This window comes from Aulostomus chinensis, chromosome 12 (genome assembly GCF_037954235.1).
Source record: "Aulostomus chinensis isolate RoL2024-O1b breed Wild chromosome 12, RoL_Achi_v1.0, whole genome shotgun sequence".
NCBI lineage: Eukaryota > Metazoa > Chordata > Actinopteri > Syngnathiformes > Aulostomidae > Aulostomus > Aulostomus chinensis.
In genome coordinates this window covers 21,025,326-21,169,504 of record NC_141331.1, presented here as the reverse complement: position 1 = coordinate 21,169,504, position 144,179 = coordinate 21,025,326, and the positions used below count along the sequence as shown (strand labels likewise).

General features: G+C 40.2%; 2 protein-coding genes across 7 annotated transcripts; one reads left to right on the top strand and one right to left on the bottom strand.

Annotated features, from left to right (window-relative positions):
• Window positions 1-53,840: 53,840 nt before the first annotated feature.
• wdr3 (WD repeat domain 3) lies at window positions 53,841-94,604 on the bottom strand. Of its 5 annotated transcripts, none has more exons than XM_086221329.1 (27): window positions 94,391-94,604; window positions 93,319-93,521; window positions 93,029-93,238; window positions 91,584-91,702; window positions 89,861-89,939; window positions 88,033-88,128; window positions 87,363-87,467; window positions 87,098-87,199; window positions 72,152-72,252; window positions 71,153-71,257; window positions 70,742-70,972; window positions 69,379-69,472; window positions 69,106-69,207; window positions 67,272-67,354; window positions 66,449-66,587; window positions 66,294-66,350; window positions 65,539-65,639; window positions 65,081-65,192; window positions 63,233-63,367; window positions 63,098-63,148; window positions 62,827-62,892; window positions 60,234-60,326; window positions 59,097-59,147; window positions 58,967-59,010; window positions 58,698-58,826; window positions 54,379-54,472; window positions 53,841-54,155 (listed from the first exon to the last, which is right to left on the bottom strand). In XM_086221329.1, exons 2-27 carry the CDS (start codon window positions 93,490-93,492, stop codon window positions 54,000-54,002), a joined length of 2,829 nt encoding a protein of 942 aa, XP_086077455.1. In that variant the 5' UTR covers window positions 93,493-93,521; window positions 94,391-94,604; the 3' UTR covers window positions 53,841-53,999. The 5 variants fall into 5 exon arrangements, with proteins under 5 accessions (XP_086077455.1, XP_086077456.1, XP_086077457.1 ...); XM_086221330.1 differs by having other exon boundaries at window positions 93,319-93,524; window positions 94,391-94,439; XM_086221331.1 differs by lacking the exon at window positions 94,391-94,604 and adding an exon at window positions 94,225-94,340 and having other exon boundaries at window positions 93,319-93,524.
• A 1,066-nt stretch (window positions 94,605-95,670) lies between these two features.
• On the top strand, window positions 95,671-139,688 carry gdap2 (ganglioside induced differentiation associated protein 2). Of its 2 annotated transcripts, none has more exons than XM_086220782.1 (14): window positions 95,671-95,912; window positions 96,559-96,783; window positions 102,644-102,783; window positions 103,801-103,954; window positions 105,577-105,665; window positions 106,204-106,280; window positions 107,934-108,093; window positions 114,956-115,106; window positions 116,089-116,165; window positions 117,125-117,201; window positions 118,139-118,278; window positions 128,032-128,086; window positions 128,466-128,609; window positions 136,071-139,688. In XM_086220782.1, the coding sequence occupies exons 2-14, from the start codon at window positions 96,590-96,592 to the stop codon at window positions 136,110-136,112; spliced, it is 1,500 nt and encodes a 499-aa protein (XP_086076908.1). In that variant the 5' UTR covers window positions 95,671-95,912; window positions 96,559-96,589; the 3' UTR covers window positions 136,113-139,688. The 2 variants fall into 2 exon arrangements, with proteins under 2 accessions (XP_086076908.1, XP_086076909.1); XM_086220783.1 differs by having other exon boundaries at window positions 95,671-95,916.
• Window positions 139,689-144,179: the final 4,491 nt, after the last annotated feature.

Below are 144,179 nucleotides of genomic sequence, written 5' to 3'. Positions count from 1 at the left end.
CACACAGAAAGATCCGGTGCCCGAGCCAGGACTCAAACCCGGAACCTTCTTGCTGTGAGGCGACAGTGCGAACCACTGCACCACTGTGCCGCCGCACAGGAATACCCTAACCCAAAATACATCCGTTGTGCATCACAGTTTTAACCAAGAAGCCATTACAGAGCAGCAGGCTTTCCTTGTTGGGTGTCGACTCAGAGTCATTAGAAAAAAAAAATACAATTTCCTCATGCAGCATTGCTTTTAATGTTTAGTTGTTGTTATTGTTGCTCTAAAAAAAATGGGTTTTTTTTCTGCAGCTGTAGTTGAAACTATCACCCTCTATTACCAATGTATAAACAGGGAGGGTTACTCTGCCAGTCAACAAAAAAATATATACTTTGAGTGGTGCCTTGATGCCTCATTACCTAATACACAAGTGCCACACATGGCATCACTTTCAAGTGAATTTACATTCATATGTGATATCAACTTGTTATTTAAGGATGTAGATTGAAAGCAAGTTTAATTTCTGTTTTAATTTTCAAGTCTGCTGTGTCAACTGTGTCACTGCAGAGAAACAGACAATGTGCTTCCATGTCTACTTCTCCCTTTAAAGCAGTGGTTCTCAAACATTTTTTTTAGTCAAGCCTCCTGTTGAAACTGGAAATATTCTCTAATCTTCCTGACCTGGTTCCCACCTAGCTATATAGATTGTGTCAATTAATCATTTAGATTGATTATACAAATATTTACTGAAAATAAAAAAACATATTAATAAACATTTGTATTTTCACGAGCACTTACCTCATGATTTGAGGCAACTGTGACATTGAAAAAGGAAAAAGTAACAGTACTTCATGAGCAGTAGATTATTTGAATTTTAATTTATATATAACTTCTGAAAAAGATGTGGATCAAAATTCATTATCATTATGATTATTACTATTTATAACAGATTGTCCTGCAAGGTTTACAGGTCGCATTAATTTTTGACTCTGCACCCCTTTGCTTTGATTTACTTCAAATCAATGCTTTTTCTGCCCATAGTGTTCTATGCAAGTGATTAGATCATATTTGTTGTGTAAGACTTCAGCTAGCAATCTACAAGACACAAACATAAGGCTGCCAGTATATTTGAAGAAATGTGTGTTGCAAAAGACGCATGAAAAAATCTTATTTTAGCTGCCAGACTGCGACACAGGAAGAAATCTGATTTAATTTAGATTTCAAACCACCTCCAGATGGAGTCTGGATCAGATTTTCAAGAATCACATTTTATAAGATTTTCAGCTGTCCATACAGCATCTGAAATCAATTTGGAAATTCACTCAAAATTGGATTTTGGGCTGGCAGTCCAAAGCTTAAATGGGCTGTCTCATCCCTGAACAGTCTCTGCTGTCACCTTTGCTATACTGCATTCACCAGTGAGAATGTTGTTAGATACTGTACTACTTTGAGCCATTAATAACACCAAAAATACATAATAAATAATACTAAATCATATAAAATGGTTATACCTCATATTTATAACATTGGCATAATTCAAAATTATTCTGGAGATCAAGGATCACTGAGGTTATTAAAAGGGATTTTTATAAATATAATAATAGTAAGGACATAATAATAATAATAATTATTATTATTATTGTTATTATTATTATTATATCATTTCAGCTTTACTATCGTTCTCCATAACACACAGAAAATCAGCTAATCACTATTAAACTACACATAGGGCTCAGATTTGTGAGCCATTTAATATTCTTATATAAAAAAAACACCCTCCCTTTCACCCTTGAAAGAAAAAAGTTTGAGCTGAAGTGTGATGGTGTTAAACTGAAGTGGCTCAGCGGCCATGACAATGTGCTAATGCTACAATGGGTCTCTAACGAGTGAGAGCCAGCCCTAATTTCCCTATTTAACAAAGGGACTCTGTGATCCTTGGCTGTTAGCAGTTTGCTGGACTACAGCAGGTGTGTGTGTGTATGTGTGTGTGTGTGTGTGTGTGTGTCTTTGTGTGTGTGTGTGTGCGTGTGCATGTGTGTGTTCATGTGAGAGAGCGAGAGAGAGAGAGACAGACAGATGACAGACAGACTTAAACAAGGGATGCCCCAATACAGTTTTTTGCTCCTTATTTGATTCCAGTCATTTAATATTGAGCCTCTTCTAAAATCCATTCGATCCGATCCGATATGCTGATACATACAGTAGCTGCATTGTGTACGCTTCATGTAAGCCGACATTAATGTTATTAAAACAATCCAAAGTATGTACTTGGTACTTTAGAAAGTAATAGGGAAGTCCCTATTAACTGGTTAACCAACCAATAATAATATTCACTTCACTCACCCAACAACCCATTGCATCCACAGCCATATTTCACTGAGTCAGAGAAAAATACAAGATAGTAAAAGTAATAAAAATAATAACTTGGATTTATAGAGCACATTACAAAGGTGCAAGGCTGCTTTATGGAAGCCAAATAAACAAAAAGCACAGAGTATAAGCTGAAGTCAGAGTAATGCTCCAATGAGCACTAGCAAGGTGCTATCCCTGCATATTCATACCATCCTGGAGTGGGCTTACTCTGCCATGAATTAACAGACTTCTCACTAAACTAGCAGCCAGCAATTTGACATGATTCTATCTCTAAATAAACCACTGCTATGATTTGAGTGGGCTCAAGCAGGGCTGGCTAAACCTTTCAGCTATTTGGTGAGTGGGGGGAGTTCATCCCAACTCCAAGTATTATCTGCACATGGTGCTTGAGAAGTGTGGTTGTGTGTCAGTGTGTATTAGATTTGTTATTCTACATACAGATAAGGATACGCTGGCCTGGAAGGGCAAACAGTTTTAAGTATAAAAAATCTGCATTAACAAAACACATTTAAAAACAATGAAAACAAATTTACAAGTTGAAAAACACTTTCACAAATGTCAAAACAAATTTACATTTTACAAAACAAATTTAGAAGTGGAGAAAAACTTACAAACGGCAAAACAAATTTTCATGTCACAAAACAAATTTACATTTCACACAACAAATTTACATTTCACAAAACAAATTTACAAGTGGCGAAACACTTTTACAAGTCCTGAAACAAATTTACAAGTAAAATTTCAACTAGAAAAGGAATGTACCACTTCCTGGCCTCAATGTGGTGATTAGCGGAAGCAGCTAATTCAATGTTTTGTTGCAGATTGAGGATGGACAGCACTCAAGGGATGTTTTGCCCATTTTGTGGCCAACATATGAGCCAATTGGCATGGTTTTGTTGTTTATGTGGTCGCTCTTTAGAGTTTTTAAGAGGCATGGACCAGGTGGAGGGACCAGATATTCTAAAGCAGTGTATAAAGTATTTGGCTCAAATGTTTTCCACAAAAAGGACTAAACATCCCTCAAGTGCCATCCATCTTCTATCAGTGTATATCGATGCCTTGAGTTGTCCACTCCCGGTGTTTGGCCTGTTCAGGTTCAGCCCTGGAGCTGGTAGATTCCTTTTGTGGTTGAAATTTAATTTGTAATTTTTAGACCTGTCAGTCGATTACAAAAATTAATCTGATTAATCACATGGTTGTCCATAGTTAACTCATGATCAATCACATATTTTTTATCTGCTCTAAATCTACCTTAAACTGATATTTTTCATTTTTTTAATTAACCATATCAACATGGGTACATAGTTGCTTTCTGCAAATACAGCATGTTTATTGGTTTTGGAGCAATGTACTGTCCAGAAGTACAAACAAAACAAAACAAAACATACATCCATTCATCCATTTTCTTCCGCTTATTCCTGTTAAGGGTCGCAGGGGGGCTGGAGCCTATCCCAGCAGCCCTCAGGTGAGAGGCGGGGTTCACCCTGGACAGGTCACCAGTCCATCGCAGGGCCAACACATAGACAGACAACCATTCACACTCACATTCATACCAACTGTGGGAAGAAGCCGGAGTACCGGAGAGAACCCACACAGACACAGGGAGAACATGCAGACTCCACACAGAAAGACCCCATGCCCGAGCCGGGACTCGAACCTGAAACCTTCTTACTGTGCTGTGCTAACCACTGCACCACCGTGCCGCCCCAAAACAAAAGATGCACTGGGTAAAAAAAAAAAAAAAATATATATATATATATATATATATATATATATATATATATATAAACTCAAGCCCAACAAATATAATAGTAATGATTACTAGTACTAACTGAAGTACTTGAACTATTAAGCCATTAACACTAAAGGATGACCCTTATGCATTCACACTTACATTCATACCTACGGTCAATTTAGAGTATCAAATCAGCCTAGTCCCCCAATTGCATGTCTTTGGACGGTGAGAAGAAGCCAGAGTACCCGGAGAGAACCCATGCAGGCACGGGGAGAACATGCAGACTCCACACAGAAAGAACCCGTGCCCGAGCCGGGACTTGAACCCAACTTGAACATACTACTTGAACTGTTCCACATGTTTCTTTAATTTAAGAAAAAAAGATGATATGTGTTTCTCTAGATGGCATGTTGCTGAAGCTGTGATGCTTTGTGGATGCTCTAACCTGTGAATATGGGTGCCAAAATGAAAGCACTGGCAGTGTGGGCCTGGCAGCATTATCCAACTTTGACTGTCAAGCAGTTACTGCTGCTGTGAATGTCTTGCATAACAGGCTGATGGAGACATTTCTCAACCAGGACACCTAATAACCCCCTAGTAGATCGCCAACAACCCCATAGCTATCATCACCAGCTATGGGGTTGTTGGCGATCTACTAGGGGTTATTAGGTGTCCTGGTTGAGAAATGTCTCCATCAGCCTGTTATGCAAGACATTCACAGCAGCAGTAACTGCTTGACAGTCAAAGTTGGATAATGCTGCCAGGCCCACACTGCCAGTGCTTTTCATTTTGGCACCCATATTCACAGGTTAGAGCATCCACAAAGCATCACAGCTTCAGCAACATGCCATCTAGAGAAACACATATCATCTTTTTTTTCTTAAATTAAAGAAACATGTGGAACAGTTCAAGTAGTATGTTCAAGTTGGGTTCAAGTCCCGGCTCGGGCACGGGTTCTTTCTGTGTGGAGTCTGCATGTTCTCCCCGTGCCTGCATGGGTTCTCTCCGGGTACTCTGGCTTCTTCTCACCGTCCAAAGACATGCAATTGGGGACTAGGCTGATTTGATACTCTAAATTGACCGTAGGTATGAATGTAAGTGTGAATGGTTGTTTGTCTCTATGTGTTGGCCCTACGATGGGCTGGCGACCTGTCCAGGGTGAACCCCGCCTCTCGCCCATAGCCGCTGGGATAGGCTCCAGCCCCCCCCCCACGACCCTTAACAGAAATAAGCGGAAGACAATGGCTGGATGGACATTCAACAATAAATTTATTGTAGATATTAAAATTCATCACATATTGACTGATATTTGATTGACTGATAACTGATATAGGTAGAGTTTGTACATACCTCAGATTTTGTCAAATCACTGTATATGGCATTTGTCATATCTATCAACAATAAATTGATTGCAGGGCCAGCCCTAGCCATTTTGGTGCCCTGGATGAGAGGTCACCCCCCAACAAACATCAGGGACCACAGTGGTTTTAAAATAAAAGTATATTTTTATATATAAAGTATATATAAAGTGACTTAACAAACAAAGGAATACATGAAATAATGAATAAATTATTAAATATCAACAACTACCTGCCCTTCTGGTAACATTATTATTAACATAATATCAACACTATTAACAAACTCACTCAGTCCTCCTATCGACGCAAATGTTTTCCTTCAACAGCATGTATTGAAAAGGTGCTATGTTGACAGAATTAGTAAATACTTTAAGGCTGCAGGCTGTACCGCAGTGAAGGTAGCTGGAATGCTGGATGTGGTGGCACTGGATGATGATTGACCTGCAGCTGTATACAAACATACAGAACATCCATACTGCTGTACTACATATGAAGTAGCACCGTACAGGTAAAATTCATTTAATTTGATTAAAACCTACATTTAATTAGTGACAAGGTGTATTTGTAAAATTTAACATTATTAATATGATAATAATAATAACAACAACAACAAAAATAATGACAATGACATAAAAGTGCAATCAAGTAACTTACACACATGACCACAATTGAACCTATCTGAACTGACCTGCTTCAGAGTGTGGTGTAGATGGGAGATCAGATGTTTCTTCTCCAGCAGCTGGGGGCTTCTGCAGATATTTAAGAATCCAACAACATTGTTACAGATCAGACACAAAACGAGTCAAGGAAAGGAGAGAAAATAAAAACTAAAAGACAACTGACAAAACAATACAAACAGAAATCAAGCATACACATGCAACATAAGTAGCCCTGAGACCAAACACAGATCAGATATTAGAAACTAGAACACTATGTTTTGAGATGATTAATTGGCTTTGTTTTAAAGAGATGTAGAGATGAAATGGAGTGAAGGGAGATAGGTAGGTTGTTCCAGTCCTTCGTGCTTTATATTTAAATGCTCTTTCTCCAATGAATCTGGAAGTTTGGGGTACCACAAATGAAAGATGTTGTGTATGTCTAAGTGAGTATGATGATGAGAATGAAAAAAGTACTGGTTAAGATATGGTGGGCAAGTGAAAAAAATTACACTTATAGATGAACTGTAACCAGTGATAATGCATTCACACATTTGGGGGTAACCAGTCAAGTGTTTCATAAACGGCACAAGGGATATGGACATTGAAGAACAAATCTGCACAGATTGTTGAAGGTGGCATACAGAGGTTGTAGGTGGATATCAGTGGCATTTTGATAAACAATATCAGCATAATCTATGATTGATAGTACTAATTCTGGGATTTTTCTTTTTCTTACTGGAGGGATGAAACAGGTTTTTTTATCGATACAATTGACTGAGGCTACAATTTACTTTTTTTAAATACGGAGTCAGCGTGTGGTCTAATGAAAGTTTCTCATCCAAACAGACACCCAGGTATTTAAAGGTGTCCACATTTGATTGCAGTGATCCATCAAGGCAGTTACTCATCAGGTCACAACATGCATTGACGTTATGTCAGGCATGTCAAACACCATACAGCAGGATTTGTTTTTGTCAAGTAGTTTGTTAATGTGGAACCAGTTTTGAAGTAAGATAAAGTCTGATTGCAGTGAGCTTTGTATTTACAATAAATTAGAATGGGATGGATATATTACTGTGTCGTCAGCATATAGATGGGCATGACAGCTAGAGAGAATTTGTGGAAGATCATTTATGAAAATTGAGAATAACAATAGACCCAGGGAGAAACTTTGGGGAACACCTTTTTCCATAACTAAGTAGTCTGATTGAATACCATTAAGTGCAACACAATGATGTCTGTTGTGTAAATAAGCATTAAACTATAATAATGCAGGTCGCGATCGTCCAATGGAATAAAGTTTATCGAGCAATAGATAGCGATCCACCATGTTGAAGGCCATTGACAGGTCTATCAAGATGGAACCAGTAAACCGTTTGTCAAGGGCAGAGAAAATATCATTCGTAAATTTCAGGATATCAGTGGTGGTGGAGCAACTTGGTCCAAACCAGATTGAAATTGAGAAATAATGTTAGATTCATTCATGTATTTGATAACTGTTTGAACATGAGTTTCTCAAAAATTTTAAACACCAAATTAATAATAGAAATTGGCCTGTAGTTATTGACATTTAGGGAATCACCACCATTGTGCAGTGATGTTATTTTGACACATTTCCAAATGGGGGGAGAGAGCATGTAGTAGTTTTAACAAAAAATTTGATTCATGATTTTTTTCAAGAAAATAAGTACAAAGGACAGAGAGAACTCAGAACAAGTTCTGCTTTTATTTTATCAAAAAGTTAACTAACCATACCTATATATATATATATATATATATATATATATATATATATATATATATAGGTATCATATCTTTAGAGATATATAGGTATCATATATATATATATATATATATATATATAGGTATCATATCTTTAGAGATGTGCAAAGCGACCATGTCAGTGATTGCTCTCCATCGTGCCCCTTTCTTTTCATATTTGGTCCCATGGGTAAATGATTCCACCACATCAAGATGTTTTTTAGTGGGAATTTGTTGGTTATAGCGGTCTTACTGCCCTTGCAAAGAGCAGCATTTCTCCCACTCGGCTAGATGTCTCTGTTTTAGATGCTGAAATAAGTTCGTAAGGCTGCTGCCTTTTGTTGCAATGGGCTTCAGACAAACTTTGCAGCATGCAGTCACTTGTTCAAAGTCTGTCGCTGCAAACCCAAACCAGTTCCAAACCACTCACGATACTACTCCTTTCTTAGAAACAAACTTCTCGCTCTCGTTAGCCATGTTGCTGCTATGCGTGTGCACGAAACAGGGGTGAGGGGGAAAGCTATGGAAGCTCCTGGGGGACAAAAGGTGTGTAATTGCAAGACGAGTTAAAAACTTGAATTTTTATTTTTTAAATTGTCCGCAACAAAAAACTCGAATAATCGATAAAATCGATACATCGCCCAGGCCTAGCATGTAGATATAGACCTGCAGTTGCCAAACTTTTTTTCCTGCACACCCCCTTCTAAATCCCAACTGGGTTGTCTCACCCCCAATCCCCCCCTCCAAAAAGAATGGGAAAAAGTGCACCAAAGCTTTGTTTTATCACCATATAGGCTAAAGATTAATGTTTAATTACAAACAAAGAGAGAGAGAGAGAGGGAGGGAGGGAGGGGGAAACAGGGAGGAAAGGAGGGGGAAACAGGGAGGAAGATGTGTGAGTATTCCTAGTACGTCTATATTTGTAGCAATATCAATACTGATAAATACTTACCCATATTAATGCGACAGGTGGGCTTGCATCCTGGCACGAAGCTCTCTGAAGTTTGGTGCAATGGAAGACAGTTTAAGCTTGACTTCTTGACTCTCAACTTTGTCATGAGAACTTAACAGTTCCCCGATTTCAGCTAGTTAAGCATTTTTGAAGAGATGAATGAAACGAGTTGCCGCACATATTCGAAGACAGCAGTGCGTAGTACAAGACAGCAGCTCTCTTCTTCTACGTTTCTATCAGAAATTATAATAAATTTTAGTTTTTTATTTAAAATAAAAGAGATTACAAAGGAAGTTTTTATTGTTCATGTTTTTTATTGCATGGAAAAATCTCACTGTAATTATGTAATATTTCACCAGACTGCCATTACATTTTCATTTCGCACACCCCTTGGTGGCAGCTCACGCACCCCTGGGTGGGTGCGCACCACACTTTGGGAATCCCTGATAGAGACAAATTGAGTAGATTAGTTAGAGGATACATGAGAATGTGAGCAGCAAACTTGAAAAACCTGGCCTCTATTCCATATGAGAAATAAGCAAATGAAGAGCTCCCAGTGGTTGAAAAATGTTTATTGAGCAAGTTAGACATAAATGAAGTATCATTTACAATTTCATTGTTAATTATGATTGAGTTCATTGATTCCTTGTGATACCTGTTTAGAATATTGGTTATATGTTTCCAGAACTGTCTTGGATTATAGAAATCCTAAGAGAGACAGTCTGTATAGTAATTGGATTTAGCCAAATTTGTTTTTGGTCTTGGATAAGTTCCTTCGGGATCTTTAATATTTCCAGTCGATAGGGTCTTTCGTGGCTCTATATTTCACCCAGTCCTTGTCTCTTATGAAAAGATTAATTAGCTCTGGGTGAATCCAAGACAAGTGATGACCTTTAACCCTAATGGTCTTCCATGGCGCATGTAAATCAACAACAATCATAAACTCATAAACAGAAAGTTCGATACATCATCAGTGAATGGAATAATTTTAAAGCACTCCCACTTAATATTGAGTACATACTGAATGAAAAGATTGACATTGATGTTTCTGAACTGTCTTGTTCTAATGTATTTTGGAGGAGACCTTGGAATTCTGCTCTTCCAAACACAGAGGATAAACAGTGATCACTAAAGCAATCAGGTGGGACACCTGAATTAATAATCCTATCAGGGTTAGAAACTAGAATCCAGTCAAGAAGAGATGACGACCTCCGGACTACTCTAGTTGGCTCCTCGGTGAGTTGGGTGAGTTGGGTGAGATTGGTGCGGCCAAGCAGAGGACAGTCCTTAGCGGACGAGTTGCTGTTGAAACCACCTAAGATAATCAGATCGTCCCTGTAGTTCAGTGAGTTGATGGTAGCTAATATACAATCGATAGATTCAGACGGAGCAGTGGGTGGCCTGTAGATGTTTCCTAAAATCAGTTGTTTATTTTCATGGAGTGCGATCTTAATAAAAGTCATTCAAAATGAGTTGGGTCAAATTCTGGTGTTAGATATTCAGAGACTAAGTTTGAGGCAACATAGATGGTTACACCACCTCCTCTACAAGGCCTATCAGCTCTGTATAGTAGAAAGTTATCAATATGGATTTAATTATCAGAGATGTTGTTATGAAGCCATGTTTCCACAAGTATGATTGTGCTTGGTTTATGGTTGGCCACCCATGCTTTGAATAGACCTGTTTTAGGAGCTAACATTAGCATGAGTAATTTTAATACCTTTAACATTATCCATAGTAGGGTGAAAGGATTAAACTCTTGAATGATAACTGTGAGTTAATGAGTCCTTTAAACTGAAACAGACAGGGTGTAGTGCTAGAGGTCACATGAGTTTTGATAGAAACAGTTAAGCATGCATAAAAACTAAAAGAACAGTCATACAATTAACATAAAAAGCACAAAACAGCTGGATGAATCTGGAGTGATAGGTTGGATCAGAACGACAAGTACAAAAAAATCCCATGCCACAGAAAAGACAAAGTGGGACGTATAATGCATAAAAAGATCTACAAGGAAATCAGATTAAATTAGGCTAATAGGCTGAGCGCAGCCAGTAACGGAGATTCACAGTCACATAGTTTGAAGGAAACTGTCAAAAGGCAAGCAAATGTCAAAGATAGTTCAGAGTCAGAGGAGGAGATGTACCTATAATTCCATGGGAAGTCCAAATCAGCAGAACAAAGTCATCAGGCCATGAAGACCAAGGATGCAGTAGTATCCAAGGACGCAACAACAGACAAGACACCCGGTGGAGAAAGGTTAACTTTAGCTGAGGACAGGACAGCTTGCAGCAGTGACTGCACCTTGGTCTGCTTAGGACCCAGGTTCTCGTCACATCAAAAGACAGCCAGTATGTGATGTCGGGATTTCTGAACAGTTTCCCATCAATATACAGCTTGTCGACAAAAAGAGTTCTTCTTTTCGCATTCCAGGCGTCAGACATTACTAGATAGATAGATAGATAGATAGATAGATAGATAGATAGATAGATTACTCCTCCACATGATTTCAGGTGGGAACTGGTCGGAGATTGAGAATTGCGCATTCTTCAGCTCTCTGCCCTTCCCCATGATGGCAAGCTTCAAAATTGGCATAGTGTTCTGCTCAGCCTAGCTCATCTTTGTTGAAGGCTTTGTTGAAGGAGGAATTATTAGGGCCTGAGCCCAGAGGTACTCCGGGGCGAAGACCCTATTGTGTTTGCTCGACACACTCGCCACTTCAAAACTTAATTTGACCCCCTAAACATGCTCGAAAACTCACCAAATTTGGTACACACATCGGGTGCAGCGAAAAAATCGATTTTTTTAAAAAAAACAGCACTCTACTCAATAGTGCCACCTACATACACAAAAAACCCGCCACGGCCTGTAGGAATGTCCGACAGACATGGGACCAACACCATTTAATTCGTCTCATAAAGACGGACAAATCATACACTGACACCCCTGACCTAACTCTAACAGGATGTCCACAATTTGGACATGAATGTCCAATTTTGGATAATTTTGCGCCCTGAACAAACGCTATCTCCTCCTAGGGCGTTAACGGTATCGCTTCCAAAACTTAATACATGACTCTGCAAACTCTGCAGATCAAAAGATGCTAAAGGTTTTTATGTAGCGCAAACAGTTTGGATTTTATAAGCCCTCAAAGTGGAGGAGACACTTTTTACACTTTTCACCTTACAGTGGTAACCAATGGGACAACTGTCTGCTCTCATACTCCAAAACACTCGCTTCTCACATGTAAACTAAAAGTCCCACAGCTTCACAATGCACACCACTGTTTTCCTGACAAAAATCCCAACAAAAATATGCAATTATGTTCCACTTTTCACCAACATATGCAGTGCTATTTGATTTTGACACACTAAAAATGTCAACATCCTCCTCTGCTCTCCACTCTGACACAGACATCAGAGTGCAGCGAGGGAGGAGTTCTTAAAGGGCCAGCTGGCAGCTCTACACTCACTCTCTGCATCAGACTCACTGTGCGTTCACACCAAACGCAAATTCGAACAGTCTCCATTCAAAGTCTATGCAAATGCGTGAATGGCGTGAATTTTCAGTCTGGGGGCGGAAATTCGCAGCGCGAAATTCGCGCAAGTTGAAAATATTGAACTTTGACAAAAAATTTGCATCAAGACAGCCAATCAGCGATGAGGATGTCCCGACATCACAGTTGACTGTGACTGACAAGATGGCGGACAAGTTGATTGTGTCTATGTGTGGAATATTATAAGAACTGGTTGAATAATGGGTGTCCATTCGTTACATTCTGTCACCGATCCTACATAGCAGGTCGTTAAACTGGCCAGTCGTCATCCGAAAATACTACTTGAAGCAGCAGTCATCCAGACGGAGCCCCTGGAGGAGCTCTATTCACCGAGCGGTGAAATTCACCGAGCTGAGCTCACCTCTAGATGGTGTTGATAATCCAGATACGACAGCGTTTAGTTTTCCGACGTGTTTCTACCTTCAACGGCAGGTACAACGCAACCCTGCAAACAGGCCCCAGTGGGGCCCATGCAGGCTTTTTGCGGGCACTGTGGGCTAGGGCCAGCCCAGACCAAACCCTAACAGGTCCAGTGCAGGTTTGCCCACATGGAACCCAAAAGTCTTGGCTCTCTGTGGGCTACCTGAAACCAGCCCACCATACTGCTTTGCCCACAGAAAGCCCATGCTGACCCAGTGCGGGCTTGCCCACATGGGGCCCAAAGGACTTTTGCACCTGTGGGCCCACGCTTATTTTTTGTTGGCAGCCCATGTCTTTTCCCTCATTTTTTTTGGAGGGAATTTCAGAAAAGGCGCAGAGAAAAGACATCGGCTGGGCTCCTGATTTTCTGGTAATATTCATAGATTTATTGTCATTTATTTTATTAGTTCAATAGGGTGAGTGGGTCACTGGAAATTTCCAAGACATTTCTCAGTTATATTCTCTCTAAACCATGAATTTTAACTTTTTAATTTGAACTGTTTTTCGCAGGATGTTAGCTAAGTTGGTACTGCAAGCTAGCTTTCCTTTCTCAAAACTGCTCCGTAATATGGCTCTCAGTCTGCTGTCTGTGGGATATTACTCATTCAGTGGCAATCACGGTTTTTGTCTGTTCTGTTGTCCCAACATTAGTTGTTCATGGCCGCACCCTCGGGGCGGGTCCCGCAATCGGTCAATGAACGGTTTGTCCCATCATTGCTTGTTCATGGCCGCGCCCTCGGGGTGGGTCCCATGTGGTTCAGTCAATGAACGGTTCCGTGAGGGATTTTTTTGTGCTGCGCTAAAGCGGCAGCCCGCAGGGATAAAGACGCACTCCTGTCTCTTTGTCTTTGTGTGTGTTTGTGTCTGCCTCTGTATCCGCGGACGCACACATCACAGTAGGAATGTGCGAGGATGCAGCTACTATGAATGTTGTGTTGTAGGCGCGGAAACCCATGAGGGCGGGTGCAACACAGTGGAAAAGATACAAGCAACTTCTATATGTGTATTTTGAGCATATAAGCAAGCACAGAGCAAAATGTAAACTAACTTCCTGTGATCACTTATTGTAGACCCTCACACTATCTCATTGGGACAATTTTCTTCTTCCAGGTCTTCATCCAGTGTATCCTGTTGACAAAGAAAAGGTGGAGAATCTCCTAGGATATCTTCCTCCTGTTCCAAGAGAGGGATTTGTTCTTGGAGGTTCATCTGTTAGGCAGGAGGTGCACCTTTACCTCCAAATTCTCCAAGAGCTTTATCTATGCACCTGACAATCACAGCTCGAGTACAAGGAATACAACAACAGCCCAACAGTGCAAATAAAGCAAAAACAATGGCAAGAGATGTGGCTACACTAGCCACTAAATTTCCCCACTTTCCCAAATATTTATTCAATTGGCCAGTTAAAGGATTATCTACACCGGAGTGTTCCTTCATTTCATTAGATAATGCCCTCAGCCTGTTTAGTGTTTTGGTTGCTGTGTTGTTGGGAATGAACTTATAGCAAACTTCACCAAATATACTACACACTCCTCCTTTTTAAGCAAGTATCACGTCTAAGGCTATACAGTTTTTGGTAGGCGGTCAGTGAGGTAGCTGTTGACTGGCCACGTACAGCCTCAAATCCATATCTGGTGTAATTAGCAAGTCTTTGGATGTTTTAATGTAAGTAGTTTATTCTATCAACATTTTTGTTGGGTGTGATCTAGACCAAAATTGACTCCCATCCTGCTGCAATTTGATCAGCTAGTTTATACTCATCTGGGACTCCACGGGCAATTCCAATAGCGTCAATCCACACAGGGCTTCCTTCATCAAAATCAGAGTATCTTTTTGTTCTTTGCAGGGTGGCAGTTGGTCAGAGGTCTGGGAGAGGCCCTTCCAGAGAAATTATCTGTATGGGTGAGAGGAGAGACAGCAGAGCACATCTCCCCACCCAATTGGGTGGCAAGGATTCATGCAATGTCCCCTGTCCACAATACCACCGTACATCAGTTCTGGCCACTGAGAGATTTCCCTTTAAATTGGTACTGGTTACATTCTTTATAGAAAGACATCTTTCAGCACCGGATCCCCTCAAGGTTGCGTCCTGAGCCCTCTGCTGTTCACCCTGTACACCCACGACTGCACTCCGACCCATCCAACCAACCGCATCATCAAATATGCGGACGACACCACCGTGGTTGGACTCATCCGTGGCGAGGACAAGACAGTGTACAGGGCGGAGGTAGAGAAACTGTCTCACTGGTGCTCAGGTAATAACCTGACCCTGAACGTCCATAAGACCAAAGAACTTTGGAGGAGAAACAGACAGAACCACACACCCCTCCTCATAAATGGAGAACAGGTGGAAACTGTCACCACCTTCAGGTTTCTGGGCACCCACATCTCCTCCGACTGCTCCTGGACCTACAATGTCAGGGCCTTGGTGAAGAAGGCTCAGCAGCGGCTGCACTTTCTGCGCATCCTCAGGAAGAACAGCCTGGACCACAAGCTGCTGCTGGGCTTATACCACTCCTCCGTGGAAAGCGTCCTGACCCACAGTCTAGGAGTGTGGTACGCTGGCTCCACAGCAGAGGATAGGAAGGTGGTGCAGAAGGTCATAAATACCGCCCAAAAAATCATCGGTTGCCCTCTGCCCACCCTGGAACACATCTCCTCATCCTACTGCCTCAGGAGAACCAAGGCCATCACAGCTGCCCCTACCCACCCTGCCCACCCCTGTTTGACCTGATGCCCTTAGGCAGGCGCTTCAGGTCAATTAAGTCCCACACGAGCAGACTCACAAACAGCTTTTTACCCTGGGCCATCAAGACTGCCAACACCCACAAACACAGTTAAATGCACACACACAACTGTCTTGACAACAACCATCAAACTACCTCATCCTGTACTGCACCTTAATTTGTTCTCTGCACTTTAAAATCTCTTTTTGCACCTCTAACTTTTTTCATTCGCATCTTGCACATTTCTGTCTTTGTTTTCTATATTTTTACTGTTCTTACATTTTTTATTGTTTATTTTATTTATTGTATCATTTCTTTGTATCTGCATTCTGTGGTGCACAGTGGCTCCGAAAGAGCGCTCTTATATATATATATATATATTTTTTTTTTTTTTCAGTGTACCGCCCCTGTACAGCGACAATAAAAGATTCTAATTCTGATTCTGATTCTTTCAGCTTTTATTTTGCCCCAAATGTCATCATTAGGTCCCTTGGCTTCACTCACTAAGCAGGAGATATTACAGAGGAGAGTTGGAGAGAATACTGGAGGAATGGAGCCTTTTGCTACAACAGGGTATATTTTATCCCATCCTGAACAGTTAGATCCTGGATTATCCTTAGACATTAATTCCCAAATGCTTTCAATATCTGACCCAATAATTCCAGTACCATTTTTAGCATATTCAAAGGCAGTATGGGTTAGAATTAGACAAGGACAGGCCGAGGCAAATACAATGCTGTTACTTTCTTTGGCCTTCTCTGCCACTTGCTGCATACCATATCACCAGGTGTTCTTTTAATTATAGTCAGTTTCTATTTCAAATTTTTGTTGCATAGACACTTTGCTAGCATTGAAGGATTTTACTTTGGTACTCTGAGATGAAAGGGTTATTCCTGTGGTGTTCTTTGGAGGATCTTTAAAATTCACTTATGAGTATTCACTCCCCATTGTGTAATTTAATTCTAGTCCTCCATATTTAGTAAGACATCTGTCTTGAGAGAGGGAGGCATTTCTTTTTGTTTATCTATTCAGGCGTTTCATTACCCCTGTTTGAGTAGTCAAATTGTGAGGGGCTTCAATGTTTTCTTGTTCCCACTTTTTTCTCTATCCAAAATAGGGGAAATGTTATGATCAGGCTCAACGTAATCAGACTGATCAAAGTTGTGCAGGGCCTGTAGTTTAACATCTTAGCTCACTTTCGGTGTCTTCGTCTATGTCCCTTAGGTGCTTTCTAATTTCTCTAAGGTTTCTTTCTGTTGATGGTTCCCCTTTTCTGCAGTTATGCTCCAAAATCTGTTCACCTTGCTTTGTGCTTCATCCAGCCACACTCTCACACCATAGGTGCTAGATGTTGCTACCTTGAAGGGACCAATCCACCTTGGCTCATTCCATTTTCTGTGGAATACCTTTCTGTAGATCTACTCTCCTTCCTGTATCTCCTCAGGTGGAGTTCCACTTGGTTCTTTTATCAAAATTTCCTGTACATATGGAGATAAAAACTTCACAGCATTTTACAACTGTTTCACATAATCAGCAGTCTCTTTTTCTTGGCTGGCCAAATTGGGGACTGCACCACTAGTCAGATTGTTTGTGAATGGACAGGGCATTTTTCCTCCCATTAGGAGCTCATGAGGTAATAGGCCAGTAGCCTCATTTGGACTAGACCTGATGGAGAACATTACCAGTAGCAATGCTTCTGTCCATTTCATTTTTGTATCATCACAAATTCCTGCCAGTTGCTGTTTGATGATTTGCTTTTTCTACCAGTCCCGGAGATGCAGGGTGGTATGCCTAAATATTCTCCCACTTCCGTGAGAGATTCCATGGTGAAATGTGTCCCGTTATCTGATTGGATGTGCTCTGGTATGCTATACCTTGGTATTAGGTCATATATTAGCCTGTTTATGACCTCCTGCGCCGTTTCAGCTTTAGTGGGTTTGGCTTCAACCTAGCGGGTAAATGTATCTACACACACAAGCAAATATCTACAGCCTTTTACCCTTTGGTTGACACCAATGTCAGTGAAATCAATCACTATATCTTGCCAAGGTCTGTTTGTCACAGGAAATGTGCCCATGCCCATTTTAAGTGTTGCTCTTGGGTTAAACTTAGAACAACTTGAACACATAGCTACATAATATTTACACCCTTCAGCTAAAAAAGGTTTTCCATTACTGGTCATATAGTCAGTCCTCATCCATTGTTCCAAGTCCACATGCACAGCTTTTACTGCATAGGCTGAGTCAGAGTATTTGTTTACTTCTTTCCCTTCGCTTAGTTCACATGCTCTGGTAAGTGCACATATTTCAGCCAATTGGGCTGAGGCTGGTGGTGGTATGATTTCTGACTCAACAGTGGTCCCTGATGTATTCTAAGATGGGAGGGAGTTTCACAAACTACAGCATACGATGTTATTATTCCCCCTCATGAGGTGACATAACTGTGGCCATCTGTGAATAGGTTATAAACATGTTTTATTGGTTCAGTAATACATTTAACTTATCCCTGACTATGGCTTCACACTCACGGGGTTGGTCATTTGGTACGGGAGCTGCCATGTTGTTTTCAGAGCTTGCATAATACACATCGGGTTGTTAGACAATTTCTTGCATTTTGCTGTTTTTTTGTTGGCTAAGAGTAAATTTCTGGCTGGAAATATAAATTATCACAGCATGATTAGTGTGTGCTGTGATGTCTTCTCCTCTTGTTAAATGTGGGCAGTATCTTTTCATGCTTTTGCTAGAGCACATAAGGCTTTGGTGCATGTGGGATTGCCTTTTTCTACAGGCTCCAGTTTCGTGCTATAGTAGCATAGTACTCACCTCCCTTGAGCCCTGAGCTGCCACAATACGAAGCTCACAAAATCATCTTTTTCTTTCACATCCATTTCAAATTTCCTGCCAAGATCAGGTGCAGATAGTTCACTGGCTAGTGCTAATTGTTTTTTGAGATTAATAAACACACTCTCTGCATCTTTGGTCCATGTTATCTCTGCCTTGAGATGATTATGTCCAGCATCTGTAATGATTTTTCTCAACTCTTCCCGGAAACATAACTCTTGCTCTGCAGTTTTGTAGTTTTGCATTCAAAACTTTAAATCCTCTTTCTCCCAACACCAGTTAGTCTAGCTACTTGTTCTTCAGTCTCACCTGTGATAAGGAGTTTTTCTAATTCTTTCTCACTTGTCTTCCTGCTCTCATCTTTTCTGTCTAGGTGGTGGACTAAGGTGTCTATCCATTTGTCTAAGGGCAGAGTCACCAGCTACAAGTTTTTCTATTTCTTCCCTGGTTTTTTCTGTCTGTCCTCTTATCAGAGCTTGTTTGGGCAGTTTTTCCAATGGTTAAGTTAATGGACTGGAACTGGTGTGGCTCTCCCAGGTTTTAAGCATGCAGTTAGTATATTCTTTCCCTGACTCTCCCTGTTTTCTAGTTGTGTCATTCATCTGAACTGAGTCAGTCTTGACCTGATATTGTGTTCGGATATCAGTCCACAACCAGGTGGCTAGTCCCTTAACATGGTTGCAACAGGAGTGGCAGCGGTTCCAGCCACAGTTTTGAGGTTTGCCAATTCATGTGGTTCTAGGTGAGCTGCCAGACAAGCTCAGACATCTCCTAAAGCAAGGATTTATCCGCTGAATGTCTTGAGGAATTCTCGGATCCAATTGTTTCCTCCCTCTATGGGGTCAGGTAATGTGGATTTGAGTAGAACACTGTCAGTGTATGACAGTGGAGAGTAATTTCTCTCCCTTAATTGCCACGCTTGGTTTCCAACTTCTATTAAGGGAAAGTTTCCACTTTGAGTTTTTTTTTTTTGGAGGTTCTCTTAGATCTCAGATTGTAATCATGAGGGGAGTCTCGTGGTCCATTAGCATTGGCAGTGGGATTGACCATGTCAGTGGGATATAGTCCATATCCTGTTGTCAGCAACCCTGCTCCAGTTTTGGAGGGTTTATAGGGTCGTATGTCATCATCACTGTCAGAGTCTCTGTCAGAATCACAATAGTTAACCTCCTTCAGGTTTTTTTTTCTCATCAGTGCTACTGCAGAGGCAGAAAGGGGGTAAAGGGGTATTGTTTTTGTTTCTTTCTAATTTCTTTGTTCAGTTTTGCAGACTTGTTAAGAGGTGTTTTCAGTTACTATTTTGTCTAATCTTTAGTGGGAGGAGGCCCCTTGGGATTGCCAAAAATCCCATTTTTGGTAATTGTTTAGCACCATTTTTCAAAATTGTCCAATTCTCTTTTAACTGTCTTATTCGTGCCTCCCCTAAATGGGCCACTGATGAGCCGGCCTTAGGTTTTTCAGTTGTTTCATTCATCATTCCACACCTCTCTTTTCATTCACACGATCTGGCCAGCTGGGAGATATGGCACACTATGTCCGTAGTACCCAGAAAGGCTGCTCGCTTAAGGAGACAGGCCCCGACATCAGAACTTATTGTGGATCATAAGAACAATTTACTTCAACTGACAGTGGACTTGTGTTAGCACCATTAGGTTTCCACCCACCCGCTGCTTCACTATGTTCTCAGACTCCCATTCATTCACTTCAGTAAAGACAGACACAACACTTCAATTTGGATCATGACTCTTTTCCTCTTTCCCTGTTTCAACACTTTATTTTCTGTCCCTATCAGTCACTTTTCTCTCAGAGTGGTGGCTTTACGTCCAATAACCCGAAACAAGAACGAGGGACCTCAAAACTCTCTTATTTGACCTTTATTCAGAGCTAGCCACTTTTACATTCAACTCCAATGAGGGGCCTCGAAACCCAAACTCCTAGACGGGGTTAGCTTTTGGGGGCTGATCAGACCCCGCCGGCCTTTAAACTGTACCCATCAGGTCTTATTCAACATTTTTCACTTCTCTATTACACTTTTTACTCTTTATCGCTTTACTACTTCAAACTATTCTGTAAAAATTCTCTGTGTAATTTTTAACAAGATTTCTACCATTGGATCAGCCTTTCACAGTCAAACTAACGTCCTGGAGGACGTGCAGAAATTTCTTTAGAGACCTTATTTTATGCGGTCGCTGGCAGTAAAAGTTGTTCCTTCAGTGACTTTAACTCTTTCCAGGTATTCTGGACAAGCCTTAATTGTTGTAGGAGGAATTATTGCCTCTCCTTCTGCCCAGGATCGTTATACCTTAGTGGAAAGGTTAACAAAATACTCATCAACTTCTCTAGTCCAATAATATTTATTTTGGCACACAGAGAATAGATACAGAGTCAGCACTGAGACTTCAGCCTAACCACCTTAAGGATGGAGTAGAGGAAGCCCTAATTTCCTGGTCACATGGTCTTTATACACTGTCTTGGTTCAACCCGCATGGGGGGGGGGGGGGCATCCTTGTAGTGTATCAGTATTTTTCAATATGTGTAGCCAAATTGGCTCTAACTGGTTAAGAACAGGTGAGTTAGTGAGCGTGCTGCATTCTAATCTGATGTGCAGGCTGCAGCAAACAGTAATTACTACATTAAAAATGTGGCAAAGCATGACTGGAGCTCTTCCTGGTTATTGTAATCATGAGAAAAAATGCAGAATTATCCAACTGCTTGGACCTTTTCATTTTCATGAAATACAGGTAAAATGTAAATATCTGCTGATCTTGACCAAACCACGGTGACCCTTCCTCCACTCTCAGTGCGCATGGTACAGGTGCAGTGGCAGGGTAGGGTAGGGAAGGGGCAGGGTGCAAAGCGTATTTTTCTTTCTTGTTTTCTTTCTTACTGTCTCTCTTTTTTCTGTATTTGTTCATGTTTTTACCTAAAATAGGATGGGCACTCATTAGTGAATTTTTATTATTTATTTCCTTTTTTCACTTTTTATCCACCCCCAGTCAATGTGGCGCCCTAGGCCACCGCCCACATCGCCTATGCCTTGAGCCAGCCCTGATTGATTGTAGATAATATATATTGGATATGTAGGTTATCACAGACATCTATTGATTGTAGACCCTTATTTAAATGAATGACATCTCCCAAATCCATCAATTCAGTAGAGAGTAGGACCACTGGGAATTGCTGTTGACCACCAGTTGACTGTTGATAATCATCTATCAATGGATGGTCCTTTAACCATAAGAACCCACTCACAATCACTCACTCACTCACTCTTGTATGGCCTTTGCCACTGTCAGATGGCTTCACCTAGCAAGGTTTTTGTTAGCTAATCTGATTGCGCGGCAGCTCAAGTCACCATGGTAAGTAGGCAGAGAGTCCCATTAACCATCTTGATGGAACAGAGATGTGACTAGTATTCCTGTCCCATCAAACCAAAGCTTGGCTGGATATGTCAGGTTTAGCCAGAACCCAGCGTTGTTGGGTTTCTATGGTTACAGATTTGGGGTTAATTTCAGTCACGTTGATGGACAGAGTTCTTCTTCATATTAGCCAGACATTTCCTGGATTTTCCTTTAGCCTGTTTGATGAAATAACCCAATGGTCATATACAGTAGCCATCATTTTAAAATTTGTAAGTCTCTCCTCAAGAGGACAGTAAAATTTTTCACTGAAACCTTTCCATGTAATTTATTGCAATATTATAACAAGTCAAACTAAACCTCTCCTGCTTTCTGTAAATCCTTGTAATGGAGAAATTCTTTTTGTTGTTGCTGTTTCACCTTTTAAAAGCTTTTCTGTATAATCTTGTCTATCAAATATAATTTCTGGCTATGAGCAATATCTTGTTGATTGTTGTTTGTATAAAGCTTCCCTCTTTGAATGAGCATGTTCAAGACTGTTCAAGTAAACTTATTTTTATACAAATCTTTTCATGCTAACATTACAGGCTTTGTCAGGTCATCTGGGTTTACACCACCAGTATTAGCAATGGCTCCAGCTGAGGTGATTTTTTTGCTGAAGAGAAAGAGCCTTGCGTTTTTCACTGCTGAATACCTTTGGGGGTGATGGGCCAGTGTTGAGCAGCTGGTTTAAAGTAGAGAACAGTGTTCTTGAGTTCCAAGCATTTTTTTGTGACCATTCTAGTAAAATAATCTTTCCTTACCAAGCGTGTAGCATTTGGTATAGGCAGTAGTGGCCTCTTTGTATATTTTACAGTGAACTGTCAGCTTAGTTTTCCACCAAGTTCTTTCTCAGATCCTCAACAGTTTCTTTTCATCTGATTGATACTGTTCATTATTTAACATAGAGAGATTCAACAATATTTATTTAATATTTAATATTTAGCAAAGGTAACAGTACACCATTGAAATGTTCTACCATACCATTCAGACAGCTATCATGACTTGATGGCTCAAAAGATCATCGAACAGCATTCATCCTCAGCTATGTCATTAAAAATCTCTTTTATATCAGGAATTCCCATGTAGCTCTAGTTGTGGTTATCACAGTGGTGGTCTGAGACAGGTATTTCAATTATTGAGACATTACAGATGTATACCCAGTGGTTTTCTCTAAGTCCAGATTTTTACCATGCTGATCAATTCGAGGAAAACTGCCTTGTAACTTCACAGAAATAATGACAAAGGCAACTTTCACCACTCAAATTTTCAGTATTTTTTCTAAAAAATATAGCATAAGAGAAATAAAGGAGGCAAGGACAGCCAGGTTGTAATTTATCAAGTAATGTAAATCTATCTTGCCAATTGCTCAGTTTTCTGGTGAGGACAACCGTGCACAGAAATAGGCCATGTGGTCACCTAGGTGCCTCTTAATATTTCACTACCTAGTATTTCACTGAGGACAGTTTCTAAATAACCTAAGATCATATTGGTCAATATCCAGATCCAAATGGATTGCATTTTCCCTATCTTGTTTCCATCCATCCATTTTCTAACATATATTCTGTTAAGGCTTGAGCCGGGGCTGGAACCCAGAACCTTCTTGCGACAGTGCTAACCACTGCACCACAGTGCTGCCCCATTCGGCAATCTACAGAAATTATTTTGGAACACCCATTAGGGTTCCAACTCCAAGGTTAGGGGTTAGGGACCACTGGTAGGAAAAAGAGTTCTGATATCGTCACCTTATTAAAATAATTGGCTAAGTCATTTTTGTACTTTTTTCTTTTTTGCTTAAAACAACTCATGTCCTTTTGTCTCCAGTTTTTTTTGTGTTTTCTGAAAAACTTAAAAAGACTTAGGTGATTATTTAAAGAAGGCGACAATATGTAATGATTTATTGTATTATTATTATTATTATTATTATTATTATTACACATTTTTACCTCATCTAAAACCTAAAAAACACCTAAAACCCCAAATTTATGAATTGGTTTGTAGAACCAGTAATATATATATATGAAGAAAAGCAATGAGAACTACAGTATACAGCTTTTCAGTTTTTTAGGGGTGTCAAGATACTCATGGTGAACAAATGGGACTTAAAGGCATCCCCAAAAGAGACATGAGATAAGTTTAAAGTCAAACTTGTCTCCACTTCAGTCATTCTACAGGACATGATATTAAATGTTAGTCAACATAGACTGAGCCTATATCATCAAAAATGGTTTTCTTTTTCTATACTATCAAATGTAATTAAAGCAAACTGATGTGAATCTGTGAATCTGAAAAGGAATAGTTTGATTTTCACACTGCTATCAAATGACTGGCTGGGATCTGCCAGTGCCAGTTACGGCTGCTCTGGGTTTGAGATTAGGCTACAGCTGTCCCAAAAAACCTTATCGTACTCTGCTGTCTTGCACAACGGGATAACCTTTCCTCCCCTCGTGGGACCAAAACCAAGTTGTTGGGACCATCTGACACCAGATAACCCTCATGGAATTTGGGGAATGGTTTCATCCCTCCAGCTTGTCTGTCCTTGCAGGGAGTTGTCATCTCTGAATTGTGTTTATTTTTTGGCCCCCTGTCATGAAAATCATCTCAGCAACTGCATGTTAGACTTGTCAGTAAATTGCTGTATGAGTTTTTATTTTTGCTGGAGCTGTTATTCATTTGCCAGACTGCCATCACAGTCACCAGTTCATTAACATGTCCACCACCCATCATCTTGTCTATTCTTACTGACTGACTGACTTTTTGCTTCTTACTGTCTAACTCAAAGCATTCAGGCTCTCAAGTCTAAAATCCACACACATAAACACTCAGCCTCGCATGGGTTTGTTGACATGTCAGTGGTGGCTGTGAAGGGCAATAAAAAAAAACTTCCTGGCTGTCCACGGAAGCTATCTTCTGTTTCACACTTGTCCAAATTTATTAGCTCAGCCCTCAGCATCTCTGTTCAGCTGATCATCAGGATACATCAAGTCACAAAAGAGTAGAATGGCTTGTAAGCAGGATGAAGAGATGCAGCTATAAGGAAATTGAGGACACATCAGCTGGTGGGAATGTGTTTTATTTATCTTGTATTTGTTTTTCATACACATGATTCTTCTATTTTATTTGCATGATCTTAGTGTATTTTATGCATCTTTAATTATTTGAGACTTAACTCTACCCATTTTTGTGAGTATCTAAGAAAAAACGCTCTCTTGCAAGCAGTGAGCTGTGGTGTGCATGTCAAAGCCGTGACTGCTGCTGTGCTTTCTCTCCCTGTCTTGAGCATTCCTAGAGGAGACAGTACAGAAAGGTGGACAGGCCATCAGAGACCCAGCCCAACCCAGCCATTGAAGACATTGCTTCAATATTTTAAAGAAGACTCTGTTCTATAGGCTTTGAGACTTAGTGTATTAGTAGTGTTGTAACTGTCCTAAGGAAAAACATTTTAATAGTACTACTGTGTTTGGTGTGGTTTCAGCTGAATGTTTTTTTTTTGTTGTTGTTGGTTTTTTTGTTTTTTTTTGGGGGGGGGGGGTGGTGTGTGTGTATGTGTATGTGTGTGTATTTGTTTGCAAAACCAAATCCAGAAGAAGAGATTTTAAGCATCCTGCTCCATTGAGCAATTATGACTCTGCCCCAATGTTGTATCCAGCTATCTTAATTAATCCATGGGATATCCCCAGAACTTTGTATACATCTCTGGAGAGGGACAAACACGTGTGATACAAGCTGGCACAAAAGAAGAATTGCAACTGTTCAGCTGAAGGTAAAGTGTTTTAAGTTGTCAAACCACCTGGGTTGATTTGTTGATAAAAAATTCCCTCCAATCAGAGTTGCCTTTCATCATGTTGGACTGAGGGCAGATCATTGACTCTACTCTGCATGAGCATGGCTTCCAATCCAGAGAGTTGAAATTTACAAATTGCTGTTCTTCAGGAGTGTCCAGGACTGAAGTGAAAAAAAACTTAGATCAGTGAATCTGTGAGCGGATGAAACAACTAATGCATGTAAACATTATTGCAACTTTAATGTTTCTTTTCTATTTCATTTACACATAATTGAAAATAATTTCTGGATGGATAATATATATAAAGGTAAGATGCAACTGTACTTAAGAAATCACACACTGTAATTGAAAGGGTATTCCTGTCACAAAGTCACTTGATTTAACTCCTTTTGTATGTTTAAGATTATACCTCACTCAGTTTTTTTTTACAATAAATATGAATAGGTGGCATTTAAGGAAGCAGTACAACCATTAAAATATGCTTTTCCCTGCTGCCAAAAAGTGATTACCGATCTTTACTTGAGACTGAAAGGTTGTTTCTACAAAGGACATGACTTGACCAAACGACTTCATTTAATTTCTTGGGTTATATTTTAAAGATTACAGCCAGATCAGTCCATTCAACAGCTTAAATAACCTTAAAAGAGACAATACAACCCAGAAAATGCCAGTTTTCACAAGCCTAAAGAGATTCCAGAGCAGAACTTTTTGATGAAATGTTATTTCTTGGTCAAAAAGTTTATTCTATTAAAAAGTTATTATTTTTAGTTTTGTTGTTGTTTTTTTTAGTTTATTTAACTCCTGGGATTTAGATTTTATATATTATTTTAGCTCACTCAGTGGATTTCAAAAGCTGAGGTACTTGTAAGAGGATGATAAACAATAATCAATTTTGGGATATTTTTTCAATTGCCAAACATTGATCATAGTTCACAACATGAGAAACTTTTGTATCTCGAAGTCCCTCTGTTTCATTTTTCTAGGTTGTATTGTAAGGATTATCACCCACTCTTTCCATTTCACCAGTTGTTTCTTTGGTGATGTAGGTCATAATATCAGAGTAAAATCTGGGGAAAATCTGTCATTTACAGGGAGGGAGTTTGTTTTCGTGCTACAAGTTACATGCTATCTATTCTGTTCTGTTTTATTCTGTTGTACTGTAGTTTTCTGTGTGTGTGCGTGTGTGTGTGTGTGTGTGTATATAAACATAACTACCATATATATGATTCTATATATTATATATTGCTATAAACTGCTGAATAACCCACAGCTCTTTTTTTCCATCATGAACATACTACAGGAAAAATTATAACTGCAAAGCTCATACAGTGTAATAAATTTGACAGACAGGAGGGAAAAAAACAACAGCAAACTTAATATTTCCATCCTTTGTTATTTTCTGAAAGCTTAGCTAGTCAGAATTTGCACAGCTACTAATACAACAGTATTATTAATTGAATATTAATTTTCCACAGCTGTAGACAGCTTCGTCTGAATATTATTTATCTAAAAAGGGGGGGGGGGAATACAACATTGAGTACATAGAGAGGTAATCAATGTTTAAAAGGCATCATTTTGTGTTTTGCACAAGTCTGTCATACAGCCATCACAGAATGTGTTCAATGAGAGATGGACCTCAATGAAAGCTGGATTTGCACAAAGTCCAAGAACCTGACAAAATGATCATCCATCACTGAGTGATCTCATCGTGATGAGATCAATATTTGTAGAAGAACTTGGTGGAAACTTGGATGGTCAGGTTGAATGTCAAGCCTAATTGCCAGCTCATGGAAAAAGTGTTGCTCAAGTAAATGGTTGAAGCTCACCCAGGGAATAAGACTGACCGTCTTTTGTACTGAGGATGGATGAGGGGTCGGAAAAATGGGAACTTCACAAGGAACACTAGTCTTACTCGTCAGATCAAGGACACTTCCATTTATAACATCAAAGTGTCACCCACTCCATCTCATGCATGTCCAAATGTCTAAGGTTCACGCTTAAGTTAATGAATATCCCAGCTGAGAATCGGAGAGACAGCAGTTCCCATGTTGTTGTGACCCATCCTGCCCAACCTAACCTCTAGACAAGATTATAACAAGGAAAAACTGAAATTAGCTTCACCAGTAATTCATAAATGCACAGTTTAATGGTATCTGTGTGTGTGTGTGTGTGTGTGTGTGTGTGTGTGTGTGTGTGTGTGTGTGTGTGTGTGTGTGTGTGCGAGCGTGCGTACGTGCACGTGTGTGTGGGCAGAAATAATAGAGATAATGATCATGGCTATAAAATGCTGCAGACACATCAAGCTGTCCACACACTCCTTAGGTCGAGTGTCAGCTGGTTTGGGAACGAAAAGGAATGAAAACACTTACTGCTATCATGGCTTAAAAGAACATACCTCTCTTCTCTTACATGAGTTACTGCTTCTCATTAGGGTTGGACTTCCCCTCTCTCACCTTTTGCCTCTTCTCCTTCCTTCCCTCCCTCGTCTTCCTGTCCCATTTATGCAGTCAGTAGATGTATCAATTGCCTGTGTCTCTTCAGTGCTGAACAAGATACCCAACCTCAAATGTGCCATAAGTATGTTGTGAGAGGAAGAGAAGGTGGTGGTGGTGTCACACGCACTTTATTTTTACAGTCAGATGCTCTCATATGATATGGGTGGTTAATCTTCATGGGTATAAATTCATGTTCTATTCAAGCGAGGAATGAAGCAGCTTGAGCACAAGGCCCCCTGCTAGGCAATGGCTCTCAGCCTGGGAGACCCCCATCACCTTGTGCATGAACAACTGTGGTCCTTAACCCTCTCAACACCCTGTACTGCTAGGATCCAGTAATACCTTCAGCATCAAATCCCTTCATTTCCAAGATTTGATTTATCTTAGCTTAAACATAATCCTCAACCCAGGAGTTGTGTTGTTGGTACTTTTTCCTCTTTCAGTGAAGGTCTAGGATGAAATACAGAGGGCTTGAATCAACATGAACTTTACAAGTAGTGTAATGAATGAAAGATTTATACAGCTACATAGATTTACCTTTATTTTTTTGACATAGCAATTTGGCTGTATGAAATAAAATGTGCTGCCAAAGCATGTAATTGAGCCATGGAAGTCACTGTGAGCACAGGGGGAAGATCTATAGCCAGAACAGCAGTGTGTAAGCCAGATAAAATGTTACTTGAGAGAAGTTCTAACCCCTGTTGTACTGTTGGTGTTCAAGGAGGAATGCAGGAATGAGATCAGCAGAGAGTGAGAAAGGGACAGAGTCAGGGCTAAAATCCATGTTGACAGATAAAGAGGGATAAAAGGACCCAGGAAAGGAAGAAACTGGTTAAGTGGAGCCTTCTTATCTAATGATCCTTCACACGTGATGCCTATCTTAACTTTACGGCAGCTGGACAGCCCTGTCCCTTCTTCTTTTAATAACACCAGTGCATGTGATTTCATCTGTTTTTATTCCCCTCCCTCACACCAAATCAAAATCACCACCAGCCCAGTAAAGACCACCCCTGGCCATGTGTTTTTCACTGCTAAAGATTATCAGCACTTTATGAAGGTGCCAAACAGAGATCTGTCATTATGGAGGAGGACAGTGGGTGAAAGAGTTGACAGGCATATTTCTGGTGGAGGGGCTAAAGTGTCTCAGCAGTTCCTCCCAGTGGGTGAGAATTTATTTCCAAATTTAAATACAAGTCAAGTTTAGTCTTTCTCTTCATTCATAATATAAAGGAAATATACGAGGGGGCAAGGAGAAGCAAGGGAAAGCAGCCTGACCAAGCAGAGGAGAGCAATTAATGGCAACTGAGGTGGGAGCAAGATGTTGATTGAGTTAGTAAAAACTAACAGCCACACCAGTACTTGGGTTTCCTCCATTTATTTACATCAGCTGCTATACATCAGCCTTATCATGCCCAGTTGTATAGCAACTATCTGATACATCAATAAAATAAAAGCCACATGTACCCTGAAGATCACAGTTGGGGAATAGGAATAGGCATGTGCATGTGTATCATTTCACTCTCAAGCTCTTAAGTGACAGCATATTGTCGGAATGTCTTAAAAGGAATATTACACCGTTTCCACCGTAAGATGAAGCATCCAGAGCTGAAAGCATGCTAAAGCCATTACAAGATACACATTTATGGCATCTCAGGGAGAACTTGAACAATGCCATGAAACATGCGATTTATTGCATGTTTTATCAGAAAGTAGTTGGAATCTCTTGCTCAAGTTGAATTTGAAATACACTACTGTCATGGAGTGCTTGGCCCCAAGCTAAACTAAAAGGTGTAACTGACAGAATGAGTTCATTTTTATGTTATTAAATCCATGGTTTACCAGTTCTCAAGTCTGTAAAATAATCTTTGATCAGTAATTGGATTAATCTGTAGAGTAGGCCAACAAATATAGGTAATAGATTTGGTGAGAAACAGTGACTGAACCGTTCCCAATGGTTCTTATTTTCATATTATATACCATGTACCACCATATGTATACTGTAGGCTTCAAGTTTTCATATCACCACTAACAAAATTCAAAATACATGTTGCGGGGCTTTATATTACAAAGACTGACTTGAGGATGTAAATTCTGTTGTAGGATGATGAATTGTGTGTGAAAAGTTCTTTAACCCCATTTTTTAATCAAAGAACCAAATATTTCCTGATTTAATCCTTGAGTCTTTAAGGGGAGCATTTCATTGCTAAGGTGAAGAGGTGCTCCAAATGGGAGTCATTGAATGGTTCAGAGAAAAAAAATCCTAACCCTGCTGTAAAATCATTAGCAAAGGAAATCGAATTAATCAAATTATGTACTTATATTGTGAAAACACTGACACTTTACCAGCAGAGATCACTGTTATTTCCCTTTTTTTTCACCACAAACTGTATATTTACAGAGTTTTCAGGGGCATGACATCCCTTCACTTTAACCACATGGTCACTGTGGTAACTGATATGATATACTTGCAATGAAATAATAACCACAGTTCAAACAATACACATTGCTTTCCTAAAAATAGCAAAAGTTTTTAGAACACAATCATGATTGCCCCCTTAACATTTACTTCAGAAAACAGAAGCACCTGAGTAGCATCACATTTCACAAGATACCATAGTAATGTTTCATGAGAATACACTGAGTACGTGGGTTTCCTGGTGTCTGACAATTTTGGTGCATGTCAAATACACTCAGAACCAATAGGGAACTTTCGCATTACGCATTCTAAATTTAAGCACTACTGAAAATCTGACTGTTAGGTAAAGATTCTCAGTCATCCAGGTCACGGTATCTCTAAAGTGCAAATTGTTCAGTTCACTTGAAGAATTTTTCAGTTCACTTTGAAGACTTTTTCAGTTCAATTGAAGATCCCCAAGCATTAAAATTTAGATGTCATTATTACCACGTAAGATATATTAAACTAAAGCCACTATTCATTATTCCCTACCAAGCCCAAAAAAATTAAGTGAGCTCAGTATCAGACTTCATGTTTTTTTCTCAACCAAGAGCTGTCTTCAAAATGGAAAAGCCATGCCAATATTTACCCTTGTCAGAGAGGCTTAATTTCCAAACCTGATTAAGGTTGTTAACCATGAGCTTCATCCATCGTGTTTACATTAGCAATATACACTAGCTATCTAAGTAACTACTGAATAACTTGTAGCAGAGGGTTCCTCCACCGGGCTCAACTTCTTCGTCCTACCAGCAGTGGCATACCAGAGGCTACAGCAAGTCAGTAACCTTGTCTAGTGGGAAAAGATGTATTATAAGAAAGTATGGACCACACCTGAGTGTTTAGCAGTCTGTATCTCAACGATGCCATTTATGGGTAACTTTGGCATGCCACTATCCTGTTACTTCTTGACACTCTGTTTATTGGGAGGAGCCCTTTTTTTACTTTTCCTTTAAAATTTTAATTCAATGAACAAGTGATTTAACAATTTGGGAAATATCAGTTTCTGCCAATACTTCTTAAAGTGGCAAACACATTGTGGTGATTTTAAGACTGACATATGTAAGCATTATATTAACTATCATGAAAAATAACATATTTACAAAGTTGATGTCAGTCACTGAAAAGCCAAAAGACTGCTGTGGCCACTAGCTGTTCAACTGTATATTGTTCTGTTGATCGCAGTATGGACCATTAGCATTAAAGGTCAGTTTTGAAAATCAAATCAGATGTTCTGGCTGCCTGCTCCCTTTTTCAACACACAGCATGTCAGTGGCGATAAAAGAACCCCACCTGCTTGTCTTGGCAGCAATGAAAGCTTAACTTTTGGCCACAGGGTAAAAATCTGAACCTTAGAAAGTAAAAGTTGGATGCTGTCAGAGAGGGCTGAATGGAGATGAGAAAGTGAGTATTATGAAAAGAAAACAAAGGAGAGGGGACATAGACAAAGTGAGAGAAGTCTGTGGATAGAGGGAGGTCTGTATAATAGTTTTATTGAGTTAATCACATGAGTGAGACATTAGCTGTGGCCAGAGGCGGCTGTCGGGGCCACAGCAGTGATGCCACGTTCTGCTTTTTATGGCCTGTGATCCTAGACTGTAGGAAAGTGGGCTCTAAGCCATGAAAGAATAGACGACTTCAATTGAGTTATTGAACTTTGGAGAGTTAGAGGTGGAGAGAGGTCTTTTAACTTAATTAAACACTAATATAAAGCAGTCAGTCCCTCTCTTCTTTTTCCAGGGGCTTTCATGTCTGTGTGAATTGAGTGTACGGCTCGAGGTGAAGTCCTTTATAGTTTGTGGGGACCCCTCATAGTTTTCAATACTACCCAATCACAGGTGTTATTACCTCAGGACTGCAGCACTTTGTGGGACTGTATGTATTTTGTAGCATTTGTCTGATAGGATTTGGCCTCAATGTAAGTACTCAACAGAGGACTCCGCAACTCAAACAAACTTTTAGTAAGAGGGAGAAGATTTTTTAAAAATTAAAAAAAAAAATTAAGGCTGAAAAAGTCTTCAAATTTTTATCCAAAATTGAATAATATCAACATTTAAAAAAAAATGGAATAACTTTATTAATTAAATGTTTTATAATTTGAGAGTTGGTTAATTCCATATTTTTGTGAAGAATTCCCCAGCCAAACTTTTGTTATATTGATTTAATTCAGTTTTAACTTACGTTGATTGATTACTTTTGTTGAATATTTATATTTGAGTTGAGTTTAGTTGACTAAGTTTAACAATGTTGGATTTTTTAGGAATACATCACTCCTGACCCCACCTGGAGCACCAGGTGCTGCCTTTTGTCTGCTCTCTACCCTGAAATCTGCCTACTTGGTTGGACCTGCTTGAGGTGTCACCCCCTAACAATACAAAACACAGAAGGTTACAATGAATGTATCACAACACTGGGGAATAAGGTTAAATTTGGAATGGGCTTTCTGCTTATGACCAGTGTGGACCTAGACATCTGTTTTCCTCACTGCCAGATCGGTGAATTCCCTTCTCCTGCATTTACTGCGCTAGTCTGGATTTCTCCTGCTAGAGGCCCATACTTGGAAATTTTGGAGGCCACTGTACAAAATAATCAGTTTCAGAGAGTGACATAAAAAGTCCTTACCACGGACAGGCTCAAACTGTTATTATTTATCATTAGGAGGAATAAGAGTTACTGGAAATTCTGTCTCACTCCTTAGACAAGCAAACAGATTACTATTTACCCACTCTTTAATTAAACTGCCCGAAAACTCCTGAGCATCGATGCATCTTTAATAGGCGTCAGCATCTGCCACTTCAACAATAGGTGCTCTCAAGATTATGGGATTGTCAAACAATTTAATTGCAAATGTTCTGCCTGATATAATCTCTTCTGTAATTCTCTCGTCATTACAGAAAGGAACACAATTTGCATTAAGTATTCCTAAATCTCCTAGATTAGCCAGATGCCAGACAGCTGTGTGATTGACTCAAGTGACAAAGCAAGTTAAGATTGATATTAAAAGACGGGGTTGTCACTTGATCGGTTTGTAAGTGTCTGCTGTTTGTGTGCACATGTGTATGTGCATGTGTGTTATTGGCAGGAGGGCCAGCTTTTGAAAGACGGATTATGTTGAGCCTGGAGTTCAAGCCTTTGTGCTGACAGACAACTTGCCCCGAGGAGTCAACACATACTCTGGAGACACACTCCTTATGCACCTTTTCTCCTTTTCTACCCCTTGTGCATGTGTGTGTGTGTGTGTGTGTGTGTGTGTGTGTGTGTGTGTGTGTGTGTGTGTGTGTGTGTGTGTGTGTGTGTGGAGTAGAAGCACAGTGATGAGTGATGTGCTTATTGTGACTTAATGTTAACTCTGCACCAATAGCATATTAATTGCAACTGCTAAAAATTGGAGCAATAGCTAACAAGACTTAGGCAGTTGAAATATCCCATTGTGATTGTATGCCTATTACAGCAACCTTGACTTTTGAAATCTTTTCACCTCTTTTAGTCTCAATGGACATTCGTGACAAATTTAAAGAAAATTAAAAATAAGTGTTCATGAGATACTGCATTCATATGTGAGCTGTACGGGCATGCCCTTGGCCTTTGATCACTGAAATCTTTTCAGTTCTTCCTTAATTCCCTTTGAAAGTTTGTACCAAATTTCAAAAATTGCCTTCAGCACTCCTTCAACAATACATTGACAAGGATGGTACATATGGCCGGATAACAAAAATGCCTCCAACTCTCAACAGTCATTGGTATGGATGCGTAAGTTCTGAGTTCATTTGAATTGGCAACCAACATAACATGGCCTATTCCCAATTAAGATTGTTTGGTTTTTGTAAAACCACTTCACATGAAGTTGAACTTTTATGTCTCTCTGGTTCATTCTATAGCCATGATCTGTCCCTACACCTCCTGTGCATTGTTTCTTCTTGACCCATCCCTGTTCTCTGTGCAAATATGCATGGATCATCTGAAGGTTGCCTTTCTTTTCCTTACTTTGGAGAATCCTGTAGGTTACCTTTCTTTCCAAGCCAACCAACTTTCTAACTTTTTCAAACCCCGTTTCTTATGTCTTTTCTCTGAGCTTTTGTGTCAATGATTTCATTTGTGTGCTCAAGTTTTCTTTTCAACTTCTTAGTTGAGGGGAACAGGTTGTAATTAAGCTCCATGCTTGCATCAGTATGCTTGCGTCTATGTGCTGCCATCAAAGACTTAAAATTCTTTAATGTGAAACACATCTGAGAACCCTCCCATTGCTCCTCCTGCCATAAAATCGACTGACCGTAGCCTACAGTGATGATTTTCCCATGCCTCCAAGCTAAAATGTTCTTTTCATTGCACCTTTGTCACTGAAAATACCACCCCCCCCCCCAAAAAAAAAACAAGCATAACCTCTGCTATAAAATAAAGACCGTTTTGCTTTCTGTTGTCCAAGTCAAGTGCATTTTGCGACAGGCTTCAAAGGACCGTCTTCTGCCCGTTCTTCTTCACCCCCTACACCATGGACTTTATCGAATGCACAGAAACCTGCCATCTCCCAAAGTTTTCTGATGATTGTGGTAGTTGATCGTATCAGCAGGGGATGATGAGACCAACTACAGGGCTACTGTGAACAACTTTGTCATATGGTGTGAAAAGAACCATCTGTACCTTAATGTGACAAACACATATGAGCTGGTGGACCTGTGGAGAAAAAGTTTACAAGTCATACTTCTTCTGGAAAAGATCCTGAAAACTCCTCTGCAGAGCAATATAAAAAAACAGTGGTTGTACATTAAAAGCCTTCAAACCACATACTTTCCTATTTCGGAAAAAAAAATTGTAGTATTATTAATGTTGTGGAGAACAGATGAAATGCTGGGATGTTTATCTTGGGAGGCAGGAGAAGCCTTAAATTACCTCTGTAATTAAATTACTTCACATACAAATTTGTATAAATCTTTATCACTCATGTCACAGAAGGCATAGAGGGCTGTGTGTATTACCTGACTGAATGCAAATGATGAAAAATGGAAGAACTGCTACTTTGAAATCTCAACAAGTGCAGACTGTGTAAAGGCCACTGGAGTTTGAGTTGTTTCAATCAATTTAGGTTTTTTTTTTTAAACAAAAAAGTGTAATTTTTATGTTTAAAACGTGAATATTGAAAATCCTAAAAAAAAAATCCTTGCACACCGCAGCAATATATTACTTTCCTATAGATGAGTTGAAGAAAAAGAAATTAAGAAAAATGTGGAGCAAAAAACAAAACTTAGAATTGTTTATCCTTTGAATTAAATGATTGACAGCTCACTATTTTTCCTGGGTGGTCTCTGTGAGCTGCTTTGAGTGTGAGGGGTTGACAGGCTCACTCACACCCCCCCCCCCCCCCCTTTTCATTCCATTTTCTGACTGCAGTTCTCTTATGTTGGGGGACATATAGTGTTGTTGCTAGAAAATCCATTTTTATTAAGAAAAGAGTTACACTGCCTCCTTCCATATTTATTGTATCCATCATGGGTTCTGAACTGGCAATCGTCCTGTCACAAATGTGCCTCTCACTTTACAAGAAATAACTTAAAGTTCTCCAGTCACTGACCTTTTAACCTTTGACTTACTTTAACCAGATGCATAGTTTTACCGAAAACCCTACTTGACAGGCATTCTTCAAATCGTTTCTCATTTGTCTGATTATTCCTTGTTTCCTCTGACTGAGCCCACAGTAGTTTTGACACCTTGATCCAATGCTAGACCAAACACAAGGCCACAGACAGCAGCAGGGATGGACGACTGAACATGTGTGCTTTAATACCTTGGAGGATGTTTGGCTCAGCAGCTCGACAAAACACCCCACTGAACGAGGTAATTGGCTGAATGTTTTGGTTTCTAATGAACATCAAGGAACTACAACACTTTGACATTGACTAGTGGGAAGCATATTTAATTACCGCAAACAGGTGGGTTTTAGGAAGCGTAATCCCAAATCCCAAAAGATGGTACACCAGACAGATGCTATAATTTGTGCCAAAGGTATTATATTGGGCACATGATTTTTATAAATGGTGTTTAATTTCAACTGAAACTGAATGAATAGATAATTTGCAATGTAAACCCAAAGCTCACAATCATTGTTCTGTCAAACCATGGTCAAGAAGAGGTTTTAAGAAGAATTTCTCTCATTGATGTCTGCAGTGATCAGATGACAGATCAGTCAGGCATGTATGTGGTTGTGTTACAGCATGTTGCCAAAATACTTTCAAGTACTGTCTGCACTTGAGGAAAAAAGGCACTGAAGTCGGAGAAATGGCTCATGGCTTTGCTTCCACTGTGTAAGAGTACAACAACAGGCAAGCAAAATTTGGGAGATTTTTGAATTTCATTCAGCTGAAAGGTAGGAAGCAGCTGATTAAGTTGTGAGTGGTTTCCCACTGCCGTAGATTACAAAATAAATTTCTACGAAACCAACCATCTTGAAGGAAATTGAAGGGTGTCCATCCATCTATTCATTGTCAAGCACTTTTCTGTGTCATTTCATGGGTATCTCAGCTCTCATTGGACAAGAAGCAGGGTACGCCTGGGAGAGCCTGATAGTCCATCATAGTGTTTAAGGGTGTCACATGCCTCAAAATTGAGCCAGCAGAATTAATTTAAAATGTTAGTTGTTGTTGCCTCACTCTTTTGCTCAGCTCTGCTTGGTTGTTTCACTCTCAGACCGTTCCAAAAATATACCACATAAACTGTGGTTAAATTCTGGATAAATTTAGGCCAAAACAAAAATAACGGGTGAGGTATATGGGAAGGATTGTGGTTTGGCTTAAAACATGCATTTCAAGGTTTTTAACATTACAGCGAATCACAGAAAAGAGCCAACAAGTAATAAGAATGACCCGACAAATAACATGCGAAATTCCTTGTGTTCTCAGCATTTGAATCAAACTCTGACAGTTTCGAGGTTGTTTGTTTGTGTTACTAAGGTCAAATCAGATCAAACCACTGTCAAGAAGGTGACACAAATATACTCAATTGGGATAACATTTTGCACCACATTTAACATCACAATTTCCGAGGATGCCCAAAGCGCGAGCCCTAATTGCCCTGCCATAAGGGTCAGATGTAAATCAATAAATAAAAATGATAGGCTTGATTATCAAATTAATATACATTCATTGTTTATGCTCTTTTATTTTTTGATAGGTAGAATGTTCTTTAAATATGTAGAACCCCTAATTAATAATAACAAAATCTGTGTTTGATTTTTGTCCAAGCCTTGCCAGTAGTTCAGTTTTGGTCCTCCGAGGGAAAAAGTTTGGGCAAAAGGGTCAAAATACAGACTGGTACTTGTCCTGGATGACATAAATCTTTATTTAACTTTCCTTTATTTTATAACCCACTGTAGGCTATATTCAAATTACAACCAATGCACCTTTAACACCAACTTTGATCATAAAAAAAAAACATAAAAACTGGATCGTATTCAAGTTAACATGGTTTGACTTATACCTTTCAGAAACTGGATGTGGATTTTGTGATTTGATGAACCACGGATTAAAGAGTTATAAACTGAGCTCAAATGTGTGCCTTGTGAAGACATCACTGCATATGTTTGTTTTCCCATAAAGCCCCATTGCGATCATGTCACAATAATCCAAATATGCCTCTCTTCATTCATCCAGTTCAAGAGCATTGCTCAATAACTTCATAATTTACTGGAGGATTTACGATGTCAGTGCCTAAATGAAACATTTGACTCATTAGTTCCATGTGTTTTGATGTGTGGGTGTTGAATATTTATGATGTGTGCCTCCAGATTTGTGGAATTACATAAATTATGTAAACTTTTCAGGCTAATTGTGCTTTGGTTGTACCTGGAGTTTCAGGATATACCTTGAATATAAACATTCTGAGGGTTTTATGGGAAAATATGAGCACAAACTCTAAAGCAAGGACAGCCTAACTGTCCCGTCTGGCATTCTTTGCAAGTGGTTTGACTATTATTCATGCACAAATAGTTTCTGTCCATGCTTCTTTTTCTTTTCCTTTTTTTTTTTGAGTATATGGATTAAGTTAGTGTTTTTCTCACACAGGAAATTGCATGTCTGTCAGGAGGATTGTGGGTCAGAGTGCTCCTCATAAATCACAGCTCTAATGGTGACCACGCAGTGACTTTATGTGGGATCGCTTTGCTCCCTTCAATTTGTTGTCATGCATACTTTCAGCAATTGGTGCTACATTTGATTTAAAAAGTCTGAAATCACTCTTAGCACACACAATGAATTCAGTTCAATGATCTTGTACAATTTTTATTGGCTCATTTAATACATAGATGTTATGTAAAAAAAAAATCAAAGAAATAATACTTTAATTCGAAGTTCAATTACAATGTTTGTTTTCAGTTATCTTTACCACTGTTAATCCACCTTTTTGCTGCAATGTTTCAAGATAATAACTCAGATTAAACTATGTCATTTCAAAGCTCAGCCAACACCACCCTGTAAATCCCCCAGCAGAGAGCCACTATAAAAGTGTTTTGCAGCAAATCCGGTGCAGAACAAGTCAGCTCAATTTAGGTGTGTGTGTGTGTGTGTGTGCGTGTGTGTGTGTGTGTGTGTGTGTGTGCGTGTGTGTGTGTGTGTGTGTGTGTGTGTGTGTGTGTCTTTAGTCTTTAATTGACAAATGAACAGCATTCCAGCCCAGCAGCATAGTGGCATTATTGTTCTGGGAGAATAAACACAGAAGGGTCCTGCGTGGACTATAAAACCCCAGAATAAACAGTACTCTCAAAGCCCAGTATTGAATGTCTGTTTATGACTTGTAATATGAAGTGCAGAGCTTTAAAATTACTAATTACATCAGCTATATAGATTTCTGAGGAGAGCTCTTAAAAGAAGTAACAGTGGCTTAAGTCCACATGTATGTGTGAGTGTGTAAGCATACCTGTGCAAGACAATCATGTGTTATGTCTTTGTGGCTTTTAGGCTTTCTGAGCCTAAACAAATATTTTCCTCTTTTCTAAAACTGCTCTTTTTTAACTGTGTATGCACTGTGTGCATGTGTGTGGCATGTATGTGTGTGTGCGTGTGTGTGCGTGTGTGCACACGTGTGTGCAGGCTGAGGTCGGTACAACACGAGAGGGAAAAATGGTTTCCTCTCCCCTGATCTCTGCAGACCCTGGTTATTAAAACATGTTTCCTTCTTCCGCTGAGATGAGAGAAGGTAGCTGCTGACCGCTTCATGCATTGATGACTGTTTCAGTCGACACCTCTGTGAGACCCTGGCCCAGGAAAAGAGCAGCAATCCAGGGATAGATCAAATTTTAATTGATTAATTTGAATTAATTGTTGAATTCAATGCAATTCTTGAAGCTAATTTGAGTTTATACCAGCAAGTTTAGCTGCAACAAAATCCTACTGACATTTTTTCTCTATTGAGAATTCTTGTTCATATCTGCTCACCTTTACTAAACAAGCAACTACGTGTAAAGAAATCATCAGGGAACATCAAGCAATGAAGTGTGAAATGTTTTGAGGACAGGTGTGGGCTGGAAAGCAACAGAGAAAACCCAGAGAAAGGAAACATTCATAGGCTGATGTTTGCAGCTATGCAGTGCAGTTTAGTTCAGGTACTGGCCAGTCAATACTGTTGGCCGGCTGAACATGCACCATCACTTCATCACTCACCCGCCTGCCTGGACACCCTACAGACACCACCCACCCCTCCCACGCCTGCAGTGGTCACATTATAACAGCGTCTCATCAGAATGAGCTGCCACCTCATATCTCAGAGTGGGTATGGGTTTATTCATGAGTGCTGGACACAGATTTAACACGAGGCCCGTCAGTGGGATGACTGGTGGCCTGGCAGACTGATGGATGACCTGCCTGACGCTTGGAGCTGTTCTGCTGTCTGACTAAATGCCATTTTGATGGTGCTGAGGTCACTGCAGGCAGGAAACGCTGAATGTGCTGCTGGGAAATACTCACAGTCACAAGAGGATATTTTGTGCTTATTAGGTGTCTAGCTAATTGGCTGGTTTGATTAATATATTTTTAAGGTTAAAAGAAACATTTGCAACATAAGGAGATGTGTTGGTTGAATTTTTTTTCCCACAGCAAAATGCCAAGTAGATTAAAGGTGGAGTTGGACACATATCTTTAGTATATTTTATGGAAATAATATCTATGTGGGAAACAAGGTAAAATATATATTTTATCAACAAGAAATAATATATATTTCCCAAGGCAAACATCCAATTCTTTGATGAAACAAAGAGAGGCAGTGTTACTTTTGCTGTAAATTTTTATCTACATTGTATTGAGGTGAAGAAATAGAATTGACTGAAGGAGAAAAAATACAATTTTACTATACTATTATTATAACTAATAGTAGTATTAATTGTTCAAATATTGTAACACAAGCAACTACAGCTACTTAAAATATAGAGAAATTCTTTCAGCAGGTTGTTCTGAAGTTGTGGGCCCTGACTCCAAAAGCCCACTCTCCTTCTCATTAAAAAAGTGAATTAAGAAAGTATAACAGTAATAACTTAACCTTCTCACCCTCCCACTGACACCATCAGAAGAAGCATCCAAAAATGAAATAAAAAATGAATTTGATAAAAAAAAATTCCATGCAAGGATGTGAAATATTTAGTCTGCAGCGAAAAAGCATGCCGAAAAAAATGTATAATTCTTTAACTTGAAACAAGATCCTTTACGTGAGTTCAGATCATTTGCCATGTCACCTTGAATATATTCAGCATATGTCAATGAATATCAGCCAACACATTTACCTGGTTATTCCAAAACCTCAGGATAATTCTGCAAACTGTGATGCAACCTACTATCATACAAGAAAATTTGTTTTTTGTTGTATTTGTCATTTGAGACCCACCCCCTAGTAAACACTAGACAGGACACAAGGGAGTAAAAAGCTGTATGCATACTACTTTAACCCCACAAATGTAAACTCTCTTTTACATCGAAGGAATACACTCTCAACACAAGTTGTTCTTTGTCAGTTTCATCCAGTTGTCCAACTTTTCAAGTTCGAGTATCATTAATCTTTGTATTATCTTGTATTGTATAACCCACCCACGTTCTTCTATCACATATTTTCTGAAATCTGGTCAAGTTCAAATATTATTTTCTTCCAAAATAGTTTGGATCATTGTGATATTCTCTCACCTACACTACTTGGTGTCCTTTGGTTTTCAACCTAATTTAGGGGGGGATCTAAGGCTGCATTCAGGCATGTAGTCTTGCTGTATTTTGAAGAAGCTGACATTTGGAGAGGCCATACTGAATGTGAAAAGGATACACAGAGAAGCATTTTAAAGAGATGAAGTATAGGATAAAGGTACAAATCATTATGGGAGCATGGGGCACTCACATCTCTCTTGTTAGGATACCTTCTTCAGTCTTCAGTATGAGTTGCTTATTGCAGGAGAACACTACTTCTACAACTGGAGGCATCTATCTATTTCTGGGTCATAGGCATTTATAGCTCCTATCACATTCTCCAGCGACAGACACCACCAAATCAAATGAGTGGTTATGTTAATCATATCCTGCCGTATATAAAGTCATGCAGACCATATGATGACAGACTTTAACGGTGTCAACCACATGAAGTTACACTATCTCTAGTCCATCAAAATGTAAAGCCAATACTGAAAAATAACTGTATGGTATGGAGGTAAAATACATTTAAGATACTAACTGCTTCTTACGGGGAGAACCAAAAATAAACAGATAACAGGCAGGATAGTTAAAATGACCTAGCACTGAACCCTAAATATACCAAATAAGATTCAAATCCAGATCTCTAACTTGTCATGTATGAATTGTTTATGATACACCCTAACATTTTCTTTTGTTTATTTTATTTTGATGACCTTCTGTGATGTATTTTGATGCTCTGTAGCAAGTTTACATTAAATTTAATCTGAAAATGATTTTATCTCGATGTGTTTCTGAGCATCACTTCATTGGTGAACACCTCTAGGCTGGTTAAGAATGTAATAACAATTTGCTTGAGGCAAACCACCTCGAGGGGACCTCATTAACTTAAATGTATGGAGATTTATTTATTGGATTGTTTGTTTATTTGATTGTTTTTGTTGTTTCACCTTGTCTGTTTTTTTCCGCACCATACCCCCTGTTCAAATGGTGTTTGAGAAAGAGTGTTTCTCTGTGAAATTGAGTAAATAATTATAAACCCAATATGCTACGAACAAAAAACAAAAGCACATATGTATCCTTGACGCTCATCTTACATTCCCATTTTAAAGTGCTTGGATGTAGGAACAAAAGACAACACAGTAAGTGCGGTGGCAGAGCATTTCTTCTCTTGGACGTAGAGTAGTATGTATATATATATATATATGTACTGCTCTATATATATAAACAAACCAACCATGGTCATTGTAGGAAGATTAGGCAGCACTGGCATGTGTTGATATCATTGCAGAGTGCAGAACTCAGCAAACTACTCTATTCTGTTGTACTCTCAACCATTATGGGTCATGCAGTAGGTGGAAGGAGAGGTGTAGCTCTGACTTTGGAAAAAAGAAATCAGACACCAGTTTTACTAAAGGTCAAGACTGCCATCTAGTGACACTACCAGCATCTACGGACTAAATATCCTCTCAAAATAACCCTGCAAATGAAGAAAATCTGTTAACCTTAAACACAGATACCTGAACCAACTCAGGGCAATCTTGAACAACAGTACATGAAAGACTCCCCCACATAGGCCTGTCTCAGAAGCCCCTGGACTGACTGCCAAATCAGCACTCAGTAGAAGGTCTTCAATAATAAGAATAACATTACTATTACTATTATTATTAATAATAATAATAATAATAATAATAATAATAATAAAACTACATATGGAAATACTGTGGTTAATTCAAGGTTTGCCACACAGGCAAGGGAAAATATTACAGCAGTTAAATAGACACACCTTCAAAGAAAACACCATCATGGCCCAGACAAACACATTTTTTATTTCCATTTGATCTAGGTGCATTTTTAAATCAATATGTCTTCCCATAGTAGAGTTTTGATGGCTCATTACACTGTCTGCCATCTGCAAAGGAAAATTTTCAAATTCTCCACAATAACATCAAATTTTCAGTTTGGCTAAAATTGTTGACCTGTACTGGTCTGTTAGACATTAAGCCTTCTCCATTCTATTCAACTTTGACTTTTTTTAATATTGAAATACTTGAATTGTGTGACAAAATTCAGAATTATGATTTCCCCCCCCCCCCAAGAATAACAAATGTCAGAACAAAGTCTGAATTATCAGAAAAATTCAAAAGTCTTACATTTAAGTTAGAATAGAAGACTTTAAACTCAATATTCAAACACATTTTTTTGTTCATTTTTTTTCAGTGTGGTCTTAACCCTCTTCCATTAACACAGGACATAATAAACAGAATGACTGATTAGAAACCTAAACTGATTACAGTTTTCATTTGTTCTGAAGAATGTAGACCAACTTTATGTGTGTATATGTGTGTGTGTGTGTGTGTGTGGGGGGGGGGGGGGGGGTCAGTCTCCTTCGGCCAAGATGGGGGACTGGTCATTGTGTTAAAGCCTGTGTAACTGGGGATATTGCACCCCCCTATGGCAATGTCCTTGCACAGCTATCCACCTCTAACCATGGTGAACAGTGCCTGGACCTAAAATCTGCTCACTGGTCAATCCTGAACAGTAATGGCAAAGAGGAAGAAATACAGTCTTTTACCAATAAAAATGCACAATTTTAGAATGCTGTCAAAAACACCCAATAAATCACTGCATCCCCCCATGAAAACAGCAGATGGTCTTAAGGGTCCTGAATGATAGCATAATATCTAGCTGAGAGAGGCTTAAAATTTTGATACTTTATTTAACATGCCTCTGATGCAGATTCCACATTTCTTCCCAGCCACAACCTCAGCCAGCACCAATCCTTTCTGGAGGCTCTATCAGCTGTCCATTCCTTCAGAAAGAAAGTCCCCAGGCAATGAAAAGATCCCAGCTGAGCTGCTGAAATAAGGCAGGTACCTCTGTACAAGAGCCTCAAGGAAGGTCCTGGTTAATGTAATGCATCAGATGCTGATTGGTAATGTTACAGAGTCAATACTGCCTGATTTACAGTGTGGGTTAAGGAAGAGCAGGAGGATAAGCTACATAATTTTCCCTGCACAACAGCTGCTTTTCCAAAGCCTTCAACACTGTCCATGGAGAACATTTGTGGGACGTCCTTAAGTTTTGCTAAAGAAAATTTGTCAACATCCTCCACCAGTTTCATGATGACATGGCTTCTCGGGCGACCACAGGCCCCTTGCCCCCTTTCATTACAGGGGTCAGGCAGGGGGTGTTATCACCAGTGCCATGTTGTGTTTTCCTCCTTTGTGTCAACCAACTTCTCCAGAGGGAGATTGAGGAAAGCAGTGATGTGGCAGTGGACTTAATCCTTGATGACAACCTCTTTAATACCAGGAGGCCCAAAGCAACTACCAAAGTACATGCAGAGAGTCTTAGAGAGAATAAACCAAAAAAGGAAGTGCAAAATCAGACTTGTTGACCTGGAGGATGCTGTCGCTGATCATAACACCTGGCAGCAAGAATGAAAGGACAACCTGGAGACAAAAGGAGAACTTAGGGGAAACACACCCACGGCTGCCACTACCACTAACATAATTTACATGTCTTACCTGCAATAGGACTTGTTGATCCAGGAGAGGACTACTAGGCCATCAAAGAACTCATCAATAAAAAGATGGAAGGTGATATCATCATCAGATTTGACAGAAAACTTTAAGTAAACTGAGCTATTGTTGTGAAGTTGTTGTGATCAATGCTGTGTTACTGCAGCAAATAAATTCTCTCATTGCAACCCACCAGAACTGAAAACCCACCAGAACTGAAAACACCAGCACTGAAAACATTTTTAGCCTTCTCTGCAGCACATGATTTGAAAAGCTGTGATTTTTGAGGCCCTATCTATCTAACCAATGTCCAGATACAACCACAACTGCAGATACAACCAGAATGTTGATAAGCTAAAGATTGTGATAATTATGCTCCTTGCCAAGAAGGCGGTATAATTAATCCACTGGTCAACATGGTCCTGTAATGCTGGTTCAAATAATCCAGATCCAGTCAAACAGATAGTTCAAAACATGTTATTATATACTTACCAAGATCCTGATTAATTAGCATTATAATTAGCCACATCAATGATGGAGAGTAAAGTATATGCGGAACCAAGTAAACTAAATCATGGCAAAAAAACAAAACATAATAATAATAAATAGTAATAAAGGTAGGTATTTTTTCTTTTTTGGTGTGAGACAAATGATGTTTGGACTGTGTCTACAAATGACCCTGCCAATAAATATCTGACATACTTTTGAACAAATATTCATTTTATGATGTTTTTACAAAATCTGAACCTTATGTCTGTAAGGTGATATTCATGTTCTGTTTAACTGCAAGCACCTGTTTTTAGGAGGGAACAAAATACAATTTCTGTTTCCTTGGATTTGTGTGTTTTCAAAATTAACTTCTCAATGCATACAGTATTGCATTAATTCTGACGTTCCCTTAGGCAAAAAATTCAAAATGCTATTGTTCAAAAGAAACCAAAATCATGCACAGACTGTTCATGGTTCAAAAACAACTTTCTCCCAACTGTTACAATGCATTTAATATGCATTTTTTTTGCTTACTTGTCAAACAAGCCTCTGTATACACCAAAGTCAGAGCACATTCACTTTTGATAAGGTTTGTCTTTTTAGTTGATTACTATGACTATAGTTCAACAAGTTTATTTTTATTTTGTTAAAGTATACAGAAGCTTTGGTGGCTAAAGCACAAGTTAGTACTTTAGTACAGCATTTATAAGACAAACAATGAGAATCATATGAACTTGATTTATATGTGTGAATTAACCCCTTTGGACTCATATACGGTACATTATAAAGTTTCAGTTGTTCTGAGTGCATCTGCTATTTATTATACCTCTTTTATTATGCTACTATTTATAAACAGATGATTCAGTGCTGAAAAATTCACTTTTGCGCTTACTATGGGTTTTTCCTTAAGTCTGAATTCTTGCTTGTGTTGTATGTCGCTTTGGACAAAAGCGTCTGCTAAATGAAATTGTAGAATTGTAGAAAAATAATGTACATTGTTTAAGACTGGAACACATGACAAAAGCCAAGGTAAGCAATAACTTTCTAACAATTAAAACAGATGATGACATTACAGAAATAGACATATATACAGATAATGTCAGAGAAAAAAATAAAACCCTGGTGAACAATGAAGACAGTCATAAAACACTATTTCTACAGTTTTATATAAAAAATTTTCATGAGCCATATTGTAAATATGACGATTGATCTACCGCTAAACATCTGCTGGGTGCAAACAGGGTTTTTGTGTTGTGAATGTGTGTAAGAGAGATCGGTCCAGGATTTTTCTAAAGAATTTTTAATTTAGGTAGGTGAGACATTTACAGCCCGGAGACCCAACCAAAGGCCTTTAAAAAGTTTCTGAGCCTTTTTTACAACCTTGTAAATACAGAGTTAATTTGTTTTTTGTCCAATGTGAAGATGAAAACATGAACAGCGAGTGAAAGGTGTTTCAAAGGGTTTAATTCATTATTCCAAAGTGCCTCGCCATTAGGAAATAAACACACATTGAAAATTAAGTTTCTGATGTGAAACATTTGCAAAGGTCATTAGATTAGAGGACTGGACACTGGATAACCTACTCCTACACCTATTCTCTCCCCTGCCATGAAATATTTTTACCACATCTACTATGCCTGGGCCTGTAAATTCAGGGTATGTTACAAGGGCTGTAAAGTCAGACCCCATCTCCCCAAAGAGGATGACTTGTGGCAAGGCCAACTAGGAACAGGGGAGCTTTTATGTAAAACTGTAAAGGGACATACTCCGTGGGGCAGTGCAGTCACAGCCTGTTTAGACTCTTGGCCTGAAGCAACACCTTTAGTTCTGCTGAACAGAACCCAGATTAAATTGTACTTGTCCTGATGATGGAGGGATATTATGAAGAAAAAATGTTGCTTAGATACTTTGGAAATTGTTTAGTTTCTTTTTTCTCCGGCTATGTTGTTTGCAGTGTGTTGTTGTTTTTTTTTATTTAAATGTATGGTATAGTGGTGGGCGGCACGGTGGTGCAGTGGTTAGCACCGTCGCCTCACAGCAAGAAGGTTCTGGGTTCGAGTCCTGGCTCGGGCACAAAATCTTTCTGTGTGAAGTTTGCATGTTCTCCCTGTGCCTGCATAGGTTCTCTCCTGGTACTCCGGCTTCCTCCCACGGTCCAAAGACATGCAAGAGGGGACCAGGTTAATTGGATACTCTAAATTGGCGTGGCTGTGAGTGTGCGTGGTTGTCTGTCTGTATGTGTTGGACCTGCGATGGACTAGCGACCTGTCCAGGGTGAACCCCGCCTTTCACCCAAAAGCTGCTGGGATAGGCTCCAGCCCCCCCCCCCCACGACTCCTAACAGGATAAGCAGTAGACAATGGATGGATGGATGGACAGCAGCAACAACAATAGTAAAATAACAATACTAAGCAAAAAAACTTGGGTATAACATGAGCATTTAAGTGCTAGTACTCATACTACAAACAGCGATGTTCATACAGATACCAAACTGAAAATATTGATATGAATACTATTACTGATAACACAGCCACTGCAGGTCTGCAGCCTCCTCTAGCAGCCACATTAGTCAGGCATCTGCAAAGTGACAAAGTACAAAGCCTCTATGAAGAAGTCAAGATGATAACAAGCATATATCAGACATGGATGAGAATGAAGAATAAAGAGAAGTTTAGTCCATCAAGGGAGATCACCTTGCAATCTCAGTTTATAGCAGCATAACTAGGGGCTAACAATGGGTTCTAAACTGGATTATTATTATGGACTTTGTATGTTAAAAGAATAATTTTGAACTCTATTCTTGGTTTGACAGGGAGCCAATGCAGAGATGCCATTAAAGGAGAAATATGATTGCCACCACTAATTCCAGTCAATATACAAGCAGCAGCAATTTGGACCAGCTGGAGAGTTTTTAGAATAGAGATTTATTAAGGTATTCTGATAGGAGGGAATTGCAGTGACCTAGCCTGGGTGTAACAAATACATGGACTAGTTTAAGCATCTTTTTGAGAAGAAATGTGCCTGATTTTAGCAGTTATGTAGATGAAAGAATGCAGTCCAGGAGACTTTATTTACCGGTATGTTGGAGTTAAAGAACAAATCCCGAAGGAAGATAATGCTCAGATTCCTTATACTGGTACTAGAAGCTGGTGTCTCTAAGCACAATAATGTTTTTTTTATCAGTTTACTAGTAGAAATTAAGTGCCATCCACATTTGTATGTCCTTGAGATAGGCCTCAAGTTTTGATAGCTGCTTACAGATGCACTGATTAGTACAGCTGCATATCATATGCATAACAGTGAAAGTTAATGGAGTGTTTCCATATAAAGTTACCTAACAGAAACAGATATAGGGTGAAGGATTTTGGTCTAAGCATAGACCCTTGCGGAACACCATGGACAACTTCAGTGGTCATGGAGGAATCATCTGAACAAGTACGAAGACCTAGCATCCAAAGCACCGAGAGAAGTCTCACTTAATGCTCGCAGAAGGTCATTTGTGACTTTAACTTATGCTGCTCCTGTGCTATATGAACCCTGAATCCTGATTGGAAAACTCAGATAAGCTATTGTTTGGAAGGAAGTCACATAGCTGTTTAGCAACTGCTTTCCAAAAATTTTGGAGAGAAAAGGGAAAGTTAGACATTGGTCTATGGTTTGCGCCAAAACTTCTGGTGACAGTGAAATTTTTTAGAAGTTTCGTTACTCCATGACTTCTACTTTAAAGGATCGTGAACGTAACCAGTTACAATAGACTGATCTTATTTAGGAGAGGTACCACCTAGAGGTAAAGCTTTTTTTTTTTTGTACTTCATGGGAGAGGGTCTAGGAGACAGGTTGATGGTTTAGATCAGGGATACTCAAATACTAATCTTTAAGTCCCACAAAGAATTGTTTCAATGATTCAAAGGTCCATTTACTGAGGTTGGTCAAGCCACATGTGATAATACTGTAATATTCAAAACAAAATGCACTTTTCATTCAAAACAACAACAAAACTATGACCTAAAATAAAATGTTATTTCTATTTTGACATAAATTAAAATAAATAGTTCAATAAAACAAAACATGACCCCTGTCATGAATCCAAAACAAAATATGTCATGGGGTGGGGGTTGAGACCACTTTTCTTTTTAAATATAAACACAAAGAACCACAAAGAAGAAGGAAAAAACTATTTCTGTCCTATGGTTATCAAGCATCTCAGGAATTCCAAATTAACATTGATGCTAAAATCAAACCAAATGTCCCTTTCAGTTGAACAAACTGAATTAAATTTTAAAAACTGCACCAAAAAGTGAAAGTGAAATTTTAAAAATTGCACTCAAAACAGTGAACTCGGAGTGACCCAATAACAGGCTGTCTGTGTATCGTTGGCACGGAGACAAGTCTCGGCCAGTATATCTCGTCTTGGGGCGTGGGGGTGTGATTGAAGAGCAAGTGAGGTTGCTTGTGGATTATCGGTGTACCTGTGTGTATATGCTGTGGCCGCAAGGGCAGGGTGTAATTTAAATGTGGCGTTTGGGGTTACCAAAAAAAGAAAATGCTCCAGCTGGACCAGCCATTTGGGAAACCTCCCGAACCTCCCTATGGCCACCCTGTCTTGACATGCTGACTTTACCAAAACACACAGTGAAGGAATAACAGTTTGGGGACCATAAATAGGTGGTTGGCAGGCCAAATGCGGCCCAGGAGCCGCCTATTGAGGGTCACTGAGTTAAGCAATACATTACTGACGAACTACACAAGTAAAAAGGACTACAACCCACTAATAATAATAAAAAAAATCATAATAAAACACATTTATACCACAGCTAAACAAAACTACACATATAGACAACGCTGACCCCGTGAGTGTCAAATCTTCAGTCTTTTGGGCGACCAGGCTTCTGAATAGGTAGAATGGGAGTGTTACAGGGACTTTGTGTTTCAACCAACACCCCCTAATCCATCAATGACTGAATAACTGTGTACTGGAGCGGGTGGCCTTTGACACTGAGACACACCAGGAGGCAGGGCCCTCCAGCTTTAACATGTACAGATCTTCACCTAGGTGAGTTAAGGCATGAGTGCTTCATATTTAGCTGTCATTCCCTGTAGGTCTCTTATCTCATTTCCTTGAGACAGGGCCACAACATCAAAATTTAGGCCTGCTGGCATTTCTGTATTTCTCTGATGGGTTAAAAGCAGCAATACAAAAACAATTCAAGACTGGCCTCATAGCAGACATCAGTGAAGCACAAGCTGGGGAGGACTTTGCAACCTTCTGATATATTCTACCTGGAAGGCATTTTTCACATTAGAATCTGGCAATGCCAAGCAATATGTAACATCAGATGCAGACTCAACTCAACAAACTTGTACAGCCTGCAGTGCTCTGTGATCAGGAAAAGAGAAAAACAAACCATTCAGAGTACAATGAATACTGGCGTGCAACTTTTATCACAGATCTCTGCCCATTAGATTTATCAGGCTGTTTTCAGAGATCAGAAACCAGTGGCCGACCTCTGACCCTTCAACAGTGATGTTTGTTATCTGTGACATCAGCTCCTCTTGAGGCATTCCTGAAATTGTTATAAATTTGTTCGTCGGCTCACACACCTGCTCTGCAGCTCTCACAGCTGACAAAGTGTCTCCACTATCAATCCAAACATCAACAACTGAACCACAAATTTCTTCTGGCAATGCTGGGTCTTCTGTGGGGGATTGGGAAAGTCTAATTACCGGTAGGGCAGGGTATATGGATCGAAGTATTGATAGTATCAATATCAAAGTCAGTATTGGTATCGCATCGATACTGGCTTGATGACACCTATACTTTTGTTGCAGTTTCTCTTCCATATGTCTAGCAAATTGCTGAAATTTCCTCAGAGTTCATGGTAGCACAGCTATTCTCAAAGTCTGTGCAAACAGCTCACCTCTCTCTTCTTGGAGGGCTTTGAGAGCAAGGAGCCAAAAGTTATGAATGAGAGCTAATTATATTTAACACTTTATTTTTGCTCCTGACTTTATTTTTCACAAATATTGGGTGCAATAGAAGGTAATTTCTGTTGTGTTGTTTATATTGTTACATTGTTTCTAGACTTTATTTTATGACTGACTATAGTTTCCACAAATACTTGCATGTAATGGAAGATATTTTTGTTGTATTATTGAAATTGCTGACTTTGTATTATATATTCCCTTACTTTTTTGTTATTTTGCACTAGTGACTTTTTCTTAAACAAGTGTGTGCAGTAAAAGGGCAATTATTTTATTATTTTTATACTGTTAAATGTATTTATATTGTAGTTAGTTAATAAAAAAAACATGTTTATTTGCCTAAAATCTTTGTCCTATGTTTTATCATAATCATAATAAACTAACTAAAGCCAAAATCACAAAATTATTCAATTATCATGAGATTGCGCATTGAAATGTATTGGTATCAGCGATACTAGCCCTGTATTTACTTGGTATCAGACTGATACCAAATTCCCAGTATTGTCCACCCTTAATTAATGGTGCTTGAAGGAAAACATTCTGTTCTGATTCCCCCCTGCAAGAACAACTGCTCTGGGCAAAAGCTGGCTGTTGGCCAGGCATTTGTGGAGGAGGAGGTGGCAAATGGGAAGCTGGTGGCGGCAGTGGTGAACTTCCCTCCCGGATGCTGTTTGCTTCTACACTCCACACTACAGACCCCACTTTCTCCATTTACGACATGCGCCTTTCTTTCTCTCCCTCTGCCTCCGCTTGGAGCAGCTTGTGCATTCAGTTGTCTGTGTGACTGCCCCTGCTGTGTGATGGAAGAAAAAGTTGGATTACCATAAATTATGAGAAGAGCAGTGATCACAGCATTCTGCGCCAGAGATGACTTATCACATTTCCCTGCTCTTGCATTCTACGCTGTCTTGTCTGTCACCTAATCTCCAGCTCAACTGGTATGAAATCAGAATCAGAATCAGAATCAGAATCAGCTTTACTGGCCATGTTTGTAACACAAACAAGGAATTTGACTCCAGTTTAGTAAGCTCTCATCAAAAAAAGAAAATGATAAACAGATCATCATCACATGGTCTTGCCTTTTCCTGTGTTTTACTAGCCCTGTCTTTCCCTAACAGGCCAGAAAAAAAGAGATGCAAGAGGGTTTGAATACTCCTGTGGGAGACCAATACCCGCTGATGGCAATACACACAGAAACTCCAGGTTAGTTGGGGGACAGCCTTGCTTTTTACACCAAGCATACATAATGGCTTTAGCACACGCTGACATAGTTCTACCATGCTTTTCTTTAATTCTATGGGCTTCAATGGCTTGGAGGAAAAAAGCAGTTTCTAACAAAGGCAATTCATGGCAAGAAATCTTCTTATAAAAATGGGAAAGGTAGATAATGTAGGAAGGTCTACAGCCACAAACTCTTTAATTTAAAATTACTACACAAACATTGTTTAGAGTGTGATGAACAAAAAAATCTGTGCGTCGAAATTTATTCATACCCTCTTGTAATCATGACAACAAACCATGAAATGTTACAAAAAACATTTTTCTTCTGAGGCAGAAATGTGATAAATAGCATTGTAAAAGTCGATCGTTCAAGACTGTTTTTCTGCCCTACTTGTTAGTACTACTTCCATAACTAAAACATGTATGTATCGTGCTGACACGGAATGTTTCAAAGAAGAAAAAAAACATAAATCTTTTACTCACCAAACTCCGACTCAGCCGCGTTAGCACAATACATCCATATTTTAGTCATGGAAGCCACAGCAACCGGGGTCAAGGGGCGGGGATAGCGGAGAAGTGGCCAATCATAGACAAATGATTGTTTCTGTGCTTTTTTTTTCTACACTTAGTTCTTCCAACGTTTCACACGAGCGCGCAGGAGTAGTACTGAGCGAGCAGATTGAATTAAAAATTGAATTAAATTAGGTGCCTCCAATGCGCGAGTGGAGCGTAATACACGCTGTTTGGGCGTAAATTTGACGCCATATACGTGTCTTGTTTGTCCAGTCTAGTAATAACATTCGCTGACATGACACTGGAGCTACTAAAGAAATTAATGGTGACAGTGCAATTTTCTATCAAAGTGTTAACAAAAATTAGAGATGTAAAAGAATTTAAATTTTAGAGGAAGAGGTGTGTGTTATTTTATGTTGGGGGACAAAGACAGCATTTATTTTGTTTCAAAAAATTTCCTGATAAACCAGACATTGTGAGAAACAGTTTATTTGTGAGAGTAATCTTTCTTATTAACACCCTGTTATATACTATCAGATTTGACAACATGCAACAACAAACCACACAGACATCCAACTAGGAGAAGGTGGAGAGTGGATGAAACGTTAAAAAAAAAAAAAGTCCAATTTGATTCAAGCAGTGGTGAGGATTACTCTCTCCCTCTTCCTCCTCCTCTTCCTCTTCTCCTCCAGTTGGCTGGTGGCATCTGTGAAGAACATAATGTCTTCTTTGCTCTCTATCTCCCTCTGTAGGAACTGAAGTGCAGCACTGTTGAAGCCCATCACATCCTAGGGCAGGAGAAGTAAAGCTGTGATGAAGTTAGGGTTCTCTGTGTGCTCAGTAGTGTACCCTTATTGGTTATTAGGGCCTGAGCCAGAAGGTACTTCAGGCGAAGACCCTATTATGTTTGCTCGGCAGGTCAACACATTAGCAGCACTAAAAACACAAACTAAACAGTGTCCCAGCCCCCCCCCCCCCCCCCCAACACCCATGAGGCAGCTCGTTACTTACTCTGATTTCTTGAACTTTTGAGAGAGTGTTGGTCCGTAGCTCATCAATAACAGAAAGCAGCATCTGGTTACTGGAAATCTGGCCAAAATGGATCCTAATGAGAGAAACACACCGCCATGTAAATCTTTGCAGGTTAACATAGACAATATTTGTTTAAACACCTTAGAAAAACCAATGGATACAAAAACATTCAAATATACATCATTTGAAATTTATTTATATATATATATATATATTATATATACTCGATGGGGATGTGGAAGACAACCCTAGAGGCCAACTCAAAGCCAGTAGCCCTAGTTAACATAGAGTGCGGTATATACCAGGGAGATGCACTGTCATCACTCCTGTTCTGCACAGGCCTGAACCCCCTCAGTCAGATCATCACAAAGAGTGGTTACGGATACCGATTCCGAAAGGGCGGCAACAATCAGCCACCTGCTTTACATAGACGACATCAAGCTGTATGCCAGGAATGAGCGAGAATCAGGATCTACAGCAACAATGTAAGGATGTCATTCGGACTGGACAAATGTGGCCAGATGGTTTCAAGAAGATGGTATTAAGAAGAAGCAAGATGATCAGAACTGAAGTGGACGACCAACCAGAAGGGAATACAGGTGACATCCAGAGCTGCTACAACTACCTTGGGATCCCACAGGCTAATGGAAACCATGAGGAGGCAGCAAGGAAGTCAACCACTACCAAATACCCCCAGAGAGAAAACAAGTACTTAGAAATCAGCTGCACAGTAAGAACAAGGTCAGAGTCATCAACATGTATGCACAGCTGGTCATCAGATACCCCACTGGGATCATAAGCTGTCCAAAGGAGGCGATAGAAGCCACAGACGTCAAGACCAGAAAGCTCCTTACCATGCACGGGGGGTTTCCAGCATCCTGAGGCTGTAGACTAAGTGAAAACAGGGAGCACGAGGAGTAGTGGAAACACCATAGCACTGAAAACAGCACTTGTCAGAGTCTCTAATGATCTTCTCATAGCTTCAGACAGAGGTCTTGTCTCTGTACTTGTCCTTTTGGACCTCAGTGCTGCATTTGACACCATCGACCACAGCATCCTACTTCAGAGACTAGACCATGAAATTGGGATTAAAGGAACTGCCCTAAAATGGTTTAAGTCATACTTACCAGATAGGTTTCAGTTTGTTAATGTTAATAATGACTATTCAGAGTACAGCAGAGTTACATATGGTGTACCACAGGGTTCAGTTTTAGGACCGATTCTCTTCACTCTTTACATGCTCCCATTAGGTGACATAATACGGAAGCACTCGATCAACTTCCACTGTTATGCGGACGACACACAACTTTACTTGTCGATGGAGCCAGACGACACAAGCCAGTTTACTAATCTGCAAGACTGCCTAAAAGACATTAAATCCTGGATGTCTTCTAACTTCTTAATGCTAAATTCAGATAAAACTGAGGTCATCGTGTTTGGACCTAAACACCTCAGGGACACACTCTCTAATCAGATCGCCACTCTAGATGGCATCACCTTGACCCCGAGTGCAACTGCAAGGAACCTTGGGGTCATTTTTGACCAGGACCTTTCCTTCAGCTCCCACATAAAGCACGTGACTAGGACCGCCTTCTTCCATCTGCGAAGTATCGCTAAGATTAGGAATATCCTTTCCCAGAGTGATGCTGAGAAACTGGTGCATGCATTTATCACTTCTAGGCTGGACTACTGCAACTCTCTCCTGTCAGGATGTCCTAAATACTCTCCAGCTGAGAGTCTCCAGCTGGTCCAGAACGCTGCAGCGAGGGTTTTGACAGGAGTTAAGAAGAGAGAACACATCTCTCCCACTTTAGCTTCTCTCCACTGGCTTCCTGTAGGATCTAGAATTGACTTCAAAATCCTTCTGCTGACTTATAAGGCTCTCAATGATAAAGCTCCATCCTATTTGAAAGAACTCATTAGTCCCTACTGTCCCACCAGAGCACTCCGCTCCCAGAATGCAGGTCTTTTAGTGATTCCCAGTATCTCTAAAAACAGACTGGGAGGTAGAGCCTTTAGTTACCGGGCTCCTCTACTGTGGAACCAGCTCTCTCCATGGGTCAGAGAGGCAGACATTTTAACTATGTTTAAGTCCAGGCTTAAGACCTTCCTTTATGACAGAGCCTTCAGTTAGGACTGGTTCAGGTAGCTCTGAACCATTGATAGCTATGCTGCTATAGGCTTAGACTGCTGGGGGACACATCAGGTTCCATGGAGCCCTCTCCTCTCTTCTCCTCTCCTCTCCTCTCTTCTCCTCTCCTCTCTCCCCCTCTCTCCTCCTCTCCTCCCCGCACATTTTTGGAACTGTCATTACCATTACTTGTTGCACTTTGTAGTTTGGCCTTGGTGTCTCGCAGTCTCTCTGTGTTTCCACAGATCCACCAGAGCACCAACCGCCGCCTGCATCGCCCCCCCCCCCCCACCCCACCCCTTTTATTCCCTACTATTACACTGGCCTGCGCTCCCCTTCCATGAACCAGTCTGCCATCCAGTCCCCCATCAGGCTGGCTTGCTCTCCCTGCCTCCCCTTCCAGAAGCTTCCTTCTTCAACTGTTATTAACATTTCCATGTTTCCCACATTTTGTATTGTAAACTGTTTTCTTGTCTGTAACAACATCTACTGCATGTCTGTCCATCCTGGGTGAGGGATCCCTCCTCTGTTGCTCACCCTGAGGTTTCTCAGATTTTTCCCTGTTAAAAGGGTTTTCTATGGAGTTTTTCCTCAGTCGATGTGAGGGTCTAAGGGCAGAGGATGTTGTTATGATGCCATGTGAAGCCTTTTGAGACAAACTGTTTGTGAAAACGGGCTCTACAAATAAAATTGCCTTGCCTTGCCTTGCCTAGTGAGCATCAGAGCCACTGTCCAGGATGAAACATCGAAAATCCAAGAGTACATCAACAAGATGGCCCCTCAGGATGCGCAGCTCAGTGAATTCCTCAGACACCTGAGACCCGATGAGAGTGAGGAGGGAGAGGTCCAGATGTGGACGGACAAGCCCCTACATAGCATGTTCAACTGTCAGATTGAGGACGTGGCTGATATCAAGAAGACCTACCAAAGGCTGGAACATGCTGGACTGAAAGACAGCACAGAGGCACTCATCATGGCAGCACAAGGGGACAACAGCCATAGAGGTCAAGGTCTACCACACCAGATCAGACCCAAGGTGCAGGCTGTGTAAGGATACTCCTAAGACAGTCCAACACATTGTAGCAGGGTGTAAGATGTTAGCCACAAGTTTACAAGGAGAGGCACAACCAAATGGCAAGGATAAACAGAAACATCTGTACCCAGTATGGACAGGAAGTACCCAAATCTCGATGGGACATACCACCAAAAGTGGTTGAGAACAACAGGGCTAGGGTGCTGTGGGACTTCAGCTTCCAGACTGACAAACAGCTACTTGCAAACCAACCGGACATTGTAGCGGTGGACAAACAGTAGAAGAGGGCAGTGGTGATAGATGTGGCAAAACCAGCTGATGCCAACATCAGGAAGAAAGACCACAAAAAGGTTGAGAAGTACCAGGGGTCAAAAGAAAAAAGCTGACATGGTCCCCGTGGTAGGAGGAGCACTCGGGGCAGTGACCCCCAAACTGGGAGAGTGGTTCCAGCAGATTCCAGGAAGAACACCTGACACCTCAGTCCAGAAGAGCGCAGTCCAAGGAACAGCTAAGATACTGTGTAGAGCCCCCCCCCCCCCAATCTTGCATATAAAGGATAATGCAAAAACTATGAAGCTGATTTTCACAAAAATTCTATTTTGAGGAAGACAGATTTAAGTGATAATTTTTTAGTGATATTTGTGACTTCAAAATTAATGGGATCCAATGGATCCCATTAATATCCCACAAATACAACTTTTACATTTGTCAAGGGTGTTTGTACAATTGTTTCAGGATTACAAAAAACTATGAATACAACAAATTTAGTGAGGGAGTGCAGCATAAGCCAGATAAGAATCTATTTACTATTGGGGAAGATCTCTTTGACATCGCCAAAAATGCATTTCAATTTTTTTTTTTCGTCAAGTCAAATCAATTTCATCTGTATAGCAACAAATCACAACAAAAGTTATCTCATGACACTTTACAAGTAGAGTAAGTCTAGTACCACACTCCTTCAATGGCAACAGCGGCGGTTGAAAACCTTCCTTTTAACAGGCAGGAACGGCGAGCAGATCCAGGCTCAGTGGGGATGGCCTTCTGCTTTGAACTGTTGGATGCTTTAAACTTGACTTTTCTGCCTTGGCAGAAGTATATGCTCTCTGAGTGTACACCCATATAGACTTCACTTACTTGAGCAAGAGGAAAAGGCAGCGACAGACCAGCTCCACCTCCAGTCCCTCTTGGATGAAACTGTTCAACAGTGTCAGCAGCTCAGGAATGTAAGGAAATGGTAAGACCAGCAGAGACACCTCCAGCTCACTGATGATCACAGGTAAAGTAAAAAGAAAAAAACCCACTGAGTGTTTTAAGAAGCACAGAATACTTGAGAGTTTAGCATCTATGATTACATCCTCAAGAACATGTGTATTTAGTGATGTCACCTTGGACTCAGATCTTACCTGGATCTGACCTTCTTAATGACATCTAAAACGTAGCGAGATGGCTGCAGGAGGGACAGACACAATTATCCACAGCCGAATACAACACAATGGTGTACTTATATCAATTATGAATCACTGTGCAACTTACAGAAACATTCCCAAAGGCCACAAGAATAGGATTTGGTTTTGGTGGTTCTAGCTGCAAGACAATGAACTTTATTTCATAAAACATAAGATTTTGAAAAACCCTCAAACAATGGAGATTTTAAATCTCATACTCATGCATTGAAATCCATTAAAACCTTAAAGCGCATTGTCAACTGTTTTGAAACCGTGCTAAATTCTCATCCTCCCCAGAGCCAGACAAGATGACAGACAGCCTTCTCTCCTCTGTGGGTGCATTAAGGAGCTGAGACCCATGCTAGTAAGCTTAGTCCAATGAATGGTAGTCCTTGGGCAAACTAGCATACCTGCAACTTGCAACCTTTCAAAAACTTGTTTTTCCACTGGGTATTCTGGTTCAAATTTATTCCATTCAAGTTGTTGGTTTGTCCAGAAGTCCGCCATGAACAGTGGCAGCAGTCGCTCTTCTCATTGTCAACAAATGTTCTTTTGTTGGCTGAAGTTTTGGATTACTGCCTAAAACTACCTCACCCACTCAGGAAAGTAGATCCAGCTATATTTCCATTACAAAATTACAATAGCTCACAATTTGAAAATTGTAATTTCATAGGGAGTATAAAACTCTTGTTCTTTAATGGGCGGCATGGCTCAGGGGTAGAGTGGCCATCTAGCAACCGACGGGTTGCTGGTTCGATCCTCAACCTCGATCACCATGTCGAAGTGACCTTGAGCAAGATACTGGACCCATAATTGCTCCTGTTAAGTAGGTTGGTGCCTCCACCATCAGTGTATGTGACGACACTGTAAAGCACTTTGAGTGCCTCCAAGGTAGAAAAGCACATATAAAATTGAGTCCATTTACTGCTTTCGAGAAGAGTGTATTTGATTATTTGATAGATGGAGCTATGCATCACTTCTCACCCACTCCAATTCATTGTGATTGACTAACAGTCATTTTGCATGGGTTTCAAGTTATCTATCTTCTTGTGTGGCTCTTGGGAGGATGACAAATAAACTGTATGTCTCTTAAAGTTGATGTGTTCCGGTAAAAGTTCAAATGTGTTTTGGGAGCAGAAGCTAACACATCACAGCCTCTTCCTCTAGGTCAAGACCCAACAGTGTGAGAGTGTTTCAGAGAGCAAAAAAAATGGATGATACCTACCTTTTTGCCTGCTCTCTCACAAGCAAATTTATGCTCCTCCATCTTTGTGCGTTCCTCCTTGTAAAGCTCCAGAGCCTCCATGATTCGCTCCGCCTACACAGAAATCACAAGTCATAAGATCAAATCATTCCTCTAATTCAGAGTTCGGCAATAGGTGGCCGTGAGCCCAAACTGCTCCCCAATAATTAAATCTGGACATTCAAAATTAATTGCTTTTTTCTTATATGCAAAAACACAAAAAAAATTTGAGCTGAACTGAAAGCTTTTATTCTCAAAAGTTCTGAATGAAATTCAAAACATTGTGTTGCTTGGAATAGCCTACATAAGTCTCTGGTTTGAAATTCATTTGACAGTGCATCTATGCGGTGAGTAGTGGACCTCACAGAAAGAGGGACCTGTTTTACAGATGTAATGACAAAATATCTGTTTACTTGTCAGTAACTCGTTCTTCTAAAACGGTCACCATTACCCATAAAAAACCTCTGTTTTAGTAACAGGCCTATAATACTGCTTTTAGGGACCCAATGGTAACTTTATTTTGAGATAGGAAGCCTCTTACTGGGAAAGTGCTGCACTGTGCATCGCTTGCTGCCAGTGCTTGAATTTTGTGTGTTGGTGCCTCTTAGCTTCGCTGAGAAATACACAGTCTGTATTGTGATTTCTCCCTCTTCTGCTGTTAATTTCTAACTGATAAACACAAGGAAAGTATCACTGGCTTCACCCCTTGCTTTCCTATGAACAGCTAATGAATCTCACCGATCAGCTGATAAACAAAACAGATCATTCAAAACAAGATGACAGTTCATTAAAAATTTAAAATGTAAACGATAGACATGAGTGGATGTGTTGACTGATACCATCCACAGCACCAATAAATGCATGTTTTACCTCAACAAGATTGGAGCAGCAAGAAACCAGCTAGGATAAATATCCACTTCCAGTCAAAAGTGTGGACACACCTTTCCATTTATATGTTTTTCTTTATTTTCATGGCTATTTAAAATGTAGATTCTCACTGAAGGCATCAAAAACTATGAATGAACACATGTGGCACTGTGTAGTAATCCAAAAAAAGTGAGAAATAACTCAAAACATGTTTTACATTTCAGATTCTTCCAAATAGCCAGCCTTTACTTAGATTACTGCTTTGCACACTCTTGGCATTCTCTCAATGAGCTTCATGAGGTAGTCACCTGCCACTGTTTTTCAACAGTCTTGAAAGATTTCCCAGAGATGCTGACCCCTTGTTATCCGTTTTGCCCGACTTGAGTTTAAGTCAGGTGACTGTGGAAGCCAGGTCATCTGGTGCAGCACTCCATCACTCTCCTTCTAACCAGATGGGGCGCAGGATGCTGTGGTAGCCATGCTGACTCAGTATGCCTTCAGTTTTGAATAAATCCCCAACAGTGTAACCAGCAAAGCACTCCATTGCAACTCCTCTTCCATGCTTCACAGCGGGAACCACGCATGTATAGACCATCCGTTCACATTTACTGTGTCGCACAAAAACACGGTGGCTAGGAGCAAAGATCTCAAATTTAGACTCATTAGACCAAAGCACAGAATTCCACAGTTCTAATGTCCATTCCTTGTGTTTCTTGTTGCTTTTTAGGGGCAGCACGGTGGTGCCCTTCACCTCATGAAGTGAAAACTATTTCAGGTGACTACATCATGAAGCTCATTGAGAGAAGGGGAAGGGTTTGCAGCACTGTAAAAAAAGCAAAGGATGGCTAATTTCAGAATCTACAATGTAAACATATTTACAGTTATTTAACAATTTTTTCTTTGCTCCATAATACCATATATCCTGCTTCATATATTTGATGTCTTCAGTATGTATTTACAATGTGGAAAGCAGTAAAAATAAAGAAAAAACACTGAAGGAGAGGGTGTGTCCAAACTTTTAACTGGTAGTATAGTTGTCTTTCCATTTTCCCTGCAGCTGTCCACTTTCCTCTTCAGACTTTTAATGGTGACCTTTTTCTCTTGTTAACCACCAATACTTAGCATGTTTGCAAGACACTCGTCACAGTACATTATCAATCAATCTCACATTTTAGCCTTTGATTTAAGTCAATTTTGATAATCTGATATCCAGGCCGGCAGTATGGTGGCGCAGTGGTTAGCACTGTCGCCTCACAGCAAGAAGGTTCTGGGTTCGAGTCCTGGCTCTGGCACAGGATCTTTCTGTGTGGAGTTTGCATGTTCTCTCTGTGCCTGTGTGGGTTCTCTCCAGGTACTCCGGCTTCTTCCCACCGTCCAAAGACATGCAACTGGGGACTAGGCTAATTGAATACTCTAAATTGACCGTAGGTATGAATGGTTGTCTGTTTATATGAGAGTTGTCTGTATATATATATGCCTGCGATGGACTGGCAACCTATCCAGGGTGTACCCCGCCTCTCGTCCAAAAGCTGCTGGGATAGGTTCCAGGCCCCCCACGACCCTTAACAGGAATAAGTGGAAGAAAATGGATGGATGGATGTCCGGGCCTGAGGCCAAATTCAATTGCCAGCCCCTGCTCTAATTCATTGTTACTGTCAAAAGGACAATATTTTTTCAATCATATTGACCAAATATGAAGTCAACTAACTGCTTTGACTGTTTCTATGGACTTCTTGCCAGCTGGTGCTGCCTCCCCTTCAGTTTCTCCAGGCACCTGTAGAAACAAGATATACAAGCAACTATAAATACACGTCATACTTATTTAGATTTAACTACCCAGCCCAGTTTAAATTCTGATTCATTTAAGCTGTTCTTCCAGGTGAGAATAATCCTCATTGAACTGTTTTAAGGTTACAAGGAACACTGTGCAACCAAGGTTAATATTTGGTAATGATTGATGCCAATATTAGAGAACCTACCACTGGTACATCTCCTTTCGCCATGCTTTCCTCAAACTCAGCCTCTCGCTCCTGTGGAACAGAAAACATGGGTCATCCTCTTGTTTGTAAAGTTATTGCTGAATAAGTCTGTATTAAACTGGCCCTCCACCTCACCATCTCCCTTTCCTCCTCTAAGATGATGGGCTCCCTGGTCCTCTCCCAGAGGCGCAAAGATTTGTCATGGGATGCTGATACAAGATGGTCACCATTGGGGCTGATGGTTAGACACCAAACCTCTCGATGGTGGCCCTTTGGAAGAAGACCAAAGTCAGCCAAAGAGTGTTTTGTCCAGGTTGAAGTTGCAAAATCTATACAATGCAAGTTCACTTATGAGTAAGAATCAAACCTCATTACCCAGTTTGTTACTAACATGCAAGCACTCGTAACTACCTCGAAGCCCTAAAGCAAAATACAGAGTGATTGAGGTTTGTGAGTCCACTGGGTATCCATATGTCAGACTATGTTAAGGGTTAGTGCATCACATACAAACTGAAATGCTTAGCTCACCTGTCATTGTGTTTCCTACATTATAGATTAACCAGAATTTATGTAGCAAGCATATTGATTATTTTGCCAATCTTAACCAATCAGTGTAAAGAATCTCCTGAGGGTTTTTTCAGGGCTTCTCTAAATAGGGTTGAATAATAGCAGGAACAGATTATTTTTGGGGGGTTTTCTTGTGTATATTTTGCCATTTTGGGAGGAGGTGGCGGCTAATTTAATGGTCTGATTTCTCCTCGATTCAAAGTGTGCCATGTGTAAATGGGCAATATAATGCATACTGTGATGGTTTAACTTTCAGTTTTGCACTTGTCAGGAGTCTCTCCTGGCATTTTAAGATGTCAGTTCATCTTTTGTCTTTTTAAGTAGGTTGGGGTCAAACATGAACTAGGGATGTAAATCTTAAAACATTTACCCCCTTCACACTTAATAACCCAAAATGATAATCACATGAAAAACTGAAATTTTGCAGCAGGATAATTTGAAAGTGATGATTTTTGGAAAAGTTCACCAAACAGAGTTTTAATCCAAACCCACAGAAAATAACAACATCCAGCATGGGTTTTCCTTCTTACTTATAAGTTCAGTTTGAGAAAAAAAATGCAATTCAATTCGATCAAAAAAAAAATTGTAGTCAAGTTCACTTAACTTTTGACTTAAAAAGAAAATACAATGGTCCACACAAGACAAAACCTTTTTGGTCAGATATTTACACACAAATGTCAGTTCCATAAGCAAAACAAGCCAGGATATGCTGTAATTTGCTGGCACTGGTTGATGTGTTTGCCGTTTGTGTAGGTGAAGATTGTGTGGAGGAACAGTGCATGGAGGAAAGAAGGTTATTTAATTAAAAAAAACTTTTTTTTTCAAATCTGCTGATATTCACCTTGTCAGGTGAATATCAGCAGATTTGGAAAAAATCGGATTATTATCACTAGTGAGCTGAGTGCTCAAGGTGCTTCCGTGTCCACTGCACTCTGGCTGCTCCTCACAGAGTGGTCATAACGAGGACACTAAAACTGCAGTGCGAAATGGATGAAACACACTGAGACTTGTGGATGGGTGTTAAGGGAGTTGTAAACAATGCAACGTCATTGAGGTAGATTTGGTACACTCAACACTCTCTTGCGCATAGATGTCAGATGAGCCCTTTGCAAAACATAACGTTTTTGCCATGCTAGTTAAAAAATAAAAATCAAGCCTGCTCATTAAAGTAACCCAGCACCAAAGAATTTCAGTAAAAAACACACAACTTAAGTGACCATCTGGAAATTATTTTAACCCTACACACCACAGCTTGGTCAAACTAGTTAAGGAGGAAAAATCTAATTCACAGCTAACAAGTGAGGTGTGGGCCTAATGCAATACAGCATAAAAGATGAAAAGCAACACTAAACAGCCAAACACACTCGAAGAAATCCTCTAAAGACCAAAAATCTAGAGTAGGGATTGAAGAATTACCTCAAGTGTCTGAATGTGTTCAAATTTATCAGCATCCCATTGTTTGATTTTCTTGTCCTTCCCTGCTGTGAAGAACAGATGAGTCTTGGGGACAAACTGAAGGAACATGACACTGCAGAGAACAAAATACAAAGGGAAAGGAGAGAGAGCTTGTCAAAATATTAAAGAATATAAAGAGGGGAACAAAAGAGACTAAATATAATTGAAAAAAACAGCTGGCAACTTGGCCTAATGCAGTAGCAGAAATAAAGCTACAACATAGAAAGCCTGATAAGATAATTAAACAAAAACAAAATATAGAAGCACTGCTTGTGTGTGATCATGGGGCAGGCTGAATTAATAGGACATTGATCATTCTCCCTCACCACAACACATGAAGTCAGAGCTGGAAAGTCAGCAGTTTCTTGTTCAAAACTTCACATGACTATTTGGTTTGGATCTGTATTGCAGGGTGTTACCTGTCATCGTGAGCAAACATGGAGCGGTGACAATCTCCGAAATCTAAACCCCAGATCTTCACATTCCGATCAGCGGAGCCAGTGGCAATAATTGTGTTATCCTGGTTTAACAGAGAGACAAAGGTCAGTCAGAGACAGGACAAGGGCTTTAATGCTAATATAATAAATACTAGGCTATATAGACATTTTCAGTCAGCATTCTCATACTCTTCTATGTGCCGCCCAAGTCCCACTTGCTATATGCTGCTGTGGTAGGAGTACAAGCACAAACATCTTTTAGCTATTAAGTCCACCATACCACATGTCCCTTTGCCTGCTCCAACACTTTTAAAATTTGGCACTCTGCATTTCTGTCAGACAGATGTTTTTTGGCGGACTACATTCCTCAACCACCTTTGTATTCTTACATACAGCTGCAGCCATATTTGCTGCACACTGTATTACGACACAGTGGCCATTATTTAAGGCAGTTGGGATACTGCCTGGGCATCAGTGTCTCAAACAACCATTCATCAAAATATGATCCCTTTAACCACTCTCCCTGCAGCCAGTAGTTAATATGCCAAAGTGATACAGTTTTAACACTACACGGGTAACAGTTGAGTATATTTCCCGGTCATACCAGTAAAGACAGACAGAAAATCAGTTGGTAGAGTTAGGCCTACAATTAATAAATAATAACAATATTTTTTTTTAAGTTTTATTAGCTTATTCTATTTATGGATGCCTCTATGTTTCAGTTTGATGCCACTCACATGTGAGATGTCCAGACAAAGTACAGGCAGCTTGTGTCCATACAGGGACAAGAAGAACTAAAGCAACAAGAGGTAAAAAGGAGTTAATAACAAAAACAGAGTGGTTATCCAACGGACGTACATGTGATGAAAGTGCATGTGCTGTGAATGTTTACCTTGAGTGTATCTGCATAGAACACTTTGACAGTGCAGTCTAACAAGGATACGGCCAGCAGTCGGTGGTCAGGAGAGAACTTCACACACAGGACATTTTCTTCCAGCTGCAGCGTGCGTGTGTGTTTCAGTGTCAGCCTTCTGTATCACACATATTTGCGAACATGTTATCACATAGCCAAAGTAATCTAATTAGCAGATGATGGATGTGAATTTGATTTTGCACGAAGACAATCCCATTCTATGTGAATTTAAAAAGTAAATTATCTCCCATATTGACAATTAAAGCAGGTATAGGTAGGACCCGACTAATACAGGATTTTTGGGAGACATGCTATGTGGCTGGATGAAAATTAAGGTATTGACATTGAGCCAAAATATATTTACTTTTTTTAAATGAACTCAAATGTGGTTGTAAAATACCTTTGTAGATATTGTACTGAGGCACGCTTTTTTTCAAGGTGCCCACAATCACAGTGCACTGAAAAAACTGTTTTCATTGTGAATTTAATATAATTGTAAATTACTCTAAGTATTTTTTCTGAATTATGTTTAAAAAGTTTTAGCATGTATAAGCTGATATAATTATGATATATCTGTCAAGCTTTAGATACAGAGGTGACATTAGACCAACCATTAAGTTGGTGAGACACCATAACGTAACCAAATAATTCCCATCATTGCGATAGACTTGTTAAGCTTCATAATATCAAGAGAGAGCTCAGTGGTCATTTAGGATCCAGGGAGATAGAGTGCTTTATGGGAAGTGCCAGCAAATATCATACCAAACCTTTTGAAGCATGGGAGGAAGGAAAGGTGACTTACTTCTGGCCAGTCCTTTGATCCTTTACAAGCTCAAATTCCCAGAACTTCACTGTCTTGTCCGCACCTCCAGTCATGATCCCTCTCTATAAGAATCACACACACACACACACACACACACACACACACACACACACACACACACACACACACACACACACACACACACACAATAAACAGAAACATTAACTTATTTATGCCTTGTTAACAAATTTGGATATATGGTGCCAGTAATGTCAGGTACAGTACATGGAATATGGCCCCACAGGGCAATAGAAATGTCCAATGAGTGCCAGTGGTGAGAGGCTTTTTTGGCAGCTTTTCTTTTTTGGACCCCTACATGTCTTTAACATCCACATCAAACACTTAAGAGTAGAGCTGGGTATCACCACTGACCTCCCGATACGATACGATTTCGATACACTCGGTCTCAAGTCGATACAATTTCCGATACGATTCGATACAATATACGATACAATATACGATACAATATTTTAGTTACAATACCAATTTTGCTTTAGTAATGGAAGAGATTCTCAAAGGACTAATGCTGTAAATTCAATTGTAAAAGTAACCCTCTAACCTGCTGCATAATTAAATATTAATATTTACATTGAGAACTGACCATTAAACAATAGTTATACAACATCATGCACTTTTTATTTAAAAATATGACCGTCATTCAAAACAAAAGGGCAACTTAGACTTCCACAAACTGTCAGCAGCTCAGCAAGATGACTCGCGGTGTGGCGAGCTTCAATCGCCCGCGTTTGTAAAACGTGGGACATGAGGGATCAGTGACTGTCAATGTAATGAGAGGTGATTGTCAAGTAGGAATCCGTAGCTCTGCTTGTCCAGCTGTCGCAAGTGACGGCAACTCTCTCTGCCGATTTCATTGCAGTTGCGACGTTGTTTTTAACATCTCTGTACATCTTTGAGATTGTGACTTGACTCAGTTGTTTCTGTGTCGGTAGCACATACCGTGGTTCCAGTGTCTGTACGAGGTGTCTGAAGGCTACATTTTCTACTACACAATATGGTCTGAGATCCTTGCAGATAAAAATTGCCAGAGCCGAAGTGATGTTCTCTGCACGTGGAGACGTGGATGGAAACTTCGTCCCAAATGCTTTCTCCAGCGAGGGTTGTTGCAGTGACTTGTAGTTTCCTGGTTGTTGAGTGTACTCTTGGTGATGCTTAGTCAAATGGCTCCGGAGATTAGTTGTATTTCCGTTGTACTTAACCTCTACTTTGCACATTTTGCGCACAGCATCAATTTTGTCAAATTGGGCACAGTTTTCTCGCTTCTTAAAGCCGAAGTGCTACCAGACATCGGCTCTTAAATTTGCCGGAGATTAAAGTTGCACTTCCGCCATCTTGTTGTTCTCTGATCGGAGGCACATGGCCTGGATCTCGCGAGATCTGATAATCTGACTGCAATAACGTTGCACTATGCACTAAATCACACGAGACGAAAGGGGCAAACAAAAAAATAAACAGGTAAAATCGAATTCATTTTAAAAGATCGATACTGGGATTTATGTATCATAATCTTTCCTACAAATGTATATCGATAAAATATCGGTATATAGACATTTTTAACCCACCTCTACTTAAGAGGAAGCAAAAGCCTGTTATTTAGCTTACTTTAACCTATTAGCTTGTCTAATTAATGAATTCATGTAAGAGTAACGCTTCTACAGTGTAAACAGTTTTGCCAAATATCTACTAGTAGACCAATCTTAATGTCAATAGAATGGTAAGACATGGATAGGCACAGAAATAAAAAGAGACAGACAGACAGAGCCATAAAGAGCTGTATAAACACTCTCTAGTGTACCTGGTCTGGAGCTAGGCAGAGCGACCACAGGGCCCCTTCATGAGCATCTACAGTCTCCAGGAGGCTTCCTGAGGCCAACTCAAAGATCTGCAGCTTCCCACTCTGATAACAACAACAACAACAAAATACAAGTCAGAATTTTAAAACATTTAAGATTTACTTATATAGGTGAAAGCATGACAGCATCCTGGTCAGAATGAAATATGATACTGCTACACTAATGAATATCATTCTTTGGCCTCAACAATCACTGTCTTTCAGATCTTTCATTACCTTGGATCCAAGAATGATCTGTCTGTCTCCTGGCACGAATAGGGAGCAGAGGGCATATTCACAGGCCATGGTGCGAATCACTTGCAGAGTAGACCTACAATGTGGTGTAACATCTGGTTAGATGGCAAATCAACAGCCGCTTTTTCTCTTCCAACAATTGTAACAAAAGACAAAAAAATAATTTTAAGATTTCCAGTGAGAAAAATTATTTTGGCTTTTTGTGTGTAGAAAAAACATGTTATGAACATTACCTTATGATTTCCGAATAGTTGATCATATAAATGCCCAGTTATAATACAGCAACATAATTATTAATTGGGCATCAAATATATAAACTTAATTTACTCCAATATACTTGATACGCCATTATGTTTATTAGGGATTAGCAAGTACTCTGTTATTTGTACCTGTGCAACCATCAAAATCATAGGTATCCATATCCATATTCAGAGGGGGCAGGAATTTATTCTGGAAGTGGGTGGGGTTTAAACTGGAAGTGAATGTGACTTGAAAGTGTGGGTTTTTTGTAGGGTTGATTTCAAGAAATAATAGGGATTGATCAGAAGTTGCAATATTTATAATTAATTCAAATTTATTTTAAAAAGCCCAAGATAAAGCTTTAGACCAGTTTAGGGCAGTCTCAAATGAGCTTCCAGTGCCACTGACTTAATGCTGACTGCCTTAAAACGTAACTGACAGCTGATGCAGTGTCAATCCTTAGTAAAAGCAACTGGTCTATTTTTCTATCCATCTGCAACCTGATGCATGATCCAACTGACAGAGATAAAGCCAAGCTTGGTTCAGCTGTTTCTCAGTATCCAGTCTTTTGAGCTACAGCACTCGAATATTTCTTATTTTCCAAACAGAAACAGGTTGATGGAGGAATAAACTATTAACTGCATACAAGCAGCCATGAAAAAGCGAAATTGTACACAGCAAAATTGTGAGTCTGCACTTGGCAATGAGGGAATGTGTACTGAGGCTCACCTCCCCTCTAATGTAGGATTGTGTAGGCCTACTGCTTTTACCTCTTAAAGATTATAATAGTGAATACAGACCTTTCCAGCTTTAAAGGGAACTGCTCCTACTGCTTACTGCTCCTTAAAGTCAGCGTCTATGTTAGTCACCAGATAATGTGGTGGACTTCTTCTACACTGACCTATAGGCTTTCGTGTCAATCTTTATTTTTTAATACAATTTTGTTGTTGAGCCAGTTTGACATCCTGAAAACATCTTGAAAACATGCTGCAAATGCATATTGTAGACCCCTCTTTTTTTAGTCTAAAGTTGCTTTTGTATTATATTTTTAAAAAGGGGAAGGACTGTAGAAAGGGGTTGATTGAGAATGCTGAAGCAGTTTCACCTGTTCCACACTTTGACAGTGTCTCCAGAAGCTGAGAGTACAGCCAGGTTGTCTGAGCTGAAAGCCAGTGTGCGGACATCAGTACGGTGGCCCCCAAGAGTAAGGCGAGCTGCCTTATTGGCTGTGGGGATCTTGTCTGAAATATTCAGGTTGTAGGTCTCAATGGTGTTGTTCTGGAGCAACAGTGCCACTTTCAGTTCACCACCTGCGGATGACAGAATGGCCGCCCATCTGAAAGCCCAGAAACAGGTGTCAGAGGGGTTAGGGGATTGGCATGATAAGCAGGTTGGTTGATTACACCAATACTGGATATCCAATTTGGAGGAAAGACTAAGCCATTATGGGCTTAATTTCACGTTTTTAATATGACAGCCTGGAGAGGGTTACAATAACATTTGGCTCCACATTAACCTGATCTTGGCAGATGCCTTGATTTTGCTCAAGTTGATGATCTGGTCCTTCAGCTTCTTCTCCACAACCGGCTCTGTTGGCTCATCACCTACACCGTTATCAGCCCTGCAGTGGGGAGAGCCACAGAGCATGTTTCACAACTGCACACAGAGAGCATTGGGTGTTACAGTTTTTCCAAATTGCTAAAACACCTTTCTTGAAACCGCCACCCATTTTCTCAAAACCTTAAACACAAATCCAAAAATTCAAATTATATTCAGAAAACCTCAGACTTTTCTGTCAAAATAAAACTATCCCCTCAAAACCAGTACCTGTAATCAAAACCAAACAATGTGTTCAGATCATACACACAGCAAATAAAAATATATTCACCACAGGGCCACTGCATACAATTAGATAGTGCATAAAATAATTAAGGACACAGCATCCAGGACATGAATCTTGAAAAAAAACAAAAAAACAAACACCTTTTGATAGTTGGTAACCAAGGCATTTTTGCAACATTAAATAAGAGAAACTAAGTTTTTGGGTGTCATCGTTGCTTAGAATTTGAACTGGAAATCACATATAAATCATAAAAAGCTGAAAATATTAAAAACAATTGCTTTGTTACACAAAGTAAATGATTCATGAGATTGCAATTCATTGCACATTTTATATAAAACTATAATTGCTCCAAATGTGACCTACTGTGCTGAAGTACAGGGAAATGCTTGTTGAACATCTACACAGTCAACCTAACCCACAACTTGATAGAACTGTTTCTTGTGGGAAAGAAAAATGGTGGTTTGCATGTAGTGGAGTAATAGTATTCGCAGGGAATGGCCACTTGCATCCCACATCTGACAGACTGCTATCATTCAGTAGTAGTAGCAGCATTAAACAGGAAGGGACATAAAGACCATGTATTATTATATATTGTAAATTATCAGTAGTAGCAGTTGTAACCATGAAGAACATGTAAACTAAAAGAGGAACACGGATCTTTCTCGCTCTTACTTGGCTGCCTTCTTTCTAGCTTTCTTCAACTTCTTTCCCATTTTCTTCTGCACTTCCTCTTCTGAAAGTACAGTGAAGAGCTCCAGGATGAAGTCATTGCCCTGAGGAGATGTGAGAGAAATGTATATCAGTGCAAGTTCAAGTGATTGATATCATAAACTATCTTGTCCTCCATCACGTTGTCATTTTTGCTCAAGTCACAAGTGAATACAACAAAGAATACAGCTGACAGCCAGACAACAATCATATTTATTCCACAGCCAACATACAATGTTCACAACACCACTTGTGGAGTCAAAACACAAATATATGATTAAATGTGTAAGTAACTATGAGTAGGGTCCAAGCCCTGCACACTGGACAGTGGACATGTCGGTGAGATGCAGACCCTTTTTTCTGCCAAGAGAGCTGGCTGTTATCATCATCACTGCCGTCTATATACCCCCGGATGCAAATGTGAAAACCACTCTCTCACTACTGCTCAATGCCATTAACAGTCACCAACGGGCACACCCTCACGGCACTCACATCATCGCAGGAGATTTTAACCAGGCTAACCTCAGAACTGTTTTACCAAAATTTCACCAGCATGTGAAATGCACGACAAGAGGAGACAGGACTCTTGACCATGTGTACTCTAACCTCAAGAGTGCATACAGAGCCATTCCCCTGCCCCACCTCTCACTGTTGATGGCTCCAGCATACACCCCCCTCAGCCGACAAACAAGGCCCACAAGATGGACCATTACAACGTGGCCTGACGATGCCCTCCCCCAACTGCAGGACTGCTTTGAACAGACCCAGTGGGAGACTTTCCACCATGAGGACCTGGCGACATTCACAGACACAGTACTTCACTACATCAAGTACTGCATGGGTATGGTCACTGTGGAAAAGTCAATCCAGGTGTACCACAACCAAAACCCGTGGATGACCAGCCAGGTCCGCTCACTCCTACGGGCCCGCGATGCAGCCTTCAGATCCAGGGACGAGGCAAACTACAGCACTGCCAGAGCCAACCTGAGAAGAGGCATCAAGGCCGCCAAAGAAAACCACAAACAGAAGCTTGAGGGACAGCTCAACAACCCCCGGCAGGTGTGGCAGAGCATACAGTCCATCACCAACTACAGGGGCTGTACTGTGTCAGCTGGGGACTCAGACGGAGCACTGGCAGAAGAGCTGAACAGCTTCTTTGCTCGCTTTGAGTCCCAGGCACAGCACTCAGCCACACCACCCCAACCCCCACTCCAACCCACAACAACTTCTGATAGCCCCCCATTCACTGTGGGGATGGAGGACGTTAGATGGGTACTTCGCGCCGTCAACCCCAGGAAGACCATGGGCCCTGATGGAGTAACAGGTAAAGTGCTGAAGGCGCACACCAGCTAGCACCAGGATTCACTGACGTTTTCAACATGTCATTGATACAAGCCAACATCCCAGCCTGCCTGAAATCGGCCACCATCATCCCAGTCCCTAAAAAGTCACCCACAACCACCCTCAATGACTATCGCCCAGTAGCGCTCACACCAATCATCACAAAATGCTTTGAGAAATTGGTGCTGAGACACATCAAAGCCTGTATCCCCTCCACCCTGGACCCGCATCAGTTTGCATACCGGTCAAACAGATCCACTGAAGACGCAATAGCCACAGCCCTCCACTCTGCCCTGAGCCACCTGGAGAAACGAGGAAGCTATGTCAGGATGCTCTTCATAGACTACAGCTCAGCCTTCAATACAATATTACCAGACATTCTAATCCTCAAGCTAGCTGACCTGGGGCTCCCACCATCCACCTGTTCCTGGATCAAAGACTTCCTGGTCTACAGACCCCAGCATGTGAAGCTAGGCCCCCACCTATCATCAGCCCGCTCTCTCAGCACCAGCTCACCCCAGGGGTGTGTGCTGAGTCCACTGCTCTACTCACTCTACACGCATGAGAACATCATCGTCAAATTTGCGGACGACACGACGGTGGTGGGCATGATCACAGGTGAGAATGAGGCAGCCTACAGAGATGAGGTCCTTAGACTCAGCCAGTGGTGTGCAGGCAGCAACCTGGTGCTGAACATCTCAAAGACTAAGGAACTCATCCTGGACTTCCGTCGGAACAGAACCGCCCCTGCACCCCTTTACATCAAAGGGGAAAGCGTGGAGCGAGAAGAGACCTTCAAATTCCTCTGGGTCCACATCTCTGCCGACCTCTCCTGGACAGCCAACACGTCAGCACTGGTTAAGAAGGCCCAGCAGCGACTCCACTTCCTGAGGGTGCTCAGTAAAGAACAGCTTGATACCAACCTGCGGGTGACCTTCTACCGCTCAACCATTGAGAGCCTACTGATGTACGCTGTGTCAGTGTGGCACTCCAGCTGCACTGAAGCTGACAGGAAGAGTCTGCAGAGAGTGACCAACACAGCACAAAAGATCATCAGATGCCCCCTGCCTTACCTAACCACCATCTACACCACACGCAGCCTTAACAAAGCCAAGAATCAAGGACATCATCAAGGACAGCACTCATTCCGCATTCCACCTATTCAACCTGTTGCCCTCTGGCAGGCGCTACAGGTCCATCCCAGCAAAGACAAACAGACTCAGGGACAGCTTCTTTCCCAAAGCTGTCACCATGGTCAACGCAAGCTTGCACTAAGGAACTGAAGTGCATCCGCACAATTACCGGCACTATCTTTTCCACCACCAAATCTGCCAGCCTCCTACACAAAACCAGCTCAGGATGAAGACTGAACTGTATAAGTACCTCTATATGTTTTGCACTATCACCAGGAAAGTTCTGCCATGTTCGCACCGCAAATGCTATGTCACCTCAATTTGTTGATGACACAGCCACCTTGAATCTGGTACTATAATGTGCCTGTGCACCTAGATGCACCACAGCACCACTAAAAGCTGCTATCCACTCCCACATGTATCCACAGTGGGACTTGCACAAGCCTATTTACAGTTGTACAGTCTATGTATATCTCTTATATGTATAAGTAGATGTCCTTATGTCTTTGCAGAGTCTATGTATAGTTATGTCAGTATTAGTCCTATAGTAGGTATAGTCGTGTAAATATGTGTCTGTGTATATTTTTCTATTTATATGTGCACATCCTAAGGTGCAGCGTTGCATCTCATTGTACCTGGTATAATGACAATAAAGGCATTCTATTCTATTCTATTCCATGATGCAAGTCGGAGCCCCTTGAATGCTAACAGGATTAGGTGTTGTCAAGATTCCTGTCTACAATGTAAATGTTTTGTGGGAAGTAAACCTTGGTGTTTCTTGATCCTTGTTGCACCAAAAAAAAAAGAAAAAAGAAAAAAGACAGACGGTTCACTTCTGAGCTACATGCCGAAACTCACCTTGTTTCCAACTTGTATTGAGAGATTTCTCTTCAAGTGCCAAAACAGCATTAAAGAAGTCAACTTGGTGAAAGTTTGATGGTTCAGTACAATGCAGGACGCCCAAATTTGATTCCTGGCCAATCCATCAGAGCTCTTTCCCAAATGTATTAATAAAGGGATCCCTGCTTTCTCATTTATTAAAAGGGTAATAAACTCGAATAGTACACTCATAACCAGATGGACAGTTTCAGAAGTTTCTTTCAGGGCTCCGGGTTTGAGCCCCAGCTCAAGCACGAGTTCTTTCTGTGTGGAGTTTGCATGTTCTCCCTCTGCCTGTGTGGGTTCTCTCCGGGTACTCCGGCTTCTTTCCACAGTCCAAAGACATGCAAGAGGGGATGAGGTTATTCAATACTCTAAATTGACAGTAGTTGTGGCTGTGAGTGTGAATGGTTATCTGTCTATATGTGTTGGCCCTGCAATGGACTGGCAACCTCTTCCTGGGTTTACTCCGCCTCTCGCCTGAAAGCTGCTGGGATAGGCTCCAGCTTGTTTGTATAATTCCTTACTGCTAATGCAAATAGTTGTATAGCAAGGACAAAGAGGAGAGGAGATAATGGGTACCCCTGGCGGCAACCTCTCGCAATTGTAAATGGCTTATTGATGAAACAGTTAACAAGTTAAGTCAAGTCAGTTTTATTTATATAGCGCCAAATCACAACAAAATTTATCTCATGACACTTTACAGGTAGAGCAGGTCTAGTACCACAGTCCTTCAATGAATTTACACCCAACAATTCTCAATGACCAAGCACATCCTGCAACAGTGGCGACGAAAACCTTCCTTTTAACAGGCAGGAACGTTGAGCAGATCCAGGCTCAATAGAGCCGGCCTTCTGCTTTGACCGGTTGGGGGGAAAGAGAGCAGGAGAGCGGGGCAGAGACAGGGATAGATAATGGAGGTCGACAGATATACAGAAGGAAAGAGTGAGACAGAGATAAAGAGAGCGATAAAGGGAAGAGACTGATGGACAGACGGAGACTTGAGCAGGTGGTGCTACAGGTGGCAGCTGATCGCTGAAGGCTCTGGTTCCCATTCTACTTTTAGAAACTCTAGGAACCATAAGTAACCCTGCATCCTAGGAGCGAAGGGTTCTAGCTGGGTAATAGGGGACTATGAGCTCTGTCAGATATGAAGTTGCCTGACTGTTGAGGACCTTGTATGTAAGAGGGAGAATTTTTAATTCTATTCTGAATTTGACAGGGAGCCAATGCAGAGAAGCCAGTACAGGAGAAACATGGTCTCTTCGACTAGTTCTTGTCAACACGCAGGCAGCAGCATTTTGGACCAGCTGGAGAATCTTTAGGGACAGAAGGCAATTGCAGTAATCGGCCTGGAAGTGACAAAAGCAAGGACTATTTTTTCTGCATCTTTTTGCGACAGGATGTGTCTGATCTTTGCAATGTTGCGTAAATGAAAGAAAGCAGTCCTAGAAATTTGCTTAATGTGGGACTTAAAGGATAAATCCTGATCGAAGAGAACTCCTAGGTTCCTAACGGTAGTGCTGGGGGCCAAGGTAGTGCCTTCCAGGGTACCTATCTCAGAAGATAGGGTGTCCCGAAGATGTTTTGGACCCAGGACAATAACTTCAGTTTTATCAGATTTTAATAAAAAGAAATTATGGGTCATCCAAATTTTTATCTCCTTTAGACAGGCCTCCAGTTTAGTCAGCTGATTTGTTTCATGTGAATGCATTGATAAGTACAGCTGCTTGTCGTCTGCATAACAGTGAAAATTAATTGAGTGTTTCCTAATAATGTGACTGAGAGGAAGCAGGTATAGGGTGAAGAGGATTGGTCCAAGAACAGAGCCTTGTGGAACACCATAACTGACTGCAGTGGTTTCAGAGGGGTTATCATTAGTTAGTACGAACTGAGATCGACCTAGTACATATGACCGAAACCAATTTAGTGCAGTTCCTTTTATGCCAATGACATGTTCCAGTCTCTGTAGAAGGATATGGTAGTCAATGGTATCAAAAGCTGCACTGAGATCTAATAGGACCAGCACAGAGACAAGTCCTTCATCTGATGCTATTCGGAGGTCATTGGAATCTTTGACTAGTGCTGTTTCTGTGTTATGATGAACTGAAACCTGACTGGAAATCCTCTAATAAGCTGTTGCTGTGGAGAAAGTCACAGAGTTTTTTAGCAACTGCTTTCTCCAGAATTTTGGAGAGAAAAGGAAGATTTGATATTGGTCTGTAGTTGGCCGAAACTTCTGGATCCAGGTTTGTTTTTTTGAGAAGTGGTTTAATTACTGCTACTTTAAAGGACTGTGGGACATAACCAGATAAGAGTGACACATTGATCATGTCCAAGAGGGAGGTGCTAACAAGGGGTAGAGAGACTTTGAGCAGCTTAGTTGGGATGGGGTCTAGAAGACAGGAGGATGGTTTAGAGGAGGAAATTATTGAACTGAGCTCATGAAGGCTAACAGTAGAAAAACTATCAAAGTGTATGTCTGGTTCTACAGCTGCCTCTGAGGCTTTTGAGGTTATAGGTGCCATGTTGTCAGCAGGAGGAGATGAATTTTCTCATAAAGGAGAATTTTGTCATTAAAGTAGTCCATGAAATCTTAGCTGCCCAAGGAAACAGGAGTACTTGTTTCAATAGAGCTGTGGCTCTCTGTCAGTCTAGCTACAGTACTGAAGAGGAACCTGGAGTTGTTCTTCTGCTCCTCGATTAGTGCCGAGTAGTAGGCTGCTCTAGCTATACAAAGGGCTTTCTTATAACTTTTAAGGCTGTCTTGCCAGACTGTATGTGAGTCCTCCAGTTTGGAGGAGTACCATATTCTTTCTAGTTTCTGGGTTTTTTGTTTAAGCTGTCTGGTTTCTGAATTGTACCAAGATGCTTGTTTTCTTGGATTTATAGATTTCTTTTTTAGTGGAGCAATTGAGTCCAAAGTTGTTCTTAAGGTGCCTGCTGCACTATTGATAAAATGATCAATTTGGGAGGAACTAAGGTTGACAAGAGTGTCTTCTGTAACAATGGGACATGACATGAACTGAAACAGCACTAGTCAAAGTTACCAATGACCTCATACTGGCATCAGATGAGGGACTCATCTCTGTGCTGGTCTTGTTAGTTCTTAGTGCAGCTTTAGACACCATTGACCACCATATCCTTCTATAGAGACTGCAACATGTCACTGGCATTAAAGGAACCTCACTAAATTGGTTTAGGTTATATTTACTAGGTCAATCTCAGTTCATACTCGCAAATGATAATCCATATGAGACCACTGCAGACAGTTACAGTGTTCCACAGAGGTCTGTGCTTGGACCAGTCCTCTTCACTCTATACCTGCTTCCGCTAGGCTACATTATCAGGAAACACTTGATTAATTTTCACTGTTATGCAGATGATACACAGCTGTACCAACCAATCTGCGACCAGGCCTTGTTTGTGGTCGGCTTCGCTCAAGCTGGTCTACATCATCGAGCTCACTGTGCCCTAGGAGGGTGCAGTGAAGGAGGCCTACGAGCGGAAGAAGCTGAGGTATGCTGAATTTGCAGCAGATGCTCAACAACAAGGCTGGAAAGTGAATGTCTGCCCAGTGGAAGTAGGTTGCAGGGGGTTCATAGCCACCTCAACATCTAGGCTACTCAGGGAGATGGGAGTGCGAGGGAAGGTTCACCGGCAGTCAAGGACCTCTCCAGGGCTGCTGAAAAGGGGAGCCAGTGGCTGTGGATGAAGAGAAAGGACTCCACATGGGCCTTCAGGTGAGTCAGTGGCATCTAGGGAGTGAAGCTGGGACGCTGGGACTCACTGCTGAACCCTCTGGAGGTGTCGCGGGTTAATCAGCGAAACACCCAAGAAGGAGGACACCCACTTGACAATCCGAAGGGTGTCATCCCTCATCTGAACACCCACAGAGTCTTATCCGTGCTTCGAGTATCATCATCAAGTCCTATACAGATATGCTGTCAGGCGCAAGCTTGGCCCAGGGAGGAGGAGGCCCCTGCCATGCAGAGTTCACTGCACTTTGGATAACAACTTCACATCCTGTGTTTCATAAAACTGGATGACTGCTTTTTTTCATTTTACGTAACATTGTTAAGATCATGCACATCCTGTCTCATAAAGATGCAGAAAAACTAGTCCATGCTTTTGTCACTTCCAGGCTGGATCACTGCAGTTCCCTCCTATCAGGCTGCACAAATAAGTCCCTTAAGGACTGCTGCCTGCGTGTTGACTAGAACTGGTAGAAGGGACCATGTCTCTTCTGTACTGGCTTCTCTGCATTGGCTCCCTGTCAAATTCAGAATAGAATTTAAAATTCTCCTTCTAACAAACAAAGTCCTCAACAATCAGGCACCTTCAATGAAGGTGGGTATCACCACTGACCTCCTGATACGATACGATTTTGATACACCCGGTCCCAAGTCAATACAATTTCCGATACAATACAATATATGATACAATATTTTAGTTACAATACCAATTTTGCTTTAGTAATGGAAGAGATTCTCAAAGGACTAATGCTGTAAATTCAATTGTAAAAGTAACCCTCTAACCTGCTGCATAATTAAATATTAATATTTACATTGAGAACTGACCATTAAGCAATAGTTATACAACATCATGCACTTTTTATTTAAATATATGACCGACTGTCATTCAGAACAAAAGGGCAACTTAGACTTCCACAAACTGTCAGCAGCTCAGCAAGATGACTGGCGGTGTGGTGAGCTTCAAACGCCCGCGTTTGTAAAACGTGGGACATGAGGGACCAGTTACTGTCAATGTAATGAGAGGTGATTTTCAAGTAGGAATCCGTAGCTCTGCTTGTCCAGCTGTCGCAAGTGATGGCAACTCGCTCTGCCGATTTCATTGCAGTTGCGAAGTTGTTTTTAACATCTCTGTACATCTTTGAGATTGTGACTTGACTCAGTTGTTTCTGTGTCGGTAGCACATACCGTGGTTCCAGTGTCTGGACGAGATGTCTGAAGCCGACATTTTCTACCACACAGTATGGTCTGAGATCCTTGCAGATAAAAATGCCAGAGCCGAAGTGATGTTCTCTGCACATGGAGGTGTGGATGGAAACTTCGTCCCAAATGCTTTCTTCTGGGGAAAGCCTGGTCTGATTCGGAGAGATGGCGTCCATCCTACTTTTGATGGTGCATTTCTCCTATCTAGGAACATAGGCCAATTTATTAGCCATACAAATCCCTGACAAGCACCCAGAGTTCAAACCAACAGGCAGAGCTGCAGTTTAACACGCCCCTCTGCTGGTTCCTTCGCGTTGTCACCCACCCAGCCTATAGAAACTGTGTCTGCCCCGAGGTTATATAAGCCTACACCCAAATCTGGAGGAGTAACTTATAGCAACTTAGTTAATATTAAAACCACTGCTCCAGCAAATCAACCCAATACAACTATTAAATGTGGTTTGCTTAATATTCGATCTCTCCCATCCAAGTCTCTCCTCGTGAACGATTTAATTACAAATTATCAGATTGGTGTATTAGCACTTAACTGAAACCTGGGTGCAGCAAGATGAATATGTTCGTTTAAATGGATCTTCCCCTCCTGGTTACATTAACTACCATGTACCTCGTACCACTGGCAGAGGAGGAGGAGTAGCTGCAATTTATCAGTCAAATTTGGTGATTAACCCTCGACCTAATAGTTCATATAATTCATTTGAGAGCCTTACTGTCAGCTTTTCTCACCCAGACTGGAAAGCAGAGAAACCACTCTTACTTGCTGTGGTGTATCATCCTCCAGCACCTTATTCTGAGTTCTTAGAAGAATTCCCTGACTTTCTGTCTAACTTGGCATTGAATTCAGACAAAGTAATTATACTGGGTGACTTTAACATCCATGTGGACGTCGCTGATGATTGTCTGGCCACTGCGTTTAAGTCGCTTCTTGATTCTGTTGGCTTCTGTCAGAGGGTAAACAAACCCACTCACACTTTTAATCACATCCTTGATTTAGTACTCACTTATGGAACAGAAGCTGACCTCATCACAGTTCTTCCTCAGAACCCTGTCTTGTCTGATCACTCCTTAATTACATTTGAATTTACCTTAACAAATTATATCCTACCTGGGAAAAAATCCCACTTCAGTAGATGTCTATCTGACACTGCTGTTTCTAGATTTAAGGAGCTTATTCCAGCAGAACTTGCTGCCACATCTTGTAGTAATATAATGGGCAGTTATGCTGATTTCACCCCCCGCAGGTAGACTATCTTGTGGACAGCACTGCACCAGCACTCCTTGGGACACTTGATGCCGTAGCTCCCCTGTAAAAGGAGGTTATCAACCAAAAACGAATAGTTCCCTGGTACAGCCCAGAGCTGCGTGCCTTAAAACAGAAGACCAGACAACTGGAAAGGAAGACACATTCCAGCCAGCATGAGGAAGTCCGCCAAGCCTGGAAGGATAGTTTATTAATATATAAAAAAGAACTCCGTAATGCTAGAAGCGCTTACTACTCGTCCCTAATAGAAAAGAATAAGAACAACCCCAGGTTCCTCTTCAACACCGTGGGCAGGCTCACCAAGAACCATAGTGCTGTTGAGCCATGCATCCCCCCAACTCTCAGCAGTAACAACTTCCTATCTTTCTTGACTGAAAAGATTGTGAATATTGGAACAAAGATTGCCAGTAATGGAGGACAGACTACAGTCCCCATAGAAGCACCTCCCAGACTTGGTGCATACTGGGACAGCTTCTCCCCCATCGACCTGTCAGAATAAACTTCTGCAGTCACTTCCTCCAAGTCAGCCACTTGTCTGCTGGATCCCATCCCGACAAGCCTACTTAAGGATGCCTTCCCCTTCGTCAATACGTCCATATTAAATCAAATTAATCTTTCCTTCGTCACAGGTTATGTGCCACAGGCCTTTAAGGTGGCTGTCATCAACCCTTGCCTTAAAAAAACCTTCTCTTGACTCAGATGTGTTAGCCAACTATAGGCCGATATCCAACCTCCCCTACATCTCCAAGATCCTTGAGAAGGTTGTCCTGGAGCAGCTACATGAACATCTGCACAGCAACGAGCTTTTGAAGCCTTCCAGTCTGGATTCAGGGAACACCATAGCACTGAAACAGCACTGGTCAGAGTCTCTAATGATCTTCTTATAGCTTCAGACAGAGGTCTTTTCTCTGTACTTGTCCTTTTGGACCTCAGTGCTGCATTTGACACCATTGACCACAGCATCCTACTTCAGAGACTAGACCATGAAATTGGGATTAAAGGACCTGCCCTTAAATGGTTTAAGTCATACTTATCTGACAGGTTTCAGTTTGTTAATGTTAATAATGACTATTCAGAGTACAGCAGAGTTACATGTGGTGTACCACAGGGTTCAGTTTCAGGACCGATTCTCTTCACTCTTTACATGCTCCCATTAGGTGACATAATACGGAAGCACTCAATCAACTTCCACTGTTTTGCAGAAGACTTGCAACTTTACTTGTCGATGGAGCCAGACGACACAAGCCAGTTTACTTATCTGCAAGACTGCCTAAAAGACATTAAATCCTGGATGTCTTCTAATTTCTTAATGCTAAATTCAGATAAAACTGAGGTCATCGTGTTTGGACCTAAACACCTCAGGGACACACTCTCTAATTGGATCACTACTCTAGATGGCATCACCCTGACCCCGAGTACAACTGCAAGGAACGTTGGAGTCATTTTTGACCAGGACCTTTCCTTCAGCTCCCACACAAAGCATGTGACGAGGACCGCCTTCTTCCATCTGTGAAGTTTCGCTAAGATTAGGAATATCCTTTCCCAGAGTGATGCTGAGAAACTGGTGCATGCATTTATCACTTCTAGGCTGGACTACTGCAACTCCCTCCTGTCAGGATGTCCTTAATACTCTCTAAAGAGTCTCCAGCTGGTCCAGAACGCTGCAGCGAGGGTTTTGACGGGAGTTAAGAAGAGAGAACACATCTCTCCAACTTTAGCTTCTCTCCACTGGCTTCCTGTAGGATCTAGAATCGACTTCAACATCCTTCTGCTGACTTATAAAGCTCTCAATGATAAAGCTCCATCCTATTTGAAAGAACTCATTAGTCCCTACTGTCCCACCAGAGCACTCCGCGCCCAGAATGCAGGTCTTTTAGTGATTCCCAGTATCTCTAAAAACAGACTGGTAGGTAGAGCCTTTAGTTACCAGGCTCCTCTACTATGGAACCAGCTCTCTCCATGGGTCAGAGAGGCAGACATTCTAACAACGTTTAAGTCCAGGCTCAAGACCTTCCTTTATGACAGAGCCTTCAGTTAGGACTGGTTCAGGTAGCTCTGAACCATTGATAGCTATGCTGCTATAGGCTTAGACTGCTGGGGGACACTGGAGCCTGGATCTGCTCGACGTTCCTGCCTGTTAAAAGGAAGGTTTTCATCGCCGCTGCTGTTGCAGGATGTGCTTGGTCATTGAGAATTGTTGGGTGTAAATTCATTGAAGTAGTGTGGTACAAGACCAGCTCTACCTGTAAAGTGTCATGAGATAACTTTTGTTATGATTTGGCGCTATATAAATAAAGCTGACCTGACTTTTAGTAGCAAAGTATGAATCTATTTGTTTCTCTAAGAATTCCACAAATGTCGGGTCTTGTAGCCGTCTTCGTTGAAAACGCCATTTTGTGGGATCATACAGTAGCCTTGCGTCAACATATGTTAATGATACTGCGCCATGGTCAGAGATTACTGTACTATGGTATTTACAGTCCTCAATTTTAGAAAGTAATTGTGAAGAGAGTAAGAAATAATCAATACGGGAATAAGTTTGATATTTTCCAGAGTAGCATGAATATGGGGTTGAATCACATTTAAGGTGCCTCCCGATATCCAGTAGATTTAATTCTTTATGACATGCTGTATCAATTTTTCAACAATTGTATGCATACTATCTATGCCTGTCGAACTGTCTCTAACCAGATCCAGAGAACAGTTTATATCACCAGCTATAATATAATGCCCAGGGAGATTGGAAATATTTAGGAACAAGTCGTTGTAAAATTTAGTATTGTCATCATGAGGACCATATATATTTATCAAATTCATTCTTTCATTAAGAAGAGTTCCCCCGTGCAATGATCCATCTACCAGCTGGGTCTTCAGTCACCCTCTGAACCTGTAGCGGAACTGATTCATGTATTAGTATCATTACCTCACTTGTGTGTGTTGTGTAGGAGGCAGATATCACCTGTCCCTGACATCTCCTTCCTACCCCTGCCACACCCCAGTTCAACAGGTGGGTTTCTTGTAGGACAACAATTTTTGTATGTGGCTGTTTAATCCTACTCATAACCTGCTTGTTTTTTATGAATGTACCCAATCCTCAACAATTCCAGGTCTGAATGTTCACCCTAAATACCTCAGACATTTTGCATTGTGTAATTCATAGTTAAACAATAAGCCCAATATAGATATAACAACAGAGCACACTGAGAGGCAAGAACAAAACAGACAAAGAAATACTAAAAAAAAAAGTAAATAACATAAAAAAGTTACAAAAAACAGAAGGCCAACAAAAAAATCACGAATTCAACAATTCCCAATGAGGTCCAGGCAATCTGGACAACTCTCCTGTTCACTCCTTATGTGGTCTTTTTACCATCTACGCTCTCACGACAACAAGAACAAATAAATGCTATCACCTCCACTTCAGATCCTCTCCTCACTCTCTTATCATAGCAAATTCCACTCATAAGGACACACCATAAATGCTATTTTGCCCTTTAAATTTCAAACATTGCGCCAATATTACTTAAATATTTGTATGCCAAACAAAGAACCTTAATAATGACCAGAAGATAACATATTGCACTATCAGCATTAAAGAAAATACAAGCATTATCCTTCATACTGATTCAGCATGGAGACTATAGGCTGCAACAACGAATCGATAAATCGATTAGAAGTTGATTAGTAAATTCGTTGCCAAACGAATTTGATTATTGATAATTCATCGGCAAAGAAACGCGAGTGTTTTTCACATGTAATGCCGCAAATATATAAGGGGGAGACGAGTAAGAGTTGCGCGCACTAGCGACCACAGATCACAACTACAATGGCGGCGTCTACTGCAGCAGCATGTGGCGATAGGCTGAAAAGAGCTAAAGGAGTATTTCACTCTCATTAAAGAAGAGAAAAAAATTACTTGTAAACTTTGCAAGGAGGACTTTGTTTGGCACGGGAACACGACCGTCATGAATTAACATAGAGCAGAAAGCACGTAGGAGTTTTAGCGGAGCTGGATGAAGAGGCTACAGGCAAGCTTGTGGGCTTGCCTGTAGCAGACTGAGTTGTCTTCGCTTTTAACATTTAAAATGTACTTTCTACAGTGGAAAGCCTGGTTTCTTTTTACCATTCAGTACTGGTCAGGATTAGGGTCCCATCAGTCTATTCATTGCTCTATTTGTGCTATAGAAACATGAACGAAAAAGACGTGATCAATTCACTTAGCAGGTTGCTGATCCGGTCTGGAGCGGAAACACTATGTGCGTGTATGTGTATGTGTAATTACAGGATACAGTAGGCTGGTCTAGATCGGATCCGAGCTTTGAGCAGTAATAGAAACCAGGCTTTAGCATGCACCTTAAAGCCAAGAAATCTACGTCATCTATACATCTATACTTGCTGCATGCCAGATTATAGAATCAAGAACATGAAATGACTAGAATGTATTTTTTCAAATTAAAAATAAATGTTTTCCTTTTTTTATTTTTGTTGTCTTTATTGTTAGTTAGAACATGCCTAAAACAACTTCATGCTAAATTGTAAAGGTAATTGCAAAAACGCGCAATAATCCGATTAATCGATAAAATAATCGCAGATTAATCGAGTTAGTTGCAGCCTTAATGGGGATCATTGCCCAATGTAAAAGAAAAAAAACAAACACTCGGTGTAGGGTAAGAAAGTTGTGCTTTCCTTCTTCAAAACAGAATAAAGTGTCTTTTAATACTCAGTCCAAGAAAAAAAATGAAAATAAATAAAAAAGGCATTGTCATCAACCTTCAAAATAGCCCAAATCATCATATGCCTTTTTTTTTCTTCTTCCCAAATCCAGCAATTTATCAGTATGTAAATTATATCAGTTCAGCAACTTTCAGTCATTCTAGATCTTATTTATTTCTTATCCAGAGTGTGCTGGCATCACCGCCCTGCCACTGCTTGGGTACTGCTACTGATTTTGGGCAGTCTTCACATACATTTTTAGGGCCTGAGCCAGAAGGTACTTCTGGGCGAAGACCCTATTATGTTTGCTCGGCACACTCGTTTTTGTCTAAAATTGCCAAGCAAACCTTGATGAAAAACGAAAAGTAACTTTTTGTTAACAGCACACAACAAAAAAGTGTTTGTTCGATGTTACAAATAAATCCTCTCACACACAGAAAATGTTCCTCTAAAATCTTGCCTGTTTTTTAAATTCCACTTTTCCACATTATGTTTACCTACTCTATTTTATTGAGAATTTTTCCTGAGTGTTTGAAAGAATAGATATCAGGTTTATAGGTGTATATAGAGACAATAGATATAGGCAATGTGAAGACACTTCAATACTCACATGGCAGGCAATGACTTGCGCCTTCCTATCAACTGTCAGAGACACAACTCTGTCTTGGGCCTCTCTGAGGATGGAGCCCGCTTTTTTACAAGTCAGAATCCGCTGAGAGAAGGAGAAAGCAAGTAAAGACCAAGAAAATAATAACAACCCAAGAAAAAGCAAACGAGATCTGTCGTAACCTAAGGCTTATATCATTTATATCATTATTCTTCAGTATGGTCTCATTTCAACGAAAGATAAATGGCTTTAATGATGTCTCGCATACCTCTTCAGGGCCTTCATTCACCTCATCCTCATTCTCATCACAATCATTGCCATCGTCCAGCAGAGTTTTCCCCTTCTTAACCTTAGGCTCACCCTCAGCTTTTTCCTGAGCAGGATACAAGTAGGTGGACAATGTTCAACAACAACTGATGAAACTTCCTGTTGAGTATAATAATCAAACTGTAAAGGAAGGAGTCTATATTTGTATTTGTTTCTTTCTTTCTTTCCTTGATGCTCTACTTCCTAACTGTTGCTTACTATCCTTGGCAGCCAATGGGACATTTTCATCACATGTAGCGTAAAGGTAAAATTACAGGTGCACTCAAAATTTCAGGTGTGTCTGGTTTGACTGCAGAGCTGCATACAACAACAAGCCTGACCATAAACAAATTAGTAGAAGTCATATTTCTCAAAAAATGATAGGTTGCACAATTCTTCTCATTAGAATGCAGGGCCAATATGATGAACATCAACTGGATTAACTAACACCATAGATATTATAATATATATAGCTATTGGAAAGACAAGATTTCTGAATAACATGATACTGATTTGGTTTGTTGTGTCATGTAAGTTCTATCCAAAGTTTTTTTTTTTTTTTTAATTCAAATAAAATCTGAGCTCCAGTAAATAATCAGGAAATCAAAGTGTGTAGCTGTAGTCTTCCTAACCTCCTGCAGGTAGCTGATATCCCAGGCTCGAAGTTCACTGTCTGCTGAGCCTGTTAACAGCCGGTTTTCCTCATTCAGCAGCACCATCCCCCACACCTAACACAGACACAGACACACACACACACACACACACACACACACACGGTACTGCAATTGCATTCATTCCTCTTTTTATAACAAACTGAAAAAATGACCATGCACAGAGATATAGACAGGGGTGCACATAAGCGGTCCGCATGCGTGCATGCGTAAGGAACCTGGACAAATGCGCTCGGCTTCAAAGGCTTTTATACGCTTTTGCATACCGACTGCTACCGACCGCGGGGAAAAGCACTTCTCAAAATGTCAAAGAGACAGGCCCCGCTAAGTAATTATTTTCGTGTTTCGTACGTAAAAGCATATAAAAGCCTTTGAAGCCGAGCGCATTTGTCCAGGTTCCTTACGCATGCGTGCATGCGGACCGCTTATGTGCACCCCTGGATATAGATATGTCAAAAGCTATAGTATATTAATAGTATACTAATGACCATTTAAGGCTGTTGGCTTTGGTCAGGTGGGATCAAAGTGTTATAGTAGTATTTGTTTGTAGCAGAACACTCAAGCCATTGCCACATAAATTCAAAGGAAGAGCAGATCCAAGACCAAAAAAGACATCCTCTACAGTAAGATCAATAATAATCAAACATGTATGAGTGTATTTTGAATTATTATAGCCCACTTAATTTAAAGGTTTTCTATATTTTCCACCCTCCTGGACTATTTGATCAAAGTGTTCCTGATGACGTTATATTCCAGTCAGCAGTCTGAGTAAGCTAACCATCAGCCTCTAATCAGCTAAATGAAGCCAGTCATGTCAGTCAATCATGTCTTTCACATAATCTAATAACAGAATTTCCCTTGGGGATGAATAAAGAATTCTGATTCTGACACAACATATTTCTAATACATCATACATGAGAATCAAATTCAGCATGAGTTTTAACTACCACAAAATATGTCATAAAAGATAAAACAAATATGTACAATATATTGATATGTTACTTTTGCCACAAATTTCCCTGATTATTGTGTGGGGATTTTCTCATATTTTTGCTGAGTAGTTCATGTTCTAAAACAGCAGGTGACGCCATCTAGTTTCCCTTTTATTTGTTAATTTGCAACATTTAGGCAGAAGCAGCTCTGTCAACACTGAATGTGTTTACAATGCATTCTGGAGCCTGGGACTGTTGCTTTAAGACAAATCACTGGTTTAACTAAGCTCATTAACATTGTTTTATACAACTGTCCAGTTGCATACTCAAGTCTGATTGGCTGTTGGTTGACCACTTATCTCTAATAGTGATGGACAGCGTGATTAACACTGCATATATTGAATCTTTGAAAAATAATGTTAACTTTCTGGCTTGGCTACTTAGCTGAAACATGGCTCTATGAACTTGGTGGACAAGGTTTCTGTCCAATTGCCAGTTCGTATCTATTGTCCGTTCAATTTACTCGAGTAATGAAAAACATTTTCATTAAATGAAATTATGGGAGGACTAAGTTACAGCTTGTTACTAACTGTAGATTTTGATTGAAATTCATGAAAATAAAAATTACGGTCTTGATCTATTCTTATTTGGCAAGTGAACATGGTATAAGCACAATAATGCCTTTTGATGGATGTATGTAATGGACAATAAGGGCTTGAGCTGCTTCAAATGGTTCAGGTTCTCTCCAGGACCAACTCCAGATTATGGATACACTGAAGGGTATTATCCCTCATTTGTGCTTTTGATAAAGTTAATGATGAGAGTAGTAATAGTAATAATAGTAATATAATACTCACTTCACTTCGGTGGCCCACCATGGTCTTGAAGCAATGCTGTGTGTCCAGGTCCCACCACTTCACAAAGCTGTCCTTGGAGCTTCACAGCAGAGAAGCACAAAAAGGGTTGTTTTAATGACTGTGACAATCTTTTGATGATTATTTTAAATGTATTAAAAAAATCTAAAAAAAAATATAACAGCCTTAACACCCATAATAAAAATACAATTAACAGAGTTGTTTACGGATTTACAAAATTCAACAATACAATAATAATAATAATAGCATAATAAAAAGAATCAAATAGTTTATAACAGAATAATAAGAATAATAACATGATGAACTTCTAGTCATAATTTTAATAATCATGAACTTAACTGGCAATAATACAAAAACCTGTCAAGCATCAAATCATATTCAAGAATAATGTGAGGAATGCAGGTCAGGAAAATGTATCTAGATGTAGCAAAGGTGGTATGAATTAATGTGACTACGATATATTACATGTAATGAAATCCTGATTATTGGTTGTGTAATGAGATAGGGCAGGTGATAAGATGTTGAAATGGAACTGAGAGTACACACGCTAAATTTGCCAAATTAAACAAGGTCAAAAAGACCGATTGGGCGGAAACCTCTCATTCCCATTTCCTCATTTCCTTCTACCAAATGAATCTCTTCTCTTTTTAAAATGTATGCCTGTTTAACAAGTAGCATCAACTGTTTTTATACAATTAATATTGAATATCAATTAATATGGGCTACTTTTTGAAAGACACAAAATGCAAGAATTCTTTCTCTCTCTTTTTTAAACGTAAAGATTTCATTCAGTTTGGTCAAATAAACTGTAACAGTGTTTCATCATTTGAAATTCATTTTATGCCCTCATGTGGTTGGTGCTATGTGTGCACTGTACATTCAGGGCATGTTCACCCTCATTTTGGTATTTAGAGAGTGTGTAATCAGACCACAAACTACTCATTATTTATAGGTATTGTTAAGGGCCTTACATCAACAATCAGAGTGCCAGGTGGTATTCCCTTTAAATCCCACGTTGCGCCATGACTTTGTGTATTGTGATTTCAATGGTGGACATATTTCATCTTCTGAAGAAACTGACCTCCACATGTAGCATGTGAAGGCACAAGAGTGTGTCAAATAAAGGAGTAGCAGGAATCCACCCAAGCCATCAGTGGTGAATTAGGTCGAGGACGAGGTGCCAGCCAATGTTTCCACATTTTCATGCATGAACAGATCCACACTTAAATGTTGTGCACCCACTCATCTAATTGATGGACCATTTAAATAGCTCGTCACACATCCTTGATCAAAGACCAGGCTCTACTAGGTGTACGGCACAAATTTTGTCGTTTCCCAAAATAGCAATATGCCGTGATTGTGCCAGACAGGTGCAGAGCAAGTTCATTTGCTAAATGGTAAGGGCACATGGTCTGAAAATATAATTTGTGCCAGCTTTAAACTAGCAATGAAAATTACAATCAACTGAGCACCATCTTGCGCCATGCAAAAGGTAGGGCCCCAAGGTTGTATTTTTGGTGATGGTTGTTTCTACAGCATTACACAAACGACTTGTGGTTTTTTTTGTTTAATTTGTTGGAAGGATGTAGCATGGACCAAGGAAGAACAATATTATACATTCTGGGGAAGATTCCAAAACAGTATTTCTTTACATATGCCTTGGCAAAGGACTGAACTCCAACCCATCAGGTGAAAGGTGCCTTACCTGGTGACCAGAAGGTTCTTGTCTTTGAGGAACAAGGTCTGGGTGATAACATCTTTATGGCCTCTCAGTCTATATAGACCACACTCATTGATGACATCCCACACGATAACATCTGTGTCCTGAGGGGGAATACCAGCCAGGTTAGACGTTGATTTAATTAACCCTGGATTTAGAGCGGGCGGCAAGGTGGTGCAGTGGTTAGCACTGTTGCCTCACAGCAAGAAAGTTCTGGGTTCAAGCCCCTGCTCAAGCATGGGCTCTTTCTGTGTGGAGTTTGCATGTTCTGCCTGTACCTACGTGGGTTCTCTCCAGGTGCTCCAGCTTCCTCCCACAGTCCAAAGACATGCAAGTGGGGACTAGGCTGATTGATACTCTAAATTGACCGTAGGTGTGGCTGTGAATGTGAATGGTTGTCTGTCTATATGTGTTGGCCCTGCGATGGACTGGCAACCCGTCCAAGATGTACCCCGCCTCTCGCCTGCCTCTCACCCGAAGGCAGCTGGGATAGGCTCCAGTACCCCCCCCCCCCCCCAAACCTTTACAGGATAAATGGTAGAAAATGGAAGATGGATGGATTTAGTCAATTTTTTTTTGCAAGCAAACACAGACACTGGTGTCTCAGACACCCAAACAAAGCTTCACGACGAAATAGACAACACTTTGAGAATAGAAATGACTTTAAAAAGCTAATGCAGCCTCATAATTTTTTAGAAAGGTACAGAATTAACATCTAAATTTACCTGAAAAAAACATATTACAGAGGTGAAATAATTACATTAAAGATTCTGTCTGGTCCAAAATGACCTGTCCAGGGTGTACCCCGCCTCTTGCCTGTTGATGCTGGGATAGGCTCCAGCCCCACCCCTACCCCCCCCCGCGACCCTTACTAGTAAGGAATAAGCGGAAGATGACGATGGAAGATGACGATTCTGTCTGGTCCAAAATGTTCACACTCTAGCAAGTTGGCAGACAAACCATTAAAGCTCTTTTAGCAAATTACATAAACAAGTCTATATCGTCTGTTAACTGTGTTGGCACTGACCTAAGGAGCTCAGGAGCTGTGTTGAATTTAGTGGATAATTGGCTCTCAAAACTATTGAAGCATGCAAGCATGTGTACAGTGGTCTCTGAAAAGCTATGCCCAGGTTGACACTTTTCTGCAGGACAGGTAAACTAATCTTTGCTAACTGACAATAGCAATTGCACAAGTTACCAATCTTAGCCTCTAACAAATTCATGTCGTTAATGTTAGTGTGTGACAGACACAAGAATGACCCCATGGACTGTCAGTCTTATTACCTCTAATCAAACTTTGACCATATGTGGGGAGTCATGTCAACTTGGCAACCAGTAGAACAGATTGGTGCAGCAAGAGTGTATGCGACACCTACTAAGCTGGAGGTTAGGTTTTAAACCCTCATGTTTATCAACCTCAATTGAATTACCTTGGACCCAGTGACAAGCCTCGCCCCCAGCATGTCATAGCATATCACAGTCACAGCAGACTTATGACCGTTGAAGGACACATTGCTCTCTCCATTCAGCAGGCTGAAGATCCGCACTGCGCCATCTTCGTAACCCACAGCAATATGGATGCCATCAGGTGAAGGGCACAGAAAGGTCACCTCATGCTTCTGACCCAACAGGATCAACACCTTGACAACGAGAAATAGGGAATGCTATGGTTAGTTGCACGAGTAATAGTCTGCTCCTGTAACAACTAGGTGCTTCTCACCTTCTCTGCTTTTCTGACGTCCCAAATGAAGACATGTTCGCATGCAGCCACAGCAACATAGCGTCCCCTCTCTCCCTGACGAAGGGTCACATAAGAGATGTTGGCTTTCTGACTGCCAATTACTCCAAACACCGCACTGGAAACATATCGTAGGTACTGCTTGGTCAACACCATGTCTTACTGTCTCAACGGTCAGGTGACTCCTGCTGGACCAAAACATTTAGAGAATTTGTTAGAATCAACAACTTTAGCGAGCTAACTAAGCTAAATGTTGAGTAAATGTAAGCAGTATTGTCATTTCAGAGATTTGGTAATTTTTACATTCTGAAAGCTCACTTAACTACACACTTTTATTGGCTGTTTTTATGGGTTAACCCTAACCCTAACCCTCTATTTAAATCAAGGTGGACTGACGGTAGAGTTGTCTTGAGGAAATTCAGAGAAGTTGGATCAGCCTGTGGTCTCATTTTAGTCACTCTGATTTTGCGTAGTATGCTGAATCCAGAACACAATGGGTAAATTATCGGTTTCCACTGATCGTTCTTGCGTTATTTTCTTCTAAACGAATTCTCTTATGAAGTCAAATCTTTTCAACTCGAGTATCACAATTATCGACATCTGGGATGCGTGATTTTTATGTGTTCCCTATACCTTTTATAGAGTAGTGTGTACTGTATTTTAAGGCAAATGTGCCAAAAAATGCTGATACTTAAATAATAAACCCCAACAACTTATTTTTTTTTTACGTATTTTAGCTACTAAACGCAAGATAATAAACATTAATGGGGAGGTTAGTTGCACTGACTTGCCCGGGCGGGCGGGTTCATGTCAGTTCACCTGTGAATCAACTCCAAATGTAACTAACCCCGTCCGTGGAGTGATCCCTGAATGGCAAATCGAGTATACCTCATCATGAGCTCAAGTGTTCGTAAACCCACGTGGTGATGCCTCAGTATGTGTAGCTCATAAAACCAGATGTATTTTATAGATATCGCTCTTCATATTTATAACAAGCTACTTTTCCGGTCGGTATTACAACGCGTTTAGTCGGTAATGTAGTTTCTGATCTTACCCCTGAGATGCAGCCACGAGCTAAGTAAACCTTCTGTAGTTACGTTGGCTGATGTGTTTCAGGTCACAGAAATCAATCACAGATCCCGAAAAAAAATCGTTCAATGCAAACGTTTCAGATATCACAAGCATCACTATTATAGAATTACTATGTTCAGTTATAACTATATTTGCCTGTAGAGTTTGGGTACAACTGTGTGCAACAAGAATTCAAGAGGTTTGCACGGTATCGCTCTCAATCTACTGCTTTGGTCTGCAAGGACAGGGACGCTACAAGAAGCTTCAGGTCTGTTACACAGTTTACTAGTGTCAGGTTTTTCTTCAGTCAGAGTCCTTAATGATTTTGAAATTTTTGTCGAAATTACATTTTTTTAATCAATTCCATCGTAAATCAGAGTGGCACCTCTCTTATTTTGCCTCCAGACAAAAGCCGTGACACTGCGGAAGTGTTAGTCAGCTGACTTGAAAACAAAATGTCAAATATTTACGGAACCAAAAGGAAATGGACGTAACCACCCATCAATATAAAAGACTTTTATTTATATACAAGTGCATGACTTTATACATATCACAGAGAAAGAATAGCAGCAGGATATTTAATTTTGAAAACTTTCTTTACAGCTGCAAAATACATGTCCTCTGCTGCACTCAACCATTCAATCAAGAGCATGTGTGCAGGAAGCTGACATATGCTTCTACATTATTCTCATGTAAATATATGGACACGTCACAAAACCACTCTACATATATGAAAGTCAGATGTCAAATGAGCACAGCTAAAAGTCCTTCTTTCTGATGCAAATGGAAACATCTTGCTGGTGCCAAACTGTATAGCATCACTCTGCACTGTGAAACACAAGCATCCAAGGGAAGAAACAATAAATAAAAATGGTTACATGGAAAGAATTTTTTATAACATTGTAGATCTCCTCCATCCTTTCAGTTACTGTGAGCCATTCATATTATTACCAGTATTTTTATATCATCGAAAGCCCAAAGTACACAAATGTTGTACTCATTCTGGAGGTCTGCGTAAATTTTTCTATTGATGAATGGATAAATCTAACACAGAAATCTAACATTATCAACATTTGATCAAAATATTGGAAAGTTACATGGGCAGAACTGGAAAAACTCACTGTATGCTGCCCCCCCCCCCCCAAAAAAAAAAAGAAGAAGAAAAAACAGGACTTTTTTTGAAAGGAGGCATTTTTGTTTAGCCTCGGTTATAATTTTAATGTGAAAGTCCAAAGTGGAAGTTGTTTTAGTAGTTCCAGCGAGTCTGACGTTCCTCCTACGATAAGCTCCTAGCATGTCAGCTACATGTGTAAATCTGCTTAATTAGCCATTTAAACATAATTTTTCAACAAGATTTGTGATTAATTTGCTTGCTGTGATGGAAACACGAAAAAACGACAATAACTCTTGAGTTTATAGATTTCCGTGGATACATTTATTGTTTTTTTTATTTTTACGTGGACATCACCTCTGCCTAGGGTTAAGTTACTTCTTCAGCTCATTAGGTGGGTAAGTTGCTGTTAAAATGCTAATTGCAGTCTCCAAATAACTTAAAATACATGAAGAATAAACGCAAAATATCCCAAAAAGTAGGGAGCGTAATTGAATGTTTTGTGAAGTTACTAAAGACTTAGTCGCGTCATCTTAAACTTCGTTTAACTGTAAACTCAAGATGAATTTAATGGTTTGCAGGTATTTCGGATCCATGTTCCCGTTTAGCTGGCACTCAGTTGAGAAATTATACTCTTTATTTATTTATAAGTTCAACTACCAAACGTAGGTGCACGATGTGAAAAGAATTGAAGACACAGTTGACGGGATGAAAACGTCTTGATTCAATGAAGCCAGATTAATTTAATTTTAAGATATCAGAATTCATAATGATTTATTTTCTTTCATTTGAATTATAAGCACTAGTTTTGTCGAAACCCCCAAGGCAACAACAGTGAAATCCAGCCAAAATGATAATAATAATAATAATAATAATAATACATGTCTAAAAGACATCCCTAGAATCAAAATGCTCTTTATTAATAAAACTGATTAATCAACTAATCATGTAAATATAATTTAAAAAAAACAATAAAAACATGCCAGATAAATTCCAGCTGTTCCTGCTACATGATTAAGTTCCTCTGTCTTCTCTGCTAGCTTTTGCTAGGAACTCTGCCTTGCACCTGTGATGCCAGAGGGGATGGATCCTCTGGGTGCTCGCTCCCAGTTCGTGGACATCCACACTCTTCCTACATGGCAGCAGCAGCTGGGGGAGGATAAAGAGGAGATTCTGCAGGACCAGAGCAACAACCTCCTCACCCAGCAGGCCTTCCCTTCACCCTTCCCCTTCAGACCGGATATCAACAGCAAAATCCACCTCTTGTGAGTCACTTCCATGTTGTGACACAGTTGCTGATAGTGACTTTTTTTCCTGGCAGAAGCCAAAAATGGCAGTGTTGGTCTGTGGTTGTGGGGATTTTTGCTCATTTAGAGAATCATGTGATAACACAAATGAAGTTAGATCAGCCAACCAAATAACCAAATCATTTGGACAATTTGTTTATCCAAATTGATGACTTTACCAATAAAGTCCTATAATAATTCAGTTAGAGCAATCCTTCTGATTAAATCATAAGTAAGTATTTCACCATGGCTGTATTGGATTTTTGCATCTATACTGTTATTAAGAAGTACTAGCTGACATATAATCAGAATCAAACCCAAGAAATTCTTATTCTTTGTCAGCTGAAACTGTCATCTTTATTGAAAGAATTTAATGTGTGAGCAAGCCAGTCACACTCTCTAATAACTTGAACCGGAAATAATGTTTGGATATCGGAATTTTTTTCGCGGCGGAACCAAAGCGCGCTTTAAACCTCTTTCATAGCAACTGTTGTCAGGTCTATTTTTAAAATGGAGAGATATTTGACAGGGATGAAACGAAAAACAAATGATGTTTCTGAGACCAGCAATACGACGTGCTCGGTTGACGGTAGGCTTAATCAACAAAAAGCCAAGTCAAGAAAATATGAGGAAGCCTATCTTGCTCTTGGCTTCACAGTGAATGTGATCGGATATGAAGAGAGACCCATGTGTCTTTGTTGTCTGAAAACTCTGGCAGCTGACAGTATGAGACCCAACAAATTAAAGAGACACATGGAGACATTACACCCCAGTAACGTAAATAAACCACTCGACTTCTTTAAGAGAAAACTCATTGAATATCGTCAGCAGGAACATCGGTTTGTAAAAGCTGCATCCATCAACAACAACGCACTATTAGCATCATACAAAGTGGCATACAGAATTGCACCGTGCAAGAAACCACACACAATCGCAGAGGAGCTGATACTGCCTACAGCTCGAGATATGGTGTCAACTATGCTTGATGAGACAAGCGCTGAAAAAATTAAAGGCTGTCCCTTTGTCCAATGACACAGTTGCAAGACGTACTGGTGACATTTCAGATGATCTTGAAGAACAACTCACTGAAAAACTTAAAGACAAACGCTTCGCATTACAAGTGGATGACACGACTGACAGCAATAAAGACTGCTTGTTAATTGCTTATGTTACATCTGAGTCACTGTATGAAGATTTGCTGTTTTGCAAGTACATAAGAAGCAGAGCGACAGCTGATGAGCTCTTTAAGCTCCTTGACAGTTACCTGACAGAACATGGGCTGAAATGGGAGAACTGTGTTGGTGTTTGCACGGATGGTGCACAAACCATGGCAGGGAAAAAGCAGGGATCGCAGGCGCTAATCAAGCGGGTCTCGCCAAATGCACAATGGACGCACTGTGTCATTAACAGAGAAGTGCTCGCATCAAAGCAGCTGAGCCCTGAATTAAACGATGTACTGACTGATGTTATTGGAGTGGTCAATTTCATCAAAACAAGACCCCTGAAAGCGCGGCTGTTCTCCACACTTTGTGAAGAGATGGGAGCGACACACTCAGCTGTGTTGTTCCACAGTGAGGCCAGGTGGCTCTCCAGAGGAAAAGTGTTGTCAGGAGTCTTTGAGCTCAGAGAGGAAATTTGGGTGTTTTTGGAGGAGGAGGATATGCATGATGTTGCCAGCAAGTTTAATGATGAAAAATTTCTGATGAAGCTGGCGTATCTCAGTGATCTTTTTGGAAAGCTGAATGAATTAAATCTTCAGCTTCAAGGGAGGGATATGCACCTCCCTCACCTGGCAGACAAGATCAGCACATTCACTCGAAAGCTGGAGATGTGGGGCAGGCGGCTGGATCAAGGAAACACTGATTTTTTTGAGAATCTGAGTGAATTTGCTGACACGAGTGATTCTTGCGTCACCACAGTGATTCCGTGTCTTAAAGAGCACATCTCTTCTCTGAAAATATTCTTTCAAAAATACTTCCCAGACAAGAGTGCTCAGTATGACTGGTTGAGAGATCTGTTCAATGCCACCGTGCTACCCCCTTATTTAAGTGGTTATGAAAGAAAGGTTCAAAGAAACAGACAGGTAAAATTTCACAATAAAGAAAAAAAACAAGAAAACATCATATTTTTTTAACATGTTATGGAATACTTGCCCCTTTTACAAAGAGATTCTTTCTTAGGTGCATGAAGTGAAAAAAAATTGCGATGCTTCTCTCCTCATGTGATTTTATAAAGCATTCCAGTGTTTGACAGTCTAAGGCTCGAGGTGTGAGACAATAGTGTCAGCATCTGAAGAGGGCTGTTCAGATGTTGATTTTGCACTTTGACTACTTGTGCTGCTTGTCCTTCGAACACATGATGTAAACGGAACCAGTCAATCAGTCCAGATCCTAAATCTTTTTGTGGAGAAACATATGACAGTCTGGAGTCTTATTTGTCAGGGGCTGTAGTTTTCGAGTTGCCTCCAGTAATTATAGCTTTTATAACTGACAAACAAATTTTTTTTGTACATCTGTCTGAAATATTGTTATACCAAGTCAAGTCAAGTCAATTTTATTTGTATAGCACCAAATCACAACAAAAGTTATCTCATGACACTTTACAGGTAGAGCAGGTCTAGTACCACAGTCCTTCAATGAATTTACACCCAACAATTCTCTATGAGCAAGCACATCAGTCAACAGTGGCGACGAAAACCTTCCTTTTAACAGACAGGAATGTCGAGCAGACCCAGGCTCAATGGGGACGGCCTTCTGCTTTGACCATTTGGGAGGAAAGAGAGCAGAAGAGCGGGGCAGAGACAGGGATAGATAATGGAGGAAGACACATATACAGAAGGAAAGAGTGGGACAGAGATAAAGAGAACAATAAAGGGAAGAGACTGATGGACAGACGGGGACGTGAGCAGGTGGTGATACGGGTGGCAGCTTGAGCCTCTTCACGTCTGTAGCCTCCTCCAGCAGTGCCCGGTATCTGGGATGCGGGCAGCCTGAAAGGCTTAGGAAAAGAAGATGAGTTAGTAACACATATGAGTATGATTTATATATGACACATATAGGAGGACAGAGAGGAAAGAGAGGAGGAGAGAGGGAAGCCCAGTGCACCATGGGAGATCCTCCAGCAGTCTAAGCCTATAGCAGCATATCTAAGGGCCAGTCGAAGCAGCCCTAACTAAACCTTATCAAAAAGGAAGGTCTTAAGTCTGCTCTTAAAGGTAGAGAGGGTGTCTGCATCCCAGACCGAAACTGGGAGACAGTTCCACAGGAGGGGAGCCTGATAACTGAAGGCTCTGACTCCCATTCTACTTTTAGAAACTCTAGGAACCACAAGTAACCCTGCATCCTGGGAGCGAAGGGTTCTAGATAGCTGGGTAATAAGGGACTATGAGCTCTGTCAAATATGAATGTGCCAGACTGTTGAGGACTTTGCATGTTTGATGGAGAATTTTGAACTCTATTCTGAATTTGACAGGGAGCCAATGCAGGGGAACCAGTACAGGAGAGACATGTGGGCAGCAGCGTTTTGGACCAGCTGGAGAGTCTTTAGGGACTTACTGATGAAGCCTGATAGGAGGGAATTGCAGGAATCCAGCCTGAAAGTGACAAAGGCATGGACTAGTTTTTCTGCATCTTTTTGCGACAGGATGTGTCTGATCTTAGCGATGTTACGTAAATAAAAGAAAGCAGTCCTAGAAATGTTCTTAATGTGGGAGTTAAAGGACAGATCCTGATCGAAGAGAACTCCTAGGTTCCATACAGTGGTGCTGGGGGCCAAGGTAATGCCATCCAGGGTACCTATCTCATTAGATAGGGTGTCTCCATGGTGTTTTGGGCCCAGGACAATGCCTTCAGTTTTGTCAGAGTTTAATAAAAGGAAATTATGGGTCATCCATGTTTTTATGTCCTTTAGACAGGCCTCCAGTTTAGTCAGCTGATTTGTTTCATGTGGATGCATTGATAAGTACAGCTGTGTATCATCTGCATAACAGTGAAAATTAATTGAGTGTTTCCTATTAGTGTGATCTAGAGGAAACAGGTATAGGGTGAAGAGGACTGGTCCAAGCACAGAGCTTTGTGGAACACCATAACGGACAGTAGTGGTTTCAGAGGGGTTATCATTAGTCAGTACGAACTGAGATCGGCCAAGTTCATTTGACCTAAACCAATTTAGTGCAGTTCCTTTTATGCCAATGACATGTTCCAGTCTCTGTAGAAGGATATGGTGGTCAATGGTATCAAATGCTGCACTGAGATCTAATAATACCAGCACAGAGTTGAGTCCCTCATCTGATGCCAGTAGGAGGTTCATTGGAATCTTTGACTAGTTCTGTTTCTGTGTTATGATGAACCCTGAAACCTGACTTGAAATCCTCTAATAGGCTGTTGCTGTGGAGAAAGTCACAGAGTAGTTTGGAAACTGCTTTCTCCAGAATTTTGGAGAGAAAAGGAAGATTTGATATTGGTCTGTGGTTGGCCGAAACTTTTGGATCCAGGTTTGTTTTTTTGAGAAGTGGTTTAATTACTGCTACTTTAAAGGACTGTGGGACATAACCAGATAAGAGTGACACATTGATCATGTCCAAGAGAGAGGTGCGAACAAGGGGTAGAGAGACTTTGAGCAGCTTAGTTGGGATGGGGTCTAGAAAACAAGTGGACAGTTTAGAGGGTGAAATGACTGTAGTAAGCTCATGAAGGCTAATGGGAGAAAAACTATCAAAGTGTATGTCTGGTCCTACAGCTCTAAGGCTTCTGAGGTTATAGTTGCTGTGTTATCAGCTGATGGCAGGAGGAGATTAATTTTCTCTCTAATAAGGAGAATTTTGTCATTAAAGAAGTCCATGAAATCTTCGCTACACAAGGACTTTCTTATAGCTTTTAAGGCTGTCTTGCCTGATTATACATGACTCCTTCAGTTTGGAGGAGCGCTATCTTCTCTCCAGTTTCTGAATTTTAAGTTTAAGCTGACTGGTTTTGGAATTGTACCAAGGTTCTTGTTTCCTTGGATTTGTAGATTTCTTTTTTAATGGTGCAATTGAGTCCAAAGTTGTTTTTAAGGTGCCTGTTGCACTATCGATAAAATGATCAATTTGGGAGGAACTAAGGTTGACAACAGTTTCCTCTGTAACAATGGGACACTGAATTTAGCGCCAAAGGAATCATTTCCTTAAATCTAGCTACAGCCTGATCAGACAAACATCTGGAAACTACAGTTTTTCTTAGTGGAGTTTAGTCGATAAGTACAAATTCGAAAGTAATTAATTGATGGTCAGATAAAAGCGCGTTCTGTGGAAATACAACTAGATGTTCAGCTTCAATTCCATAAGTTAGGACGAGGTCGAGGGTGTGGTTGTGACAGTGAGTGGGTTCATGTACAGACTGATGGAAACCAATCGAGTCCAGAAGAGATATAAATGCAGTACCTGGACTGTCGTTGTTAACATCCACGAATATTGAGGTCACCTACAATAATGACTCGATCTGATTTTAGAACTCAACTAAATAAAGAGTGGTTGTATTGTTTTCCAGGCTGGATGAGACAAACTGAGAATCAGGCTTTCAAATGAATTGAAACTTATTTTGAGTCTGGGATTTTTTTACGAAACTTTTGTCAAAAATTGCAGCAACTCCGCCTCCTCGGCCAGAGCCTCGAGGAATATGAGCGTTAATGTGACTGGGAGGAGTGGATTCATTTAGACTAACATCCGACATCGTCTTCGCAAATGTACACACCGACTCAATATTAATTTTTGTGACCTCCAACCTCAACAAGTTGGATGTCATTACCGGATGTCATTATTATACCAGTGATAAATTATTATTTATTTTGCTTTCCCCAAAAGCAATGGCAGTGTTGCCCTGCTGAACTGCACCGCCATCACCAACACGAGCAATGAGTTGCTAAATGACAAGAACCAGGTATCGGAGAGTATCCACCAGCTGGCCGGACCTGAGCTGAGAGATGAGCTGCTCAAACTCAAAGGTATAGTTGAAGGGGAAATGGCTCCATCTCCAAGAACAGTAAGATTTTTGACACTCAGATGCTTGGAGGCACTGGACATGAATTCTAGCAGGGAACATGTAGTTTTCTTTTTCTCATGTTTTTTTTCTTGCTGTTGTACATTGATAAGCAGGCACATGATGCTCAGCTGAAATAAAAAGCGGTTGTAAAATGCCAGTACTACAATAGTATACAGGATTTTCTCTTGCCTGTCAGAGAAATACAAAGCTGTGTAAAAAACTGTAACAGCAGATACTCAAAACTAGACTTCTCACAAATTATGACTCACATGATTTCACAAAGTCATAGCACTTTAGAAATAAAAAGGAATCAAATTGAGAAAAACACAACACCATAAGTCTGAGTTCCCTACAAGCAGCACAAGCTGACTGGGACTGACTAAAATTTCCTTAGTCAGCCTCAGTCAGCTTGTCCATACAAAAGCATGGATTGTTCTTAGCAAGAGCCACACTCACAACATTGATGGTAAGTAGCAGATAAGACAAAAAAATTTGAACTATTCTTTTAAACTAAAGCTGTGAAATAAATTTTAGTGAATAGAAAGTAAAATATTTCACTTTGAAATAGAATGAAGTGTAAATTTAGTTGCATGAAATTGAAATACTGATATAAAAAAAAGTACAGCACTAGAGTAAATGTATTTAGTTATTGCCCACCTTAACATCTCACAATAGTTCTTTTTGAAAACGTTTTATATTTAGGTAAGTTTTAACTGTAAAATGACTGTATAACTGGCATTCCTTTCTAATGTCCTTATGAAATTTCCAAGATAAAGAAATTTTCTCAGTCTGCGGTTGATAGATGTACGTATCTGCATGGCTGCATTCCACAATTTAAGGAAAATATATATTTTGTAATTTCAGTAATTTTTTAATAGTCTAGCATTGATTTTTTTTCAAAAAAGAAATGTTATTAGTAGTAATTAGGACTGCTTTTTCTAAAGCTAATACTAAGTATTAAATTCTCTGTTTTGAGCAGGATGTCGGACAGGGGAAGCAAAGTTGACCAAAGGCTTGAATCTGGCAGCAAGGTTCATCATTCACACCGTGGGACCCAAGTACAAAGCAAAATACAGGACAGCAGCAGAGAGCTCCCTGTACAGCTGCTACAGGAACATTCTGCAGCTGGTCATGTAAGAAGCTGTCAATCGTTTAGTCTGTCTGACCAGTATTGGAGGAGGCAAAATGCAGATGCCAATACCTTTATTGATATCTTGACTTTCTTACCTGTATCTAAATGGTACTTTTTTCAGTACCAATAAGAAAACATTATTACCAAATAAAAATTGCATTACACATCTTTGCTTTTAGTTTTCAGGTCCTTGGTAATTTTACACACTCGAAACAGTTTTATAATGTTGTGCGCAAGGGTATTAATAAAATTAATTACGTTATGAAAAATAATTATTAATCTATCATTATTATTAATCTAGTGGGAAGTTGCAAATTATCAACAATTAAATTAAAAACTATGATTTAGGATTAGGATTTCTGAGTTCTTGGCAAGGAAGAGGTTTGTATATTATTCACTCTTGTGCAACATTAAAGATACCAATGTGTTTATTTTCATTTTATTTAGTATTTCTATAGTGCCAAATCATAACAAAGTTATCTCATGACACTTTACAGGTAGAGCAGATTTTGCATCACACTCCTTCAGTGAATTTGCACCAACCAATTCTCCATGAGAAAGCACATCCTGCAACAGTGGTGACAAAAACCTTCCTTTTAACAGGCAGGAACGGCAAGGAGATACAGACTCAGTGGGTACGGCCTTCTGCTTTGACCGGTTGGGGGGAAAGAGAGCAGGAGAGCAGGGCAGAGACAAACACAGATAATGGAGAAAGACAGATATGCAGATGGAAAGAGAGGGACAGAACAAGCTGGAAGGAGAAAGGCAGGCAAACAATTACAACAACTAGCTACCAATAATCACATCTATGTCAAGTGTCCAGTGTGTACCAACTTGGTGCTCTTAGCTGGCGGAGTTCGAGTCAGCGATCATTTACTTGCACTGAATCACCTCTTTTACACAGCCATAAAAAAGAGTCCGGAGTTGGACATTGCGTTGTGTCCCCACACGGCAGAGGGCTTGAATGGATGGTACCACTTATGGTCAAGTTCTGAGAAAGAGAACAAGAGAGAGTAGATGAGATTCTATGATGTTATTGTTTCTCTGATGACATCATGGGACCCATAAAACTATCAGAGTTTTTGTCCTGGCCCTACTTGCAGCTATATTTCTTATCTTTCACCTTGCTAGTCTACATGTTTAACAGGGGATGCTGAATCTGTTCATTTTCTGGTGATTCAAGATGGGGTGAAAACAAATTTCAAATTTTACATCAATCCTGACTGCTATGATTTTTTTTTAATATACACGTTCTAGAGCAGAAATGAGCAACTGTTTCAAAAAAGCGAGTCAGCTTTGCACCTTTTCTCAAAGTGGATTTGGAGTGTTGCGAGAATAAACACGTGTATCATTAAAAAATGTTGATGTATTATGTCTGACATCATCCGGAACTCATTAAAGCTGTTAATTTGTAAAAATTGAAGGCAGGCTTTGCTTATTTAAACCACTATAGTGGCAGTTTCCAACTGTCATGTTTAAGTCATCAAATCCTCTTTTACCAACAAGGATTTGTTTGTTTGAAGATTGACTTAACTAAAGCAATACATCCTCACAATGTGTTTTTTGTCTTTCAAATATTCACAAACAGGATTTTATGTGATCATGTGTTTCTTGTCACCTCAGAGAGCAATCAATGACGTCTGTTGGCTTCTGTGTGGTGAGCACAGCTAAAAGAGGTTACCCATTGGAGGACGCTACACACATCGCTTTCAGTAAGACCCATATACTAACATAAATAGTAGTTTTTGTCATGGAAGACAGCAGCACAAATACACACAACTTGTTATAAAACACATGTTGACAGCCCTTAAGTAAGGCATATAGATCACTTGAAATAGTATTTAATGGTAGTACTAGAGCTCATTTGTCCACGGATTGGCAGTTGTAACAAGAAATAAAAAAGAACAGATCAAATTATGCATTCAGAAATCAAATTACAATAAGGAACATGAGTACATAAATCAGTTTAGAGGGGTTGATTTGTGAGGCCACATCATATTAAATAATTAAAATTAAATAGTTAAATATACAGCTTTCCATGTTTTTTTCTTGGTGTGCACTGTCCTTTAGACAAAACAAGCAATCACCATTAGAACTTGTGATGGAAATTTTGTGAATTTTCCAAAAAAGTAAATTATTAAATAAAGAAGATAGCCATTTGCTTCTTTCTGACCTAACCAACCACTCTGAAAGCATAACATGCCTTTCTCTTTAAGCTAAGAGCAGTTTGTATTGTTTGTGTATCTACAGGGACAGTTCGGAGGTTTCTGGAGAATCATGGAAACAGCATTGAGGCAGTGGTGTTTGCAGTGTCAGACACAGAGGAGGTTTGTCCAACTGAAGTCCCAACGATTTGTTTGTTTATTTTGCGAGATAATCTTCAAGAATGAACAGCCCTTTTCATGTTTTTTGAAGCATAATGCGATCATATGACATACAAAGCTAATGTAAAGCTATGAAGAAATTACATTTGTGGACGCATAACTTAAGCGTCACCTCAGCTAGCTTTGCAGTTCCTCTGTTTTCAGGGTGATGATGCTTAAATGTCTACAACAACCATTAATAATCCTCTTCCACTTTTTACTGCTGGCCAATGGCAGTAAGATTCTTTATGTATTTAATCATCATCATTCATTTATTCAGTCAACCACATAGCTTAGTGAAATAAAGAAGGATATATGGCTAGGCAACAGCTATGAAATATGCTAATTATTATGGTTGCCAGAGTGGGGCACTTGGGGCAGTCATGCAACTTCACCTAGACTAAGCCTCGTGCCTCGGTCCTTAGCTCAGGATGATGCCCCAGTTTAGAGCCTTCTCTGTGACTCGGACTTGGACTAAGTTACCTCCTGCTTTTAGGACTCATTACTGTGTGATTTTATATTCCCTCTACTCTTTGAAATTTGGATTCAGCAAGTTCTTAATTTGAATAGACTTTATCTCAATTGTTGTCAGTGCATCTTGACAGGGAATTGAAGCAACGTAGTGTACTGAAAAAAAGATGTAATATAACTGGGATAAAAGTCAAGTACAGGGGTTAAAACGAACTTTTTCACCACCGTCCTGGAAACATCCTGAAAAACGTTTTGAATTGTCCAGAATTATCCCCAAATCAAATTTTTCCAATTCAGCTCTAATGGGATCTCGGTCCTATCTCTGCTCACACTTCTTCTCCCTTCTGGAGATCTCAGACCATTTACTGCTTTGCATTGTTGGTACAATTGTTTTTACTTGTAACAAAATGACTACAACATGTAAAATAAACCAAATAAATGCAATTAAATTACAGCTAACTAAACCTAGCCCACACAAATAGGGAAAAGTAGACTAGATTTGAGTGGCAAGCAGTGGCTGACACATTGTTGCAAGCTGTCTCTGTGTCTCACTGAACAACACAAACGCAAGCAAATTGAACGAAGCTCAGTCCTTTTTCCATTTACCTTTTCACATAAGTCGTTTCCACCGCCCATGACTGCATTCGCGAACCGTACTGGTTCGCAGAAAGTGTTGAAAAACGAAACAGGAAAAGGAAGTCAGTGCTCACCAAATACTCTCCATCTCAAGGTCGACCCGAGAGAGAATATTGATCCTCCCGACGACAATTAATTACACCCTCGGGACGACGGGACGTCATTAGTTTTAATCCCTGCAAGTGTACAATCCTCTGATTTCAGGATTTTTTCTTGAGGTTTCTAATGTGACATTCTTTTCTGGGTAGCAACTTCAAAATTAAAATTTCAAATCTTAAAGATCTTGTAGTTTTGTGACATGCAGAGCTCTTTTCGTGCAATCACATTGTACATGTGTTACTTTTTTTTGTTGAGATATGAGAAGCAGAGGAAGAAGAAACTATATGGAAGCCATCATGACATTTTGAAGAGAAAACGCGAAAGACTGTGTGTGTGTGTGTGTGTGTGTGTGTGTGTGGCTTTGTGGCTGTGTGTGTATGTGGCTGTGGCTGTGTGTATGTGGCACTTCAGCCAGTGTACAAGAAGCTACTGCCTTTGTACTATCCCCGGTCTGAGGAAGAGGAGAGGGCCTGCCTGCCTCTTATTCCAGCAGACATCGGCAACTCTGAGGGCGAACCTGTTGTTCCTGAGCGTCAGATCCGCATTGCAGAGAAACCCGGCAGCTTGGAAGGTACAAATGTGTTTTCTGTGTAATGAAATTATCCTTTTCCCAGCTTTGGAAGGAACATAAATATATTGCTTTCATGTCGGCAATTTATTTATTGTCATTTTACAGTGTCAATGAATTCTGTCCTTTGCATATGACCTGTCCTCTGTGGCACAGTGGATTATCATAGGGTAGCTCAAAGGGATTGTTAAAAACCTAATATCAAGTCAAGTCAATTTTTATAGCACCAAATAACAACAAACGTTATCTCATGACACTTTACAAGTAGAGTAGGTGTAGCACCACACTCCTTCAATTAATTCACACCCAACAATTCTCTACAAGTAAGCACATCTTTCTGGAGAGAGATTTCTGTCAGTATTACAGGAGAAGAAAAAAGAATGAGAGCAGAAAAATTTGAGTTCAGAAAAAAAAAACTTGAGAGCAAAACCTTTCCCACCGAAACCCCCCCAAAAAAAGATTTGAGAGCAACCATTTATAAGACAATCAAAAAAAGATTATTAAACGTACAAAAAGTAAAAATAAATGTGTGATTAAAAATATATTGCTCGCAAATTTAAAAGTTTTGCATGCAAACTATTTTTCTTTTTTTCTCTAATAGTTTTCCTTTGCTCTCAGGTTCTCTTTCCTCTCTCTCTCAAAACCTAAGATTTTGCTCTCAGTTTTTTTTCTTTGTTCACTATCGGGTAGAATCCTGTAGGCGGGACCATGTTCCTATTGGTCAGTCTGGGATAGATTGACAGCTGCGTGAGGAGTTGTTCATGGAAACTATGGAGAGATATATAAAATGAACTGCAGCACAGTCGTCCGAGGCTTTGCCAAGAATGGGACAGATTCAAAGCTGGTGGTGAGGAGTTGTTCTGGGGACCAAACTGCATCAACGTTATGCTGTGTTGTATTCTGGGGCGTTCTCATTACACGGACATTTTAGACGGGTAGTTTGCCCACGGCCAGCAACCACTGTGGGGAACACGTGTCTTCACGTTCTCCTAGTCCCAAGGGAGTAGGTTTGATTTTAAGTTTGGTGGGGACACAGAAGTGCTCCAAGGCAGCACTCCTGAAAGTTGAAGGTTTTTGTATTAGTAATCATAATTTCAGGTCATGCAGATTTTACAGGTTAAAGTAACTAATTAAAGACAAGGAGGCAACTTCGAAGAGTTGTCATCTTTACTCTGTAGTGTAGGGCTGTGGGGCTGTAGTGCAACTGTGCATCATACTGTCAATTAACATACTATCTATCAACAACATTGGAAATACATAAAAACAATACAACATTGTAAATAAACATAAATGAAATGTAAATGTGTTTGCCACTAATACTCAAATACAAGCAAATTAGTGTCCACTGGTTGTTCCTATTTGAAAGAGCCAAACACATACCTACGCCTGTCTGTAACCGAAATTAACTGCTGGCAGATTTCTGTCAGGTCAGTATTGTCCAGTTTTTCCCAATGGACATTGCACACAGCAAGATTGTTCAGTCTTACTTAAAACATGGTGGTTCTAAACCATGTTTTAAGTCTCCTAAGAGCACTGAAACTTCTTTCAGCCTCAGCTGATGAAACTGGGATGACTAAAAGCAGCCAAACAAGGGATTGAACTTGGTCAAACAAGCCTCTCACTTCAACTGTCAAATCTCTCATTATGTCAGCCACTTCAACACTAGATTTGAAAGTGTATTTGGACCTAAACATGGCTAGTTGGACCTTTAATCTGTCCCTGTGCAGCTCTGGGTAGCTTCTGCAAGACATCTAATCTGGTTGGTTGAACCTCTCTTCAAACTGAATATGTACACTATCTAACATTTTATAGAACTCTGTTCTATTATGCTCCTCAGCTGACTTGGGATTGTGCTGGCTCACCTCACTGGTGTATCATTTTGGTGGCTTTCTTTGGTGAGGAATTTGGATGGGCTCAATCCAAAGGGAGTCAACTATTGCCACTGCTTTCTCAAAAACCTCATGAAAGCTCTCCTCACTTCTTTTGCCATGCACAGTAGATCTGACACACTCTATGGCACTTCTCATCCCTGCAACAGTTTCAGTCCTTTTTTGCAGAGATGTGCTCAGACACTCAAGCTCCTCTATCACTTCTAATGCTAAACAAAGTCCAAGTACAGTTTTCCCTTTCTCAAAACTCTCGCAGACCATTTGCTCTCATGCCTGTGTTAGACCCACTTGATGCCATCTCCTCTAAACTAGACAAAACATGTTCATACTGAGACAACACTGCTCTGATAGCTTTTCCTCTCACTGTCCACCTGATTGGGCAAAGTGGTCTGAGTGATTTTACTGGTCCTTCTGAACTTAGGGCCACAGAAAATATGTTCTTGAATTTTCCAGATAGTTTGCTTAATGTCCCTAGCTCATGCACCCACTGCAAAGAATCATTTATCAAAGGACTGGCTCTGCATGCAGACTGTGTGATCAAGTTAAGACAGTGTGCCCTACAATGTACAAACAATGCCAGTGGTTGCTGTCTCTTCAGTTCTGCTTGTGCTCCAGAATTTCTGCCTGACATATTTGCAGCACCATCATATGTCTGGGCTCTTAAACCAGAAAATGGAATATTGAGCCTTAAGAGGACACCCTCAGCCATTTTTGCAATCTCAACTCCAGTGGTACCAGGGACCTCATACAAACTGGTAAAAACCTCATGTGGTACCAGGTCATGGTCCACATATCTTACACAAATAGACTCTTGCTCTGTTCCTGAGACATCTTGTGTGTGATCAATAATGAGTGCGTACTGCAAAACTGATAGCAACTGGATGGACTGTGCAATACTCCTGACTATACAGTTTCCTAGCATTTGCAAAATCTCATTTTGCACTTGAGAAGAGGTATAGTCATGAAAGCGAGCTAGCCAAGCACAGAGACGTGCATCATCCTTAGCTTTGAATTTCAAAAGCTGAAATAGATGGCTATCTTGTGTCTCATTGCCTCTCAGTGCTATGCCCTGCCTGGCAAGGTACTGTATTGATCCCACTATATTTTGCAGGCAGTGCCTAGCATCCTCTTGTTGTTGTGCCCATACACTTGAGAGTTGTGTATCTATTGGGCTTCTCTCTTGAGCACAAATTTCATGGCATGATGGTGGGATTTGCTATTTTGATGCCGCTGAAAACTGGCAAGTGCATTCGTCCAATTATTGAATCCCTTTGATGAAAAGGCAGGATCTGCCTTTTGGACAGTTTACTTTTCTTTATGGTGTATGTTTTCACACAGTGAAAACACAGAACACACTTGATGGAGTCGTGAGAATACAGCCATGGAGACTGCTTGTACCAACTAGTTTGGAAATGGAGGATCCTGTTTGATAGCTGTTGAGCTGGAATGTTATTTGGGTCAGGTTGGTTGGGCTTGTCCAGAATATCCTCTTGATTACTGCCGCTCTCCCTGCCACTCCCCCTGCTGCTCTCTCCAGGTGGATCAGTTTCCTCAGGAGTAAACTACAATATAAATTTGGCAACTGTATAGCAACTACTGTAAACACATACACACTAGTAATACATGATGAGGCCACTTAGAACACCAGACTTGATATAAAGCTCTGATTTTAAAGCCACATGGGCGAACCATTGTTATTCAGATCATCGTCATCCTAACATCTGTCATAGTGCTGAATCTAATGACTAACATATCCATCATTATTTAACCTCACCTGTGCATTTCCAGCTATGCTCCAAGCACTTTCTCTATCTCCTCCAACCTCTCTCCCTTCATCTACTCCAAGCTCTCCTTCTCTACCTCCTCCAGCCTCTCTCCCTTCATCTGCTCCAAGCTCTTTCTCTATCTCCTCCAGCCTCTCTCCCTTCATCTGCTCCAAGCTCTCCTTCTCTACCTCCTCCAGCCTCTCTCCCTTCATCTGCTCCAAGCTCTCCTTCTCTATCTCCTCCAACCTCACTCCCTTTATCTGCTCCAAGCTCTCCTTCTCTACCTCCTCCAGCCTCTCTCCTTTCATCTGCTCCAAGCTCTTTCTCTATCTCCTCCAACCTCACTCCCTTCATCTGCTCCAAGCTCTCGTTCTCTACCTCCTCCAGCCTCTCTCCCTTCATCTGCTCCAGGCTCTTCTTTTCTCCCTTCTCCTGCCTCTCTTCGTCTACCTTCTCTGGCCTTTCCTTCTCCATCCTCTCTACTGTTAGTCACCTTACAAAAATATGTTGATGCATGACAAACAAATTAGGGATAGAATGATCATAGAGCTTGACTGTAAAGTTATTTGTCTGAGCAAAAAAAGGCTTTTACTTTCACACAATTATGACGTTTAATTTATTCCCCAGAAAATACGGATACATAAAATCCCATGATCATCGAGAATATGAGGTTTTATTGTATTTCCACCAAAAATTTTATTTATTTGTGTTTTTAAACAGTTGCTCTCTTTTTTTTTCACAACTACATGAAAATAAGAATTAAAAATATTTTTTAAAAAGTGTATCTTTGGCATTAAATATTCTCTTTTATTCAATATCTGTATTGTTGAGCCTCTTCCTTGAAGTAACTTACACTTTGACTCCTAAAGAAGTCTCTTATATCCAGTTTTTTCTTTTCTTTGACATCCTTCAAATCCTATACAGCAGACACGCACACCCACACGTACACACACACACACACACACACACACGCAAAATCCATCTAGCTGATGTGACCCAGGCAGAGCAAATGCCGAACACGTTGACAACTTACACTCGCAGTTGCAGATAACATGCACTGCTTCTCATCCGATCCAACTAGCAGGTTGCATGTAGCTTTTACGAGCAAATGGAGTGACAGTGGGGACAGCCAATCACATGTACGTTTGCGAGAATCTGGCAGCCAATCAGGGAGCGATATTTATGTCAGAGGTGGGACTTCTAGCAGAGACCAACATTTAACTCTTTGTGTGCCATAATCATTGACTGAACACTTCGGACAGCAGTTGTATTGGTAGTGACTACACAGCAGCAGCTGAATATTAGTAGGGACGTGTCCCTACATGGATGGATAGATGGATAGATAGATAGATACATAGATAGATACATAGATAGATAGCGTCCCTACCCAATTCTGCGCCCTTGTAGCAAACAGAATCCTGATGCTAATGCTAATAGTTTATTGAGAATACCGATATATAAATGCTACTAGTGCTAATACTAATACTGATACTAAGGTTGGCAGCTTGAGCCTCTTTGATCTCTAGCTGCCTCCAGCAGCAGTATAGTCAAGGATCTGGGAGGTGGGGAAGCATAAAGGCTCTGGAGAAGATGAGTTAGTAACACGTATGAGTATAGGAGGAGAGAGAAGCCCAGTGCTTCATGGGAGATCCCCCAGCAGTCCAAGCCTATAGCAGCATATCTAAGGGCTAGCCTAAGCCAGCCCCAACTATAAGCTTTATGGTCTTAAATTTACTCTTAAATGTAGAAGGGGTTTGCATCCCAAACCAAAACTGGGAGACGGTTCCACAGGAGAGGAGCCTGGTAGCTGAAGGCTCTGCCTCCCATTCTACTTTTAGAGACTCTAAGGACTACAAGTAACCCAGCATCCTGGGAGAAAAGGGTTATAGCTGGAAAATCGGAAACTATGAGCTCTGTTTGATAAAAAGGTGCCTGATTGTTGAGGGCTTTGTATGTTAGAAGAAGAATTTTTTTTTAATTTTATTCTGAATTTGACATGGAGCCAGTGCAGAGAAGCCACTACAGGAGAGGTATGGTCTCCCACACCAGTTCTTGTCAATCCTGGGCAGCAGCGTTTAGACCAGCTGGAGAGTCTTTTGGGACTTATTGGTGCAGCCTGATAGGAGGGAGTTGCAGTAATGTAGCCTGGAATTTAAAAATCTTGGACTCGTGCCCTCTTGCCCAGATGTAAAACGTGGTAGCTAACAGAGCTCTACCTGTTTTTCTGCTGAACATCTCTACCTCTTCCTTTCAACTTAAGCACACATACACATGCAAGCTCATATACACACATGCACACATCTGAGTGCCACAGAGTTTAAATCTCCTGCTCAGTTGTTCACCTTTATTGCAGTCGTGCTGTTGGCAAGGCTCCATTACACTCTACAGCCCTGCTTCCGGCCGACCTCAGGTAATGTGGCTATGACGAGTCATGCCTGCCAACTTGCTCCATCTCTCCGCAAGCATATGCACGCACGCGCACACACACACACACACATACACAAACTCACACTTATGTATTCTGTCAATAGTTGTAGCATATAATAGGATTTATCAGACTAAAGTAATATTAATTAAAGATTGAATTTACTGATGTCAATAAATCTTGTATTTTACAGAGGAGTTGTCCGAGTGCATTAACTAAAAGCTGGTTGACAGAGCCAGTGCTGACACGTTATTAATTTTGATGAAAAAATTAGTAATTTTAAGAACAATTAATATAACTAATAACCCAAATTTTGCTCCTGCACTGCACAATACTGCCTTTACTGTAATACATTTGTAGTTGACCACACTATGCTTCTCCATGCACCTAGTTTAAATGTTAATGCTTTTGGTTAAGAGGATTTTAAAAATAAAACCGGACCATGTGTGAGCATGTGTTTTCATTTTCTCTTGAACTCCAGTATAATCCCTGTTGGCATGACTCTTCAAAGGGGTGCAATGTGGTTTCGAGGTGTTGATCGAAAGCAAAGCAGGACATCTACAAGTGAAAACCAATAACAGCAGGAAGATGTATATAGAATGACAGCCACACAGGCCTCTCAAGATGTAGATTAATTGCACAGACATGTGTGGAACAATAAAAGAGAAATAGACTAATATGTGCCTGAATTCAAATGTCACATTTGTGGAGAAGTAAATCATTCTGTTTTAATTAGAGTTTTATAAGTAGTAAGTAAGTAATCATGCACTTCCTTGTTGGCATAGATGATGATGAAGAGGAGAGTTTGGAGGCAGATCTGGGCCAGGTAGGGAATCATGCGTTTGCAAGGATGGAGGGCGACGTGGACAAACAACGGAAGCTGATTCTGCAGGGCCAGATGTCCGAGGCAGCCATGCAGAAGCAGCACCAGCGGAAGTAAGTGTCCAACTCATACACTCAGGAAATGTATGATAAACACCGCTTTCACTTTTAAAAAACATTCTGATCAGCTGAGAGATGTCTGATAATTACTAGCTATGCCAACCTTAGCAGTAGATTTGCTTTAACATTACTAGCTTTTGGATAGGTGGCTTTGTTTAAAAAGCTGCAAGTAGAGATCGAACAGAAACCTGGAGAGAGAGTTGGATGAAAGAAATTCTGCAAAAGGCCCTGGTAGAATTACTGGAGATATTGAGGTTAAAGATGCACCTATCCACATTTTCTCAGTTCTGATTGGATATTGATAGACATCTGCCGACACAATACAAATTCTGACCCCAAAGCTATTTTTTTTTTATATTGTTATGTCAAGGTTACATCACGAGGCTATAATAAACCATACAATTCTTATTAAAATAAAAGAATATTAACACATGTTTAGTTTCAGTGTGTTCCAGGAAATGTATTTGAACTGTGTAAGGATCAAAAGTGGATCAGCACCATCATCTCCAATCTAACAAAAATATTGATATCATTACTTGATCTAGTTTCTCATCACTAATTGTAGCCACAAATACATAAAGATAATTTGTTCTTTCACCCAAATTAATGAGCAGAAAACAAAACTAAACAGCCAACTTAAACCAAGGTTGAGTTTACAGAGTGCTATGCTTTAAAACAGCCCCCATCTTTCGTCTCCCATGGACTGCTGAATCACAAGCTTCAGTGTAAAAAAGAGATTTTGTTTTCCCCTTTAATCAAAAGGTGAAATAATATTAACTGATATGATTGTTATCATTACTCTATTACTGGGACTCGTTTGACCAAACAAATTGATTTCACTACACATGCCTGACTAACATGTTATATCAAATCTAAATTGTCAATAATAGGCTTTACACTGTCTATTTTTTTTTTTTTTAAATATTTCAGCCTTGTAAGCTTGAGCCATAAATTAAGATCTATTTCCCCTTTTCAGTTACAATCGCTGGCTGGGTCAAGCAAGGGCAGAGGACCTGTCAGACATCGCTGCACTGAAAGCTTTATATCAAACAGGTATGTGTTTGGTGAAGAGAGAGGGAAAGGAAGGGAAAGAAAGGAAAACTCACATTTTCAAAACATTTACCTATGCCTTTACCAATGTGAGCAGCTCACCTCTCTGATTTAACGTGACCACAGCTCTGTTTGGGTCCACCCTCTTTTCATTGATTTACATGATTTTAAATGATTCAGTAAATAAAAAAATAATTTTGCCATTTTCAACTGTTGCGATTTCCTTTATCTCCTGTAAGAGGCAGTGTTGCTATACATTACTTACTGGCGCCATTGCCATCCAACTTGCTGCAGGGGCTGTGGGACAACTCTGCACTGACCACAGCTATTACGTAATTATTTAAAACTCCCAGGACACCTTACAACCTGCTGTCTCAGACTTTCATTTTGAATATGGATGTCAAACCAGCCAATTTTTAAATGTTTCTTAATTTAATGGTCCCTTCTTTTCTCTAACCTATTTAAGTCTGAATGTTAGTCAGATGAGCAACATAGCGCTGATATATCTTGCTTAGGAAAGAGGATTTCATATCGGAAGTTCTATCCTGATAGCTGTTTTCTGTTTTTTCTTTTGATTACTTGTTCTTGATCGCTATGATAAACTTTCTTTCACGTTCTTACTGGTCATAGGTGTATTGCTCACTTCATATATGGGTACTGATTTATGAGCTTACATTACATGACGGATTAGGTTACTATTTTGATATAAACTGGCAAACTTTTTCCTACAACAGCCTTATTGTTGCAAGAATTAGATTTAGATTTTCTAAATTTACAGATCATTTCCTTTAACTTTAGGTTAATTTTGTTTGTCAAACATTTATTCATGTCAGTTAATTAGAGCTGTGTAATCATTTACAGTCAAAACAAAATTCTTGTCAAGAGGCCAGTTGTTACTTTGTGTGTGTGTGTGTGTGTGTGTGTGTGCGTGCGTGCGTGCGTGCGTGCATGCGTGTTTCCAGGAGTAGACATATGCGGCAGAACAGTGATGGTTGTGGTTGGAAGAAACATTCCGGTGACCCTGATTGACCTTGAAAAGGTACCACTCACTGAACAAATTCAGTGCTGTTGTTCAGCAAATGTGAACCATGCATATGTACTTTTTTCTACACACACACACAATAAAATATGTTTTTTATATCAATTTGATACATTTCATATGCACATAATTGTAGAATCCAAGTTTTTCTAAACAGGGGAGAGAACCTGACACAATCAATCGAGGATGAAACAGTTAAAAGTAACAGTTTCGATCAGAAGTAGCTGAAATGGTGTTTTTAATATTGAATCATTTGTTCCTCCCCTGATCCAGTGCAGGCAGATTTATTTTACTTGGTACCATAAAAGCACTGGGCTTCATTCATGCAATAATCTCGCATGTAACCTGGATTGTGTAAGAACGGCTTCCCACTGGACACAAGCTTGTGATCTTCTGCATGGGGGGGTGCCAGCAAGAATTCTTTTAACCACTGTCACTGTCATACAGGTTCTAACATACAGGAAGCTAAGCCTGATGGTAACTCCAATTATATATCCTTGCTCACTAAAAGAAATGATATAGTAGATTCTCTCACATAAATGTCACTTCTGCATCAATTTACTTTGATCTATTTATTAAAAGTGATATTGTTTTGAAAGGTTGGTACTTTCAATAAGTCAATGCAGATGTGACAAGTTTGGAGGAGTCTTTTTTCTTTCTTTCTTCAAAGTCAGTTTTTTCAGACTTTGATTCCCTACACCACGAAAGAAAGACATTAAGCAAATGGTGTGCATGTTGTCTCCTACAGAACTCTTTGCTCTTGACATCTTTTGTGCCCTTGTAACTGTCAATCATTAAGCATGCAAAGACTTCAAAGTTGCAAGAGGTACAGAATAGATGTCTGGGACATAGAGTTACAAAAAGTGTGAGTAAGAACACAATTTATATGTGTTATATATGTTAACAATCCACATTTTGACTGTATGCATATGTGTAGGCCCTGCTGTATTTCATCCATGTGATGGACCACATCACTGTGAAGGAATATGTGATGGTTTACTTCCATACGCTGACTGGAGAACACAACCATCTGGACTCCGACTTCCTCAAGAACCTCTATGACATTGTTGATGCCAAGTCAGTGTAAAATTTTCCACATTTTGTTATTATTTTTGAATAACTTCTTCACAGACAGGTTTAGGTCAAAATGTTTTTTTTGTATTGTATTGCAAAATTAAGTACATCAAGTGTGTTCAATTTATGTATCTTAAAGTCAACAGAAAAGTAATACGATAGACAACCATATCAAAGTGTTCCTGAGCAAGATATTGAACCCCTAATTACTTTTGATGAGTAGGTCCGCACCTTACACACAAGCCTCCACCATCAGTGTGTGAGAATGAAGCAACATTGTAAAGCACTTTGAGTACCATGAATGTACCAAAGTGCTATACATGTTCAGTGAATTTGAGTCCACATGGACTTAGCTTTCTTCTTTTAAAAAATCTTTTCTTCTGTCCTCCTTTTTTGTCTGATTTCTCTTTCTCACACACACACACACACACACACACACACACACACACACACACACATACATATATACACATAGTGAATGAATAAGAATGCTCTGAAGTTGTTGCTTTAACCTCTTACTCCTTCGAGGACATTAACTTTAATTGCCGGTGCTGTATGTTCTGGGATAGCAGTAAAATTGACATCATTTGGCAGTCTCCATTGGCCAGCTATGTGTCCCATATTTAATAGCCAGGTTTTTTCTTCTTAGCAAAGACGTACACTGTCCTAGAAAAACCTTCAAGATGTAACTGAGGTCTCACAGGCTTTGACTTTCTTTTTCATTTTAAAATAATGATAAGCCAGGTGCGGTATCTTAATAAAGCATAATGAAACTGTTAATGCTGCCACAGCATCAAATGTAGCTTGACATGATAATGATTCCAGAACACACAATTTTTGTGAGATACTTGACATTTGTTTGGCCTTAATCTGGCTCCCTCCCTGGTCTTCCTGTGACTCTACTGACTCCTGTAGATTGACGTTCCAATGCATTGTTCATGTTGTAGGTTTGATGTCTCAAAGGTTATAGTGTGTAGACTTTAGAAAAGGCATAACAAACTGTGAAAAACTGTGAGTTTTGGATATCTAGAGGCCGTGTTTGTAACTGTACCGCACAATACAGTACAGAACCCAAACTTTGACGATTGTATCATGTGATCTACTGTCTGTGACCCTTTTTCTGAACAGGCTCTGAAGAGGTAAGGCATGACATTATTTGTCATTTTGTTTCAGTATTTAAGTTGCCTAATTTTCGAAGTGCTGACAAAAAGAAACAAAAGATGCAGTAGCGCTTGAGTTGTACTTCCTCGGTTGTGTGGAAAAGTGAGCCGCTTTCAGAGAAGCAGACCTATTTTTGATGAATACAGCATAATGTCATGTCAGCATTGTGTCTATCAGGACAAATTTCAAATCAACATGCTGATGAGTTTGTCCCAGAGATGCAGCTATGCTGTATCATACACTTAACATACAGTATGCTGTCCAGATGTCAGACCTGGATCTAAATAAATGTGTTTATTCCAAACTTAAAAGATAATGTGTGCTAAAATGTATTCAAATATTTGAAAGCGCCAGAGGTTTTTGGGCATCATGACAACAACACAGCATTATCACGTCAAATAGTCCCAACATATGCATCACATTAAGTCAAACATTGCATGCATTAGTCTGTTTGCAGAGTGTCGTTCACAACTGATGAATGTTTTCATCAAACTAAATATGAGTTACATCACCCAAAGGGAAACCAGACCGTGGAAGTTTCACCACACTATCAGAGCAAGCCCACTGCTTCATATTATCTAATGTGATAATTGTGCTTTTCAGTTCCCTCTCTTTCAACAACTTTTTTATTGGCTACCACTTCATATATTTTAGTCTGGGATTCATAGTTTTCTATCTGGAGTACATTATCAAGTGTGTCAAATTGAGGTGTTATCATTTACATACATTTGTTTAGCAGACAATTTCCCTGAAGCTTGTTGTTCAGAGGAAACAAGAAAATACAAGCAGCCTAATCACAAAGTATTAACCACATTTACAAAAGGGGGTTAATGGCACAGTAATTACCACATCCAGTGATACAATAATGGCAACTCAGTATCCCATGCATTTTACACACACACACACACACACACACACACACACACACACATATATATATATATATATATACATACACACTACCAGTCAACAGTTTGGACACCTTCTCATTTATTGTTTTTTCTTTATTTACATGACTATTTACATTGTAGATTCTCACTGAAGGCATCAAAAGTATGAATGAATGATTGAATAATAAACAAAACAGTGTGAAATAACTCAAAACATGTTTTAGATTTTAGACTCTTCAAAATAACCACCCTTTACTCTGATTACTGCTTTGCACAGTCTTGGCATTCTCTCAATGAGCTTCATGAGGTAGTCACCTGACACTGTCTTCCAACAGTCTTGAAGGAGTTCCCAGAGATGCCGAGCACTTGTTGGCCATTTGCCCTTTTCAATCTGCAGCCCATCTCATCCCAAACCATCTTGATTGGGTTTTGGTCCGTTGACTGTGGAGGCTAGCTTGTCTGGCGCAGCACTCCATCACAGTCCTTCTTGGTCAAATAACCATTACACAGCGTTGTCACTATGGAGGCATGAACATGAGCTAAAAAAGACAAATGTCTGTGGGTGAAGGACTGGCAATTCAAGAAAGAGATGGACAAATCATATCACAATCTATTCAAGGAGCATGTATCATCGAGTGTGCAGTGAGTGCATTCTCTCGTCGAGTCAAATCAGTCTGACACCATCTTCATCTGATATAAGAATTTGATGTGAACTGTTGCATGAAACTAAGTTCACAGTTTAGAACTTTCTAACTGTTACAGCCAACTACAGTTTCTGACAGGTTTTAAGCATGTGGCACAGGGTTTTACACCATGCATCTTTGCAGTTTAGTTTTGTCTAAGTTTCAACTTCAACCTGAAGGTTTCACTTTGTACCCAGCAACCAATTTAATTATATAGATTATTATTTTGTTCATGTATTGCCATTCTTTTTATGCAGTTGGAAGCATTAATTTGTGCACTGTTCCACCACTTCACTAAACTCATTTATTTACTTGAGTTTCACTTTGTTGTTAATTTCTGCTTCAATGTTGACGTGCCATAGAGCAACATTGCTGTGTAAAACCTGAACAAGTACTATGAGATCAAGATCATCCCACAAACTGGCTGTTTGTTCCAAAATATTGGAAATTAAACAGAAGTTGGAATACAGTATACTAGAATTATCTCTATAAACATCTAATTTGCTATTAGCCGAATATATTGTCAAGTTTGAAACAGATGCATTGCAAAAGTACATTTAAAAAAAAAAGGCAGTATAGCACAAGAACGAGTCAAACAATTACTTTTGCTTGGAAGGAGAAATGTATTTTTCTGACTTGGAAGAGATTTATGAGGGAAATTAGAGATAAACTCCTGTTGATTTTAAATGTCTAATTTTAGTCTCTATTTCAAGTTACCACAACCAAACAACTTCCTGCATTAGTGTGGAAACTCCACTCAGTCATTATGCACCTTTCAGTCTTGATGCTTTCTGAGACTTGTAATTGAGTTGGTTTCTGTACACCTTACTTAACCCTTTTTTATCTGGAAAATACATGACTTTAATTATCGGCCAATAGTTACATTTCTTTGAGTATTCAAGACTTATAGGCAGGTGTTCATGTTTGCCCTGCTAACATCAGTTCTATCATCATGTGTCATATTTGAGTCGTACAGTGTTTAATCTGGAGAGCAAACAAGAACCCAACACAGAAACTTCCCATCAGACTAGGATGTTCAATATGACATCTTCACTCACCTTCTCATGTCATCAGATGGAAGGAAACTCCATTTAGTCATGTAGAGCCCTTTGCTGAATTATAACAAAATTGTTGCTTAGGGCAAAATGGTAATTACCTGAAAATGTTAAAGTTATCTTTACATGTTTAGCCTTACATATTAAAACCTTGACATGAGAAGGCTGCAGTTCAATTGCTCTTTTTAGCATTTGATAAGTAATTTGAATGTTTTGATGTTTTTATGTATTTGTACAATTCGTGTGAACTTACATACTTCACTTTGGCCTAATTCATGGCGGAGTAGGCAGAGACCTACTCTTGGTAGGTCTATGTTGTGGGGAGGATATTTTTTTGACACATCTTTAATGTAGGGTTACTTATAAATAACCTACAAGTGTAATGGGGCAAGGCAGCTCTAGTAGGATTCAAACCCTTATCTCTGGTAATTACTGAGCTTATACTTAGTGTGTTTTTTCCATATCATTTGTCATTATATTTAAATATAACTCCCAGCTGTAAAACCTATTAAATGAGTGCCGTTTTTACTTGCCCCAGCTCTGGATGTATGACTAATTTTGATGCAATTATACTCTGTCTCACTACTCAAGCAGTTACAGCTTTGTTTTTGCAAAGTCAGGCAGTGTTAATCTGCAGGCCATGGAAAAACTAACCTTGGCCTGACATGCCCATGCTCTACCCTTTTAGCCATTGATTTTCTACAGATGTGTTTTGGCTCCAGACGATCTAACCAGCAGACTCGAGCCAAACATAAAAACAAAAAGTTTCCAGTTTTGTCTGGCGAAGGCAGGGAGACATTGATTGCTTTGTCCTGGGGAGATGAGCTGTTTGTGTCCTTGTTAAGTCCAGCATTGACCAGAGCAGCAGCTCCACATCATGCTTAGCACTCTTATGCATGCATGCAAAATCATTCCACCCTAGCAGGACCACCACTATGTGTGTTTGGTTTGACAAAGCACACTGGCATGGTGTATTATTAACATAATGTCTTGCCAGGATACAAATTTGTAATTCCCCTCCAAAAGAAATATATTTTCTGTGCACAAGAGCGCCAGGCAGATCGTAAATCTGAAACTAACAGATATAGTGATCAGTTAGTTTCGGTCACTGTGGATGTTGGGGTGAATGAGACTCATCCTGAGCCTCTGCACATTTGCAGCTTCACCCCATCTATAAAAGAGGACCAGTGAGTGAGCTCCATTTGTTAGGGAATTACAAGTTTAACCAGCTTTTACCAGATCAGGGATGTCATGATTACATCTTTGTGTTTTGCCAGAATTTTTTTTTTTTTTTATTTGACCATAATCTTCAACATGCGTTGCAGCGGTTTGCAGCTGAGTGCGAAGTGCCTGGGATGAGGGTCAGCACCTTCAATTCTGAGGTTGCCAGACTCTGCAAGACAACCTTGGATTCTTTGCTTCCTTGCTTGCAGGACCTGATTCTACTTTCATCCATTGACCAAGGTCAAACATGGATTAAAGCATTTCGTCTCCCATACAAAGTGAAGATTCCTTGTGCTGCTTTAACTTTTGCTGCCTGTTGAGGTACCATGCCGGGTTTTTAGGAAATACTCTTAATTTCCATCCTCCACAGAGTCCTCTGTATTGTGTTAGGGAGCTGAGACCCTTAGAGATTGACTGCTTAATCCAAGCTAAGTAATTACTGTTTGGTTGGAAATGCTTTAAAGGTTACTAAATACACATCTCTCCAAAATGTGCCAGCTTTAATGTCACTAGGGTTGAGCTGAATATTTATTATGTAATAACAATTTGAAATGATAACTCAGTGAAATTTTAAGATCAGACACATGGTCAGAAGTTCTTTAAACGACCTCTGTGATTTCAGGCTGCACCTCAAAAAGTCCTACTCTAACTTAAGCCAACCAATCCAAAGATTTGTTGACAACAAGGAGTGTGAGTGCTTCTACTTATCATTGCTTACTTTGTAAGAGGGAATTAGGAGGTTGACTACTGGAGAAACCAAGATGCTGAACCTGAGCTATTTGATCACTTTTTACAGAGATATGCTGATACTTCCCATGCACTACCCTTCATTGTATGAAGTTGACTATCAGTCGGTGGTCTGTCTGGGACTCAGGTTAATAATGCAAGACAGAGGATATTTTTACAACTAAGTGATTGTCCACTAACATATAAAAACATGGGAATCAACATTCTAATTGTAAAAAAATATAGTTCTCAGTTTTAAATGACTCTTCTCAAGTGTGAGAGGAAAGATTCAGAGGAAATGTCAATGTAACCTTAAAACCTCAAATGATTAGCATGAATTTTGATACTGATTTTTCTGACAATCTGTCTAATAGTTCAGATTTAATTTGGATGAACCTTCAGACAAATAGACCCATCCATGGTTACAAAGTCTCTCATCCAATAGATAAAGTAATTTATCGTCTCTAGGGAGATAACTGAAGCGTTAGCCCTACGTGTTTGGTTACATTAAAGCCACTGGTGCATAAGCTGCCTGGTAGACAGATTGTTGATCAGATGCAGATGGAATTGCTGGACTTTCAATGGAAAGTCCTTTACTTTCTTTGTTATCTAAAGAGCAACACCTCTGAGATTGTTCAGGACTGTTGAAAGGCAAAGTGACTCACTGGCATGGAAATGGGAATCCTTTTTTTTTTTTTTTAATTATTATAAAGGATGCCATTCTGAAAATGATTCATTCTCATGTCATGTCATATATTTACCTGTAGAATTTACAATTGTGCTCATAAGTTTACATACCCTGGCAGAATTTATGATTTCGAGGCCATTTTTCAAAGAATATGAATGATAACGCAATAAACTTTTCTTTCACTCATGGTTAGCGGTTGGGTGAAGTCATTTAATATCAAACAACTGTTACTCTTTTTAAATCATAATGACAACAGAAACTACCAAAATGACCCTGTTCAAAAGTTTACGTAGTTCATTCCTAGTTCTTAATACCGTGTATTGCCCCCTTTAACATCAATGACAGCTTGAAGTCTTTTGTGGTAGTTGTGGATGAGGCTCTTTATTTTCCCAGATGGTAACGCTGCCCATTCTTGGCCAAAAGCCTCCAGTTCCTGTAAATTCTTGGGCTGTCTTGCATGAACTTTTTTTTATTTTTATTTTTTAACCTTTATTTTACCAGGGAGTCACTTGAGAACAGGTGATCTCTTTTCCGAGCGAGACCTGGCCAAAATGGCAACATCTAAAACAAGCAAAATAACACAAAATCAGACAAGAACAAACAAAGCGACGTGGTACAGAGAAAAAAACGAACAGTGAAACAAGGCCAAAAGTGGATAAAAGTCAAAGCAAGGAGGCCGGGGGGAGGCTGGGCTTTACAAAGGGTCACTGAGGAGAGAAGGTCAGGTTAATGGAAATGTGAATACATTATCCAGCAAAACAATTACATTGTCCCTTTTCAGTCTTTAAAATGGCCAAAGTCTGTGTTTTAAAAGCAGATATGGTGGTGAGAGCTTGCAGTTTAAGAGTTTTTTTGAAGTCCATTCCAGGCAACTGGAGCAGAAAAAGAAAAAGCCCTTTTCCCAAACTCAGTGCGAGTTCTGGGTACTGAGGCATGTAAATGATCTGTGAGCGTAAGCTGTAAGACTTGTTTGGTGTGAATGTGATGTATGAAGACAGATAGAACGCAAGGTTACCAGTGATGGCTTTGTAAATGAAGGTGTACCAATGATGCAGTCTACGGACAGAGAGAGAAGTCCAGTTTACCTTTGTGTACAGAATGCAGTGATGGGTTAATGCTCTACAGCCAGAAATGAAACTTAAAGCGCCGTGGTAGACAGTATCCAGCATATGCAACATGGTGGAACAAGCAGACATATATAAAACATCACCTTAATCAAGAACTGGTCAAAACGTAGCAGGGACGAGTCTCTTTTTTGAAATAAAAGAGAAACAGGACTTATTTCTGAAGTAGAAAGCCGCAACACTTTTAGTTTTTTTGACAAATTTTCGACATGGGGTTTAAAATTAAGTTGATCGTCTAATATAAAACCTAAGTATTTAAAAGTCGACACGTGTTCAATTTGCACTCCTTGTGAGGTGTGAATAGAGGCGGCATGTAGTTTTATGTTGGATTTAGTGAAGATCATGAATGTGGTTTTGTCTGGATTTAGGACAAGTTTTAATTGCAGTAGCTGGGTTTCAATTTCCTTAAAAGTAAGTTGTAAAAGTTCCAAGGTCCTAGACAAGGTAGCAGCACAACAATATATGACAGTATCATCAGCATAAAAACGGAAGTTTGCACAAGAAACATGTTTGCCAAGGTTATGAATATAGAGTGTAAACAACAATGGACCTAAAACTGAGCCTTGTGGCACCCCCTTGTGGACAGATAAAACATCAGACTAGAAACCATCAGCATAAACACATTGAGTCCTGTCAGACAAATAATTAGAGAACCAATCAACAGCAGAGCTAGACAATCCAATATTACATAGCCTTTCTTTCATAATTATATGGTCTACAGTGTCAAACGCTTTTGAGAAATCAATAAAAAGAGAAGCACAATGTTCTCTCCTAACAAGAGCTCCAATTATATCATTGACTACTTTCATGGTGGCTGAGACTGTGCGGTGGGATTTTCTAAAGCCGGATTGGTTACAGGATAAAATATTATTTAAATGAAGAAATACCTTCAACTGGTTACTTACCAGTGATTCCAATATCTTGGCTGGTGCTGACAGGATAGATATTGGTCTATAATTGTTGAGGTTTGAGGATTCACCACCTTTTAACAGGGGAAAAACGTGGGCCTTTTTCCAGATCTTGGGGATTTCTCTGAAAGTCAAGGTCAGATTAAAAATGTGAGTCAGGGGTTTGGCTATGAAGTCAGCAGAGAGTTTTAAATAATAGGGATCCATTTGATCTGGCCCAGCCGTTTTATCAGGATTTAGATTTTTGAGTGAGTTGATCGCAATCATTTCAGATGTTAATTGCCATATACTTTGACATTAAATAGTTCACACAAAACACAATTGACTTTGTGACTTTTTTTATTAGTAGTATTGTTATTATTTACTGGACTGCCAACTTAACTCAACCAACTCAACTGGTCAAATTTGAGGTATAGAGAATATTATGGAGGCTGACATTAAATGTACACTAAATCATTATTAGTTTTTGTGAGTAGAGAGAGGGTTTTTTTGTTTTTGTTTTTTTTACATAGATTTGACTAAAAAATATATATATTTATGTTTATTACCCTCTGTGGCTTCTGGAATACATTTGACTTTTTCCAGATGTCACTAATGTCATGTATGAGATATCAATAACCGTAGATGCTTTTGTTTCTGAGTGTGCACCAAGCGAATGTACAGTATATATTCACCTTTTACTATTTACAGTGCGAATGCATTAATGTGGCAAAGGTGTTTTGTTTATTGTGAATATTGTGATTCTTCAGGGTTGAAATTGAACACTCTTTACAATTAGTTTTCATTTTAGAGTCTAATATGTGACACCCCCACTGTGATATGATATGCTTTTGATATTGTATTTATCAAGAGCCTTGTGGAGTCAGGGTTAGGATTAACAGTCCTTCTCAGTCAGGCAGTTTATACCCTATTATTCAATATTAATGTCATGATAACCCTGTACAGCCATTGATCAACAGAGAAGGCTGCAAGCAGCAATCCTGGAGACCAAGTAGTACGTGCTTCCCAAGTGCTGTTTTGATGTCACTCCACTTAGTGTGATGTATAGGGCTTGGTAACCGCATTACTGCAGTGATTGACTCTTACTACAGGGTTGAGATGAGTTTTAAGTATTTTTTTAAGTAGCCCATTTCATTGTTTTTGTTCTAAAACTGCAGAACTATGGGAATATGTTAAAGTTAAAAAAAAAACTTTATGAAAATTAATATTGCTCAGCAACCACTGCTGCCCTGACTATAAGTGGGTCATTGTAAAAAAAAAAGTACAGTAATGTATTCATCTTGTGTTTTTTTTTCAGGTTTAAGAAGAATTTAAAGGCCTTTTACTTTGTACATCCAACATTTCGCTCCAAGGTACAATTTTGTTTACTGTGTTGTGTGTTGATATAAACTGATGTTTGTAATGTTAATGGGGCATATCATCGTAGTAGTGGTATCATTGTGTTCTATCATTGTGTATTTTGGCTTGTGACTTCTGCGTTATGTGGAATAAACAATTTAATACTTTCCATTGAAAGATTAAGAATCAGGATTTTCCCCCACTTCTGTGGTTTTATTCTAACCCCAACTTTAATGAAGTTCTTTTTCCTCCAGACCTCATCTGCATGTGTTGTTTTTTTCTAAAAAGGAAAAATATATTTTCTTTTCTTGATATTTTGATAACATAGTTGTGTGAACCATCATTAATAACTATTTTTTTCTCTCATTTTAATTCTTCACCAACTCATACCAGGTCTCAACATGGTTCTTTACCACCTTCAGTGTGTCAGGGATGAAAGACAAGGTCCGCTACCTTGACAACTTGCAGCAGCTCTTCACCTGCATCAAGCCTGAGCAGATTGATATCCCTCCTTTTGTCCTTGAATACGATGCCCGGGTGAGCACCACACAAACCCAGAGATATGTTAACAGTAATACACAGTAGTATGACAGTCTTGTATTTATGGATGTGCTCTATGTCAATAAGACTGGTTTTCAGTGTGTTTATTTTGTACCATATGGATCCAGAGTTCAAAATCAAGGTGGAGTGATTACATGCTCACTTTGCTACACAACAACTAAGGGTGCACTCACACTGTGGATCTTACCATGCCCATTGTACATTTGTCTTCTGCTGCTTGGTGTGGGTGTGTACAAAACACAGGAATGCTAACATGATTGGGCTAGGTCAGGCCCAGATTAATATGAATGCAGGCCAGTCTGGGTAGGGGACAGCCGTACTTCAGCTTTGTCAATTGGCCGTACACTCTTAACTCACACTCATAGATGTCACTAGAAATGAAGTGATTAGTGTGCCGTTTTGTTTTTGTTTGTTTTGTTTTGTTTTTAGCTCTCCAAATTAGTGAACATCAAGAAATTCTAAAATTCACACGAACAGGTAGTTCTTTTCTTTGTGTCTTTTATTAATTTATGAACAATAAAGGTCCCGTGAAACGGAAATCTACATACTCTGTTCATGCAGTGTATCTGGCAGAAACACAAAGTGAAGAGAGTTCTTGTCATGGAAATTTTTTGGAACATGTGACTAACTCAGGAGACAGCAGTGTAAATAAGATTAACTTTTTTAATGATGCAAGTTTGTCATTCATCTGTCATCTCTACAAGTCACTGGATTTGATGAACGTTTCAATATTTTTTTGTTGCCATACTGCTGCTACTCCTTTCCTATGTGTACGCACCTGCTGACTACATGTGTTTTCAATCACATAGTAGTGTACATTGGAATATTTGTCTGCCATACAAGTTAATTCCTCCCTGAAAATGTTCTGGAGAATGACCTGTGTGTACTTATGTAATCACCTGCTTTTTGTTTGGCAGGGTTGTGCAAATTTTTTTTCAACAATTTTACTGATCTTGTTTGGTGTTGGCCAAGGAAGAACATTTTACAAATTTCCCCTCTAGTCATTTGTAAATTGTACTGTAATTATGTGCAAACAGGCTCCCATTTGCATGAGACAGAAAAACAAAAACCTTTGTTTCAAATGTTTACTGTCAGACCTGTTGTGTATCAATAGAAACCTAACGTCCCACTGACCTCCATGTGTCCTCATGCGGCACCTGTTTGAACATGTCTACATCCATCTGTTTTACATATGGAGCACTTCACACCAGCTGTGTTTGAAGGAGGAAACAAATGAAAACCGCAAATTGTTCAATCAACTTACCTCATTGATGTTTCCTCTCTAACTGATGTAAACCAGAGGCGGTGGATGGGGAGTAACAATCAGCCAACAAGTCAACAAGTCATTTTTTGTTCTCTGTACATTTCTAGACAAATGCCAGTAATCACCAAACCTACAAACTCCAATAAAATGAGACTGTCCAGAATAACCATGCTGACTTTCCCCTGAAGTGTGATGTTAGTTAATAGTTAATAGAATGTAGTCATGATTTTCAGTAACTTTTATTTAACAATATTGTGTGAAGAGGCAGCTCTGCTTGCAGCATTTTAAGATATCAGACACAGAACAGTGACACATTTGAATTCAAGTCAGTTTTTAAAGACATACATACATCCAATTAGGAGGTTACGTGTCCCCTCCTACAGATGTATACTGTATAAGGTTATTGTAAAATTCCTTACAATCCTGCTTCTGCTGTTGTCTCACTCTGTAGTGTGACAGTAGGGTTAATTTGTAGTTTGGGTTTGTTGATAAAAGTTCTTAAAACATGTTTTTTGCATTAATCTACATTGAGGGGCTTTTTATCAGTAGTTAATTTAGTGTTTTGGATACTTGAGTCAAAAACGGTTCCATGACATTACTTTGACATTTGAATTTTCTTTCGGGATGACATGTGAGCACATATAACAAAAAGTCATGACCTTTATTTGACTGTTAATGAGAGTTCAAAAGCAAGAAAGCTGTACTATTTAGCCAGTTGGCTTACGTGGTTCATATTGAGGGGATTTTTTGACCTCAATATATTACAGGTTTCATTGACTGCAACAAATGAATCCATATTTTGTTCAATTTTACTATTCCAAATAGTGCTTGTTAGCTTTCTGAGAAAGAGAAACTTGCAAGTTTTATACAATGGAGTTGGTCATGTGATGTTTGTTACATTAGGTTTACCTCCTGTTACCACTATGCAGGCTTATGACGATGATTACAATTTAGCTTGTAGATGTCTTCAGGCCATGGATCTCATTAAATTTTGGAAAAGATCTTACCATGTGGAGTCAAGTTCATAGTATACGGCTTCCTTTCTATGGCAAAATTGGCCACCTCAAGTACCTCAGGTACTGCAAAATTTCAGATGATCAGGTCACCCACCAGAAGAACATTAAAAACTCATGCCCTGTTGCCACCAAGAACCACTATGACTAATCTGTCTCAAAATTTAACTGATTCTCCCTTGGCCTATGCTCCACTCCTTCACCAAGCTTGATGACAATCTTCAGTTTTTGTGTGACAGACAAATGCCACTTAAAACATGACCTCCATGGCTCAGGGAATACATGACATATGAGATTGTAATTTGAGATAGATTTTGTCTTTTGACAAAAGTTCGGCAATCAACATCGTAAAGTAGCATAAAGGTATTCTCTAAATCTGTTTTGAGATGCCAATCAGCTGTGTAATATCATACTTATTATCACCTGTGTACTGCTGTTGCCCAGAAAGGTTCAGGTCTGCTGGGCTGAAATATAGTGCAAGTGGAGTCTTGACTTGGATATAAATATACCTTTTGTTAAGTGAAATGTAATCTGATGGGGAGTACCAACCACTCAAAGCAAACCTCTATCAAGGGCCTAAAGTAACACACAGGCAGTTCAGTACAAACACACCCCATCTCATCATTGGTTGATTGACTAAATGTAGCTCTTCCAAGTGACTCCGTACTTGTCAAAGGCTCAAGTTTCTCTAAGTGCCAATGTGGTCAACTGCTACACTCGCTAGCAGTATGAGAAAAACAGGTAGGGGTTAATGCACTTTGCTGAGATAACTGCAGCTTTTCTGGAAAGCAATTCAAGGTTCATACAACAGTCAGCTTTAAGGTTAATACCACAGTCAGCTTGGCCTCACTTATGGTTGCATATTAAAAAGCATGCAATGTTTCATCAAAAACAAAAAGAACCACCAGCCCCATATCCACCAGGTGCCTTGTTTGTCCATTAATGTGTTCCTTTCAAAACACCCTTGCCTGTAGGCAGCCTGGTTGCTATGGTATACAGCAGTGACACAGTGCTGAGATATTAATGTAGCCATGTAGCTGTAGCCTGTGTGCTGCTCTAAGCGTTATCTGCAGTCCCACAGGTCTCATGTCTTATGTCTGGGACATTTTGTTTTTACTGTTCGGCACCATTCGCACAAAGTGGCACTGTCCTTTTTAATTACTTAAATATTTAACTTAAATCCTCTTTGCTAGCCTCAACTGTATCAAGAATTTGGCCTTCACTCAACACCAGTTTATTTAATATTTGGGTAGTCATTGATTAGATTCAGATTCAGATAACTTTATTGATCCCATGAGGGGCAATTCATTTGCAGCTTACCCTTCCGAACATTAAAACATCAACAAAAATACACAGTATTACACATCAAGCACAATCAGTAAAACAGATAACTAGGCGAAGGACAGTATAAGTTAAAGAAGTAATAAATAAGTAAACAGTGAAATAAATATGAATAAGGAAAAAGACCTTAAAAAAACATGATGTCAGGGGGACAATGTTCAGTTAAAATGATTACTATCTGAGTTAAGTAACCTGATCACAGAAGGGATAAAAGATTTAGGATAGCAGTTAGTTTTACTCAGAGGTGCACGATAACGGCGACCGGAAGGCAACAGTGAAAACTGATGAGACAGAATGTGGAAAGTTTGACTGATAATGCTCTTTGCTTTCTTGACCGCCTGATCCTCCCAGAGGGAACACAGGTCTCTGACTCCAGTTATTTTGGAGCAAACCTTGACAATGCTCAGTAGATTACTCGTATTGTTGACAGATTAGCAATTGAACCAACGGATAAAAGAAGATGTTAAAAGACTTTCCACAAAAAAAAACATAAAAAGTGCTTTAAGTCTTCCCACTGACATTAAAAGAGTTCAGCTTCCTTAACAAGTAGGTTCTCTTCTGACCTTTTTTAACAATGGACTGTACTCATGTCGAACTTAAGTTTACACTAAAACACAGTTCCCAGGTATTTAGAACACTCTACAATCTGAACATCTTCACCATGAATGACACTAGCTTTGTGATCGATGTTATGTCTGAAATTAATAGTCATATCCTTTGTTTTGGAAGCATTAAGGTTGAGGTAACTGTCATCACACCATTTAACAAAGTCAAACAATACAGGACCATGATCAATGTCAGAGCGCTGCAGTAAGGATCCAAGGACAGTATCGTCAGAAAAGTTAACAAGATGCCTGCAGTCCTGAGAAGATATACAGCTGTCAGTATACATGATGAATAAGAGGGGTGAAAACACTCAACCCTGAGGTGAACCAGTGTTAGAAATGGACATGTTAGACATTTGTCCATTGACAAAAACCTGCTGGACCCCCATATTGAGAAAATTGAAAATCAGCATGAGAAGATGGTGTGGAAAATTGAAATAAGGGTCAAGCCACTCAATTAAAATGTGAGGCTGCGCTTTGTTAAAAGCAGAAGAGAAGTCTGCAAATAAAAATCTTGCATGAGCTCCAGGTGTTAATGCAGTGGCTAAGATAAAAAGGTTTAGCATCCTCCACACCTTTCTGTGGCTGATAAGCAAACTGCAGGAGATCAAGTTTTCCTTTTGTAAAAGACACAATGATATTCTTTAAAATCTTCTCAAAACTTTTCATTACTAGTGATATAAGTGCCACTGGTCTGACGTCCCTCTGCTCTTTTGAGTCCTTTGACTTCGGACAGATATGATTGTTGACATCTTCCACAATTTAGGAATCTGGCCCAAATCTGCACACATTTTGGAGTCAAGAGAACACAAAACAGAGCTGATCAGCTCAGTAATGCAAAGTGCGCCCACATATGAAATCTGGAACAGCACCTTTCCTCACTTTAACCTTCCTAAATATTGATGTGACACATCCCCAAGAAATCACTATTTCATTTGGGCTTCAAGAGAATTCTTACGTGCCGATATCTTATCTATAAAGTCAGACCTTTTCGAAGTCGGAGAAGAAGGAGTTGAAAGCATTTTGCAAGTCCATGTTATCTTCTCCATTAACAGTAATGGAGTTATTAATCCCAGTGTTAGATTTAGTGTTAATGGAGGCCACATTCGTCATACCTTGCCAAGCAGCTCTAAAGTCTCCCCTGCTATTTACACCCAACAATTCTCCTTGACCAAGCACATCCTGAAACAGCAGCGACAAAAACCTTCCTTTTAACAGGCAGGAATGTCAAGCAGACCCAGGCTCAATGAGGACGGCCTTCTGCTTTGACCGGTTGGGGAGAAAGAGAGCAGGAGTGCGAGGCAGTAGATCAGTTTCTTTCAGTTGATAACTGTTTTTAACACCTTGGTTATCCAACGTTTATTATTTGGATAGATAACCTTTTTAACCAAGATAGTGGAGTCTACACAAATTGTCATGTAGGATGAAACAGTGTGAAACAATCCCAGTCCGTACACTCAAAGCAGGCCTGAAGAGAGGAGATGCTGTCTTCAGACCAGCATTTCACTGATTTCTCCACACACGGGAGCCGCCTTCAAGCTGATGTGTACAGGGGCATCAGATACACATGTTGTGGTAGGAAGAACCCAGAGACAGTAGTGGCAGCGATCTGTTAGCACCACTCACAGAGCCATAACACAGGTCTATGGTGGAGTTCCTCTGTGTGGAGACACAGGTCACATACTGTTCATACATCCTCAAAGTAGTGTTCAAACGACGGTGATTAAAATCACCAAGGACAATTTTCAGTGCTTCTAGGCATGCACTTATGTACATTTAATAGGATCTACATTATCTGACGTCATGGCACCAGCTAGTCCTTTTGGATCTAATCATTTTCATTTTCCGCATTTTGTTTCAAATTTATGCTCAAATTGGTTACAATCATATTTTTTCTCATAAATGTACACCAATACCCCATGATGACAAAGCAAAAATATAATGTATTGCTAATCTGTTGTTGGAAAAAACTGATACACATTTTCAGTTTTGAGTAGTTGAAGCACCTCTGTGATTACAACTTTTAGTCTTGGATATTGTGTCAAAAGCTATGCACACCTGGATTTTCTCATTTTCTGCCATTCTTCACTGCAGACACTTTCTGTCAGTTTGGATGAGAACTGTCAGAGCTAAGGGTTTGTCCCTATCCCACTCCAGCATGTCGTACATGCTAATCCTTGGCCTTGTGTGAAAGTATGAGAACTGCAGTAATGAGGAGATTTTCATGAAAGATATCTCTGTTCTTGCTCTGCTGAGCCTTCCCTAACCAGGCTCCATCCTAACAGCATAATGCCACCACAACCATGCTTCACTGTTGGGGTTGTATTGACCAGGTGATGAGCGGTTTCTGGTTCCCTGCATATACACACTGCTTAGAAATTAAGCCAAACAGTTCAGTCTTGGTTTCAGCAGCCCCGAGAATGTTGTTTCCCACAGTTTGAGAGTCCTTCATGTGTGTTTCTCTGAGGAGAGGATCCTGTCTGGCCACTCAGCCCACATGGGTGGAGTGCTGCAGTGATGGTTGTCCTGGAGCTCACCCAAAGTGACCATCTGGAAGAGTCCTGGCTTCCACTCTTCTTCCCTTTAAGAATTATAGAGGCCACTGAGGCCACTCCAGGGAACATACAATGCAGCAGAGTTTTTTTGTAGTCCTTACTAGAACTGTGCCCCAACATGATCTAAGGTCTACAGGCATTTCCCTCAACCTCCTAACTCAGTTTTGCTCTCATTGCATGCAGGCATATGCCCAATCTAAGCAAAGGGCTGAATCCATTCCAGTGTTAAGAATGTCAACATTTGTGCATTAATTGTATTATTTGTGTGGCAGGGAATTGGCAAGGACCTCACAATACGCATTGCAATACAATTTTATCACAATATACTGCAATATGAGCTTATACAATATATGTTGCCTGTCTCTGTCATTCTGTGCCGTAGTGAACTAGACTGTTTCAGTTTTCTAGATCAGGTTTCACCTACCTGGGTGCTCAATACCATATTGTGGGTGGGATCCTCTGGACCATATTGTAAAAAGCTACCCCAACACACAGGTCACAATACAATTTTATCTTTATGTACAGCGATATAATGTCTATTACTATAAAGATGAAATATCGATTGACAGTACTGTGAAAAAAGCGCTATATTTCTCTATGTATACTTGAACAATTTTTTAATTGACCAGATCATGTGTTTCTCTTTCTCGTCCTCACAGGTGAATGGACCCTATCATCCCTCCCAGTCCTCCAATCTGTGATAGGAGACTGATCAGATGACCTTTTAGATGGAAGCAATTTATAGACATTATGTTGCCTGTGTGGTCTGAACTCCCAACCTCTTCTTAAGGCTCTGAACTGTAGTTGGGAAACTCTCCTTTTGTGCTGCCAAAAGGACAAATTTAACAGTCGCAGCCTACATTTAGAAGCATGTGGCTTGGTAAGCGGTCACATCTCACTTGCCACAAACTATTCATGGATCTTGTACAGTTTTCACTCAAAGAGTTCTTATTCAGCATTTTCCTCAAACATCTCTTTAAGTATGAATCCTGCCAAGCTTAACAGTTGCTCAAAGCCCTACCCATTGTGCAGTCATGTCACATGTCCTTACCCATGTCTCTCATTAACACAAGACTATTCACATGCTGGAGGAAGACTCGAGGAAATGATGTTGCTCTGGATTTCCACATCATTTAATTCTGCACAATGCTGTAGCACATTCAGATGTGGTAAAAACTCATGCTGCAGTACATTAAATCAAAGTTAGACATTCCTACCTGGCAGGTTGCAGTAAATATGTTGTTTTTTTTGTCTTTGATAACCCTCACTAAACCCAAGGCTAAACAGAACGACATATTTGACATGAACACTGCTAGGTTGCACTGACTATTTGAAGCTCAAATGTATAAAAATTTATGTTAACAGACACCCACACACAGATTGATGGATTCAGGCCTTGTCAAAAAAGTTGGATATCTGCATCTCAGCATCAGTTTTCTACCACAGAGCCTCAACTTTATGATGTAGCAAGTAATTTCCTGCGTAAGGTATCATTTGAAACCTAAAAGTGTCAATATATTTCTGTCAGACTTGTCAAGAAATTTGTTGTTAAGTCTAGAAAAATTCATTTGCAACAACCATTACAATGAATGAATAATTAATATTAATTGCCAAGCAGTCCTTGCTGTTTTTCATTTATTTATCAGCTGCTATTTTTCCAATTTTTTTGCCTGGTGGTCACATGGCTCTGGCAACTTGTGCTGGGCATTTTTTTATATATATAATAATTTAATGAAAAATAAAAACATCAGTTGATCACAGAAAATGTATTCGTTAGAGCGGTCTGTCATCCAAAATGTGTCACCATTAATATGTGATTTACAGTTATGTGTTGTGTAATCACGTCACCTACGTCCCAGATGGTGTTTAGATAACAGAAGCAAATAGAGCATTTCTAATTTTAACGAGCATGACCAACTGGGGCATTCAGTTGAAAATGTTCAGGCTCATGCTGAAGCAGAAGTGTTCTTTTTTGTTTATTCTTAAACCGAAATCAAAGTGCTTGTTGAATACGAAGCATATGGCTAGATAAAGATGATGTGGATTGTACCAGAAGATGCCCTTGGAAGTTTGTAAACAGATATTTTGCTTCTCGTAATTTCTTTCATATAATTCTCTTCTTCATGGCACTGCCAGATTGAACATGGCAAGCATTTTTCAAGTCAGCTTTCCAGATACAGTGGACATTCCATCTGCTTTGTACTTCCCATGTTCATTGTTGGTTGAAGTTTTCATCTCACAAGAAGAGATCACTTTGTCAGGGGTCACATGCCAAAAAAGCGTGAGAATTGCTTATTCAGCATAGTTGTCGAACTTAACCAAGAAAATGGTTCGCTTATTTTTCATTGTCATTGGTGTAAGATTTTATTTGCACTGTCGGCTCACTTCATTTAGATCACCGATGATCTGTTCAGGAACATCCAAGAGATGTATTTTATCAATCACTTTGCTGCCAAAACCAGTGGCAACCAGGTACAGACTGGCTGAAAACCAAGAACGGAGTGGTGATGACAGGAGAGACAGTGGACAACGCAGAAAGACATGGCAACTGGGGCAGGGAGGATCGGTCCAAACCGCATCCTCTGAGAGGAAGAAGCCCATCATGAAGCTCCAGAATAACACATGGAAAATTTCCCCTAGGGGTGCCCGAGAGGGTGGGGATGAGCATCCAAATGTAATGGACCTAATGTGAATGAACAATGGCAACAGACAACCAATGACGAATATGAAGTGCAGATGCGGGAAAGTCTGTAAGAACAGCTGAGGCCTTAAGATTCACCAGACCCGGATGAAGTGTTTAGTGGGAGGTACCCAACCCAGTGAGACACAGGAGGAGCCGGTCCCAGAAATACCCCATAGAGCCAGGAACCTCCAAGTGCTGCAACCAACTCTTCAGAACAGACCTCTGGAGAGGGTTCAAGTAAAATGGCCACAGGCCCGCAAGACAGCAGTCTGGCAACAGTTTGAAGGGAATGCCAACTTGGTGCTAGAGGCAGCAGCAAAGGGAGATGTGGACCAAAGGCTGCAAATGATTATGACAATCATTGTCAGTCTAGCTGGAAAGATTTGGGGCAGTGAAGAGGAGGACAGAAAAAATGTATGGAGAGTGAAAGTGGTGCAGCAGGGGCAATTTGTTGAAGGAATCTGAATCCCGAAGGAAGAAGATTCCAAGAACATCGACCAGTTCAGAATTATCTCGTTGACGACTGTTGAAGGGAAGATTTTCTTCAGCATTGTTGCAAGACGGCTGCCCAGCAATGGCTGAAGGGAGTCATATCTGGAGTACCAGGTTGCCTGGGACATACAGAAGTGGTGACCCAGCTCATCAGAGAAACCCGGGAGCACAAGGGAGATGTGGCAGTGCTCTGGCTAATGCCAATGGCTCCATCCCACACATGCTAGTCCAATCAACCCTGGAGAAAAATCATGTGCTGGGCCAAGTGGCTGAACTCATGATGACTGTTACAGCCACTTCAACATGTGAGTCTCATCAGGGTTCAAGGATTATCACAAGCTGCACCATCTCTGTGGTCCTTTTTGCCTAGGCAATGAACATGATCATGAAGTCAGCTGAAACTCAGTGTCGCAGCCTGAAGACCAAAATGGGAATGTGCCAACCACCAATCATGGCCTTCATGGATGAGCTGACTGTTACCACAGAGTCAGTACCAGGCAGCAGGTGGATTCTGCAAGGGCTGGAGGAACTGATTGGATGGGTAAGGATGAGGTTCAAGCCTACAAAATCCAGGTCACTGGTGCTGAAGAAGGGCAAAGTCATAGATAGGTTCCGCTTCAGCATCGGAGGGACACCAATCCCAACTTTCTCTGAAAAGCCAGTGAAGAGCCTTGGCAAGATGTTTAACAGCAGCCTGAAGGATTCAGCATCTGTTTGGGAAACCTGTCAAGAGCTAGAGAACTGGTTGAGAGCAGTGAACCGGTCAGGGCTTCCCGGAAATTTCAAGGCTTGGATCTCCTAAAATGGCCATGTCAGCCTGAGGCAGCAGTGTGCCTTGACAAGGTGGGAGCAGTCCATCAACTGAAAAGTCATGGACTGATCTCTGGCGGGTAGAACTACAGTGCATAAAGTTCCTTGTCCATGCAGTGTGCAACATTCTGCTCAGCTCATTAAACCTCTCCATCTGGGGCAAAACAGTCTCCCAATTGCCTCCAATGCCCTGGCAGAGGCACGTTAGAGCACATTCTGAGCTGCTGTCTAGCTCTTGGGCAGGGTTAGTACACCTGGCACCACAATCAGGTTCTGAAACCCATTGTAGATGCCATCAGCATGGGAGTCAGCAGCAGATGGTCCCACCCGTCCACCCAGGCGATTGCCTTCATTAAGGCAGCTGCAAAAAACCGCAGGAGCCAGGAACCCCTCAGGACTCCTGGCAACTACAAAGGACTGGCAGCTGTCTTATCAACTTGGAGGAACAGCTTAAGTTCCCTCAGCACATTGTAGCAACCACCCTGAGGCCAGACATCCTCTTGGTTTCAGAAGTGTTGAAAAAACATCATCCTGATGGAGCTGACTGTACCATGGGAGGACCATCTGGATGAGGCCCACGGGAGAAAGTGGACCAAATATGAAGAGCTGGTCATTGACTGCCACAAGCAGGGCTGGAAGGCAAATACTGAAGGCTTTGGTTTTCTTGTTAAAAAGCTTCAACCTTTAATTCAGGGTCAAGAATGAGGTTCAGACAATAAAGCCCACATCCACCATTTAGCACACTTAAATTATACTCCTCAAATGGATGGAATTGGTGTTTTTTTTTTTAAATAAAAAAATACAAAGTTTTCACTCTAAAGTTGTCTTTCTACATCTCCAAACTAACACATGTTTATGGCACTTGCAAAACTGTGATTTTAAATCCTCAAAAAAAACCTGAAAAGTCAAAAACATTGATTTCCATGCCGAAAAGCTATAGCCTTGGAGGGAAAATTACATCAAACTTTTTAAATGAATGTCTAAATGTCCAGTCTGCTGTTTTATGTAGGCAAGTATAAGTCCAACAGCCAAGCCAAACTTGTGTGAAGAGAAAAAAAAACGACAATATGTCCCTTCCTGGCTGTTTCAGATTCAAGAGTAAACTCCATGAATTGAGACTTCAACCAGTACACTGTTCAACCACAGCAGCAGTATAAGGGTCTATCTTCACATGTCCTGTCTCCTCCTCAGATTGTCACATGAACTGATTTCAGCAAAAAATAATTCTTTTTAGTGGTGAAAGTATAAAGTAGTAGTAGTAGTAGTAGTACAAAGAAGTATGTTTTACATTCCATGCAGCCATCAAAAGTATCGTCCACACTAGTTTCACATTAAATTAATGATAATTCTCAATAATGCATCACACCTCCTCCATGGGCCCCTATGTTGACTGCTCTCTCCAACATCACACCTCCACCCCTCCCCCACCTGTCACCTCCACACTGAACATCATGCCATCATGTAAGAAGACAGCTGAAGAAACTACTCAGGCAAGTCTGGATGCGGTGGGGTCCTCAAAGCCTGTGCCCCCCAGGTATGTGAAGTGCTTCACCATGTCTTCAGCCTGAACCTGAGTCTTCAGAGGGTCCCCGTGCTGTGGACGACGTCATGCCTCGTTCCTGTACCAAAGACGCTACATCCCAGTGGCTCCAAGGATTACAGGCCTGTGGCACTGACGTCACACATCATGAAGACCCTGGAGAGACTCATCCTAGATCAGCTCCGGCCCATGGTCAGACAGTGACTGGACCCCATCCAGTTTGCCTACCAGCCCGACTCATAATTGATGACGCCATCATCTATTTGCTCAACTGTGTCTATGCTCACCTGAACAAGCCTGTGAGCACTGTGAGGATCATGTTTTTTAATTTCTTCAGTGCTTTCAACACCATCAGGCTGGCTCTACTGGGTGAGAAACTGACTGCGATGCAGATGGATACCCCCCTTGTGTCCTGGATTGTGGATTACCTGACAGGCAGTATGTGTGCCTCCAGCACTGTAGGTCAGACCGGCTAATGTGCAACACTGGGGCTCCCCAGGGGACCATCCTCTCTCCCTTCCTCCTCACCTTGTACACCACAGACTTCAGCTACTGCACCGAGACCTGTCACCTTCAGACATTTTCTGATGACTCTGCAGTAGTTGGATGTATCAACAAGGGTGAAGAGACTGAGTACAGGGCTGTGGTGGACAACTTTGTCACTTGGTGCAAGCAGAACCATCTGCAACTCAATGTGGCAAAGACCAAGGGGCTGGTGGTGGACATGAGGAGAACTAGGGCTCCAGTGTCCCCCGTTTCCATCCATGGGACCAGTGTGGAGATAGTGGAGGACGACAAGGACTTAGCGGTGTACTTGGACAATAAACTGGACAGGACTAAAAACACAAACGCCCTCAATAAGAAGGGCCAAATTCTCCTCTGTTTTCTGAGGCAGCTGAGGTCCTTCAACATCTGTCGGACAATGCTGTGGATATTTTACAAGTCTGTGGTGGCCAGTGCCATCCTCTACGCTGTTGTGTGCTGGGGCAGCAGACTAAAGGTGAAGGACGCCGACAGACTTAATGAACTTATCCGGAAAGTCAGCCATGTTGTAGGGGGGGGAGCTGGACTCTGACAGCAGTGTCAGAGAGGAGAATGTTGTCCAAAATTAGGACCATTTTGGACCACAGCTCACACCCTGTCTATCACATGCTGGCCTGCAGGAAAAGTACTTGCAGCCAGAGACTCATACCCCCACGCACCACAGGAAATCATTCCTGCCTGTGGCTATCAAACTGTTTAACTCCTCCCTCTAAGATCCAGCCCATCTTATGGAGTTGTATCTCTTGTTAAAATTGTGCAATAAAACAAATATCCTACTCACTAGTGTAAAAATGTAAATATGTTCAAAGATACCTCTTTATCTTTTAACTTCAGCTTTTTTCTTTTTTTTCTTTATTATATATTGTTTGTATTACTTTTTTGAGATTGTTCATTTCTATTTATCTTATTTTATCTATGTCTTCAATAGGTTACTTCCTCCTTATTTATCTTTACTGTGAAACGGAGCACTGCAATCCAACAATTTCCCACAAGGGATTAATAAAGGATTTCTGATCTGATTATCGAGCATTAATTAATATTGCAAATGGTAAAGAAAGAGCTAACCTTTCAGTCAACAAAAAAATAAAATTTATTGATTAGCTTCTAGTACATATGTAACTGTACTTGGTCACATTCCTCATCAGAATGATCTCCATATGAGGAAGTGGAGCGTAAGAAGAAATGATACCTTCAAGTTAATTAATTTGTATGGACACTCAGAATGGCTGTGCCTGTAATTACTTTTTCAATGTTGTTATCTCAGGATCCCAAGGTAATTATTGTGCTGTCCTCAGATTGTTAGTTTATTATGGAGAGGTCATGGTTTTTAGTATTAACAAAGCTCTTTCTGAATCAGACATTTGCATAGAATGTAACCATATCGTCCATGCATAGAAATCCACAGCAGGTTTTGAGGTAGTCGGGATTCCTGCAGTCAACACATCACATAAAATAACTATAATAAACAATACTCTTCTTCAGTCTCTCAAAGCCTCAGTGTTTCCTTAAAAAAAAAAAACAGAGAACTTCAGTTTTCAGCTAATATCACTCATGTAGGAATAATGTACTGCATGTGTAAGGAACTCTTTTCAACTGTGGATTAATATGCATTTGGTGTAATGAATATGTACAATGTATGTGAATTTGACTAAAAAACAATCTATGTTTATTGTAATAGAAGAATGGGTCCCTGTGCAACCGTATGGTTAAAATGATGAAAAATGTGAGTAAATAAGAAGGATGAACACTGGGTGTTTCTCTCCAGCTGTCTCAAATTCTATCCATAGTAACCAGCATAATTTTCTCAGAAGTGAAGAAGTGCTCTTGTGCTAATCAGAAAAGCTCCTATTCCCTTGGCAGCATCCTCCTGACCACAGTGTCCCTCTTTCATCATGTCTCGTCCTTGGTTTTTTAATCTCTTAATCTAGGGAGAATGGTGTTGACCTGGACATGAGGATGGAAAGATGCTGCTTTTTCTTCAGTAAATGAAGAGCTGTGGTGAGAACGAGAGCAAATCCATCTTTTATGGGCCACCCTCCATGACTGGAATGGATTAACAACTGAAAACACAGAGTAGACAGGCTAGGAAAAATGCAGGTAATCATTAACCACTTGTGGACAGTGTTCCCATACAGTTAGCAGTGTTAAACATGCATATAACTGGACAACACACAGTAATCATATTCCTCAGCTGTTTTGATCAATTCACATGGGATTATTGGAGGCACAACTGCAGAGTTTTAGACTTGATGCTTGAAATCACAGAAATAAGCACATGGCCACAGGAGATTAACAACTACATGGGTCTTTAAAACCTTCATGAGCATCTTGTGTTAGGACTGTGTTGGTGCATTTGAGCATAAATGGTTCCTCACAAGGATAGTTTTCCAATACTGTTCCTTTGTAAATCGATCACAAATCATTAATAAAGGTAAGGGAATAGTAGTGGTCCACTCAACTGACGCTTGAAGAACCCCACAAAGTCGTCTTGCCCCACCCCTAATACAAACAACCTAAACAGAGCATTTTTTTAAACCACATTTACTTAATATATTGAAACCCAAATTATGCAACAAAAATGTGAGCTGTATATCAAAAACTGTTTAAAGAAAAGAAGTGAAGTGAAGTCATACAAGTGGAAAGATTTGTCCGAAAACCATACCACTGTGTTTGCAAAGAATTTAATCAAAATCTTGATAG

What these genes read in the sequence shown, in the direction of transcription:
- wdr3 (XM_086221329.1), bottom strand. Translation starts at nt 93,492, where the DNA reads ATGGTGTTGACCAAGCAGTACCTACGATATGTTTCCAGTGCGGTGTTT. An exon ending in CCATAGAAACAGTCAAAGCA is followed by an intron (nt 60,327 to 62,826) that starts GTTAGTTGACTT and finishes ATTTCTGTGTAG; the next exon opens with GCGGAGCGAATCATGGAGGC. An exon ending in ATTAAGAAGGTCAGATCCAG is followed by an intron (nt 58,827 to 58,966) that starts GTAAGATCTGAG and finishes TGTGATCATCAG; the next exon opens with TGAGCTGGAGGTGTCTCTGC.
- gdap2 (XM_086220782.1), top strand. Translation starts at nt 96,590, where the DNA reads ATGCCAGAGGGGATGGATCCTCTGGGTGCTCGCTCCCAGTTCGTGGAC. An exon ending in CAGAAGCAGCACCAGCGGAA is followed by an intron (nt 115,107 to 116,088) that starts GTAAGTGTCCAA and finishes TCCCCTTTTCAG; the next exon opens with TTACAATCGCTGGCTGGGTC. An exon ending in CCCTGATTGACCTTGAAAAG is followed by an intron (nt 117,202 to 118,138) that starts GTACCACTCACT and finishes GCATATGTGTAG; the next exon opens with GCCCTGCTGTATTTCATCCA.